Consider the following 121,832-nt stretch of genomic DNA (forward strand, 5'->3'; position numbering starts at 1 on the left):
TTCCAGTGCATTTTGCAGCCATTTTCCGCATACCAGTATGGGAAAAATGCAGCATGTTCTACTTTTCTGGAACTGACCGCACGGTTGTGAACGATGTTATTGGAAACCGTAAAATCTACTTTCCATGCGTATTTGATGCAGAAAAAAAAGCACCTGGACTGCATGGGACGTTGACTGTCCCTAAGCCTTGTTAATGTCTAATTAAAGGCAGAACTTTTTTTTTTTGTTTTGCATAGAGCGGAGGTGGATTAGAACCCCTGTCAGGTTTTTATTGCTGTCTGTGCGCCCCCCCCCTTAAGGGAGAGTCACTCTGTTTATTTGTGCTGTTTACTATTATCAATTGAAAGTAAAAGTAGATCACTAATTTTGGGTTGTGCAGACACTAGTTCTGGTGACCCGGGGGTCCCTAACGAACTCCTTAACTTCTTGTTTGGCTATAGGACAGGAAGTTAAAGGAAAACTCCTCAATGGGATAAAAAAAAAAAAAGTAAAAAGAAGAATTGGATGGGGGTTATAAAATGGAAAAAAAAAATGCCTATAGTTCTACTTTAAGTGAAAAAAAAACTTTAATACAACCCTAAAAAAAGTTATAAATTGATTTGCATTTTAATGAGTAAAATAAGTATTTTATCCCCCATCAATCAGAAAGAATTGTGGATTCCAGGTGTCTTCTATACAGGTAACGAACTGAGATTAGGAGCGCTCTCTTAAGGCCGGGTTCACACTATACTACACAACAGTAGTACAACTTTCATCCTACTTTGCTCTGCAACATCAGTCCTACGGTGGTCCTACATCCATCCGACTTTCATGAACAGGATACTACTTTGATCTGACTTTTCAGATAGTACAACTTGTCCTTTGACCAATCAAAACTAATACACAATGGGAAGGGGCTACAGCAGGGGGCAGGAAATAACACAATGTCGGATGGTTAGGACAAGGATCCGACTTTGATTTTACTTCAGTGATAGTTAATGGGCTGAAGTAGGATCAAAGTAGTACAGGGAGCATTTTCAAAGTTGGACCAGTTAAGATGGCTCCCACAGGGAAACATTGATTTTCCCACGTCATGCGACATGAGCTCCCAATGTCGGAGTGTTTTTCGTACCAGTGTGAACCCGGCCTAAAGGGAGTGCTCCTAATCTCAGCTTGTTACCTGTATAAAAGACACCTGTCCACAGAAACCATCAATCAGATTCCAATTTCTCCACCGTGGCCAAGACCAAAGAGCTGTCCAAGGATGTCAGGGACAAGATTGTAGACCTACACAAGGCTGGAATGGGCTACAAGACCATCGCCAAGCAGCTTTGTGAAAGGGTGACAACAGTTGGTGCGATTATTCGCAAATGGCAGAAACACAAAATAACTTTGTATCTCCCTCAGTCTGGGGCTCCATGCAAGATCTCACCTTGTGGAGTTTCCATGATCATGAGAACGGTAAGGAGTCTGCCCAGAACTACACGGGAGAATCTTGTCAATGATCTCAAGGCAGCTGAGACCAAAGTCACCAAGGAAACAATTGGTAACACACTCTGCCGTGAAGGACTGAAATCCTGCAGCGCCTGCAAGGTCCCCCTGTTCAAGAAAGCACATGTACAGGCCCGTCTGAAGTTTGGTAACGAACATCTGAATAATTCAGAGGAGAACTGGGTGAAAGTGTTGTGGTCAGATGAGACCAAATTCGAGCTCTTTGGCATCAACTGCAATAAAAATAACAGTGCAGCACAAATAAGTTCAATCAGGATAGAAGGTAAATAAAAAGTCCATACATCAATAGGTGAACTACAAGGCCCAGAAAGCGATAAAAGAGATTTCCACTTAATGAAAAAAGTCCAAGAGCCACAGCTTCAAGTGACAAGCCCTCCACCTCCAAAGCACTCGCTTTGCTCACCTCAATTGATGGACCTCTGACCTAACAGGTGGTCATAAACGCATGTCCCATCAATGGGTGCAATACAGCAGAAACTGCAAATCCAGATCTCCCAGGGATTTGCCAAAGACAATGTATATAAAAGAACAAATCTAAGTGCTCTCCATTAAAACCAATCCATGAACCAATCATGAAGAAGGGGAAGAGGACTCCAGTGGCAATCCATGAAGCTCTGGTGAACTACATGCCCAAGAGTGTTAAGGCAGTGCTGGAAAATAATGGTGGCCACACAAAATATTGGCACTTTGGGCCCAACTCGGACATTTTCACTTAGGGGTGTACTCACTTTTGCTGCTAGCAGTTTAGACATTAATGACTATTTGTTGAGTTATTTTGAGGGTTTACAAAAATGTGAGGGGTGTACTCACTTTTGTGAGATACTGTAAATGGCAGTTCCAAATGGGGTATTTTCAGTTTTTTTTTTCTCTTTCTCCTCCCTGCTCTCTTTCCTCGCATTCTCTTCGTTTTCCCAACATTCTGTTTCCCATGGGTGTATGAGTAGATGGCCCCCACCATTGGGGGTTGGGCTTCCCTAAAAAGCCTCATCAAATTCCCCTCTCTCATATAAAGGAGTGAAGCGATTAGAGACAGGGATAGGGACTTCCTGGTGATAATGAGATTTCCAACCAGGGTTGGGATGAAAACTCCCTCTAGGGGGGACAATCGTAACATTGATCATCATTCCAGTTAGGTGGATAAGGGCCCGAAGATGGGGGAGGGTGAGATGTAGGAGTGGCAACTGGTTTTGCTACACTCAGCTACAGCCTTAGGAGGGTGAGAATTAGGTATTTGGTCATTCAAGGAGACATTGGTCTGCCATTTAAAGTGATTGTAAACCCTTACAAACCACTATGACCTACTGGTATGCCTAGATTAAGGCTTACCTGTAGGTCCAAGAAATATCTCCTAAACCTACATGGTTTAGGAGATATTTAGTAAAAGACAGTGTTCGCTGTCTACGGCGCATGCTCTGTAGACAGCGGCACGCAGGTGCCCTATCGCCGTTAGCAGCATGCCGCTGCTGATGCCGTTAGTGGCGGCTCCTGTGCGCATGCGCGGGAGTGACGTCATCGCTGCTCCAGCGCTGTGAGTGGCCGGAGCAGCGATACCTGGAAGAAGATGGACGCTCCGGACTACAGGGGACAGCGGTGACATCGCTGGCTCCTGTGTCAGGTAAGTGACACATAATGGACTACTATGCGATGCATAGTAGTCCATTATGCTTTACCTTTGCAGGGAATCAAAGAGGAAGTAAACTCATCAGGGTTTACTTCCTCTTTAAAGACCTCCTTACAAGAGAAATCCCCAGAATCCCTAATAAATGTAACCTTCTTTTTATCCTGAGCTTCCTTATCCCATTTGATTAAGTTCGTTTTTAATTCTCCTGATAATTTAGGGAATTCAGATGTAGTCTAAAGAAGGTTCCATTTTAGACTTGACATCCACAATTTGTTTCTCAAGTATTCTCACCTTTCTCCATTTTCTTTTTCGATTGAGCAGCAGGGGCCGCTATTGATCCTATTTCTTTTCTTTTTAATATACATCTTTTTAAAACCGTTCCCTGTCTGGGTACGTTAGCATTTGAGTGAAATGTATACATTATATTAAAAATTGCTTTTTAAATTGCTTTTTAAAGGAGAGGGCCAGCTGAAATTTTTTTTTAAAGTCAGCAGCTACAAACACTGTAGCTGCTGACTTTTAATAAGCAGACTTACCTGTCCAGGGCACCCGCAATGCCGGCCGCCCGAGGCCGACCCGTCCCTTGGGTGCCGAGGCCGACCCGTCCCTTGGGTGCCGGTGCCGCCATTCTATCTAAGGGAAACAGACAGTGGAGACTTGTGGCTTCACTGCCCGTTTCCTACTGCGCATGCACAAGTCACGCAGCGCTTTGTGAATAGGGCACGCTGTGTTCTGGGACACACAGTGCCCCATTACCCAGAAGACAATGCTAGGAGGAGAGGAGACTGAAGATCACCGTGGAGTAGGAAAAGGCAGATTAGGACGATCTGCCTAGAAACAGGCATTTCTGGTTTTAAAAAAAATATATTTTTTCAGATTTTTGCAACATTTTAATGTTGTTTTGTTTTTCAGGGTGGCCCTCCACTTTAAGTTTGTCTGATGCTAACAGAGCTGACGAAGCTTTTATATTTATTATCAATTCGCTGGGGTTGCATTTCCAGCGTTGTATGTTGTTATGGAAATGGGTGTATTTAAAGCGGGAGTCCGCCGTTATTTTTTTTTTAAAAGCCAGCAGCTACAAATACTGCAGCTGCTGACTTTTCAAATAATGACACTTACCTGTCCAGCGCGCCCGCGATGTTGGCACCCGAAGCCGATTTCTCGATCGTCTCTCGGGTGCTGCCGCCGCCATCTTGGGTATGGGAATCAGGAAGTGGAGCCTTTTCGGCTTCATTTCCCGGTTCCCTACTGCGCATGCGCGAGTCGCGCTGCGCAATAAGGATGGTCCCCGCTGTCTCTGGGATCCGTGTGTTTCCCAGCAGACAGCGGGGGACCTTCAGAAAGGGGCGTAGATTATGCGGAAAGGGGCGTAGCTTCTGCAGAATCTACGCCGGAAGTGGGTGCAGATACCTGTACTGTACAGGTACCTGCACCCCTCTCCCCCCTGAAAGGTGCCAATTGTGGCGCTGGAGGGGGGGGGGGGATTCCAATGAGCGGAAGCTCCACTTTAGGGTGGACCTCCGCTTTAAGACAGGCAGGGTGACGCTGTGGCTCCACCCTGCTGATGAAGTTCATGTGAAAGTAACACGTACGGGGGGAGGAGCTACATTAGGCGTCACCCGCTGCCATCCTGAATGATCCATTTTCTGCTGTATTTTACCCATTGATGGGACATGCGTTTATGACCACCTGTTAGGTCAGAGGTCCATCAATTGAGGTGAGCGACGCGAGTGCTTTGGAGGTGGAGGGATTTTCACTTGAAGCTGTGGCTCTTGGACTTTTTTTCATTACGTGGAAAATCTCTTATTGCTTTCTGGGCCTTGTAGTTCACCTCTTGATTTATGGAATTTTTTTTTACCTTCTATCTTGATTGAACATATTTGCACTGCACTGTTATTTTTATTGCTGTTATACATAGATTTTGTGGAGATCTGTTAGTGTTCAGCTGCATGCCATTTTGATTTTGCGCCGATTGCATTTTTATACGTCGGCATCAGCTACTCGCCATGTTTGAAGGAGGAGAAATACTGCTTATGACTCCAAGAACACTGTCAAATATGGAGGTGGAAACATTATGCTTTGGGGGTGTTTTTCTGCTAAGGGGACAGGACAACTTCACAGTATCAAAGGGACGATGGACAGGGCCTTGTACTGTCAAATCTTGGGTGAGAACCTTCTTCTTATGAGTTGCACTATTTTCACAAATTATTCTTTTTTGTTATTTGAATTAATTTATGACCGACAATTATTTTTGATTTTATTAAGGATACTTTTGAATAACTTTTATTGTTCTTTTGCACTACTGTGATTTTTTTTTCACCCTTTGTTTTATTATTTGATTAATTTATTTTATTATTAGTTTAACCACTTTCAGACCGGACCATTTTGCTGGTAAATGACCAGAGGTCTTTTTACAATTTGGCACTGCGCTGCTTTAACTGGTAATTGCGCGGTCATGCAATGTTGTACCCAAACAAAATTTGCGTCCTTTTTTTCCCACAAATAGAGTTTTCTTTTAAAGGTATTTGACTGACTCTGCGATTTTTATTTTTTGCGATATAAACGTAAAAAGACCGCAAATTTTGAAAAAAAATGATATTTTCTACTTTTTGTTATTAGAAAAATCCAATAAACTCAATTTTAGTCATACATTTAGGCCAAAATGTATTCAGCCACATGTCTTTGGTAAAAAAAAAGTCAATAATTGTATATTTATTGGTTTGCGCAAAAGTTGTCACATCTACAAACTAAGGTAAGTTTTCTGGAATTTACGCAGCTTTTAGTTTAGGACTGCCTATCTCATTTCTTGAGGTGCTAAAATGGCAGGGCAGTACAAAACCCCCCCCCAAATGACCCCATTTTGGAAAGTAGACACCCTAAGGAAATTGATAAGAGGCATGTTGAGCCCATTGAATATTTTATTTTTTTGCCTCAAGCGATTGAATAATGACAAAAAAAAATATTTGTTGTCACTAAATGATATATTGCTCACACATGCCATGGTTATATGTGGAATTGTACCCCAAAATACATTCTGCTGCTTCTCCTGAGTACGGGGATACCACATGTGGTCGACTTTTTGGAAGCCTAGCCGCGTACGGGGCCCCAAAAACCAAGCACCGCCTTCAGGATTTCTAAGGGCATACATTTGTAATTTCACTCCTCACTACCTATCACAGTTTTGAAGGCCATAAAATGCCAAGATGGCACAAAACACCCACAAATGACCCCATTTTAGAAAGTAGACACCCCAAGCTATTTGCTGAGAGGCATGTTGAGTCCATGGAATATTTTATATTTTGCCGCAAGTTGCGGGAAAATTACAAACTTTTTTTTTTTTATTTATTTTTTTCACAAAGTTGTCACTAAATGATATATTGCTCACACATGCCATGGGAATATGTGAAATGACACCCCAAAATAAATTCTGCTGCTTCTCCTGAGTACGGGGATACCACATATGTGGGACTTTTTGGGAGCCTAGCCGCGTACGGGGCCCCGAAAACCAAGCACCGCCTTCAGGCTTTCTAAGGGCGTAAATTTTTGACTTTACTCCTCACTACCTATTACAGTTTTGAAGGCCATAAAATGCCAAGATGGCACAAAACCCCCACAAATGACCCCATTTTGGAAAGTGAGACTCACAGGTAAAAAAGCATCTAGGCTGTCAGCGACTGTATCAAAACGCTACAAAAAAAACTGTTAGCGATCGCAGGGATCAGGCCTGACTCTGCGAACGCTGCAGTTATGTGTGTTGTGTTTTGTAAGTGACAGTGATCGATCGATACTGCACTTGGGTGGGCTGGTCTGGGCTTGGCGGAGGGGCTAAACGCAGGTGCTAGCAGGTATCTGGGCTGATCCTGCTAACAATGCGTTTTGGGAAACCTAAACTGCTGGCGACGCTAATATAGATCTGATCAGATACTATATTACTAAGGGAGGTGTATGCTTTGTGCGTGGGTGTTAGCGGTACTGGCACTAACCTGACGCTGCCTGGGGCGACACAGACCTTATCTGACCCTCAAACTTATATCACCCGCCGGGTGATCAGGGGGTTAAACCTTTATTAGGTAATAATGGAAACTGTAAAAAAATAACTAACCAACCAGCGTCACCTGTAACAGTTATATGGTGATCACTGGTGAAAGGGTTAACTAGGGGGCAATCAGGGGGCTTTATGCGGTAGTATATGGGGGTCCCTGGCGCTATAAAAAGCTGCGGCGAACCTAAATACCTACCTGCCTAACTAGCGTCACCTGTGACACTAATACATCGATCAGAAAAACGATCGCTTATTAGGCTGGGTTCACACTGGAGCGATGCGGGAATGCCACAAATCTGCGGCGGGTTCCCGCATCACACTGCCCTATGCGAACTGCTGGGAGTGTCAGTGAAATGTTAATGACACCCCCAGATCAGTTCGTATATCGCAGTGCGATCTGCAAACTCGGACAGGAATCGGATCGCATGGTGTGAACACCCATGCGATCCGATTCTGCTGCGGACCAAAAAAAGGGTCCTGTGCGAGTTTGCGGCGGGTGCGACGCGAATTCAGCCATACTATCTGTATGGCTGAACTCGAATCGCACAGAGATCGGATGCGATTTGCACTGCAGTGTGGTGCGAATCACATCCGTTCTCATAAACCGCTGCAATGTGAACCCAGCCTTAGTGACACTGGCGACGGGGGGTGATCACGGGGTTAAACCTTTATTGGGGGGGTTAGGGGGGTACCTTAGAACTAAAGGGGGCTAACCCTAACTGCCCTAACAGTTATTACAGTCACAAATGACACCAATGCAAAAAAATAAATAAATGCAATTGGCGTCACTGTGACTGGGGGTGCAGGGGTGATTGGGGGGGGGAAGGGGGGGTGAGAGTGTGCCTGGCATGTTCTACTGTATTGTGTAGTGTTGGTGCAACTCACCGATCCTCTCTCCTCGGTGCCGGAACGAAAAATACCAACACGGAGGAGAGATTACATCACTTCCTCTGCCTGTGTTTACATTACAGGAGAGGAAGTGATGTCACGCTTCACTTCCATTCGTCAGGAGCGATCGCGAGGGGGTGGCCATGACCGAATGGCCGCCCCCTCATCCCGGATCGCTCCTGAACGGATACCGACCGCCGCTGGCACCGGGGGGGGGGGGGGCCCGATCGGGCCCCCCACCCGCGGGAAGGCAGGGACGTACATGTACGCCCATATGCCTGCCCGTGCCATTCTGTCGACGTACATCGTCGTGCGGCGGTCGGCAAGTGGTTAAGTAGCAGCATCTATATTTCAATTTCGTTCAACAGCGCAGTGCTTATATGAGAATTCATTCAAATTATAGACTGATAATTTCTTTGTTGGTGGGCAAACGTACTAAATCAGCAGGGGGATCAAATACTTTTTTCCTTCACTTTATACTTCCCTCCCCTGCTGCTCCATTCAGCTGCTGGAAGCGAAGAAGATGCTCTGTGTATCCTACAAATCCAAATAACTGGAGCACACACAGGACTGAGAACTTTAAGGGAGCTGAGGAAATAGGACTTTGTGCTGTTGGGGAGCATTAAAGGAAATCTATAGCTTTGCCTTGCTAGAGAAAAGCACAGGATTGCCATAAACAGAGAGTAGAATAAAGCAGACACTTATAAACTTATGCACATTCTTTGCAAAAAATACAGTCTTTTAATTTTCTTGTATAAAACACCCACATTCAATCATCACAAAGACATGACTTAAAAAGTGAACTGCAGTTTATTAGACCCCTTTCACACTGGGGCATTTTTCAAGCGTTTTTCAGGCGCTTTAGCGTTAAAAGCTTGAAAGAAACCTCATCTGCAGTCCCAATGTGAAAGCCCAAATGCTTTAAGAGCCCTTTCACAATGTCAATTCCTGAAAAACGCTCGTAAAGCGCCGCTTAAACTAGCAGCGCTTTACCAGCGTTTTTCGAGCATTATTGGGGCGCTTTTAACCCCTGCTAGTGGGCAAATAAAGGATTAAAAGCGCCCACAAAACGCTGCTGCCAATAGCATTTTTCAGGCGCTTCCCATTGATTTTAATGGGAAGGGGCGCTTTAGGAGCTGTGTATTCACCGCTCCAAAAGCACTGCAAAGAAGCTGCTTGCAGGACTTTTTTTGACGTCCTGCCAGTGCAGCGCCTTGGTGTGAAAGCACTCGGGCTTTTACATTGGGATTGCATTTGCAGCTTCTTTCAGGCGCTTTTTTTAACGCTAAAGCGCCTGAAAAACGCCCCAGGGTGAAAGGGATCTCGGTGTGAAAGCACTCGGGCTTTTACATTGGGATTGCAGTTGCGGCTTTTCAGGCGCTTTTTTTAAACGCTAAAGCGCATGAAAAACGCCTGAAAAACGCCCCAGTGTGAAAGGGGTCTTAAAGTGAACCTGTCTAACCACATAAAATAAAGACTCTGCCTTCCGTTTCCAATTACAAAAAAAAAAAAGTTACTTAAAAAACACTGTAAATTTACCAAAACCGGAGCACTCAGAATCTGGGGCAGCTGTGCATGGTAGCCAATCAGCTTCTAATTCAGCTTATTCAATCAACCACTTCAGGTCCATCCTACAGTAGTTTTACTGCTACAGGGTAGCACCTGTGCGCCAGATCACACACTATATATATATATATATATATATATATATATATATATATATATATATATATATATATATATATATATATATATATATATATATATATATATATATATATAGGGCTGTGGAAAATTAAAGATTAATTAGTTAATTTATTTGATCAATCAAAATTCTTTTGATCGGTATTCACCTTCATCCGGTTTCCGGGTCTTCGGGGAGTGACGTCACGGACATCAACGTCGCTGGACTCCTCCCCCTTCCCCAAGTGCCTCCATCTGCTAACAAAGGGAAAGGGGGAGGAGTCCGGTGACGTCGTTGAAGTTCTGGTTGAACTTAACGCGTAAGGGGTAGGAGCAACGCATGACGTCACTCGCTGCTGCCCTATGGAACTATTGTCGGCTTTATATGCTGTGTTTTTATCATCTCTATGTGAGTAATTTGTGTTTGAACACAAAAATTTAATCTTATACTTAAGCGGAGAGCACTTAGATCTTTTCTTTCTACCCATGACCTGGCGTCAGGAGACGTGAGGGGAGTTTATGGTCCGTGTTGACCCTTTTGATACCCGCTTGCATGACCACCTGTTTGCACAGGGGTCCATGCCATAAGGTGAGAGTGATTAGTTAGACCAGAAGTGGAGGGATTGTCACGCTACTGTGAAAAAAAAATTTAAAATTACTTACGTCAGTGCTACAGTTTGAATTTAAAACATTTGTGTGAACTGTGAAGTGAAGTCATGGATTGTGGAAACTAACTAGTGTCGGGTGATTGTATAGTTTATACCACATTTACCACTGACTAAATGCAGAGCTGCAATGCAAGGAGATCAGCTAAAAGTAGTTGGCTCTGTATGTGCGTTATAACTAGTTGATAAAAAAAAAAAAAAACGATTAATCGAACACGAAAATTTTAATCAGTAACAGCCCTAATATATAAATGTGTGTGTGTGCGCACACACAATCTAACACTTCCGGGTAGGGGGGCATCGGTGGCTCGCTTCCACTGTGATTCACAGCCGATCAGCGGGTGCATAGTACCCAATGATGCTGATCGTTAGGCAGATCACCGTTCTGACGGGGGAAGGGATGGAGTTTGTGTCCCTGCAAAGCACACAGTACAGTAAAACACTGGCTAGGCACACAGTTACAAACAAATGGCCCCTGCCCCCACCTATAACTGGCCTTCACAGCAAGAAGCACATGGAAGGGCAAACACATGAAAGACAAAAAGTGAAGGCCAGTTATGGGTGGGGGCAGGACCCATTTGTTTGTTACTGGCGTTTATATGGTTCGGGGACACACTGGGCACCTTCGCCGCCACTGTGCTATTGCTGGATGTCCAGTGTGCTCCTGTTCCTTTAAGGGGGATTGGGCTGCCTCCAGGCCCACCTGCCCCTCATCTATCCATTTAATGCATGTGCTTCCATTGTGAAGACACTTGTAAATTCAGTAGCATTCAGTAGCAATACACAGGGTGCCGTGAGGAGACCTTGCAGCTTATGCATACGTTTGCAAATGTGTGCCAACTAAACCCCTGTTTTTAAACGAAAACTGTTGGACAGGTTAATTTGGTCAGTTGGCAGACTGGTTGGTGAGTAGAGCTATGGAATGTTCTGTTTTTGTGTCTTTTAGGCATACAGTTAACCCTTTAATCGCTCCCTGACATTAACCCCTTCCCAGCCAGTGTTATTAGTACATTAACGCAGTCCTGTATCGCAAAAAATGGCCTTGTCATGAGGGGGGGGGGGGTAAACCTTCTGGAGGTCAAGTGGTTAAGCTTTGGTAATAAAAGCCTGGAAGCCGATTGGTTACTATGCACAGTTGCACCAGATTTTGCACTTTTCAGTACATAACCCCCACTAGAAGTCATCTCCTTTTACTCAGCTATCCTCAGCTTCATAAACAAAGAATAAAAAAAGCTGAAAATTATTAAAAATGAATAGGGTTGTTCCGATGCCACTTGACGACCAAGTACAAGCAGATACTTTTTATTAATGTGGCACTGATGAGGCGTGGCTGTTTATTTTATTTTTACAATTTCTTTATTTTTTTTTACATTGTATATTTTTTACAATGTGTTCTTTTTTGGGGGTGGGGTGGTGAGTGAACAGTCACACAGGAAGTGTTCATTTTATTTTTTTATTATTTTTACGATTTTACTTTAGAATATTCATTAGGTTTCCTTTTTTTTGTGTGGAGGAGCACGCAGAGGAGGGGGATCGGAAGACCGGGGAGGGGGGGGGGGAATTGGAGGAGCATGCAGAGGGGGAGCAGAGGACGGGGGGGGGGGGGGGAATCGGAGGTGCACAGAGGAGGAGGGGGGAGTTGCAGGAGCATGCAGAGAGTGAGCGGAGCACACGGAGAGGGAGTGGAGGACAGGAGGTGCACAGAGGAGGACACAGGGGAGCTGGAGGAGGATACGGGGGACACGCGGGGGACACTCGGGGAATTGGAGGAGCACAGAGGAGGGAGGGAGGGTTGTAGGAGCATGCGGAGAGTGAGCGGAGCACACGGAGAGGGAGTAGAGGACAGGAGGTGCACAGAGGAGGACACAGAGGGGAGCTGGAGGAGGATACGGGGGACACTCGGGAACAATCGGCGCGGCAGCGGGGAAGTTATAAACACTGATGTGGCTTTCAATAAAGCAGCTAAAAGCTGCGACGGGGACAGGAGAAGCGGCTGTCAGCTGTATTATTGAAAGCCACACAGGGAGATCAGTGATTATAAACACTGCAGCACCGTTTGTTCAGGTATTGAGCTAGGCATCAGGAACATTTGCACGAGTACAAGTACCGCAAATGCTCGGCATCGGCACTGATACTAGCATCGGTATTGGGACAACCCTAAAAATGTTTGTTGCTCATAGCGACCAAGTAAATGTTAATTTTCTTTATGTTTCAAGGAGTTAAGGAAGTGTAATTAATCAACTAAAAAAGGTTGGGGGAAGCACGTCAGTTTGGGAAGGCTATTAGTTGTAGAAGACATCGGCCTGTCCTGTCCGTAGAGTCAGGAAGTATCTTGGCAGGTTGCATGATTGGAGTGTAGTTTGGTGATAGACTGTAGGAAGATGATTAGTTCTTGGCCGTAATGCAATTAAGAATACCGTTCGCCACATCCAGAGTTTCATCTCTAACCAGCACTATGTCATAAGACTGTAGAAACTGCTCCATCAGCTCCTCCACCTGCAAAAAAGAGACATAATTAAGGGGAAGTCCAGGGCCACACCAATAACGGGGCATTAGCCCAAATAATAATCATCTTACCCATAAGCTTGGTGCAAATGAACTATATAATATAAGCTTCACTAAAACAGATGGTGGCTTTAGGCTTGGTTTACACCTTCAGGTTGGACCAAGTGCAGACATGTTTCTGCATAGCACATGTAGGGCAGCCCATTCAATTCAACGGGGTAACCCTTTCCAAAAATGCACTGCACCAATCTGCATGGTACTATGGCACTATGTGGTGTGGCACACACGTTTGCAGATGCGTGGGGTGCCATTAAAGCTGAACTTCTTCTTTTGCTATGCTTTAGATCTTGGCCCAAACTATGTCCCTCACTAACGTTCAAAGCCGCTGGATGTGCAGTATAAACTGTGCATAGCTGCAGCTACATACAGCATACTGCACTGTGTTCCAGGTCTCAGCCTAGACTTCTTGTCTAATATCCAGAACATCGGAGTCTATCACAGCAGCGCTCATCCATTCAGAGAAAGGGATTGTATTATATCACGGAATACAAAGCTTCCTCCAACTGGGTCAGAGAGGCAGGCTGATGATGTCAGAACCTCTGACTCAGCCAATCAGTGGAAGCTTTGTATTCAATGCTGAATATAAATCGCTTTCTCTCAATGGCTGAGAGCCAATCTGATAGGCTCTATTGTGTTCTGGGATTTGAAGTCTCAGATGAAACCCAGAACACAGTGCAGTATGACTTTATGTAGCCTCAGTGACATAGTTTATACCGCACATCCAGTGGCCTCACGTTAGTTTGGGCCAGGCTGAACTATGTAAAGTATATCAAAAGATGGAGCTGAGCTTTAACAATTAATGCCAGTGCTGCACGTCTGTTAAATGGCAGTGCGTTTCTCTGCATGTTGAAAAAGCGTGCGATTTTGCAAATGTTCCCAGCACTCAGACACGAGCCTACCCTTAGGCTAGGTTCAAGCCCAGTGTCTCAGAAACACACACATAAGGTAGCTGATGTATTTTAATGGGCTGCCCTATGCACAATAAATTCACCAAAGAAGCTTGTATACCTTTTTTGGGTATTGAGCTTCATGCATTTTTTAACTGCACATTTATCAAAAACATCTGCTTGCTGCATTTGGGGTGCCATTAACAATGAATGGCACCGCAAGCATGATGCGTTCCGTGAAAACATGAGCTTTTGTGTGCACTCACAGAACACTTAGATGTGAATGCAGCCTTTGGGTAGGTAGGCAGCTAAATTGCTACTTCTGTCCACAATCCATGGAACATCCTGTTGCACCCCAGCATAACGTTGGTGCACACCCGCAACTCCAGGGTAAAACTGGTGCTCGCCACCACAGTATGACATTGGAGCCTGCCCCCATCCCCAGAGTAATAATGGAGCCTGCACCCATCCCCAGGGTAACACTGGTGCTCGCCCCCACAGTATGACACTGGAGCCTGACCCCAACCCCAGAGTAATCATGGCGCCTGCACCCATCCCCAGGGTAACATTGGCGCTCGCCCCCACAGTATGACACTGGAGCCTAGCCCCATCCCCATAGTAATAATGGCACCTGCCTCGATCCCCAGGGCAACATTGGCATCCACCCCTCCAGTGTGACATTGACATCTGCCCCTAGCTCCCTGCTGGCCCTTACACACATCTCGCAGGAGTCCTGTGAGTATGTTGTTATCAAGAATACACTAGCACCATTGGCAGTGCACCTCCTACCCCACAAAGAAACAGTGTTGACAATGAAACAGTATGTTTTTCATAAGGAAAATTCTTCTTCTCTATATGTGCACAGTACAGTGGACCCCACCACCCTCAGGGCCCCTGTGCACCGCACACATGAAGATTACGCAACTGGGTTGGAGCCTCACCTTGTCATTGAGGTAGCCAATCCTAAGAATGTTGTCCAATTTTGCGACTCCTTCGGCCATTGTGAGGTCGCCCAGCGTATCTCCAAGAAGAAGGATGTTACTGCGATGGCTCATCTGCTGGAAGTATTCAGCGTCCATCAGGACGGAATTGTTCTTGTTGTACGTGTGTATAAGCTTACCCTTAAAATTAGTAAGAATACCCTAAGAAATAAAAATAAAAAATACTATTACTTTCTTTTCAAAGATGCCGGACATTTTTTTTTCTAGGGCAAAAAACTGCAGAGGTGACCATCGTTGTGTTTTTTTTTTTTTTTTATTTGTTTGCGCTACAAAATGGAAAAAAAAAAAAGGACTGAAAATTTTTTAAGAAAAACAAAACAAAAAAAAATGTCTTCATCAGTTTAGGCCAATATGTACTCTGCTACATATTTTTGGTGAAACAATTCCCAATAAGCGTATATTGATTGGTTTGTGTGAACATTATAGCATCTACAAACTATGGGATATATACACTAAAATTTGTATTTATTTTTTATACTAGTACAGGCGGTCCCGGGGTTACAAACAGGATAGGGTCTATAGGTTTGTTCTTAAGCTGAATCTGTTTGTAAGTCGGAACAGATACATTTTTTAAGTGTAGCTCCGGCCAAAAAAAACTATTTTTAAGCTTTTTGGATAATATAGGGAAGGGTTATCACCCCTGTAATATTTGTTTTGCTGTCTGTACCCCTGTACAGAAGGTTTCACCTCGCTTTCTGTCTCAATGACAATTGGATTTTGAAAATTTTGGGTTTTTTGTGGAAACAAGCCTTGGTGATAAAGTATCGGTGGAGACACCTTTTTCCCATAACTACTTCTCTCCTTAGGGGTAGATTTCCGCTCACTTCCTGTTGTCTCCCTCCATTTGTAAGTAGGAGTCGTTTGTAATTCGGATGTTTATAACTAGGGGACCGCCTGTAATGGTGGTGATCAGTGACTTATAGCGGGACTGCGATATTGTGGCGGACAAATCAGGACACTAACTGACACTTTTTGGGGACCAGTGACACTAATACAGTGATCAGTGCTATAATTATGCAGTTACTGTATTTATGGCACTGGCTGGGAAGGGGTTAACATCAGGGGCGCTCAAAAGGTTAACTGTGTGCCTAACATTGTGTTTTCCCACTGTGTGTGTGTGCTGCTTTAACTATAGGACAGGGATATGCAATTAGCGGACCTCCAGCTGTTGCAGAACTACAAGTCCCATCAGGCATAGCAAGATTCTGACAGCCACAAGCATGACACCCAGAGGCAGAGGCACGATGGGACTTGTAGTTTTGCAATAGCTGGAGGTCCGCTAATTGCATTTCCCAGCTATAGGAAGACGATGATCCATGTTTCTGCTTTGGATGCCTTTCATAAGCAGAGAGCCAGAACAGTGAAATGCCTAACGATTGTTTGGTACTGGCAAACATTGAGTCCATGGTACCTGCAGATCAGCTCCTGCTTTGTCTAATCACAGCAGGAGCGTGCCACCGGCAGTGCGCATGCACGCCCAGACCCGGAAGTGCTACCGTGTATCTACACACATCTAAACTGTTGGTTATCAAATGGCAAGACTACCCTATGCTGCATATCCCATCACTGACAACCCTAGCACATTTTAGGCTTTCAGCAATCTATATTGCAATGTCATATTAAGAGATGGTGGTACTTTGGGCCCAGTGTGGTCCTTAAGGCAATTTTTCTATATTATTCTATGTCATTCCCCTCCATTTGGGAGTCTATGGGTTATGTTATGGTTTTACTGTTATGCTGGCCATGTTCAGCCATATGTTGTATAAACTCAGTGTGTACTCAATGCTACTTTGAAAAGTGCCTGTTACCACTATATTTTTGAAAATTAATAAATAGATACTTAAAAAAGGAAAAAAAGACGGGGGGCATCTCTCACAGGGAAATCACTGGAATTCACAGGGACTGCTGCTTGACCTCCTTTTGCCCATCTGGACACGTGATGTTCCAATCACTGTATAGCAGAATCTTTTTGATCCCCCAGGTTAGTGTGCTATATGGGCATACTTTAATCATTGTGGGTAGCCACGCTGCCCACACAGCCTCCTTCAATTACATTTTCTGAAAGGCAATTGCTAGGGACCACTTGGGACTAGCCTTGCCTCAACTAACCCATCGTTCCCTTTTCATTTCTGAACCGTCTGCCGCAAAACTTCACCTTTTCCTCTGTCCAGTATTATGAACCCTTCTATTCTCTTCTGGTGTAACAAGACTCTTCCACGGTCACTTGATAGTGCCCTTATAAGTGTTACTAGGACACCCTGACACCCATGTTGCATGGTTAGATCTCACTCGGTCTCCCTTGTCAAGCAAACTCCACTTGGTCGCCTACAACAGTGCACACCACCAGCTTTCAGCAGGGCTGCCCCACAGGTCGGTGGATATGGCATTTCACTTACCTGATCATCAAAGTCCATGTAGTTCGAGACCACCTTAATATTGGGATGATAAACTCCAGCCTGGCGGATAACCTCTTCCAGAATATCTCCAATACCAGCAGAGAAAATAAACAGAGGGATCTCATTCTGGTATAGAGTGCCAAAAAAATTCTCAAAACCATCCCTGAAAAAAAAAAAAAAAAAGGAGACAAACCAGCTTTGTATAGGATGGTGCAAGGATAAAAATCATATTGGAATGGCAGATTAGGAAAAAAGAGAAACTGACTGACCATTAAAGTGATACTGAACACACACCCAGAATGAACCCCTCCTCTTTGTATTGGCCTCTGCAGTGCCCGGCTCCCTCATGACACACACACACACACACACACACAGTTACAATCCATCCCTAGCGCCTGGCCTCACCTCAAAGTTTTGAGAGTTGCTCTCAACCGAGTTCTGGCAGTTCCCTTTCCCTTCCCTCTGAGTGTGCCATGGCGTGGGAGAAGAGGGAGGTGGCCATGGCGTGGGAGAAGAGGGAGGTGGCAGTGGCGTGGGAGAAGAGGGAGGTGGGTGAAGCTAAAGCACTGGAGGAAGTTAAATCCACCTCTGCTTTGAATGCTGGGGCCTCAGCCTCACTCTGCATTAGGGCAGGAACGCAATGTCACTGGTTGCTAGGCACCGAGGCCCTAGCAACCAGTGGGCAGAGGTGCACCGCTTTGGCCAACAGAGCCATCCCTCTGGTTTACTGGAAGAGCATCAAAGTTATAATCAGGCCCTTCAGACCAGCCTTTCTAAAACTTTTTTTTTAACATGGAGGAACCCTTGAAATAACTTGCTAATCTCAGGGAACCCCTGCTAATGATTACTCCATCTACAGTTTAGGGTACATCAGCGTTCTGGTTAGTGGGAAGAATGCGCCTTAAACTTGTGACCAGTGGGAAAAATACTCTTACAGCTTAAAAAAAAAAAATTAAAAATAAAGAAGGAGAATTGTCAGTGGTTACTTATCCAAGAGCAAAAATTGTGCATTGATCAAGGAAGCCCCAGCAATCTTTGGAGGAACCCTAGTTGAGAAAGGCTGCTGTAGACAATTATCAGGCCCCAAACTCCTGCCTAGGCTGGCTCGTGGATGGGCTAGTTCTGCATCCATAGGCTTTTTATTAAGTCTTTTGTAGATTTAAGCTGTGAAATCAGGTCACTGGAGTGTCTTGCTGCATCATGGGGGAAACACCAGTTGTAGAAATATCTCTACTGGAACACACCACAGAGGCCAGAAAGGATTAGAGAAGCTTAACTTAAATATATCACCAGGGCCAGATGACTTACATCCGAGAGTCCTTAAAGAACTCAGTCAGGTTATAGCCAGACCGCTATTCGTGGACAGCATACTGACAGGATTGGTACCAGCTGATTGGTGAAAAAAGCCCACGTGGTACCAATATTCAAAAAAAGGGCAGATCTATTCCTATTAAGGGGATGATAGGATCCAAGAATTTGCAGATGAAAATATCATTAGCAGTAATCAGCACAGGTTTACGAAAGGTCGCTCTTGCCAAACCAACCAATTAACATTCTACAAGGAAGTGAGCTACCACCTAGAGAAAGGTAGGCCGGTGGATGTGGTATATCTGGATTTGCTAAAGCATTTGATACAGTCCCCTACAAATGCTTAATTTACAAGCTGAGGTCTGTAGGCATGTACCGTAGGGTTTGTACCTGGATAGAAAACTGGCTGCGGGGGTGTGTCCAAAGGGTTGTGATTAAGAACACATATACTCAGAATGGTCTAGAGTGGTAAGTGGGGTACCTCGGGGCTCTGTCCTGGGAGCAATTCTGTTTAATTTACTTATAAATGATATAGAGGATGGGATAAATAGCTCAATTTCAGTGTTTGTTGATGACACAATGAAGTTTAATACTAGTAAGTGTAAAGTAATGCACTTGGGGGGGGGGGGGGGGGGTAAAAATATAAACGCAAGTTACTCTTTAAGGGAAGAACCCTTAGGGGCTTCCAGGATGGAGAAGAAGTTTCTAGCGGTCCTAGTAGGACAGACTGAGCAATAGTATACAGTGTCAAGCTGTGGCTACCAAAGCCAGCAGAATATTAGCATGCATTAAAAAAGGAATTTACTCCAGAGATAATTGATGATTATTCTGCCACTTTATCAAACTCTGGATTGGCTGCATTTGGAGTATTCCATCCAGTTCTGGTCATCAATCCTCCAAAAGGATGTGCTGGAAAGAATCCAGAGAAAGGTCGGGGAAGCGTTTCTGAATGGATACACGGATCTCTTACTCGGCTCAGGTGCCCCCTGTAGCAAGCTGCTGGCTGAGGGGCACTCAAAAAAATAAATAAATAAATAAATAAAATAAAATAAAAAAGGAGGGAGGGGCTAGGAGCAGCAAAGAGGGAACCGAGAAGAGGAGGCTCCGGACTGCTCTGTGCAAAACCAACTGCACAGAGGAGGCAAGTATAACATGTTTTTTATTATTTGTTTAAATAACAAAGAGCCTTTACAATCACTTTAAGCTGTGAATGGGATTTGTCACTGTCAGGGAGGTAAGCATGTAGAACTCTCTTCCACAATTAGTGGTGTCCATAGGAAGTATGGATAGTTTTGGACATGCATCTTTGCTAAAACAATAAATGGATATAAGGACACACACACAGACACACACACACACACACACACACACGTTGAACTGGATGTATTCTTGTCTTTATTCAACCCTACCTCCTATGTTACTGGAGTGATAAGGGGACATACAAAGCCATAAGGTCATACTACCAAGCAGTATCTACCCACCACTGAAAAGGAAATACTGATCCATTGGTGGCTTTTTCCCCAGATGAGCAATGTGGCTACTGCCATGGAAGCAGTCATTGTCTCCTATGAAAACGTTGGGTAACCTTATTTATAGATGCACAATTATTACCACGATGGGGACTGTAACTCTGAAGGCCTTGTTAAAAAAAAGCAATGGTGGGTGGGCCAAAATATGCTTATTCTCTTACCGTAGCTTAGCCTGAGCCTCTTTCACAATCTGAGCTAGCTTTTGCTTCTCGATCCTCTGTTCACAGAGCAATGTGTGCGCTTTACTCCACCTAACACAAAGATTAGAAGGAGCTGGTTAAAAAGCACAAAGCCTCTGCAATACAAAGCTCTTCATCAGCAGATTGTTAAGTGAAAGCATAGGATTCATTTATTCAAGTGTCTGAAATAGGAACGGTGTTGCTCAAAAGATACAGATTTTTCCTTTCAATTTTAGGCAGGTACTTTAGAAATGGTTGTAGGGATTGATTGGTTGCTATCAGCTTTGAAGTCAATTTTGATCATCAATAAACCCCCGTATTACCAAAGGCCACGCATTTAAAGTGGAACTCCTGTCAACCATCAGGACTTCATATTTTTTACCTTTTATGTGAGCAGCATCAAGTCTCCTTTCCACCCTTTTTTTTAAAATCAATAACACGTTTTATACAGCATTCCAGTTTATTACATACAATTGTCATTAACCACTTAAGGACCTCTGGGGCCCGCCAATTAGCAGGTCTGGCAGACCCGATGTCTGCTGGAAACCCGGCAATCGTTCTGACAGAGGCTGAATGGCGGTCTGGCTATGTAAACAAGGCAGATCGCCGTTCTGCTAGAAAGGAAGACAGATCTTGGCATGTCAAAAGATGAGAATGCATTTTACATTGTACAACATAACCAGAATTGTGCCCCTACGGTCTCCCAGGACATAGAATTCTGTGATATGCAAGTTCACTTGGACAAGGTGCGTCAAGCCATGGGCCCTATAACATTGCTCCTTCTTTTCAAAGTTCATAAAAGACTTTAAGTTATATTAAAAGGCATAGTTTTATATATATTTTTTTAAATAACAAACATGTCATACCTACCTGTTGTGTATAATGGTTTTGCACAAAGCAGCCCCAATCCTTCTTGGGTCCCGCGTCGGCGCTCCTGGCTCCTCCCCCTTGACCAGTGCCCCAAATAACAAGCTGCTTTCTATGTGGGGACTGGTGCGCACTTGCTCCCGAGCCTTGCTCTATGTGTCCATAAGACACAAAGCAGTGGCTTGGCCCCAAGGCTCTCGTTGCTGAATCGAGAGGGGGCTCAGGCGAGTATTAGGGGAGGAGCACACAGAAGGTTTATTACCTTCATGCATAGGATGCATAAAAGGTACAACACCTTCAGCCTTTACAACCACTTTAACTAGAGCCAAGAAAGATCCAAGCTTTTCAAATGTTGACTTGAGCATCCCTAGCCCTCCAAATAGAAAGAGGGAACCCCAACAGTAAGTACAGAGAGACTGTAAAAATTTTGTTTTCATTAGACAGACAAGAGTTACACCCACTACCAGCAGTGACCGCAAAGAAGGGCAAAAAGACCTAAACTCCTACCGTATCATCCTCTAAGGAAATGTTGAATGCTCCAAGAGAAAACCCTTCAAATAGTGCAAGGAGTTTGTAAAGAACCGCAACATTTACGTCAGATGTTGCACATCCATGTAGCAGTTCGCAAGAGACCACAAGGTTATAGTTAAGTGCTCAGAATGTGACAGGAACTGGCATGCATCAGCCCTACACCTAGGCCCTTTTCAAACAAGACTCTACTTCAGAGTCTTAGCAAGAGCCTCAAGGTCTTTGATTCCTCATCACTGCAAAGGAGACCTGGCCTAAGCTGGAGTTCAGTTGCACATCTATCTACCAAGATCAAAGCTGGCATGGTAGACAACTTGAGCAACACTCATTAAGAGTCTTGCTAGTAGTCAGTGGCCTAGAATATTCATCCACATCTTCCATCTTTGCGGCCTTAATCCCACAAATCCATAAAAGCAGACCCGCGTATGCATTTCAGCTTTGCAGCCTTAAACCCACTTTTTTATGGATTTCTAACCTTATGGACAAGATTTATAAAATTGGAGGGTGCAAAATCTGGTAAAGCTCTACATGGAACCCAATCAGCTTCCAGGTTTTATTGTCAAGGCTTAATTGACCAAGCTGAAGTAAGAAGCCAATTGTTACAGCTGTGCATGGTAGCCAGATTCAGAATACATTAATCCAGTTTTAGTAAATCCCACCCCCCATGTCTCAATAAAGGAGTTTTACATTTATTTGATCCAGTCGTAGTGCTGACTCTTCTGGATATCACTGTTACAAATCTGCCAGCAGGAGACCAAGCCTGCGCACGACCTCTTTCATTTTTCTAGATTGGGACCCGGTTGTGAGGTTTTCGATTTCTATATTGGGTTATAATGAAATAAGATTTCAGGCAGGGAATATTCTGCCCTACTTTCATGTAATTTTTTCTGTGTTGTATTGAACTGCATCCTCTGTACTGCAATTAGCTGAAGAAAAACTTTTCTGTGCCTTATTTAAGAGCTAAGCCACCTATGTTGGATGGTGCCAAGCCAGCAGGTGACCTTACTGTCTGGACAAACTGGGTCTTATGGGGTAGGTCAATGAATAAAGCGCCATTTAAAACAGAACCAGTTAATGACATCTAAGTGAAACATAACTGGATTGAAGGGTCGCTCTTTAGGGTCACCATACGTGTTACAAACTGACAGTAGAATCTTTGTACCCACAAAACTATGCAATATATGATGAGCTACCTAATCTATCCAACTAGTTTGTATACAAACAGGCAGGCCCTTGCACTACATAGTGGTTAGTAGATCTAAAGATTGTACTATGTATGGTGAGCTTTAAAGGCGGCCATACAAAGATAGAAATTTGGCTGGTTCAGCAGGGATCAGACAAATTCTGATCGATGTACTGGCCGGCAGGTCTACTGATCGACTTCAGTACAACCAGCCTGTCAGTTCCCCCCCCCCCCCCCCCCCAAACGATTAGTGCTGCCGGCTATAGCTAATAGCGATAAGTGTGCTCTGATGGAGGATTTGTCTATTAATATCAAGTGTGGGGGAATTGGGTAATTTTTTTAATTTGTTCATCCCACTGGTTTACCAGAATTAGATGAATGTATGGCCAGTTTTAGATTTGCGTGGAGCTTCGCTTTAAATTGACTGCTCTCTACATGTTCTCACCATTCTACCATCAGTGGGTACTTCTCCTCGATGGTCCGATGAGGGTCAATTTCAAGGGGGTAGTAGAAGTTACAAAGATCCTTTAACTGAAAAAGACAACACAAGGTTATGTAAATGAGTGTACACAACAAGTAACGTGTTCGATTTTTAGAACTGCCTATTAAAGGATGACATACCAAAGTGGAAAAGCATTCAAATGAATAGGGGCCTATTTGAGCATTATTAAAGCGGAGTTTCAGCCTTGGGGCAAAAAATAAATAAAAAGGAAGATTAAAATGTCAGCAGCCACAAATACTGTAGCTACTGACTTTTTTTCCCCATCAAAAAAAAAAAAAGATTATTGAACAAAATACATCATACAATTAGACGAGAGCACAAAAGTTACAATGTCAACCACGTGTATGTTACATGCTTACACGACACCTAAACAAATCAGAAGCATCAATGTTACCAACCAAAACAAGCAGAATGTTCCTCAGTGGGTGCAGTGTCATTATAGAAGTGGACAACTGCATATTACAACATATTAGCTTCCTGCCACCATTTCGGGGCCTTCAACCACCTCTACCATATTTTATCAAATTTAGAGGGACACCCCCTATGGGAATAGACAATCTTCTTGTATGGCAACGTGTTATTCACTTCCACTATCCATTGGGAGAACTCAGGCAGGTTAAGTCTCATCCATGTCCTAGCTATAACCTTCCTAGCCGAGAAAAAGAGTCTCATGTAGGAATGTTGTATGAAAATTTGTTCAATTCTGGTTCTGGAAAAATTCCCAATAGGCAGGCCTTAGGCCAGATTTCCCAACCTTTTGAAGAAAGAGGAACCCTTGAAATAGTTCTCCGGTCTCTGGGAACCCCTGCTAAAAATTATATATATATATATATATATATGCAATTCATGATACATTAGAGTGATGGTCAGTGGGAAGTATGGCCCTTATACTTGTGGTCATTGGGAAGAATGACCTCCTTACACATAGCTGAAAAGATCAATAGGATCTTGGGAACTTATCTGAGAGGCAGAAATTGCCCAATGCTGAAGGAACCCCTAGCAACCTCTGGAGGAATCCTAGGGGTCCACGGAACCCTGGTTGAGAATCACTGCCTTAGGCTGTACTGTTATTGGAGAACCCGTGGTGTCATGTAAGAATCGTACAACCTGTGTCCAATAGTCCTGTATTTTGGGGCATTGCCAGAGTAGATGGTAGAATGAGCACATAGCTTGGTTACACATTGGGCAACTTGAGGGCTGGCCAGGCCTGTACCTGGCTATCCTAAGGGGTGTTAGATACGATTTGATTTATGTATTATGAAGATTTGGGTGAGACGATCTGAAAGCCTAGGGGAGACCAACTTGCATGCATAAAGGGCCTCACTCCATTCCTCATCCTCCAAATGTCCCAGCTCTCCCTCCCATCTAGTTTTTTAATGCAAAAGCTGATACAGTAGCCTGTGGGAGTGTCAACAATCTGTAGAACTGTGAGATCAGTTTTCTAGGGTCAGGGCACATTAAGTGATTGTTAGCTAGGGGTGTGCTGTTGGCTGGGAACTGGGCATGATACGCATGACGCAGTTGCAAGTATCTAAAGTGCATTTGGCTCAGTAGGTCAAAATCTGCCTTCAACTTGTCAAAAGATTTGAGTGTTCCATCAGTAACTATATGAGAACGATGAAATATGCCTTTGGAGCTCCATGTGTTGCAATCTGGAATGTAATTAAATTCAAGCAAAAGCAGTGTTGTGCTACAGAGGGGTGAATTCCTGAAATGAGCTGCCAGGTAGTACAAGTTAAAATCAGGCAAAGCTGTTCCTGCGAGGTGCGTAGGAGTTTTAAGTCTATGCCAAGGTAGTTTATGTCTATTTTTACCCCAGACAAAGGGCTTTAGAATGGCCTCCATCAGTCTGAAATGCCTCAGTATTAAATATACCGGTGAGTGTCATAGTATGTAGTGGATTTTTGGTAACAGGGACATTTTTATAAGATTTATCCGTCCCATAACCCCCAAGGGGAGACGGCCCAGGTTTGAGTTTTCTCCTTAAGCATTGCATAAAGTGGAGTGACATTCAAATCGATATAGTTGGTAGCTACTGACTTTTAATATAAAAGGATACTTACCTGTCCTGGAATCCCGTGATGTCGCGCTCCAAGCCAATCTTTCCATCGGCTCCGGGTGCAGGTCTTACTAAGGGGAACAGGAAGTGAAGCCTTACAGCTTCACAGACTGTTTCCTACTGCACATGCACGAGTCGCACTGCGCTTTCTGAATGGTCCCGCTGTCTTCTGGGACCTGTGCATCTTCCAGAGGAGGGGGGGGGTAAGGAGAAGGGGCCAGAAATTGTGTAGATTGCTGCATGATTGCGGAGATCTTACGAGGAAGTAAGAATGGGTACCTGGTTTTGACAGGTATCCAATCTACATTGCCACGCTTGGCACCTTTGGGGGGGGAAGGGGCCAAACAAGCAGAGCTTCCCCTTTTGGGTGGTGGGATTATGGCTGTAAGCCATAAATCATCAAAATGAAAATAAAGAAATATCTATCTGTGTGTAATGCATCTATATAAAATATTTCAGTATCACAATTTTAAATTGAATTACTGAAATAAATTAACTTTTTGATGATATTCTAAATTTATGGAGATGCACCTGTATATGCGCCCATGGAGCCCAGCTGTTTTAGCTGAGAGCTTGCTCACCGCACACTCCCAGCATACTGACGAGCTATCACTGACAGCTCCTGGTTACTATATTTTGATTAGGGATGAGCTTCGGCCTGTCTGGATCTTAGTCTATAACCCACCTGAGAGTTGCCACCAGGAAGTGGTCACTAGTGCTGTACAATCATAAGCAGCCAAGACATTCCCCACACATATGCATGACTCTTGTATATGTGGGACATTGGGACAGGGAATGCACCGGCCTGTGGTTGATTGGCCCAATACAGCGTTGACTGCTTCATGGTGGGCCCACTAAAGTGGGATCGGACTAGGATCCAGACAGACCTGAGCTCATCCCAGTTTACAATCAAGAGCTGGTGGGACAGGATCACCATCATGCGAGTGCTGTGAAAGACAATCGTAGTGGTCACATGACTGAAAACTCCACCACCCAGCAGCAAGATGGCACTTAAAGCACTGACTGATGCATTTGGAATTTTGCTCTTTTCTCATAGATACAACTCTAATATTGGACTTCAAAGGCCAAGTTCACCTTTGGAACATATTTCATGTTCCATCAGTATTCAGATTGGGGTTTATCCCTGCCCGGGAGGCAAGGAATAACACCACCAAAGTGCTAAACCTCATTCATATAGCTACCAAACAAAACCCTGTGCGTCTCTCTCAGCACAGATGCTGAGAAGGCATTCGACCGTGTTAACTGGGTTTTTATGATGGCAGTCCTCAAACAAATCGGGCTAGGGCACAAACTGTTGCAGCGGATCGCGAGTATTTATTCCACTTCTACAGCCCAAGTAAAAGCCAATGGAATCCTCTCAGACTCATGCATAATAACAAATGGTACCAGGCAGGGATGCCCGCTCTCTCCTCTCCTTTTTGCCCTAACCCTAGATCCCTTTCTATGCACGATCAAACCCCAACATATCGGGTGTGACAGTAGAAGTAACTCCATTTAAAATATCTGCCTATGCAGATGACCACATGTTTTTTCTGACGAACCCAGTAGTGTCTTTACCAAATATCCCCAAGGAATTCGACAGATATGGAAGTCTCGCTAATCTGAAAATCAATTTTGATAAATCTGCTGCAATGGGGATTAACATACCGCCTAGTAGACTGAACTCTATCAAATCACAATTTAAATTTAAATGGTTGGACACCTCCCTCAAATACCTGGGAACTCTGATCCCAAATGACAATGTACCTTTGGCCTCAACTTCCCACCCCTACGGACCAAGACCCGACTACTATTGGAGGAATGGAACAAAAAGGACTCCACTCCTGGTTCGGCAGGTGTAATCTGCTTAAAATGTCTATACTTCCAAAATTCCTATATTTATTTCAAGCCTTACCGATCAGAATCCCACCCCAATACTTCAAGCAAATACATTCTCTATTCATCAAATTTACGTATAGGTAGGAGCTACCTAACCCTGCCCAAACACTATGGAGGTTTAGCCCTCCCAGACTTAAAAAAAATTATTATCTGGCAGTTCACTTTGGCAGAATAATAGATTGGAATCACCATAGCAAAAAACAAACAATCTATGGACACAGCTAGAACAGGCACAGTCGGAGGCCACACTGAAAGGGGCGGTTTGGTGCTTGGATCAGCTATCTCCAGCATTGAAGGCACACCCTGTAATTGGCACTACCCTCAGGGTAGGTGCATCCACAATATTCGCCACCTCCCTTTCCACGAAGGCCTTTCCTCTTTATCCGATACTGGGTAACCCTGCCTTTCCCCCGGGTCTGGAACAAGTGGGATATGAGACGTTCACATCAACTGGGAGGGACAGAATCTCACATTTCCTGGTAAATAATAACTGGCCCTCTGTGCAAGCCCTGACGGCCGACAATGGTCAATTTCAAATACCATTCTGGAAAGCAATACGACTGCACCACTTTCTACACTTGATTCCCAATCCGGCTCAATTTAAATTTAACCGTGACCTGACGGGCTTCGAAGACTATTGCGGGGGGGGGGACGTTGGGGGTCTTGACCCGAGTACTTTCTAAAACTTATGCCCTACTCAATTCTCCCCAGAGGAACCCAACCTGATGTTCCTACAAAAATGGGAGACTGACCTACAACGCCAGTTTACGAACGTCCAAAAACAAACGATCATCAGATTCTCTCTGAAAACATAGATTTGCACAAAGATACAAGAACTTAACTACAAGATCCTTACTAGATGGTACTATACCCCTCACAAACTACCGTATATACTCGAGTATAAGCCGAGATTTTCAGCCTCTTTTTTGAGGCTGAAAGTGCCCCTCTCGGCTTATACTCGAGTCATCGCTGTCTGCCCGCTCGATCAGCGTGTCGAGCAGACAGACAGCGGCCATTCTATAATTCAAAAGCCGCGCCTCCGGCTCCGCCTTCGCCTGTGATAGGCGGAACACTGAATTTCCCAGCAGCCTGTGTTCCGCCTATCACGGACATCGTCTCATCCTCGTACTACGGACGAGGATGAGACGATGTCCGTGATAGGCGGAACACAGGCTGCTGGGAAATTCAGTGTTCCGCCTATCACAGGCGAAGGCGGAGGCGCGGCTTTTGAATTTTACAATGGCCGCCGAGGCGCCGACGAAGAGGGCACGGGACGGAGGCAAGGCAAGGCACGGCACGGCACGGGACGGAGGCAAGGCAAGGCACGACACGGGACGGAGGCAAGGCACGGCACGGGACGGAGGCAAGGAGGCAAGGCACGGGACGGAGGCTCGGGACAAAGGCTCGGGACACAGGTAGGCTGGACACACACACACACACACACGGACACACACACACACAGGGATGGATGGATGGAGACACACACACACAGGGATGGATGGATACACACACACACAGGGATGGATGGATGGATGGAGACACACACACACAGGGATGGATGGAGACACACACACACAGGGATGGATGGATGGAGACACACACACACAGGGATGGATGGATGGATGGAGACACACACACACAGGGATGGATGGATGGATGGAGACACACACACACAGGGATGGATGGATGGAGACACACACACACAGGGATGGATGGATGGATGGAGACACACACACACACAGGGATGGATGGATGGAGACACACACACACACAGGGATGGATGGATGGATGGACACACACACACACACACACACAGGGATGGATGGATGGATGGACACACACACACACAGGGATGGATGGACGGACACACAGGGATGGACGGACACACAGGGATGGACGGACACACAGGGATGGACGGACACACACACACACAGGGATGGACAGGCATGTCTCACCCTCGGCTTATACACGAGTCAATAAGTTTGCCAGTTTTTTGGGGGGTAAATTGGGGGCCTCGGCTTATATTCGGGCCGGCCTATACTCGAGTATATACGGTACATAAGTACTTCCCGGCTACTTCAGATAAATGTTGGAGGTGCCAATCAGATAAAGGGACGCTCCTCCATATGGTCTGGTCTTGCCCCCTGCTTCAGCACTTCTCAACGACAGTCCGAATGGTTACTCAAAAATTTACAGACTACACGATAAGCGATGGCCCAGCTTTTATCCTGCTACATGCCACTACAAAGACGAGGTGACATAAGTTATTCAGTGAAGTCTACATTCATTTAAGTTCCATAAGTGACTGTTAATTACAAACATTGACTGATCAACCACAAATACTGATGTGATTATCATCAATGTCATGTATTCACATGTAAACATCTATGTTTGACAATGGACGCTGTACCGTATATTCCCTGCTGACTTTTTTTTTTTCCTTCCTTTTTTCTGTTATTCTATGAAAAAATAAAAAAAAAATTTAAATTTTTTTTTTTCAAATATAAAGTCCCATAGACCTTTGGCCTTTCATACTTGTACCATTATAATAGGGATGTTGGCACATACACAGGTCTAAGTCACACCTTATATTTTTGAGATCACTTAAGGGCCCACCAAGGGGTAAATAAACAATGAAATATATTTTATATACCATCAGTGTAAGTATCTAAATTTGACAGAATAGCCTCTTCCATTCATTTGTACATCAACACTGCAACCAAATATACTGACAAGGAACATGTTGATAGGAAACAAGGGCAGAGAGAGTGGAGATTTCACAACACCAGTGTGCTGCTTCTCTATCACTGTCCAATCAGCAAGCTGGGTTTGGAGAGTGGACACCACTGTACCCCTTCTACAGGTACCCGAAATTTTGGTCAGCTGCCTGGCTGTGCATTCTGGTATGTTTTGTCAATCTCAGGACTGGATAGATAGAAATACTAATCCTTCATTAGGTTAAACAGCTCCATTATATGTTTTGTCGATCGACCAGACTAATTCACGAAACCACATTCAGCAGTAAAGACTATCCCATGACTCACCTTCTTCCTGCAGTCCTCGCTAATTATGTTGCTGTTGTCAATTATATCTGTGTAGGAGAGATGGGAAGGAGATGGCCAGCAGCGTTATTACCCGGAGAATGTTACAGGAGACCAGTAGGGGGCAACAGTGATATACTCACTATAGCAGGTGGGGCATCTTTCCCCCTTAAACCTGAAGCGGCTGAGTGTCATATCAAAATCAGAAATCACCTGGAGATTGACGAATGGAGAGTCATTATTACCGTTTACTACAGCACCACATTTACAGTAAACACACATATGCTGCTAATACATTGTTCTACCAAAAATTTTAATAATATATACACACACTATATATATATATATATATATATATATATATATATATATATATATATATATATATATATATAAACTTCCCATCTCTTAATAGGGCCTGCTTATTGCTATATGGCACCATTCATTGCACTGTAAAGGCTCTTCCACACTTGTGATGGAGTATTGGCGATCTGCATTGGCATCACTTTCACAGGTTATGAGGTGTTGTATTGCCTCCCCACTGCCCGATTATTATACAGTGCCAACAGTTTGCACAGCGCTTTACAATACAAAAGGGAGACAATACAGCAACAAGACAATTCAATACAGGAAGGCCCTGCTCCTGGGCACTTACCATCTAAGTAGATTTAAAGATTTAACCCTTTAATGCCCCATTGCACTGAGCTTGATAAGTGGTGCCGTTTGTCAAACTCTGCACCCCAAGTTTATTATAATATATATATATATATATATATATATATATATATATATATATATATTTTTTTTTTTTTTGTTTCTGGCTGCAAACTTTTTAAATAAGTAATTTTTCTCCTACACTGATGGGTACTGATGAGGTGGCACTAATATGCAGCACTGATGGATGGGACTGGTGAGCACTGAAAGGTAGCACAGATTGGTGTCACCGATGGGTACTGTTGAGGTGCCACTAATGGGCACTGTTGAGGCTGCACTGAATTCAGGGCACCAATGATTTTTTTTTTTAACAAAGATTTTTATTTATGTTTGGGCACCAATGATTAGTGCCCCGATTACCTTTACACATTTTTCCTGTGAGGAGATCCTGCTTTTTAGCTCTGCTCACACTCTGTCAGTGTAAGGCGAGAACTGATAAATGGCACTTCCCTAATTTACATGCAATCGGCTGTGATTGGACACAGCCGATTACATGGGTAAAGAGCAGCAGCTCTTTGCCGAAATCCAGGTCGCAGACAGCTAAACTGGACACCATCATATGCAGGGCCGGTGCTACCACTAGGCGGACTAGGCAGCCGCCTAGGGCATACTGCCGCCCAGGGCGCAGCCATGGCCACTAGAGGTGTTGTTTAAATAATTGGCGGCAGAGCAGCTGAATCATGATGGTGCGCCCTGGCATCTTCCTGTCCTGCTCCTTCAGTAAGGGGCACCCCCCTCCTCTCCCCCTCATTTGAACGGCAGCTCCCTCAAATCGCCCAGTAACTCCTCAGAGGGCGATCTGCAAGGGACAGGGTCCTGTTCCGTCTGAGTTAGGAGAGAGGATTAGCTCTGAGGACGGAGTTGTAGGGCGTCGCTGAGGGGTGGGGTTGGACGGTCCTGAGTGAGGAAGAGGACGGAGTGTATGGACAGTAATGGAGGAGAGTGAAATCAGTATCCAATGATGTGAGGATCCGGCGTGGGGCTCCGTACTCATCACACTGCTCCTCATCTGCCTGAAGGTCAGTCACCTATGCACATAGCTTGACTGTCTTGTGTGTCTGTGAGATGAGCTACTGCTAGGGGCACACCAACCTCCCTACACAGCTGTCTGCATACTGACTGTGCACAGCCCCACCCCTATACTGTACACCCCCACCTGTATACTGCACACCCCCCACCTGTATACTGTACACCCCCACTCTCAACCTGTATACTGCACACCTCCACCTATATACTGCACACCCCCCACCTCCTACATGTATACTGTACACTGCACCCCCCGGAATACTGCACACTCTCACCCCCCACCTGTATACTGCATACACCCCCACCTCCTACCTGTATACTGTACACCACCCACCTAATACCTGTATACTGTACACCCCCCCACCTATATACTGTACACTGCACCCCCGGAATACTGCACACTCTCACCCCCCACCTGTATACTGCACACACCCCCACCTGTATACTGCACACCCCAGTATACTGTACACCCTCACCCTCCACCAGTATACTGCACACCCCCCACCTGTATACTGCACACCCCCACCTCCTACCTGTATACTGCACACCCCCACCTCCTACCTGTATACTGTACACTGCACCCCCCGGAATACTGCACACTCTCACCCCCCACCTGTATACTGCACACCCCAGTATACTGTACACCCCTCACCGCCACCTGTATACTGCACACCCCTACCCCCCACCTGTATACTGCACACCCCCACTTATATACTGTAAAACCCCACCCCTCACCTGTATACTGCACACTCCCACCTCTACACCCCCACTCTCCACCAGTATACTGCACACCCCACCCCCACCTATATACTGTATACTGCACACCCCCATACTGCACACACCCCCACCCCCATACTGCGCCCCTCAGAATACTGTACACTCCCACCCCCCACCTGTATACTGCACACCCTCACCCTCCACCTGTATACTGCACACCCCCCAGTGTACTGTACACCCCCCACCCCCACCTGTATACTGTACCCCCAGTATACTGTACACCCCCACCTGTATACTGCACCCCCCAGAATACTGTACACCCCCCCACCTGTATACTGTACAACCTCACCCTCCACCTGTATACTGCACACCACCACCCCCTACCTGTATACTGGACACCCCCACCTGTATACTGTACACCCCCCACCTATATACTGTACCCCCCCGGAATACTGCACACTCTCACCCCCCACCTGTATACTGCACACACCCCCACCTGTATACTGCACACACCAGTATACTGCACACCCTCACCCCCCACCTGTATACTGCACACACCCCCACCTGTATACTGCACACACCAGTATACTGTACACCCTCACCCCCCACCTGTATACTGCACACCCCCCACCTCCTACCTGTATACTGCACACCCCCCACCTATATACTGTACACTGCACCCCCGGAAAATACTGCACATGCTCACCCTCCACCTGTATACTGCACACCCCCCAGTATACTTTACGCCCCCTCACCGCCACCTGTATACTGCACACCCCCACTTATATACTGTACAACCCCACCCCTCACCTGTATACTGCACACTCCCAACTCTACACCCCCACTCTCCACCTGTATACTGCACACCCCACCCCCACCTATATACTGTACACCCCCCACCTGTATACTGCACACCCCACCCTCTACCTGCATACTGCCCACCCCCCACCTATATACTGCACCCACCCACCTATATACTGCACCCCCCACCTATATACTGCACCCCCCCCACCTATATACTGCACCCCCCAAAATACTGCACACTCCCACCCCATATACTGTACACCCTCACCCTCCACCTGTATACTGCACCCCCAGTATACTGTACACCTCACCTGTATACTGCACCCCTCCAGTATACTGTACACCCCACCTGTATACTGCACACCCCCACCCCTCACCTGTATACTGCACCCCCAGTATACTGTACACCCCACCTGTATACTGCACCCCTCCAGCATACTGTACACCCCACCTGTATACTGTACACTCCCACTCTCCACCTGTATACTGCACACCCCACCTATATACTGTACACCCCCAGAATACTGTAAACTCCCCCACCTGTATACTGCACAACCCAGTATACTGTACACTCCCACCCTCCACCTATATACTGCACACCACCACCCCCTACCTGTATACTGGACACCCCCACCTGTATACTGCACACCCCCACCCCCACCCGTATACTGCACACCCCCTCCCCTACGTGTATACTGTACATCCCCACCTGTATACTGCAACCCACCTGTATACTGTACACCCCCCTGTATACTGTACACCCCCACCTGTACATTGGGGGTATTACACGGAGGTGATTACAAAAAAAAAAAAATAAAAAAAAAAAAAACTCTCCACCTGCCAGCTCCACCTTATACATGGGCAGGGCAAAGGGGGCGGAGTCAGAGAAGAGTTGGGGTAGAGCCAGGGGGCAGCAAAATTAGGTTTCGCCTAGGGCAGTGATGGCGAACCTTGGCACCCCAGATGTTTTGGAACAACATTTCCCATGATGCTCCTGTACTCTGCAGTGAAGGTGAGCATCATGGGAAATGTAGTTCCAAAACATCTGGGGTGCCAAGGTTCGCCATCACTGGCCTAGGGTGTCGAAAATCCTTGCACCAGCCCCGATCATATGCCATCATCCCAGAATGATGGTGGGCAGGTGAGAAGTAGTGAAGAGAGAAAAAAAACTAACACCAGTCATCCTCACCGGTGCCCGCTGTTTTTACCTCCAGTGATCCTCAGCTCTCGGAGCTCCAAGAATTTGAAATCCCCTCTCTTCTCTGTGCAGTGCTTTCGGGATGAACCAGACCGATTCAGTAGATCAGCATGGTAAGTCAGGGGTTGACAAATTTGCTTGGAATCTAGGAGCCAGCTTAAAAAGTTAGGAGCCGGGTCCGTGACGGCGATCCGGACCTGTCCCTGGCCTGACATGGAGACGAGTGAGGGGAAGATAACAGCGCCGTCGCCGCCCCCCCCCCGTCTCCAAGTCATTGCCCATAGCTCTTAGAGGGACATTTTATTTATTTTTTTCAAATGACAATTTTTTTTTCAATTGCATTTTAGTGTAAATATGAGATGTGAGGTCTCTCTGAGCCGAGATCTCATATTTAAGAGGACCTGTCATGCTTTTTCTATTACAAGGGATTTTTACATTGCTTGTAAAAAGAATAAAAGTGACACAACATTTTTTTTAAAAGAACAGTGGAAAAAAAAAAAAAAGTTAAAATAAGAAGAAAAAATAATAATTTTTAAACGCGCCCTGTCCTGCCCGCATATAAAATCGGTGTTCGAACCACACATAGGAGGTAGCGCCGTGATCGGTAGAGCGAGAGCAATAATTCTAGCCCCAGACTTCCTCTGTAACTCAAAACGTGCAACCTGTAGAATTTTTTTTAAACGTCGCCTATGGAGATTTTAAAGGGTAAAAGTTTGTCGCCATTCCATGAGCGGGTGCAATTTTGAAGCGTGACATGTTGGGTATCAATTTACTCGGCGTAACATTATCTTTCACAATATAAAAAATAATTGGGCTAACTTTACTGTTGTCTTATTTTTTTATTAACTAAATTATTTTTTCCAACAAAAGTGCGCTTGTAAGTCCGCTGCACAAATACGGTGTGACAGACAGTATTGCAACAACCACCATTTTATTCTCTAGGGTGTTAGAATAAAAAATATATATAATGTTTAGGGGGTTCTAAATAAAGGGAAGAAGAGGCAGGTAATATAAAACACTCAGAGGAAGCTTCATTAGCATTGCTGGTTTGTCATACCAACGGCGACCACAAGAGGGCGCCAGATTCCATAAGGAATCATAGGACCGCAGAAGGCCTCAAAGCCGCGGCCTAAATTTTCGGCCGCCGGCGGAATGGCCCGACGCGATCACGCTGGGGGGGTCCACAGAGACAGGATACCCCCAGCTGTGCTGCCCCAGGCGCGAGGTCGCTATTTCTAGTCGCCAATGCGACCTGGCGCCCGGGTTTTGTCGAGCTCTGTGGTAAGTAAATAAATCTGGTCTGCCCCGAAAGTGCTGCACAGTGACTAAGTGGTTAGCACTTCCACCTAGCAGCACTAGGGGGCGCAGGTTCAAATACCAACCGCATCACCACCTGCCTGGAGTTTGCATGTTCTCCCTGTGCGGGTTTTCCCCCCGGTACTCCAGTTTCCTCCCGCCAAAGACATGCTGGTAGGTGGTCTCCTTTCTAAATTGACCCTAGTATGTGTATATATGTAGGAATGGGAGTTAGGGACCTTAGATTGTAAGCTTCTTGGGGACAGGGACTGATGGGAATGTTTAATATACGTAAATCGCTGCGTGAATTGACGGCACTATACAAGTACCTGTAATAAATAATATGATACTCATTGTCAAATTTTAGCATATGGATTTCTATCATCGTGTTCCCCAGGGGACAACGTACATGTAGTAATTTGCGGCCATACATTATACAATTTTTTGTACAATTTTCCTTTAGCTTTACCAAAGCCATATCATATGCATGCAACCAGGCAGGCTCTTGCACTACATATTTTAAAGTAAATCTAAAGGAAACTTGAATAAGAAAATTGTATAATGTATGGCCAGCCTAGCTGTCAGGTTGGACAGAGCGCACCCCTCCCTCCACTACTGTCTGATTAAGCATCTCCTTGCTAGCTGTGTTCTTTGACAAATGGCACTTCTCTTAGTCTCCAAGCACTGGTCTGGAACATTTTATCTCACAAGGCCCCATCCTCCTGCATTCCTCATAAAGAGCTTGTCTTGGGGAAATGCACCATCTGAAAACGCTGCTAGCAAGGAGACGGCAATATTGACAGACGGCCATAGCAGCAGAAGGGGTACCCTGTCCGACCTCACAGCTAGTCTTATACAGCACCTAATGGAGATGGGACAAAGTACATGTAAGTAACATGTACATGTAACAAAAAAACATTAATAAAATTTCTTCTTGACTGTCGGATGTAATTCACACAGGAAACGCATCGCATTCCTATGCAAATCACATACGATCTGATTTTGAATCGTGTGCATACCCATGTGATCTGATTCACTGCATTTTGTGAGCTACTTTTGGGGTGCTGTTAACTTTTAAATTGACACCCGCAGCAGATCACGCGAACACAGTGCGACTGCTATGCAGTGCAGGAAACATACAGGAATCGCTGATTTTCCTCATCAGTGTGAACCGGGGCATAAAGTGTAAAGGACTCAAACTGACCTGTAATTTGTTATCCCCTCCAGCTTGCAATGCCATGATCAGTTCTTCAACCCTCTGTGGATCTTTCATATGAACCGTGTCCTTATCCAGCTCTGGGATCTGAAACATATTGATCATCACAAAAAGGTAGTTAACACAATGGAAAATCATTCAGAATCAATGTTCAATTCTCTGACTGCTGAGACACCTGCTGGCCACTGGGATGGTGGTGGCGCACCTGAGCTGCAAAATTAGAGTGAACCGAAGCCCGGATGGTGAACGGGACTGGTTTTTGGGGGGGATCCTGGCTCCTATGGAAAACTCGTACTACACAGAGCTGTGAGGGAGCAGAAGTTCTTCAAACTACGGCCCTCCAGCTGTCGCTGAACTGCATTGATCATTCCATGATTGAGGTTCCCGAACAACTGGAGGGCCATAGTTGGAAGACCCCTGCCTTAGGAGGACGTGTACAGCTAAGCTTCTGTCTCCCTGCACTAGTGGTAGTTTGGGGGTAGAGTCAAAATGGTTAAACATCCATTTCTGACCCCTCCAGATGGAGATGCGAGAAGGAAAAAATAAAAAATAAAATAACTTTTTTATGGCTACTGAGGTCCCCCCGAAATCCCTGTCCATACCCTGACCACAGCAATTACACATCATAGGTGGTAGGTAGTACTACGATCATCAGAAGAAAAGGAATTTATTTTATTTTGGGTTGCCCTTCGGCAGTGGGTTACGATAATATATAAAAATAAATAAATAAAAATAAAACATTTTTTAAATTAAAAATAAAAGAAAAATCTACAACTACATTTTCATTTAAAAAAAAAAAAAATATATATATTATATATATATATATATATATATATATATATATATATATATATATATATATATATATATATATATATATATATATATATATATATATATATAAATTTTACCATTTTGTTTGCTCATTACCTTTTGATGATAAAAAAAAAATATAGGAAATATCTATTACCATTTACCAGCAAATGAAAGCCCAGTTTCTTCTGAAAGAAAACATGCTGGATGATCCACCCAGATACATGGATGTGATTATATGTCCAGTTCTACAGATATATGACAAAAGGTGGGAAACTGACAGAGATCTGTCCAAACACCTAAAAATGGTTGTGACACGTCCCATATATGTGTCCCCAAAAAAAAAAAAAAAAAAAAAAAAAAAAACAGCAAAAAAATAAAAAAACACCCCAACAACCAACCAACCACCATACACACACATATTAGGGAAAAAAAAGAAATAAAAAAAAATTAGATCCAACATATCAAATCATTCCCAGTGGCTCCACCCAAGGGTTGTACAGATACTCAGACACTCCTCCCAAAATGGAAAAAATAAAAAATGATTGTGAAACATCCCATATATATGCATCACATTCAAAGAAATAATATTACTATTAGAGATATCAATCAGAATTTTCAGTCTCGCCTCCCAAAACTAAAAAAAAGTGTTGAAATTGTTGTGAGTCTTCCTATACGAGTCCAAAAAAAAAGTAAAAAAATAAAATAAAAATAAATTGATATATGTTTAGTAGCCAAGCAATCAGTCATCATTTTCAGTTGCTCCGCCCAAAACTGTAAGGATTCTCAGTTACTCCATCCTATTTCTATGTAAATATAAGATTTCAATGTATATATTAAATTTATCTGTGTATATTAGATGTCTCTGAATAAATGTGTGTTCTCCGTGTATATTAGATTTCTATGTATATATTAGATTTCAATGTATATATGTGAGTTCTCTGTGTATATTTGAGTTCTCTGTGTATATTTGAAATCTAACATATACATAGCAATCTAATATACACAGAGAACTCACATTTATACAGACATCTAATATTTACATTGAAATCTATGTAAATATTAAATATCTCTGTATAAATGTGAGTTCTCTGTGTATATTAGATTGCTATGTATATATTAGAGTTCAATGTAAATAATAAACATTGAAACTAATATATACGTTGATAAATCTATGTATATATTAGATCTGTATACTGTATTACTATTTCCATGTATACAGTAAATCTGTATATTAGATTTATACATTCTATTTTACTGTATATATTCAATTTCTCTGTATACATTAGCCATCTCTGTATACATTTCTCTGTATATTAGATATTAGTAGATCCGATTGTTTACAGCCTGGATCTGTCTCCCTGCTTTGCAGACTGGCAGTTATTACCTGATGATGTCATAGAGGGCGGGCGGTTTCCATGGCAACCGGTCACTTTAAGTAGCATCTGCCGCTGCAGCTCAGTGTCATTTGAGTAGCAGACAGTGCAGAGTAAATACCTGTTTACTGACAGCTCTAGAGAATGAAAATTTTACAGATTTTTCTGATTTTTGCAGCGATTTTCCTGCTTTTTCCTGACAATGTCAAAGCCATCTACATCGAGGAAGCAGAGATGTTAGAGGAGGAACTCGCCAAGAAACACAGGAAAATTCTTGTCAATTCCACAGAATGTGATGTAAATTGCGGCTTAGGGACAAAAATAGAGACCCACTGCCTTGTGGTGCCAAAGCGTTTCTCCAAAGAAGACTTTGACCCTGAATGTGAAGAAAAACAGGTCGTATGCCACGGCATCCGGGAGTGCGAGCCGAGAAATTACTACTTGAACATCGGTGCCAGCACTACACTGGACTGCCAACCGGAAGTTCTGCCTGAACATGCAGAACAAACAATGTTATACAACTGGAAATATATTCCTGGAATCACCATAGATGATGGCATCTTTGAAGATGAAGACGAAATCATCAGCCATCAGCGCACCATTCCGCTTTACAATATCCAGGAGAGTCAGTCTGGGACATATAGGTGCACGATGGAGGACTCCAATGGTCACATGGTGAAGATCATCTACTTTGCCATTCGGGTGATAGACCCCAAACTCTATCCCCTACAGCTCAACAAAATTCCTACCCTGAAGGAAGAATGGCAGAAACAGGGAACAGGGGCAATTCTCAAAGAAAAGCTGCCATTGTTTACCTACAAAATGCAGTTACACATAATCCTTGGAGTTGGAATCGGGGCAAGTGTGCCACTAGCCATCATTTTATGTATCCTGTATCGCTGTTGTAGAAAAAGAAAAAAGTTGGGTGACGAGGAGACTGGGGGAGAAGAGCCAGCAACAGAGCCCTGGGCAACATATCCAGGGGCAACAGAGCCCTGGGCAACATATCCAGGGGCAACATATCCAGAAGCAACAGAGCCAGGGGCAACATATCCAGAAGCAACAGAGCCAGGGGAAACATATCCAGGGGCAACATATCCAGGGGCAACATATCCAGGGGCAACATATCCAGAAGCAACAGAGCCAGGGGAAACATATCCAGGGGAAACATATCCAGGGGAAACATATCCAGGGGAAACATATCCAGGGGAAACATATCCAGGGGAAACATATCCAGGGGAAACATATCCAGGGGAAACATATCCAGGGGAAACATATCCAGGGGAAACATATCCAGGGGAAACATATCCAGGGGCAACATATCCAGGGGCAACATATCCAGGGGCAACATATCCAGGGGCAACATATCCAGGGGCAACATATGCGCCGGCAGCCAAGGAGCCAGCAGCAAAGGAGCCAGCAGCAAAGGAGCCAGCAGCAAAGGAGCCAGCAGCAAAGGAGCCAGCAGCAAAGGAGCCAGCACCAAAAGCGCCTGCAGCAAAGGTGCCAGCACCAAAAGCGCCTGCAGCAAAGGTGCCAGAACCAAAAGCGCCTGCAGCAAAGGAGCCTGCAGCAAAGGAGCCAGCAGCAAAGGAGCCAGCAGCAAAGGTGCCAGCAGCAAAGGTGCCAGCAGCAAAAGCGCCTGCAGCAAAGGAGCCAGCAGCAAAGGAGCCAGCAGCAAAGGTGCCAGAACCAAAAGCGCCTGCAGCAAAGGTGCCAGAACCAAAAGCGCCTGCAGCAAAGGTGCCAGAACCAAAAGCGCCTGCAGCAAAGGTGCCAGAACCAAAAGCGCCTGCAGCAAAGGTGCCAGAACCAAAAGCGCCTGCAGCAAAGGTGCCAGAACCAAAAGCGCCTGCAGCAAAGGTGCCAGAACCAAAAGCGCCTGCAGCAAAGGTGCCAGAACCAAAAGCGCCTGCAGCAAAGGTGCCAGAACCAAAAGCGCTGCAGCAAAGGTGCCAGAACCAAAAGCGCTGGCAGCAAAGGTGCCAGAACCAAAAGCGCCGGCAGCAAAGGTGCCAGAACCAAAAGCGCCGGCAGCAAAGGTGCCAGAACCAAAAGCGCCGGCAGGAAAGGTGCCAGAACCAAAAGCGCCTGCAGGAAAGGTGCCAGAACCAAAAGCGCCTGCAGGAAAGGTGCCAGAACCAAAAGCGCCGGCAGCAAAGGTGCCAGCACCAATACCGCCTGCAGCAAAGGTGCCAGAACCAAAACCCCCTGCAGCAAAGGTGCCAGAACCAAAACCGCCTGCAGCAAAGGTGCCAGCACCAGAACCGCCTGCAGCAAAGGTGCCAGCACCAGAACCGCCTGCAGCAAAGGTGCCAGCACCAAAATCGCCTGCAAAGGTGCCAGCACCAAAACCGCCTGCAGCAAAGGTGCCAGCACCAAAACCACCTGCAGCAAAGGTGCCAGCACCAAAACCACCTGCAGCAAAAGCGACCGGAGGAGCAGTGCCTAAGAAAGCAGCGTCTGGTGGAAAGAAAGTGAAAAAGCCAGGAAAAAATTAGTCTGAGGGTGTAGGCTGAACAGCATCGGTCATATCTACCCATGTCTGCGTATGCCATAACATCACATTTATCACACCAGTGAAACCAACCAACAGGGCAATTTCCTGTTGGTTGGCAACCAATCAGCGTCAGATTATTAAGGGCTCACACAGGCTGCGAGGGTGCTGTACTGGGGTGGGGGACTGTACTGGGGCACCCTGTACCGGCGGGAGACTGTACTGTTGGGGGGGAATAGACTGGGAGGGGGGGACTACTGGTGCACCCTGTCCCGGCGGGAGACTGTACTGTTGGGGGGGGAATAGACTGGGAGGGGGACTGTACTGGAGCACCCTGTACCGACGGGAGACTGTACTGTTGGGGGGGGGGGGACTGTACTGGGGCACCTTGTACCGGCGGGAGACTGTACTGTTGGGGGGGGGGAGGGGACTGTACTGGGGCACCCTGTACCGGCGGGAGACTGTACTGTTGGGGGGGAGGGGCGACACTGTACTGCGGCACCCTGTACCGGCGGGAGACTGTACTGTTGGGGGGGGGGCTATGACTGGGAGGGGGACTGTACTGGGGCCCCTTTAGTGGGAGGGACTGTACTGGTGCCCCTTCTGTTGGGGGGGCGGTGGGCTGTAATGGGGCCCCTGTAGTGGGGGGTGGGGCTGTAATAAGGCCCCTGTGGTGGTGGTGGGGAGGAGGGGGGGGGGGTCTATACTGACGCCATTGGAAGCCTGCATGATATGTCAGAGCACTGACACTCCACAACAGGAAGTGTCCGGTAATGTAATGACAGCTGTAGATTTAGGCTATAAGAGATTCGGATTGGTGCCACAAAGTACCTACCATGCACACTTAGTACTTACAATCATCTCTGCGGGGGAGGGGTATGGGGGTCCTGATGAGCAGATCTCTTCACTTGCAGCTTGCTGATCTTTTACTATTCCAGTGCAGCTCTGCACACAGACGCCAGCCCCCTCTAGCGGCCAAACCCTTTATAACAGCGGACCACAACTTCCACAGGTACATGAGACTTCTATATTCTATGGCTCTGTGAAAAATGAAATCTGCTTCCGGGTTGAAACAATCACTTCCTAGTCGCTTTCTAACGCTTTATCCCTAGAGCATGCGTGACCCCCACCATGAATGTTCGGGGTTTGTCCCCCGTCGTGAGCGCCGCCATCTTGCTGGCTAGAAAACCTGCGCTGTCAAAAATTATCCGACCATCGGATAGCGTCCGCCCCGTACTGCGCAGGCGCAGCGCTTGCGCAGCACCTAGAAGACTCCGAAAGCGTCCGAAGAACGGCGCCTGCGCACGGCCGTCCGCCTGACTGTAAGCTCGTATCAACTCGGTGGGCGTGTCGTCAAAGTTGGGTGTCCCATCAGCAGCGGGCTGTCTTGATTTCTTCACTTCTCTCCCCGCCCATCATCTTTGCAGTCATTGGTTGTTAGAAACGCCATCATCTTAACGACAGATGACACGCCTCCACAGCGGAGCTGCTCAGCCTCCTAGCTCCGCCCCCGACTCCGCCTCCTGTCATGAAGTTAAAGGGACCGTGAACTTCAAAGGACTAACGGCTGGAGGTAAGATCACGTTGTATGGAGAGATTCAGCTAATTAATCTTGTCTGATGTTTGTTTCATTGATTGATTGATTTTTGTTATGTACATTTTGCCTATATATCTCTTTTCTTCTAATACATGCAGACAGTTTTGCTGTTCCATATTGCTGGCATGGATTCTGATGAAGCATTAAAAAGCGAAACGTGTTAATCCTGCATGCTCACATTCTGTAAACACAGACTGATTATGTTTCATCTAGGGTCATACCATTTTTAGGTGAATCTTATTTTATTATAACATATACATGAGGTTACATATCATCCAATATTAACCGCTTCCTGTTCGCCGTACAACAATATGTGTCAGCTGAATGACACATGTGGGCAAAAGGGTGTACAGGTACGTCCTGTAGAAAGCGGCACTGCGGGTCCGCCCGCCGCATTCTCCGTGACCGCGGGTCCCACGGAGAAATGCCTGCGATCATCTCACAGAGATGTAGAATGAGAAGTGCCTATGTAAAGAAGGCATTTCCCATGTTCTGCCTAGTGATATGACAGAGATCACTGCTCTCTGTCACCGGGAGCAGTGATCGCTGTCATGTGTGTTGAAGCCCACCCCCCCAGTTAGAATCACTCCCTAGGACACACTTAACCCCTTCATCGCCCCCTAGTGGGACTCATTTACACAGTAACAGTGTAAAAAAAATTTTTTTTTTAAAATAATGTGTAAAAAAAAAAAATTTTTTGAAATTCTTTTTTTTTTGTAAAAAAATATATGTTTGGGCAAAAATACGTTTTTAACCACTTAAGGACCGCCGCCTGTAGATATACGTCGGCACAATGGCACGGACAGGCACAACTACGTACCCGTAAGTGCCTGCCTTCCAGCGAGTGGGGGGGGGTCCAATTCGCTGGCGGCGGTCCGTTTCACTTCAGGAGCGATCCGTGGTGAGTGGGCGGCCGTTGGTTTCTGGCCACCCCCTGGCGATCGCTCCTGGCGAATGATAAGCTTCCCATGCCTGTGTAGTGTAAACAAAGGCAGGAGGAAGTGATGTCACTCTCCTCGAGGCGGTCTTTTTGACCAGACGGCGAGGAGAGAAGACATCACAGTAAGCGCACCAACACTACACTGACACGTAGGTACACATAGGCACACAAATCACTCACAGTCACCCCCCCCCCCCCCCGTCACAGTGTCACTGATTGCAGTGATCATTTATTTACTGATCACTGCATTTAGTGGCAGTTGTGACTGTAAAAAGTGTCAGGGCAGTTAGTGTTAGATCCCTTTAGGTCCAGGGTAGCCCCCCTACCCCCCCCATAAAGGTTTAACCCCTTGATTGCCCCCCAGGTAACCCCTTTACTCCATTTTGCCAGTGTCATTAAGGAATTATTTTTCTGATCTGGGCCTTTTCCTCAACATGGGCACACATAAATTCATAACCTTGCCGACGTATTGGTCCACGCATCCAATTGACCATATGCCCATGTTCTCTATCTTCATGTCCAGGAAACGATACGAGCAGATCTTGCGGTTCATGCACTTCAACGACAATTAACTTTGTCGTCCTCGTGGAGACCCTGAATACGATCGGCTCTACAAAATTCGGCCCCTCATAAACCACTTCAACCAACGTTTTGCAGCCTTGTTTATTCCCCATCAAGTTGTCTGTGTTGATGAGTCCCTGATTACATTTTCTGGCCGCTTGTCATTCAAACAATACATTCCCGACAAGCGTACCAGATACGGGGTCAAGCTCTATAAGTTCTGTGACAGGGCCACAGGCTATACATGGAGCTTTACGGTTTATGAGGGAAAAGATAGTTACGTAGAGCCGGAGAACTGCCCTGACTACATAGGAAGCGCTGGCAAGATAGTGTGGGACTTGGTGTCACCCTTATTCGGAAAGGGGTACCACTTGTACGTGGACAATTATTACACCAGCGTGCCACTGTTTAGTCATTTGTTTGATCATCAGATTGGAGCATGTGGCACCGTACGACCTAATCGCCGGGGCTGTCCCCAGGGGCTTGTAGATTCCCGTCTTAGGCTGGGGGAGAGAGCCTGCTATCGGTGTAATAATTTGCTCGCTATGAAGTGGAGGGATAATAAGAATGTTTTTGTTCTTACCTCCCTTCGTACAGACATGACAGTCCAAATTCCTACGGCGACTGGTATTGTGGAGAAACCCCTCTGTGTACACGACTATAACAAAAATATGACCAATTGTTGGCGCCGTATCTAGTTGCCCGTAAGGCCAGACGCTGGTACAAAAAAGTGTCTGTTTACTTATTTCAGTTGGCTTTGCTGAACGCTCATGTCCTATACAGAGCTTCAGGCGGGACTTTATCCTTTCTTATATTCCAGAAAGAGATTGTCACAGATCTTCTGTATCCAGACGGTTCTGCACCTCACCATTCCCAACCAAATGCAGTAAGCCGGCTGAATGAGAGGCATTTTCCGTATGTCATCCCGAGTACCCCTACCCAACAAACCCCAAAAGAAGATGTCATGTCTGTACCAAGCGCGGATATAGGCGGGACACCCGTTATTATTGTCCCTGCTGTCCTGCCAATCCTGGTGTTTGCATTGGTGAATGTTTTGAACGCTACCACACACTAGTGAAGTTTTAGCGTAGGGTACAGCATTTCACAGGCTAGGCACACTAACACAGAGTCTCCCAAGATGCCATCGCATTTTGAGGGACCCGAACCGTTACAGTTGTTACAGTTACAAAAAAAATAAAACAAAAAAAATATAAAAACCAAACAGTTTTTTTTTATTGTTCTCTCTCTCTCTCTCTCTATTGTTGCTCTTTTTTACTGTATTCTATTCTGCAATATTTTATTATGTTTTATCATGCTTGCTTTTCAGGTATGTCATTTTATTTATACTTTACTGTTTACTGTGTTTTATTGCTAACCATTTTTTTGTTTTCAGGTGTGCCATTCAGCTACAGCGCGGATTTATTTATCTTGACAGCAACAGCGTTTTCTCCTACGATACATAAAGCCGCGACTCCAGTGCTGTAGGAGGTGATTTCACCACCACAGTTAAAAAAATAAAGAGAATATTTGCCAAAGCATGGGGGCAGCAGGGGCGGAGGAGCGATTTTGCTCCTAATGCAGCGTACATACGGTTGAAATTCCAATGGAGGGCTTGCCCGTGGAAAAATTAGACCGTGTGTACTCGGCATAACTTTTTTTGCGGGAGGATGCCCCCATGCTTCGGCATATATATATATATTATATATATATATATATATATATATATATATATATATATATATATATATATATATATATATATATATTTTAGGCACAGGTTGCGTTAAAAAATGTACATTTTGATCCATGTATTGGCCGGCCAGTCTACTGATTGACTTTGGTACAACCAGCCAGTCAGTTTGTTCCCCAAACTATATATAAACTAAACCGGTCCTGCAATCCCGTGATATCGGCACACCGAAGCTGATCTTTCCATCGGCTCCGGGTGCAGGCCTTACTAAGGGGAAGGCCTGCACCCGGCTTCACAGTTTGTTTCCTACTGCGCATGCACGAGTCACGCTGCACTTTCTGAATGGTCCCGTTATCTTCTGGGACCTTCGTGTCTTCCAGAGGAAAAAGGGGGGTGGGGGTGGGGTAAGGAGAAGGGGCCGCAAATTGTGTAGATCGCCGCATGATTGTGGTGATCTTACGCAGAAGTAAGAGTGGGTACCTGGTTTTGACAGGTATCTGCTCTCCCCTCCACCACTGCCACGTGGCACCTTTGGGGGGGGGGGGGGTGAAACAAGTGGAGCTTCCCCTTCCGGGTGGTGGTATTATGACTATAAGCCATAATCATCAAAATTAACCACTTAAGGACTGAGCCTCTTTTTTTAGATGTGTTGTTTACAAGTTAAAAACATTTTTTTTGCTAGAAAATTACTTAGAACCCCTAAGCATTATACATTTTTTTCTAACACCCTAGAGAATAAAATGGTGGTCGTTGCAATACTTTCTGTCACACCGCATTTGTGCAGCGGTCTTACAAGCGCACTTTTTTTGGAAAAAAATACACTTTTTTGAATTAAAAAAGAAGACAACAGTAATGTTACGCCGAGTAAATTGATACCCAACATGTCACGCTTCAAAATTGCGCCGGCTCGTGGAATGGCGACAAATTTTTACCTTTAAAAATCTCCATAAGCGTTGTTTTAAAAATTCTACCGGTTGCATGTTTAGAGCTACACAGGAGGTCTAGGGCTAGAATTATTTTTCTCACTCTACCGATGGCGGCGATACCTCACATGTGTGGTTTGAAAACCGTTTACGTATGCGGGCACTACTCAAGTATGGGTTCGCTTCTGGACGAGAGCGGAGCGTTTCCTATTTTTTTTTTTTACCTTTCAATTTTACACTTTAAAAAAAATTAAAAATTGTGTTACTTTTATTCCTATTAAAAGGAATGTAAATGTCCCTTGTAAGAAAAAAAAAGCATGACTGGACCTCTTAAATATGAGATCTGGGGTCAAAAAGACCTCAGATCTCATATTTACACTAAAATGCAATAAAAAAATTGTCATAAAAAAAATAAAAATGTCCCTTTAAGAGCTGTGGGCGGAAGTGAGGTTTTGACGTCGCTTCCACCTTGCAATGTCATGGAGACGGGTGGGGGCCATCTTCTCCTCACTCTCCATGCCAAGGAAGGAGGAACATCCGATCGCCTTCACCGCTGCCAACGCCTCCGGTTAAGCCGAGGAGGGCACTGCAGCACGGCGGGAGGGGGGGCCCCTCTCCCACCACCAATAAGTGATTTTGTGGCAAATCCACTGCAGAGACCACTTTTATTTTGAAGCGGACAGCCAGATGAACAAGAGGATACTGGGGTTTTGGCAGCACATGGCAGAATATAACTAAATCATATAGTGCTTGCCCTGCTGCGTTCTGCGCAATTTTTTGAAAAAACAAACATTCATCAAACTATGTGGCCTCAGTTGGCCCTGATGCAGACTTGATGGAAAATGTGAACCTCACGGCCCTTGAAGCCGTTTGTCCTGGCTTGCCCCCCCCAAAGCGCCCGCGAGGTCAGAAACCAATACATGGAGTACTTTGTGGGTAGGGGGGCCATTGATATGCCAGACAATGTCTGAGAGGCATTTTTTTAAATAAATATTTATTTGAAACTCCAATAATCTTTGTTTTCATTTACTGCTTGGCTTTGTTTTAGGTGTCTCCTAGGTTTTGTTGGTGTGTTTTTTTGGGCCTTTTTCTACAACAGTGCAAACCCAAGTTCAGAGTGAGATGAGGTGACAGTCTCTTCTTCAGATAATCTTATTATGTTGTGGGTCTGCTACACACACACACCTCGTCTTTGTTGATAATGTATGTAGTGTATTACTGACAAAAATATTGCTCATTTTCAGCACCATGGCAGAAATATGTGGGGGTCATGAAAATGGCGTGATTGGGGAAATTTTAACATCACTGTGGGTGTTATTTACTAAAGGCACATCCACTATGCACTACAAGTGCACTGCAAAAGTGCACCTGAAACTGCACTTGGAGTGCAAAGTGGATTTGCCTTTAGTAAATAACACTCATTGCCACAGAAAACAACTACTTTACTACAAATCCTGCTTTTGCACATTGAAAAAGGAAGACACACATTGTTGATAATTTAACTTTTTACTCAAAGCACATTCACATGTGCGTTTCGAAAAGGGTTTTACAACAAACCAACATATTTGGTGTATAGAAAACATTATTTTGGGTAACATTTTACAAAATTTGGCGTTTTTGTGTAAACAGGCATGTATCAAAGCATAACATACAGAACACAGGAACTTACAAAGTTCAACTTTGAAAAGTGAAGATAATATCAGACATGAGTATGTACAATCTGTGCTGATATTGCCTTCATCGGGTGGGGTGTCACCCCTGGAAAAGACAAATTCGGAAGATGCACACAAATTGAGAATCATAAAGTGGCCAGTTTCCTCCTGATCCCATGCCTAATGCCAACATGTGCTATCTTCCATCATGGGGTATCAATGTACGTGTTTTGGGGGTGCAACCCCTTCATCTCAGCCACTTTAGTAGCAAGGAAGCGGTTGCACCCACAAAACATGTACATTGATCCCCCATGATGGGAGATAGTACATGTTGACACACGGTGTGCATCTTCCAAATTTGGCTTTTCGGATAAATATAAAAGTGTTTTTGTAAATTTAAAAACAATGCTAGTTAGTTTGGGGTGTTTCAGACTCTCCCCAAAACATCAATGATGTGCTTCATTTTTTGTTTGACATCACTGATGTTTTTCTGTATATTCTCTAAATCGCGATTTCACCCCATTATCTCCCCAATGAGGATCTGGGCACTTTGACTAGTAAAATGCGATTCTTCCTCCACAACATCCACATCACCTAAAAAAAAAAAAAAAAAAACACACCATGTATTATAAATATGCAGACATACATTGATTAACTTACCTGAAGCTGTGGTCTCCGACACTCACCTGTTGTGGTGCCAATTTCACAAATTTCGACAATCTCTCCTTCCTCCTCCTCCTCTGCTTCTGGTGTTGGTATTTCCCCTTCTTTGGGAGGTGTGGGGTCCCTGGTGTCCTCAGACGTCCCGAGTCTTCTCTCCCCTATGAGAATGTAAAAAAGGAATACTTAGCATACAGAGGGCAGAAATACGAATACGAAACATTGCTTGGAAGTGTGGTACAATTGTGTTTTTTGGCAGAGTTCAAAAGGTGAAAACATTATTTTTAACACTTTCTAAAGCAAGAATACTTACCTATTGTGTGAACAAATGTAGTCAAGTGCAAGTTGGCAAAACATCGTTTTTGGAGTGGGCTAACGAACGATGTTTATTACGAACGATTGAACCCATGAACATGAAAGTGGCCATTTTAAACTGTACAACATTAAATCAAAGCACATAGAGCAGTATGCAAGCAATAATAATAATAATAATAATAATAATATGAACACACGACAACTACTTACTTTTTTCAAGAACACGCTTGATCCTTCTGTACTGCTCGTGCTCCCTAAGTTTCAGGTCTGACCAGCGTTTTCTCAGTTGATCCTTGGATCATCGTACCCCAAAATTCTTCTGAAGACTCTTCACAACTTTAGTCATGATCTTGACCTTTCTGATATTTGGGTTTGGGTACGGTCCATACTTCCCATCATAGTCATTCCTCTTCCATATGTCCACCATCTCCAACATCTCTCCAAAATACATATTTGAGGCCTTAAATCTTCTCCTCTGGGATCGGGACGTTTCTGGCTCCGGGCTTTCCTCGTCCTCCTCCTCGGTAGTGGAATTATCATGCCCCTGCTGTGTCTCCGCCATGTGCTCTCCCCACTGTGCCGAAAGAAAAGGGGCGGGGAATAGTCTAGAAAGAACGTCAGGGGTGGGCAGAGTTTCATACATGTGCACTGTATATAAAACGCAACACGCGTGTGTCATACGTACGATCTGTGAGCAGAGTGAGGAGCTGACGCGCCGATCGTTCACGTGAAGGTACAATTTTAACTTGATACATCACTAGCTTTTACTGCTTCTAGATAGACCTATGTTGGGACAAGATTAGGAGAGTTTAGCATGACATTATTATTAGGGTTTGTCTTGTGTTGTGCCTTGTGCAGACAAGATGGAAAAAAAAAAAATTAAAAAAATAATAAAAATTTAAAATAAAATAAAAATCTACAACTACATTTTCATTAAAATTTTTTATATATATATATATATATATATATATATATATATATATATATATATATATATATATATATATATATATATATATATATATACATATACATACACATATATATACATACATACACACACACACATATATATATTATATATATATATATATATATATATATATATATATATATATATATATATATATATATATATATATATATATATATATATATATATCTATACACATATACACACACACACACACACATTTTACCATTTTGTTTGCTCATTACCTTTTGATAATAATAATAAAAAAAATAGGAATTATCTATTACCATTTACCAGCAAATGAAAGCCCAGTTTCTTCTGAAAGAAGACATGCTGGATGATCCACCCAGATACATGGATGTGATTATATGTCCAGTTCTACAGATATATGACAAAAGGTGGGAAGCTGACTGAGCAGAGATCTGTCCAAACACCTAAAAATGGTTGTGTGACACGTCCCATATACGTGTCGCAAAAAAAACAAAAAAACAAAAACAAACACACAACAAAAAGCCACCACACATACACACTAGGGGAAGAAAAAAAAAAAAAAAATACCCCAACAACCAACCAACCAACCACCACACATACACATATTAGGGAAAATAAAAAAATAAAAAAAAATGATATCCAACATATCAAATCATTCCCAGTGGCTCCACCCAAGGGTTGTACAGATTCTCAGACACTCCTCCCAAAATTGAAAAAATAAAAAATGGTTGTGAAACATCCCATATATGCATCACATTCAAAGAAATAATATTACTATCCGAGATATCAATCAGAATTTTCAGTCTCACCTCCCAAAACTAAAAAAATAGTGTTGAAATTGCTGCGAGTCTTCCTATACGAGTCCAAAAAAAAGTAAAAAAATAAAAATAAAATAAAAATAAATTGATATATGTTTAGTAGCCAAGCAATCAGTCATCATTTTCAGTTGCTCCGCCCAAAACTGTAAGGATTCTCAGTTACTCCATCCTATTTCTATGTAAATATAAGATTTCAATGTATATATTAAATTTATCTGTGTATATTAGATGTCTCTGAATAAATGTGTGTTCTCCGTGTATATTAGATTTCTATGTATATATTAGATTTCTATGTATATATTAGATTTCTATGTATATATGTGATTTCTATGTATATATGTGAGTTCTCTGTGTATATTTGAAATCTAATATACACAGAGAACTCACATTTATACAAAGACATCTAATATTTACATTGAAATCTAATATTTACATTGAAATCAATGTAAATATTAAATATCTCTGTATAAATGTGAGTTCTCTGTGTATATTAGATTGCTATGTATATATTAGAGTTCAATGTAAATAATAAACCTTGAAATATATACGTTGATAAATCTATGTATATATTAGATCTGTATACTGTATTACTATTTCCATGTATACAGTAAATCTGTATATTAGATTTATACATTCTATTTTACTGTATATATTCAATTTCTCTGTATACATTAGCCATCTCTGTATACATTTCTCTGTATATTAGATATTAGTAGATCCGATTGTTTACAGCCTGGATCTGTCTCCCTGCTTTGCAGACTGGCAGTTATCACCTGATGATGTCATAGAGGGCGGGCGGTTTCCATGGCAACCTGTCAGTTTAAGTAGCATCTGCCGCTGCAGCTCAGTGTCATTTGAGTAGCAGACAGTGCAGAGTAAATACCTGTTTACTGACAGCTCTAGAGAATGAAAATTTTACAGATTTTTCAGATTTTTGCAGCGATTTTCCTGCTTTTTCCTGACAATGTCAAAGCCATCTACATCGAGGAAGCAGAGATGTTAGAGGAGGAACTCGCCAAGAGACACAGGAAAATTCTTGTCAATTCCACAGAATGTGATGTAAATTGCGGCTTAGGGACAAAAATAGAGACCCACTGCCTTGTGGTGCCAAAGCGTTTCTCCAAAGAAGACTTTGACCCTGAATGTGAAGAAAAACAGGTCGTATGCCACGGCATCCGGGAGTGCGAGCCGAGAAATTACTACTTGAACATCGGTGCCAGCACTACACTGGACTGCCAACCGGAAGTTCTGCCTGAACATGCAGAACAAACAATGTTATACAACTGGAAATATATTCCTGGAATCACCATAGATGATGGCATCTTTGAAGATGAAGACGAAATCATCAGCCATCAGCGCACCATTCCGCTTTACAATATCCAGGAGAGTCAGTCTGGGACATATAGGTGCACGATGGAGGACTCCAATGGTCACATGGTGAAGATCATCTACTTTGCCATTCGGGTGATAGACCCCAAACTCTATCCCCTACAGCTCAACAAAATTCCTACCCTGAAGGAAGAATGGCAGAAACAGGGAACAGGGGCAATTCTCAAAGAAAAGCTGCCATTGTTTACCTACAAAATGCAGTTACACATAATCCTTGGAGTTGGAATCGGGGCAAGTGTGCCACTAGCCATCATTTTATGTATCCTGTATCGCTGTTGTAGAAAAAGAAAAAAGTTGGGTGACGAGGAGACTGGGGGAGAAGAGCCAGCAACAGAGCCCTGGGAGACATATTCAGGAGCAACAGAGCCCTGGGCAACATATCCAGGGGCAACATATCCAGAAGCAACAGAGCCAGGGGCAACATATCCAGGGGCAACAGAGCCAGGGGCAACATATCCAGGGGCAACAGAGCCAGGGGCAACATATCCAGAAGCAACAGAGCCAGGGGCAACATATCCAGAAGCAACAGAGCCAGGGGCAACATATCCAGAAGCAACAGAGCCAGGGGCAACATATCCAGAAGCAACAGAGCCAGGGGCAACATATGCGCCGGCAGCCAAGGAGCCAGCAGCAAAGGAGCCAGCAGCAAAGGAGCCAGCAGCAAAGGAGCCAGCAGCAAAGGTGCCAGCACCAAAAGCACCTGCAGCAAAGGTGCCAGAACCAAAAGCGCCTGCAGCAAAGATGCCAGAACCAAAAGCGCCTGCAGCAAAGGTGCCAGAACCAAAAGCGCCTGCAGCAAAGGTGCCAGAACCAAAAGCGCCTGCAGCAAAGGTGCCAGAACCAAAAGCGCCTGCAGCAAAGGTGCCAGAACCAAAAGCGCCTGCAGCAAAGGTGCCAGAACCAAAAGCGCCTGCAGCAAAGGTGCCAGAACCAAAAGCGCCTGCAGCAAAGGTGCCAGAACCAAAAGCGCCTGCAGCAAAGGTGCCAGAACCAAAAGCGCCTGCAGCAAAGGTGCCAGAACCAAAAGCGCCTGCAGCAAAGGTGCCAGAACCAAAAGCGCCTGCAGCAAAGGTGCCAGAACCAAAAGCGCCTGCAGCAAAGGTGCCAGAACCAAAAGCGCCTGCAGCAAAGGTGCCAGAACCAAAAGCGCCTGCAGCAAAGGTGCCAGAACCAAAAGCGCCTGCAGCAAAGGTGCCAGAACCAAAAGGGCCTGCAGCAAAGGTGCCAGAACCAAAAGGGCCTGCAGCAAAGGTGCCAGAACCAAAAGCGCCTGCAGCAAAGGTGCCAGAACCAAAAGCGCCTGCAGCAAAGGTGCCAGAACCAAAAGCGCCTGCAGCAAAGGTGCCAGAACCAAAAGCGCCTGCAGCAAAGGTGCCAGAACCAAAAGCGCCTGCAGCAAAGGTGCCAGAACCAAAAGCGCCTGCAGCAAAGGTGCCAGAACCAAAAGCGCCTGCAGCAAAGGTGCCAGAACCAAAAGCGCCTGCAGCAAAGGTGCCAGAACCAAAAGCGCCTGCAGCAAAGGTGCCAGAACCAAAAGCGCCTGCAGCAAAGGTGCCAGAACCAAAAGCGCCTGCAGCAAAGGTGCCAGAACCAAAAGCGCCTGCAGCAAAGGTGCCAGAACCAAAAGCGCCTGCAGCAAAGGTGCCAGAACCAAAAGCGCCGGCAGCAAAGGTGCCAGAACCAAAAGCGCCTGCAGGAAAGGTGCCAGAACCAAAAGCGCCTGCAGTAAAGGTGCCAGAACCAAAAGCGCCTGCAGCAAAGGTGCCAGCACCAAAAGCGCCTGCAGCAAAGGTGCCAGCACCAATACCGCCTGCAGCAAAGGTGCCAGAACCAAAACCCCCTGCAGCAAAGGTGCCAGCACCAAAACCGCCTGCAGCAAAGGTGCCAGCACCAAAACCGCCTGCAGCAAAGGTGCCAGCACCAAAACCACCTGCAGCAAAAGCGACCGGAGGAGCAGTGCCTAAGAAAGCAGCGTCTGGTGGAAAGAAAGTGAAAAAGCCAGGAAAAAATTAGTCTGAGGGTGTAGGCTGAACAGCCACGGTCATATCTACCCATGTCTGCGTATGCCATAACATCACATTTATCACACCAGTGAAACCAACCAACAGGGCAATTTCCTGTTGCTTGGCAACCAATCAGCGTCAGATTATTAAGGGCTCACACAGGCTGCGAGGGTGCTGTACTGGGGTGGGGGACTGTACTGGGGCACCCTGTACCGGCGGGAGACTGTACTGTTGGGGGGGAATAGACTGGGAGGGGGGGGGGGGGACTACTGGTGCACCCTGTCCCGGCGGGAGACTGTACTGTTGGGGGGGGAATAGACTGGGAGGGGGACTGTACTGGAGCACCCTGTACCGATGGGAGACTGTACTGTTGGGGGGGGGGGGAATAGACTGGGAGGGGGACTGTACTGGAGCACCCTGTACCGACGGGAGACTGTACTGTTGGGGGGGGGGGAATAGACTGGGAGGGGGACTGTACTGGAGCACCCTGTACCGACGGGAGACTGTACTGTTGGGGGGGGGACTGTACTGGGGCCCCTTTAGTGGGAGGGGGGGACTGTACTGGTGCCCCTCCTGTTGGGGGGGCGGTGGGCTGTAATGGGGCCCCTGTAGTGGGGGGTGGGGCTGTAATAAGGCCCCTGTGGTGGTGGTGGGGAGGAGGGGGGGGGGGGTCTATACTGACGCCATTGGAAGCCTGCATGATATGTCAGAGCACTGACACTCCACAACAGGAAGTGTCCGGTAATGTAATGACAGCTGTAGATTTAGGCTATAAGAGATTCGGATTGGTGCCACAAAGTACCTACCATGCACACTTAGTACTTACAATCATCTCTGCGGGGGAGGGGTATGGGGGTCCTGATGAGCAGATCTCTTCACTTGCAGCTTGCTGATCTTTTACTATTCCAGTGCAGCTCTGCACACAGACGCCAGCCCCCTCTAGCGGCCAAACCCTTTATATCAGCGGACCACAACTTCCACAGGTACATGAGACTTCTATATTCTGTGGCTCTGTGAAAAATGAAATCTGCTTCCGGGTTGAAACAATCACTTCCTAGTCGCTTTATTCCCTAGAGCATGCGTGACCCCCACCATGAATGTTCGGGGTTTGTCCCCGTCGTGAGCGCCGCCATCTTGCTGGCTAGAAAACCGCTGTCAAAAAGTATCCGACCATCGGATAGCGTCCGCCCCGTACTGCGCAGGCGCAGCGCTTGCGCAGTACCTAGAAGACTCCGAAAGCGTTCGAAGAACGGCGCCTGCGCACGGCCGTCCGCCTGACTGTAAGCTCGTATCAACTCGGTGGGCGTGTCGTCAAAGTTGGGTGTCCCATCAGCAGCGGGCTGTCTTGATTTCTTCACTTCTCTCCCCGCCCATCATCTTTGCAGTCATTGGTTGTTAGAAACGCCATCATCTTAACGACAGATGACACGCCTCCACAGCGGAGCTGCTCAGCCTCCTAGCTCCGCCTCCTGTCATGAAGTTAAAGCGGTTTGGTACCTAAAAATGAAACTTCATGTTATTAAAATCCCCAGATAGAATACTTACCTAAATGAACCCTGAAAAAAAAAAATATTCTTTACTTACCTTTTATTTCAGATGTTTCTACTGACTTCTGGGTTGTCCTCCCGTGGGAGTAGGCGTGGCTATCGTCCTCGCAATGGTCCCTGGGAAATTTCTAAGCTATTTCCCAAGAATCCATGGGGGAACAATGAAATTGCAAAATCTCGCGAGATTTCGTTAGGAGGCCGGTCACGTGACGAGGGCTTGTCCGAATTTGCCATTTTTAAAGTGGGCAGGCAGCTGTATCTGCCATTACCACCATTGCACACGAGGAAGCAAAACAAAGCACACAAAGGAAACAGCACTTTTTCATTGCTGCTCACTGCTATCACTGAGCATGTGCGAGATGGAGCGGAGCATGCTGGGAGCCGAGCGTCATCGATATACAGGAAGTAAATGCCTGTGGGCTTCAGACGCCCACACTTAAAATGGAAAACGCCAGAGCACTTTTTTAAAAGTCATCCCGAGGAAAAGAATCGTCGCGCCGGGGGTCAAAAAAACGCCGGACGTGGATGCTAAGCGAAGGTAGCAGTCGCCCACCTGTGACACAGGTAAGAAAAAAAAAAAAAAAAGAGCGGAATCCCGCTTTAAAGGGACCGTGAACTTCAAAGGACTAATGGCTGGAGGTAAGATCACGTTGTATGGAGAGATTCAGCTAGTTAATCTTGTCTGATGTTTGTTTCATTGATTGATTGATTGATTGATTGATTTTTGTTATGTACATTTTGCCTATATATCTCTTTTCTTCTAATACATGCAGACAGTTTTGCTGTTCCATATTGCTGGCATGGATTCTGATGAAGCATTAAAAAGCGAAACGTGTTAATCCTGCATGCTCACATTCTGTAAACACAGACTGATTATGTTTCATCTAGGGTCATACCATTTTTAGGTGAATCTTATTTTATTATAACATATACATGAGGTTACATATCATCCAATATTAACCGCTTCCTGTTCGCCGTACAACAATATGTGTCAGCTGAATGACACGTGGGCAAAAGGGTGTACAGGTACGACCTGTAAGAAGCGGCACTGCGGGTCCGCCCGCCGCATTCTCCGTGACCGCGGGTCCCACGGAGAAATGCCTGCAATCATCTCACAGAGAGGTAGAATGAGAAGTGCCTATGTAAAGAAGGCATTTCCCATGTTCTGCCTAGTGATATGACAGAAATCACTGCTCTCTGTCACCGGGAGCAGTGATCGCTGTCATGCGTGTTGAAGCCCACCCCCCCAGTTAGAATCACTCCCTAGGACACACTTAACCCCTTTATCACCCCCCAGTGGGACTCATTTACACAGTAACAGTGTAAAAAATTATATATTTTTTTTAAATAATGTGTAAAAAAAAAAAAATTTTGAAATTCTTTTTTTTTTTGTAAAAAAATATATGTTTGGGCAAAAATACGTTTTTAACCACTTAAGGACCGCCGCCTGTAGATATACGTCGGCACAATGGCACGGACAGGCACAACTACGTACCCGTAAGTGCCTGCCTTCCAGCGAGTGGGGGGTCCAATTCGCTGGCGGCGGTCCGTTTCACTTCAGGAGCGATCCGTGGTGAGTGGGCGGCCGTTGGTTTCTGGCCACCCCCTTGCGATCGCTCCTGGCGAATGATAAGCTTCCCATGCCTGTGTAGTGTAAACAAAGGCAGGAGGAAGTGATGTCACTCTCCTCGAGGCGGTCTTTTTGACCAGACGGCGAGGAGAGAAGACATCACAGTAAGCGCACCAACACTACACTGACACGTAGGTACACATAGGCACACAAATCACTCACAGTCACCCGCCGATCACCCCCTGCCCCTTCTCCCCCCCCCCCCCCCCCAGTCACAGTGTCACTGATTGCAGTAATCATTTATTTACTGATCACTGCATTTAGTGGCAGTTGTGACTGTAAAAAGTGTCAGGGCAGTTAGTGTTAGATCCCTTTAGGTCCAGGGTAGCCCCCCTATCCCCCCATAAAGGTTTAACCCCTTGATTGCCCCCCAGGTAACCCCTTTACTCCATTTTGCCAGTGTCATTAAGGAATTATTTTTCTGATCTGGGCCTTTTCCTCAACATGGGCACACATAAATTCATAACCTTGCCGACGTATTGGTTCATGCATCCAATTGACCATATGCCCATGTTCTCTATCTTCATGTCCAGGAAACGATACGAGCAGATCTTGCGGTTCATGCACTTCAACGACAATTAACTTTGTCGTCCTCGTGGAGACCCTGAATACGATTGGCTCTACAAAATTCGGCCCCTCATAAACCACTTCAACCAACGTTTTGCAGCCTTGTTTATTCCCCATCAAGTTGTCTGCGTTGATGAGTCCCTGATTAAGTTTTATGGTCGCTTGTCATTCAAACAATACATTCCCAACAAGCGTACCAGATACGGGGTCAAGCTCTATAAGTTCTGTGACAGGGCCACAGGCTATACATGGAGCTTTATGGTTTATGAGGGTAAATATAGTTACGTAGAGCCGGAGAACTGCCCTGACTACATAGGAAGCGCTGGCAAGATAGTGTGGAACTTGGTGTCACCCTTATTCGGAAAGGGGTACCACTTGTACGTGGACAATTATTACACCAGCGTGCCACTGTTTAGTCATTTGTTTGATCACCAGATTGGAGCATGTGGCACCGTGCGACCTAATCGCCGGGGCTTTCCCCAGGGGCTTGTAGATTCCCGTCTTAGGCTGGGGGAGAGAGCCTCCTTTAAGTCTAATAATTTGCTCGCTATGAAGTGGAGGGATAATAAGAATGTTTTTGTTCTTACCTCCCTTCGTACAGACATGACAGTCCAAATTTCTACGGCGACTGGTATTGTGGAGAAACCCCTCTGTGTACACGACTATAACAAAAATATGACCAATTGTTGGCGCCGTATCTAGTTGCCCGTAAGGTCAGACACTGGTACAAAAAAGTGTCTGTTTACTTATTTCAGTTGGCTTTGCTGAACGCTCATGTCCTATACAGAGCTTCAGGCGGGACTTTATCCTTTCTTATATTCCAGAAAGAGATTGTCACAGACCTTCTGTATCCAGACGGTTCTGCACCTCACCATTCCCAACCAAATGCAGTAAGCCGGCTGAATGAGAGGCATTTTCCGTATGTCATCCCGAGTACCCCTACCCAACAAACCCCAAAAGAAGATGTCATGTCTGTACCAAGCGCGGATATAGGCGGGACACCCGTTATTATTGTCCCTGCTGTCCTGCCAATCCTGGTGTTTGCATTGGTGAATGTTTTGAACGCTACCACACACTAGTGAAGTTTTAGCGTAGGGTACAGCATTTCACAGGCTAGGCACACTAACACAGAGTCTCCCAAGATGCCATCACATTTTGAGAGACCCGAACCGTTACAGTTGTTACAGTTACAAAAAAAATAAAAATAAAAAAAATAAAAACACAAAAAAATATAAAATATAAAAATATAAAAACCAAACAGTTTTTTTTTTTATTGTTCTCTCTCTCTCTCTATTGTTGCTCTTTTTTACTGTATTCTATTCTGCAATATTTTATTATGTTTTATCATGCTTGCTTTTCAGGTATGTCATTTTATTTATACTTTACTGTTTACTGTGTTTTATTGCTAACCATTTTTTTGTTTTCAGGTGTGCCATTCAGCTACAGCGCGGATTTATTTATCTTGACAGCAACAGTGTTTTCTCCTACGATACATAAAGCCATGACTCCAGTGCTGTAGGAGGTGATTTCACCACCACAGTTAAAAAAATAAAGAGAATATTTGCCAAAGCATGGGGGCAGCAGGGGCGGAGGAGCGATTTTGCTGCTAATGCAGCGTACATACGGTTGAAATTCCAATGGAGGGCTTGCCCGTGGAAAAATTAGACCGTGTGTACTCGGCATAACTTTTTTTGCGGGAGGATGCCCCCATGCTTCGGCATATATATATATATATATATATATATATATATATATATATATATTTTAGGCACAGGTTGCGTTAAAAAATGTACATTTTGATCCATGTATTGGCCAGTCTACTGATTGACTTTGGTACAACCAGCCAGTCAGTTTGTTCCCCAAACTATATATAAACTAAACCGGTCCTGCAATCCCATGATATCGGCACACCGAAGCTGATCTTTCCATCAGCTCCGGGTGCAGCCTTACTAAGGGGAAGGCCTGCACCCGGCTTCACAGTTTGTTTCCTACTGCGCATGCACGAGTCACGCTGCACTTTCTGAATGGTCCCGTTATCTTTTGGGACCTGCGTGTCTTCCAGAGGAAAAAGGGGGGTGGGGTAAGGAGAAGGGGCCGCAAATTGTGTAGATCGCCACATGATTGTGGTGATCTTACGCAGAAGTAAGAGTGGGTACCTGGTTTTGACAGGTATCTGCTCTCCCCTCCACCACTGCCACGTGGCACCTTTGGGGGGGGGGGGGGGGGGGTGAAACAAGTGACTATAAGCCATAATCATCAAAATTAACCACTTAAGGACTGAGCCTCTTTTTTTAGATGTGTTGTTTACAAGTTAAAAACATTTTTTTTGCTAGAAAATTACTTAGAACCCCTAAACATTATACATTTTTTTTCTAACACCCTAGAGAATAAAATGGTGGTCGTTGCAATACTTTCTGTCACACCGCATTTGTGCAGCGGTCTTACAAGCGCACTTTTTTTGGAAAAAAATACACTTTTTTGAATTAAAAAATAAGACAACAGTAATGTTACGCCGAGTAAATTGATACCCAACATGTCACGCTTCAAAATTGCGCCGGCTCGTGGAATGGCGACAAATTTTTACCTTTAAAAATCTCCATAAGCGTTGTTTAAAAAATTCTACCGGTTGCATGTTTAGAGCTACACAGGAGGTCTAGGGCTAGAATTATTTCTCTCACTCTACCGATGGCGGCGATACCTCACATGTGTGGTTTGAAAACCGTTTACGTATGCGGGCACTACTCAAGTATGGGTTCGCTTCTGGACGAGAGCGGAGCGTTTCCTATTTTTTTTTTACCTTTCAATTTTACACTTTAAAAAAATAAAAAAATTGTGTTACTTTTATTCCTATTAAAAGGAATGTAAATGTCCCTTGTAAGAAAAAAAAAGCATGACTGGACCTCTTAAATATGAGATCTGGGGTCAAAAAGACCTCAGATCTCATATTTATACTAAAATGCAATAAAAAAATTGTCATTAAAAAAACAAAAAGGTCCCTTTAAGAGCTGTGGGCGGAAGTGAGGTTTTGACGTCGCTTCCACCTTGCAATGTCATGGAGACGGGTGGGGGCCATCTTCTCCTTACTCTTCATGCCAAGGAAGGAGGAACATCCGATCGCCTTCACCGCTGCCAACGGCTCCGGTTAAGCCGAGGAGGGCACTGCAGCACGGCGGGAGAGGGGGCCCCTCTCCCACCACCAATAAGTGATTTTGTGGCAAATCCACTGCAGAGACCACTTTTATTTTGAAGCGGACAGCCAGATGAACAAGATGATACTGGGGTTTTGCCAGCACATGGCGGAATATAACTAAATCATATAGTGCTTGCCCTGCTGCGTTCTGCGCAATTTTTTGAAAAAACTTTCATCAAACTATGTGGCCTCAGTTGGCCCTGATGCAGACTTGATGGAAAACGTGAATCTCACGGCCCTTGAAGCTGTTCGTCCTGGCTTGCCCCCCCCCCCAAAGCGCCCGCGAGGTCAGAAACCAATACATGGAGTACTTTGTGGGTAGGGGGGGCCATTGATATGCCAGACAATGTCTGAGAGGCATTTTTTTAAATAAATATTTATTTGAAACTCCAATAATCTTTGTTTTCATTTACTGCTTGGCTTTGTTTTAGGTGTCTCCTAGGTTTTGTTGGTGTGTTTTTTTGGGCCTTTTTCTACAACAGTGCAAACCCAAGTTCAGAGCGAGATGAGGTGACAGTCTCTTCTTCAGATAATCTTATTATGTTGTGGGTCTGCTACACACACACACCTCGTCTTTGTTGATAATGTATGTAGTGCATTACTGACAAAAATATTGCTCATTTTCAGCACCATGGCAGAAATATGTGGGGGTCATGAAAATGGCGTGATTGGGGAAATTTTAACATCACTGTGGGTGTTATTTACTAAAGGCACATCCACTATGCACTACAAGTGCACTGCAAAAGTGCACCTGAAACTGCACTTGGAGTGCAAAGTGGATTTGCCTTTAGTAAATAACACTCATTGCCACAGAAAACAACTACTTTACTACAAATCCTGCTTTTGCACATTGAAAAAGGAAGACACACATTGTTGATCATTTAACTTTTTACTCAAAGCACATTCACATGTGCGTTTCGAAAAGGGTTTTACAACAAACCAACATATTTGGTGTATAGAAAACATTATTTTGGGTAACATTTTACAAAATTTGGCGTTTTTGTGTAAACAGGCATGTATCAAAGCATAACATACAGAACACAGGAACTTACAAAGTTCAACTTTGAAAAGTGAAGATAATATCAGACATGAGTATGTACAATCTGTGCTGATATTGCCTTCATCGGGTGGGGTGTCACCCCTGGAAAAGACAAATTTGGAAGATGCACACAAATTGAGAATCATGAAGTGGCCAGTTTCCTCCTGATCCCATGCCTAATGTCAACATTTGCTATCTCCCATCATGGGGTATCAATGTATGTGTTTTGGGGGTGCAATCCCTTCATCTCAGCCACTTTAGTAGCAAGGAAGGGGTTGCACCCACAAAACATGTACATTGATCCCCCATAATGGGAGATAGTACATGTTGACACACGGTGTGCATCTTCCAAATTTGGCTTTTCGGATAAATATAAAAGTGTTTTTGTAAATTTAAAAACAATGCTAGTTAGTTTGGGGTGTTTCAGACTCTCCCCAAAACATCAATGATGTGCTTCATTTTTTGTTTGACATCACTGATGTTTTTCTGTATATTCTCTAAATCGCGATTTCACCCCATTATCTCCCCAATGAGGATCTGGGCACTTTGACTAGTAAAATGCGATTCTTCCTCCACAACATCCACATCACCTAAAAAAAACAAAAAAACACACCATGTATTATAAATATGCAGACATACATTGATTAGCTTACCTGAAGCTGTGGTCTCCGACACTCACCTGTTGTGGTGCCAATTTCACAAATTTTTACAATCTCTCCTTCCTCCTCCTCCTCTGCTTCTGGTGTTGGTATTTCCCCTTCTTTGGGAGGTGTGGGGTCCCTGGTGTCCTCAGACGTCCCGAGTCTTCTCTCCCCTATGAGAATGTAAAAAAGGAATACTTAGCATACAGAGGGCAGAAATACGAATACGAAACATTGCTTGGAAGTGTGGTACAATTGTGTTTTTTGGCAGAGTTCAAAAGGTGAAAACATTATTTTTAACACTTTCTAAAGCAAGAATACTTACCTATTGTGTGAACAAATGTAGTCAAGTGCAAGTTGGCAAAACATCGTTTTTGGAGTGGGCTAACGAACGATGTTTATTACGAACGATTGAACCCATGAACATGTAAGTGGCCATTTTAAACTGTACAACATTAAATCAAAGCACATAGAGCAGTATGCAAGCAATAATAATAATAATAATAATAATAATATGAACACACGACAACTACTTACTTTTTTCAAGAACACGCTTGATCCTTCTGTACTGCTCGTGCTCCCTAAGTTTCAGGTCTGACCAGCGTTTTCTCAGTTGATCCTTGGATCATCGTACCCCAAAATTCCTCTGAAGACTCTTCACAACTTTAGTCATGATCTTGACCTTTCTGATATTTGGGTTTGGGTACGGTCCATACTTCCCATTATAGTCATTCCTCTTCCATATGTCCACCATCTCCAACATCTCTCCAAAATACATATTTGAGGCCTTAAATCTTCTCCTCCGGGATCTCCGCCATGTGCTCTCCCCACTGCGCCGAAAGAGAAGGGGCGGGGAATAGTCTAGAAAGAACGTCAGGGGTGGGCAGAGTTTCATACATGTGCACTGTATATAAAACGCAACACGCGTGTGTCATACGTACGATCTGTGAGCAGAGTGAGGAGCTGACGCGCTGATCGTTCACGTGAAGGTACAATTTTAACTTGATACATCACTAGCTTTTACTGCTTCTAGATAGACCTATGTTGGGACAAGATTAGGAGAGTTTAGCATGACATTATTATTAGGGTTTGTCTTGTGTTGTGCCTTGTGCAGACAAGATGGAAAAAAAAAAAATTTAAAAAATAATAAAAATTAAAAATAAAATAAAAATCTACAACTACATTTTCATTAAAAAATTTTTTATATTATATATATATATATATATATATATATATATATATATATATATATATATATATATATATATATACACACATACATATAATATATACATATACATACACACACACACATTTTACCATTTTGTTTGCTCATTACCTTTTGATAATAATAATAAAAAAAATAGGAATTATCTATTACCATTTACCAGCAAATGAAAGCCCAGTTTCTTCTGAAAGAAGACATGCTGGATGATCCACCCAGATACATGGATGTGATTATATGTCCAGTTCTACAGATATATGACAAAAGGTGGGAAGCTGACTGAGCAGAGATCTGTCCAAACACCTAAAAATGGTTGTGTGACACGTCCCATATACGTGTCGCAAAAAAAACAAAAAAACAAAAACAAACACACAACAAAAAGCCACCACACATACACACTAGGGGAATAAAAAAATAAAAAAATACCCCAACAACCAACCACCACACATACACATATTAGGGAAAATAAATAAATAAAAAAAAATGATATCCAACATATCAAATCATTCCCAGTGGCTCCACCCAAGGGTTGTACAGATTCTCAGACACTCCTCCCAAAATTGAAAAAATAAAAAATGGTTGTGAAACATCCCATATATGCATCACATTCAAAGAAATAATATTACTATCCGAGATATCAATCAGAATTTTCAGTCTCACCTCCCAAAACTAAAAAAAAAAGTGTTGAAATTGCTGCGAGTCTTCCTATACGAGTCCAAAAAAAAGTAAAAAAATAAAATAACAATAAATTGATATATGTTTAGTAGCCAAGCAATCAGTCATCATTTTCAGTTGCTCCGCCCAAAACTGTAAGGATTCTCAGTTACTCCATCCTATTTCTATGTAAATATAAGATTTCAATGTATATATTAAATTTATCTGTGTATATTAGATGTCTCTGAATAAATGTGTGTTCTCCGTGTATATTAGATTTCTATGTATATATTAGATTTCTATGTATATATTAGATTTCTATGTATATATGTGATTTCTATGTATATATGTGAGTTCTATGTATATATGTGAGTTCTCTGTGTATATTTGAAATCTAATATACACAGAGAACTCACATTTATACAAAGACATCTAATATTTACATTGAAATCTAATATTTACATTGAAATCAATGTAAATATTAAATATCTCTGTATAAATGTGAGTTCTCTGTGTATATTAGATTGCTATGTATATATTAGAGTTCAATGTAAATAATAAACCTTGAAATATATACGTTGATAAATCTATGTATATATTAGATCTGTATACTGTATTACTATTTCCATGTATACAGTAAATCTGTATATTAGATTTATACATTCTATTTTACTGTATATATTCAATTTCTCTGTATACATTAGCCATCTCTGTATACATTTCTCTGTATATTAGATATTAGTAGATCCGATTGTTTACAGCCTGGATCTGTCTCCCTGCTTTGCAGACTGGCAGTTATTACCTGATGATGTCATAGAGGGCGGGCGGTTTCCATGGCAACCTGTCAGTTTAAGTAGCATCTGCCGCTGCAGCTCAGTGTCATTTGAGTAGCAGACAGTGCAGAGTAAATACCTGTTTACTGACAGCTCTAGAGAATGAAAATTTTACAGATTTTTCTGATTTTTGCAGCGATTTTCCTGCTTTTTCCTGACAATGTCAAAGCCATCTACATCGAGGAAGCAGAGATGTTAGAGGAGGAACTCGCCAAGAGACACAGGAAAATTCTTGTCAATTCCACAGAATGTGATGTAAATTGCGGCTTAGGGACAAAAATAGAGACCCACTGCCTTGTGGTGCCAAAGCGTTTCTCCAAAGAAGACTTTGACCCTGAATGTGAAGAAAAACAGGTCGTATGCCACGGCATCCGGGAGTGCGAGCCGAGAAATTACTACTTGAACATCGGTGCCAGCACTACACTGGACTGCCAACCGGAAGTTCTGCCTGAACATGCAGAACAAACAATGTTATACAACTGGAAATATATTCCTGGAATCACCATAGATGATGGCATCTTTGAAGATGAAGACGAAATCATCAGCCATCAGCGCACCATTCCGCTTTACAATATCCAGGAGAGTCAGTCTGGGACATATAGGTGCACGATGGAGGACTCCAATGGTCACATGGTGAAGATCATCTACTTTGCCATTCGGGTGATAGACCCCAAACTCTATCCCCTACAGCTCAACAAAATTCCTACCCTGAAGGAAGAATGGCAGAAACAGGGAACAGGGGCAATTCTCAAAGAAAAGCTGCCATTGTTTACCTACAAAATGCAGTTACACATAATCCTTGGAGTTGGAATCGGGGCAAGTGTGCCACTAGCCATCATTTTATGTATCCTGTATCGCTGTTGTAGAAAAAGAAAAAAGCTGGGCGACGAGGAGACTGGGGGAGAAGAGCCAGCAACAGAGCCCTGGGAGACATATTCAGGAGCAACAGAGCCCTGGGCAACATATCCAGGGGCAACAGAGCCAGGGGCAACATATCCAGGGGCAACAGAGCCCTGGGAGACATATCCAGGGGCAACAGTGCCCTGGGCGACATATCCAGGGGCAACAGAGCCAGAGGCAACATATCCAGAAGCAACAGAGCCCTGGGCAACATATCCAGAAGCAACAGAGCCCTGGGCAACAGAGCCAGGGGCAACAGAGCCAGGGGCAACAGAGCCAGGGGCAACATATGCGCCGGCAGCAAAGGTGCCCGAACCAAAACCGCCTGCAGCAAAGGTGCCCGAACCAAAACCGCCTGCAGCAAAGGTGCCCGAACCAAAACCGCCTGCAGCAAAGGTGCCCGAACCAAAACCGCCTGCAGCAAAGGTGCCCGAACCAAAACCGCCTGCAGCAAAGGTGCCCGAACCAAAACCGCCTGCAGCAAAGGTGCCCGAACCAAAACCGCCTGCAGCAAAGGTGCCCGAACCAAAACCGCCTGCAGCAAAGGTGCCCGAACCAAAACCGCCTGCAGCAAAGGTGCCCGAACCAAAACCGCCTGCAGCAAAGGTGCCCGAACCAAAACCGCCTGCAGCAAAGGTGCCCGAACCAAAACCGCCTGCAGCAAAGGTGCCCGAACCAAAACCGCCTGCAGCAAAGGTGCCCGAACCAAAACCGCCTGCAGCAAAGGTGCCCGAACCAAAACCGCCTGCAGCAAAGGTGCCCGAACCAAAACCGCCTGCAGCAAAGGTGCCGGAACCAAAACCGCCTGCAGCAAAGGTGCCGGACCCAAAACCGCCTGCAGCAAAGGTGCCGGAACCAAAACCGCCTGCAGCAAAGGTGCCGGAACCAAAACCGCCTGCAGCAAAGGTGCCGGAACCAAAACCGCCTGCAGCAAAGGTGCCGGTACCAAAACCGCCTGCAGCAAAGGTGCCGGAACCAAAACCGCCTGCAGCAAAGGTGCCGGACCCAAAACCGCCTGCAGCAAAGGTGCCGGACCCAAAACCGCCTGCAGCAAAGGTGCCGGACCCAAAACCGCCTGCAGCAAAGGTGCCGGACCCAAAACCGCCTGCAGCAAAGGTGCCGGACCCAAAACCGCCTGCAGCAAAGGTGCCGGACCCAAAACCGCCTGCAGCAAAGGTGCCGGACCCAAAACCGCCTGCAGCAAAGGTGCCGGACCCAAAACCGCCTGCAGCAAAGGTGCCGGACCCAAAACCGCCTGCAGCAAAGGTGCCGGACCCAAAACCGCCTGCAGCAAAGGTGCCGGAACCAAAACCCCCTGCAGCAAAGGTGCCGGATCCAAAACCCCCTGCAGCAAAGGTGCCGGATCCAAAACCCCCTGCAGCAAAGGTGCCGGAACCAAAACCCCCTGCAGCAAAGGTGCCGGAACCAAAACCCCCTGCAGCAAAGGTGCCGGAACCAAAACCCCCTGCAGCAAAGGTGCCGGAACCAAAACCCCCTGCAGCAAAGGTGCCAGCACCAATACCGCCTGCAGCAAAGGTGCCAGCACCAATACCGCCTGCAGCAAAGGTGCCAGCACCAATACCGCCTGCAGCAAAGGTGCCAGAACCAAAACCCCCTGCAGCAAAGGTGCCAGAACCAAAACCGCCTGCAGCAAAGGTGCCAGAACCAAAACCGCCTGCAGCAAAGGTGCCAGCACCAAACCTGCCTGCAGCAAAGGTGCCAGCACCAAAACCGCCTGCAGCAAAGGTGCCAGCACCAAAACCGCCTGCAGCAAAACCGCCTGCAGCAAAAGCGACCGGAGGAGCAGTGCCTAAGAAAGCAGTGTCTGGTGGAAAGAAAGTGAAAAAGCCAGGAAGAAATTAGTCTGAGGGTGTAGGCTGAACAGCCACGGTCATATCTACCCATGTCTGCGTATGCCATAACATCACATTTATCACACCAGTGAAACCAACCAACAGGGCAATTTCCTGTTGCTTGGCAACCAATCAGCATCAGATTATTAAGGGCTCACACAGGCTGCGAGGGTGCTGTACTGGGGCGGGGGACTGTACTGGGGCACCCTGTACCGGCGGGAGACTGTACTGTTGGGGGGGTAGACTGTACTGGAGCACCCTGTACCGGCGGGAGACTGTACTGTTGGGGGGGGGGGGGATTAGACTGGGAGGGGGCTTTACTGTTGGGGGGGGGGGAATAGAATGGGAGGGGGGGGGGGCGACACTGTACTGCGGCACCCTGTACCGGCAGGAGACTGTACTGTTGGGGGGGAGGGAATAGACTGGGAGGGGGCTGTACTGTTGGGGGGGGGGAGGGAATAGAATGGGAGGGGGGGCGACACTGTACTGCGGCACCCTGTACCGGCGGGACACTGTACTGTTGGGGGGGGGGGGCTATGACTGGGAGGGGGGATTGTACTGGTGCCCCTCCTGTTGGGGGGGTGGCGGGCTGCAATGGGGCCCCTGTAGGGGGGGGGGCTGTAATAAGGCCCTGGTGGTGGTGGTGGGGAGGAGGGGGGGGGTCTATACTGACGCCATTGGAAGCCTGCATGATATGTCAGAGCACTGACACTCCACAACAGGAAGTGTCCGGTAATGTAATGACAGCTGTAGATTTAGGCTATAAGATTCTGATTGGTGCTCCATATCCCTGTAACAGAGGACAAGGCTGGGTGATCTGGTGTACACGGAGCACCCAGGGGCCACAAAGTACCTACCATGCACACTTAGTACTTACAATCATCTCTGCGGGGGAGGGGTATGGGGGTCCTGATGCGCAGATCTCTTCACTTGCAGCTTGCTGATCTTTTACTATTCCAGTGCAGCTCTGCACACAGACGCCAGCCCCCTCTAGCGGCCAAATCCTTTATATCAGCGGACCACAACTTCATAAGGGACATATGAGACTTCTATATTCTGTGGCTCTGTGAAAAATGAAATCTGCTTCCGGGTTGAAACAATCACTTCCTAGTCGCTTTCTAACGCTTTATCCCTAGAGCATGCGTGGCCCCCACCATGAATGTTCGGGGTTTGTCCCCGTCGTGAGCGCCGCCATCTTGCTGGCTAAAAAAAACCTGCGCTGTCAAAAAGCATCCGACCATCGGATAGCGTCCGCCCCGTACTGCGCAGGCGCAGCGCAATACGGAGAAGGAGACTGCGAAAGCGTCCGAAGAACGGCGTCTGCGCACGGGCGTCCGCCTGACTGTAAGCTCGTATCAACTCGGTGGGCGTGTCGTCAAAGTTGGGTGTCCCATCAGCAGCGGGCTGTCTTGATTTCTTCACGTCTCTCCCCGCCCATCATTGGTTGTTAGAAACGCCATCATCTTAACGACAGATGACACGCCTCCACAGCGGAGCTGCTCAGCCTCCTAGCTCCGCCCCCGACTCCGCCTCCTGTCATGAAGTTAAAGGGACCGTGAACTTCATAGGACTAATGGCTGGAGGTAAGATCACGTTGTATGGAGAGATTCAGCTAGTTAATCTTGTCTGATGTTTGTTTGATTGATTGATTTTTGTTATGTACATTTTGCCTATATATCTCTTTACTTCTAATACATGCAGACAGTTTTGCTGTTCCATATTGCTGGCATGGATTCTGATGAAGCATTAAAAAGCGAAACGTGTTAATCCTGCATGCTCACCTTCTGTAAACACAGACTGATTATGTTTCATCTAGGGTCATACCATTTTTAGGTGAATCTTATTTTATTAGAAAGCATATTTATAACATATACATGAGGTTACATATCATCCAATATTAACTGCTTCCTGTTCACTGCACAACAATATGTGTCAGCTGAATGACACACGTGGGCAAAAGGGTGTACTGGTACGTCCTGTAGGAAGCGGCACTGCGGGTCCGCCCGCCGCATTCTCCGTGACCGCGGGTCCCACGGAGAAATGCCTGCAATCATCTCACAGAGAGGTAGAATGAGAAGTGCCTATGTAAAGAAGGCATTTCCCATGTTCTGCCTAGTGATATGACAGAAATCACTGCTCTCTGTCACCGGGAGCAGTGATCGCTGTCATGTGTGTTGAAGCCCACCTTCATCGCCCCCTAGTGGGACTCATTTACACAGTAACACAGTGTGAAAAAAAATAATGTTTAAAAAACATTTTTTGAAAGAAAAAATTTTGGATTTTTTTTTTTTTTTTTTAGAAAAAAAATATATTTTTGGGAAAAAAATACATTTTTAACCACTTAAGGACCGCCGCTTGTAGATATATACGTCAGCACAATGGCACGGACAGGCCATCGCGGAGACCCCGAATACGATCGGCTCTACAAAATTCGGCCCCTCATAAACCACTTCAACCAACGTTTTGGAGCCTTGTTTATTCCCCATCAAGTTGTCTGTGTTGATGAGTCCCTGATTACATTTTCTGGCCGCTTGTCATTCAAACAGTACCAGATACGGGGTCAAGCTCTAAGTTCTGTGACAGGGCCACAGGCTATACATGGAGCTTTATGGTTTATGAGGGAAAAGATAGTCACGTAGAGCCGGAGAACTGCCCTGACTACATAGGAAGCGCTGGCAAGATAGTGTGGAACTTGGTGTCACCCTTATTCGGAAAGGGGTACCAGTTGTACGTGGACAATTATTACACCAGCGTGCCACTGTTTAGTCATTTGTTTGATCATCAGATTGGAGCATGTGGCACCGTGCGACCTAATCACCGGGGCTTTCCCCAGGGGCTTGTAGATTCCCGTCTTAGGCTGGGGGAGAGAGCCTGCTATCGGTGTAATATTATGCCTCCACTTCATAGCGAGCAAATTAAGAATGTTTTTGTTCTTACCTCCCTTCATGCAGACACGACGGTCCAAATTCCTACGGCGACTGGTATTGTGGAGAAACCCCTCTGTGTCCACAAATATAACCAAAATATGACCAATTGTTGGCGCCGTATCTAGTTGCCCGTAAGGCCAGACGCTGGTACAAAAAAGTGTCTGTTTACTTATTTCAGTTGGCATTGCTGAACGCTCATGTCCTATACAGAGCTTCAGGCGGGACTTTATCCTTTCTTATATTCCAGAAAGAGATTGTCACAGACCTTCTGTATCCAGACGGTTCTGCACCTCACCATTCCCAACCAAATGCAGTAAGCCGGCTGAATGAGAGGCATTTTCCATATGTCATCCCGAGTACCCCTACCCAACAAACCCCAAAAGAAGATGTCATGTCTGTACCAAGCGCGGATATAGGCGGGACACCCGTTATTATTGCCCACGCTGTCCTGCCAATCCTGGTGTTTGCATTGGTGAATGTTTTGAACGCTACCACACACTAGTGAAGTTTTAACGTAGGCTAGGACACACTTACACAGAGTCTCCCAAGATGCCATCGCATTTTGAGAGACCCGAACCGTTACAGTTGTTACAGTTACAAAAAAAAAAAAAAAAAAAAAAGTGTTTTTTTTTTTTTTTTTTTTACAAAAAAATCTAAAATATAAAAACCAAACATAGTTGTTTTATTCTCTCTCTATCTCTCTATTGTTGCTCTTTTTTACTGTATTCTATTCTGCAATATTTTATTATGTTTTATCATGCTTGCTTTTCAGGTATGTAATTTTATTTATACTTTACTGTTTACTGTGTTTTATTGCTAACCATTTTTTTGTTTTCAGGTGTGCCATTCAGCTACAGCGCGGATTTATTTATCTTGACAGCAACAGCGTTTTCTCCTACGATACATAAAGCCGTGACTCCAGTGCTGTAGGAGGTGATTTCACCACCACAGTTAAAAAAATAAAGAGAATATTTGCCAAAGCATGGGGGCAGCAGGGGCGGAGGAGCGATTTTGCTCCTAATGCAGCGTACATACGGTTGAAATTCCAATGGAGGGCTTGCCCGTGGAAAAATTAGACCGTGTGTACTCGGCTTAATTTTTTTGCGGGAGGATGCCCCCATGCTTCGGCATATATATTTTAGGCACAGGTTGCGTTAAAAAATGTTTTATTTTTTACTACTGTACATTTTGATCCATGTATTGGCCGGCCAGTCTACTGATTGACTTTGGTACAACCAGCCAGTCAGTTTGTTCCCCAAACTATATATAAGCTATACCGGTCCTGCAATCCTGTGATATTGGCACCCCAAGCTGATCTTTCCATCGGCTCCGGGTGCAGGCCTTACTAAGGGGAAGGCCTGCACCCAGCACTTTCTAAATGGTCCTGTTATCTTCTGGGACCTGCGTGTCTTCCAGAGGAAAAGGGGGGGGGGGGGTGGGGTAAGGAAAAGGGGCTGCAAATTGTGTAGATCGCCACATGATTGTGGTGATCTTACACAGAAGTAAGAGTGGGTACCTGGTTTTGACAGGTATCTGCTCTCCCCTCCACCACTGCCACGTGGCACCTTTCAAGGGGTAAAACAAGTGGAGCTTCCCCTTCTGGGTGGTGGTATTATGACTGTAAGCCATAATCAAAATTAACCACTTAAGGACTGAGCCTCTTTTTTTAGATGTGTTGTTTACAAGTTAAAAACATTTTTTTTGATAGAAAATTACTTAGAACCCCCAAACAGTATACATTTTTTTTCTAACACCCTAGAGAATAAAATGGTGGTCGTTGCCATATTTTCTGTCACACTGTATTTGTGCAGCGGTCTTACAAGTGCACTTTTTTTGGAAAAAAAAAGACACTTTTTTTAAATTAAAAAAAATAAGACAACAGTAATGTTACGCTGACTAAATTGATACCCAACATGTCACGCTTCAAAATTGCGCTAACTCGTGGAATGGCGACAAATTTTTACCTTTAAAAATCTCCATAAGCGATGTTTAAAAAATTCTACCGGTTGCATGTTTTGAGCTACACAGGAGGTCTAGGGCTAGAATTATTTCTCTCACTCTACCAATGGCGGCGATACCTCACATGTGTGGTTTGAAAACCGTTTACGTATGCGGGCACTACTCAAGTATGGGTTCGCTTCTGGACGCGAGCGGAGCGTTTCCTATTTTTTTTTTACCTTTCATTTTTACACTTTAAAAAAATAAAATAAAAAATTGTGTTACTTTTCTTCCTATTAAAAGGAATGTAAATGTCCCTTGTAAGAGAAAAAAAAAAGCATGACAGGACCTCTTAAATATGAGATCTGGGGTCAAAAAGACCTCAGATCTCATATTTACACTAAAATGCAATAAAATGCAAAAAATAAAAAATTGTCATTTAAAAAAAAAAATAAAAATAAAAATGTCCCTTTAAGAGCTGTGGGCGGAAGTGAGGTTTTGACGTCGCTTCCACCTTGCAATGTCATGGAGACGGGTGGGGGCCATCTTCTCCTCACTCTCCATGCCAAGTAAGGAGGAACATCCGATTGCCTTCACCGCTGCCAACGGCTCCGGTTAAGCAGAAGAGGGCACTGCAGCACGGCGGGAGGGGGGGCCCCTCTCCCACCACCAATAAGTGATTTTGTGGCAAATCCACTGCAGAGACCACTTTTATTTTGAAGCGGACAGTCAGATGAACAAGATGATACTGGGGTTTTGCCAGCACATGGCGGAATATAACTAAATCATATAATGCTTGCCCTGCTGCGTTCTGCGCAATTTTTTGAAAAAACATTCATCAAACTTTGTGGCCTCAGTTGGCCCTGATGCAGACTTGATGGAAAATGTGAACCTCACGGCCCTTGAAGCCGTTTGTCCTGGCTTGCCCCCCCCCCCCCCCCAAAGCGCCCGCGAGGTCAGAAACCAACACACGGAGTACTTTGTGGGTAGGGGGGCCATTGATATGCCAGACAATGTCCGAGAGGCATTTTTTTAAATAAATATTTATTTGAAACTCCAATAATCTTTGTTTTCATTTACTGCTTGGCTTTGTTTTAGGTGTCTCCTAGGTTTTGTTGATATGTTTTTTTTGGGACTTTTTCTACAACAGTGCAAACCCAATTTCAGAGCGAGATGAGGTGACAGTCTCTTCTTCAGATAATCTTATGTTGTGGGTCTGCTACACACACACACCTCGTCTTTGTTGATAATGTATGTAGTGTATTACTGACAAAAATATTGCTCATTTTCAGCATCATGGCAGAAATATGTGGGTTCATGAAAATGGCGTGATTGGGGAAATGTTAACATCACTGTGGGTGTTATTTACTAAAGGCACATCCACTATGCACTACAAGTGCACTGCAAAAGTGCACCTGAAACTGCACTTGGAGTGCAAAGTGTATTTGCCTTTAGTAAATAACACTCATTGCCACAGAAAACAACTACTTTACTACAAATACTGCTTTTGCACATTGAAAAAAGGAAGCCACACATTGTTGATAATTTAACTTTTTACTCAAAGCACATTCACATGTGCGTTTAGAAAAGGGTTTTACAACAAACCAACATATTTGGTGTATAGAAAACATGATTTTGGGTAACATATTACAAACTTGGCATTTTTGTGTAAACAGGCATGTATCAAAGCATAACATACAGAACACAGGAACTTACAAAGTTCAACTTTGAAAAGTGAAGATAATATCAGACATCAGTATGTACAAAATAAGCTGATATTGCCTTCATTGGATGGGGTGTCACCCCTGGAAAAGCCAAATTTGGAAGATGCACACAAATTGAGAATCATAAAGTGGCCAGTTTTCTCCTGATCTCATGCCCAATGCCAACATGTGCTATCTTCCATCATGGGGTATCAATGTACGTGTTTTGGGGGTGCAACGCCTTCATCTCAGCCACTTTAGTAGCAAGGAAGGGGTTGCACCCACAAAACATGTACATTGATCCCCCATGATGGGAGATAGTACATGTTGACACACGGTGTGCATCTTCCAAATTTGGCTTTTCGAAAAAATATAAAAGTGTTTTTGTAAATTTAAAAACAATGCTAGCTAGTTTGGGGTGTTTCAGACTCTCCCCAAAACATCAATGATGTGCTTCATTTTTTTGTTGAACATCACTAATGTTTTTCTGTATATTCTCTAAATCGTGATTGCACCCCATTATCTCCCCAATGAGGATCTGGGCACTTTCACTGGTAAAATGCGATTCTTCCTCCACAACATCCACATCACCTAAAAAAAAAAAAAAAAAAAAACCCCAAAAAAACAAACAAACAAAAAAACAACACACCATGTATTATATAAATATGCAGACATACATTGATTAGCTTACCTGAAGCTGTGGTCTCCGACACTCACCTGTTGTGGTGCCAATTTCACAAATTTCGACAATCTCTCCTTCCTCCTCTGCCTCTGGTGTTGGCATTTCCCCTTCTTTGGGAGGTGTGGGGTCCCTGGTGTCCTCAGACGTCCCGAGTCTTCTCTCCCCTATGAGAATGTAAAAAAGGAATACTTAGCATACAGAGGACAGAAATAGGAATATGAAACATTGCTTGGAAGAAGTGTGGTACAATTGTGTTTTTTGGCAGAATTCAAAAGGTGAAAACATTATTTTTAACACTTTCTAAAGCAAGAATACTTACCTATTGTGTGAACAAATGTAGTCAAGTGCAAGTTGGCAAAACATAGTTTTTGGAGTGGGCTAACGAACGATTGAACCCATGAACACGAAAGTGCCCATTTTAAACTTTACAACATGAAATCAAAGCACATGGAGCAGTATGCAAGCAATAATTATTATTATTATAATAATAACACACGACAACTACTTACTTTTTTGAAGAACTCGCTTCATCCTTCTGTACTGATCGTGCTCCCTCAGTTTCGGGTCTGACCAGCGTTTCCTTAGTTGATCCTTGGATCATCGTACCCCAAAATTCTTCTGAAGACTCTTCACAACTTTAGTCATGATCTTGGCCTTTCTGATATTTGGGTTTGGGTACGGTCCATACTTCCCATCATAGTCGTTCCTCTTCCATATGTCCACCATCTCCAACATCTCTCCAAAATACATATTTGAGGCCTTAAATCTTCTCCAGGATCGGGACGTTTCTGGCTCCGGGCTTTCCTCGTCCTTCTCCTCGGTAGTGGAATTATCATGCCCCTGCTGTGTCTCCGCCATGTGCTCTACCCACTGCGCCGAAAGAGAAGGGGCGGGGAATAGTCTAGAAAGAACGTCACGAGTGGGCAGAGTTTCATACATGTGCACTGTATATAAAACGCAACAAGCGTGTGTCATACGTACGATCTGTGAGCAGAGTGAGGAGCTGACACGCCGATCGTTCACGTGAAGGTACAATTTTAACTTGATACATCACTAGCTTTTACTGCTTCTAGATAGACCTATGTTGGGACAAGATTAGGAGAGTTTAGCATGACATTATTATTAGGGTTTGTCTTGTGTTGTGCCTTGTGCAGACAAGATGGAAAAAAAAAATTTAACTTAAAAAAAATAATAAAAAATCTACAGCTACATTTTCATAAAAAAATATATATATATATATACACATACATATACACACACACACATATACATACATATACATACATATACACACACACACACATACATACATACACATTTTACCATTTTGTTTCCTCATTATCTTTTGATAATAATAATAATAAAAAAAAATAGGAAATATCTATTACCATTTACCAGCAAATGAAAGCCCAGTTTCTTCTGAAAGAAGACATGCTGGATGATCCACCCAGATACATGGATGTGATTATATGTCCAGTTCTACAGATATATGACAAAAGGTGGGAAGCTGACTGAGCAGAGATCTGTCCAAACACCTAAAAATGGTTGTGTGACACGTCCCATATACGTGTCGCAAAAAAACAAAAAAACAAACACAACAAAAAGCCACCACACATACACAGTAGGGGGAAAAATAAAAATAAAAAATACCCCAACAACCAACCAACCACCACACATACACATATTAGGGAAAATTAAAAAAATAATTATATCCAACATATCAAATCATTCCCAGCGGCTCCACCCAAGGGTTGTACAGATTCTCAGACACTCCTCCCAAAATTGAAAAAATAAAAAATGGTTGTGAAACATCCCATATATATGCATCACATTCAAAGAAATAATATTACTATCCGAGATATCAATCAGAATTTTCAGTCTCACCTCCCAAAACTAAAAAAAAAAAAAAAAAAAGTGTTGAAATTGTTGCGAGTCTTCCTATACGAGTCCAAAAAAAAAGTAAAAAATAAATAAAATAAAAATAAATTGATATATGTTTAGTAGCCAAGCAATCAGTCATCATTTTCAGTTGCTCCGCCCAAAACTGTAAGGATTCTCAGTTACTCCATCCTATTTCTATGTAAATATAAGATTTCAATGTATAGATTAATTTATCTGTGTATATTAGATGTCTCTGAATAAATGTGTGTTCTCTGTGTATATTCGATTTCTATGTATATATGTGATTTCTATGTATATATTAGATTTCTATGTATATATGTGAGTTCTCTGTGTATATTTGAAATCTAATATATACATAGCAATCTAATATACACAGAAAACTCACATTTATACAGAGACATCTAATATTTACATTGAAATCTAATATTTACATTGAAATCAATGTAAATATTAAATATCTCTGTATAAATGTGAGTTCTCTGTGTATATTAGATTGCTATGTATATATTAGAGTTCAATGTAAATAATAAACCTTGAAATTAATATATACGTTGATAAATCTATGTATATATTAGATTTATCTGTATACTGTATTACTATTTCCATGTATACAGTAAATCTGTATATTAGATTTATACATTCTATTTTACTGTATATATTCAATTTCTCTGTATACATTAGCCATCTCTGTATACATTTCTCTGTATATTAGATATTAGTAGATCCGATTGTTTACAGCCTGGATCTGTCTCCCTGCTTTGCAGACTGGCAGTTATCACCTGATGATGTCATAGAGGGCGGGCGGTTTCCATGGCAACCTGTCAGTTTAAGTAGCATCTGCCGCTGCAGCTCAGTGTCATTTGAGTAGCAGACAGTGCAGAGTAAATACCTGTTTACTGACAGCTCTAGAGAATGAAAATTTTACAGATTTTTCAGATTTTTGCAGCGATTTTCCTGCTTTTTCCTGACAATGTCAAAGCCATCTACATCGAGGAAGCAGAGATGTTAGAGGAGGAACTCGCCAAGAGACACAGGAAAATTCTTGTCAATTCCACAGAATGTGATGTAAATTGCGGCTTAGGGACAAAAATAGAGACCCACTGCCTTGTGGTGCCAAAGCGTTTCTCCAAAGAAGACTTTGACCCTGAATGTGAAGAAAAACAGGTCGTATGCCACGGCATCCGGGAGTGCGAGCCGAGAAATTACTACTTGAACATCGGTGCCAGCACTACACTGGACTGCCAACCGGAAGTTCTGCCTGAACATGCAGAACAAACAATGTTATACAACTGGAAATATATTCCTGGAATCACCATAGATGATGGCATCTTTGAAGATGAAGACGAAATCATCAGCCATCAGCGCACCATTCCGCTTTACAATATCCAGGAGAGTCAGTCTGGGACATATAGGTGCACGATGGAGGACTCCAATGGTCACATGGTGAAGATCATCTACTTTGCCATTCGGGTGATAGACCCCAAACTCTATCCCCTACAGCTCAACAAAATTCCTACCCTGAAGGAAGAATGGCAGAAACAGGGAACAGGGGCAATTCTCAAAGAAAAGCTGCCATTGTTTACCTACAAAATGCAGTTACACATAATCCTTGGAGTTGGAATCGGGGCAAGTGTGCCACTAGCCATCATTTTATGTATCCTGTATCGCTGTTGTAGAAAAAGAAAAAAGTTGGGTGACGAGGAGACTGGGGGAGAAGAGCCAGCAACAGAGCCCTGGGCAACATATCCAGGGGCAACAGAGCCCTGGGAGACATATTCAGGAGCAACAGAGCCAGGGGCAGCATATCCAGAAGCAACAGAGCCCTGGGCAACATATCCAGGGGCAACAGAGCCCTGGGCAACATATCCAGGGGCAACAGAGCCCTGGGCAACATATCCAGAAGCAACAGAGCCAGAAGCAACAGAGCCAGGGGCAACAGAGCCAGGGGCAACAGAGCCAGGGGCAACAGAGCCAGGGGCAACATATGCGCCGGCAGCAAAGGCGCCGGCAGCAAAGGCGCCAGAACCAAAACCGCCTACAGCAAAGGTGCCAGAACCAAAACCGCCTACAGCAAAGGTGCCAGAACCAAAACCGCCTGCAGCAAAGGTGCCCGAACCAAAACCGCCTGCAGCAAAGGTGCCCGAACCAAAACCGCCTGCAGCAAAGGTGCCCGAACCAAAACCGCCTGCAGCAAAGGTGCCCGAACCAAAACCGCCTGCAGCAAAGGTGCCCGAACCAAAACCGCCTGCAGCAAAGGTGCCGGAACCAAAACCGCCTGCAGCAAAGGTGCCGGAACCAAAACCGCCTGCAGCAAAGGTGCCGGAACCAAAACCGCCTGCAGCAAAGGTGCCGGAACCAAAACCGCCTGCAGCAAAGGTGCCGGAACCAAAACCGCCTGCAGCAAAGGTGCCGGAACCAAAACCGCCTGCAGCAAAGGTGCCGGAACCAAAACCGCCTGCAGCAAAGGTGCCGGAACCAAAACCGCCTGCAGCAAAGGTGCCGGAACCAAAACCGCCTGCAGCAAAGGTGCCGGAACCAAAACCGCCTGCAGCAAAGGTGCCGGAACCAAAACCGCCTGCAGCAAAGGTGCCGGAACCAAAACCGCCTGCAGCAAAGGTGCCGGAACCAAAACCGCCTGCAGCAAAGGTGCCGGAACCAAAACCGCCTGCAGCAAAGGTGCCGGAACCAAAACCGCCTGCAGCAAAGGTGCCGGAACCAAAACCGCCTGCAGCAAAGGTGCCGGAACCAAAACCGCCTGCAGCAAAGGTGCCGGAACCAAAACCGCCTGCAGCAAAGGTGCCGGAACCAAAACCGCCTGCAGCAAAGGTGCCGGTACCAAAACCGCCTGCAGCAAAGGTGCCGGAACCAAAACCGCCTGCAGCAAAGGTGCCGGTACCAAAACCCCCTGCAGCAAAGGTGCCGGTACCAAAACCCCCTGCAGCAAAGGTGCCGGAACCAAAACCCCCTGCAGCAAAGGTGCCGGAACCAAAACCCCCTGCAGCAAAGGTGCCGGAACCAAAACCCCCTGTAGCAAAGGTGCCGGAACCAAAACCCCCTGCAGCAAAGGTGCCGGAACCAAAACCGCCTGCAGCAAAGGTGCCAGCACCAAAACCGCCTGCAGCAAAGGTGCCAGCACCAAAACCGCCTGCAGCAAAGGTGCCAGCACCAAAACCGCCTGCAGCAAAAGCGACCGGAGGAGCAGTGCCTAAGAAAGCAGCGTCTGGTGGAAAGAAAGTGAAAAAGCCAGGAAGAAATTAGTCTGAGGGTGTAGGCTGAACAGCATCGGTCATATCTACCCATGTCTGCGTATGCCATAACATCACATTTATCACACCAGTGAAACCAACCAACAGGGCAATTTCCTGTTGCTTGGCAACCAATCAGCGTCAGATTATTAGGGGTTACACAGACTGCGAGGGTGCTGTACTGGGGTGGGGGACTGTACTGGGGCACCCTGTACCGGCGGGAGACTGTACTGTTGGGGGGGGTAGACTGTACTGGAGCACCCTGTACCGGTGGGAGACTGTACTGTTGGGGGGGGGGACTGTACTGGGGCACCCTGTACCGGCGGGAGACTGTACTGTTGGGGGGGGGGGGGGGACTGTACTGGGGCACCCTGTACCGGCGGGAGACTGTACTGTTGGGGGGGGGGGGCTATGACTGGGAGGGGGACTGTACTGGGGCCCCTTTAGTGGGAGGGGGGACTGTACTGGTGCCCCTCCTGTTGGGGGGGCGGCGGGCTGTAATGGGGCCCCTGTAGGGGGGGTGGGGCTGTAATAAGGCCCTGGTGGTGGTGGGGAGGAGGGGGGGGGGGTCTATACTGACGCCATTGGAAGCCTGCATGATATGTCAGAGCACTGACACTCCACAACAGGAAGTGTCCGGTAATGTAATGACAGCTGTAGATTTAGGCTATAAGAGATTCTGATTGGTGCTCCATATCCCTGTAACAGAGGACAAGGCTGGGTGATCTGGTGTACACGGAGCACCCAGGGGCCACAAAGTACCTACCATGCACACTTAGTACTTACAATCATCTCTGCGGGGGAGGGGTATGGGGGTCCTGATGAGCAGATCTCTTCACTTGCAGCTTGCTGATCTTTTACTATTCCAGTGCAGCTCTGCACACAGACGCCAGCCCCCTCTAGCGGCCAAATCCTTTATATCAGCGGACCACAACTTCATAAGGGACATATGAGACTTCTATATTCTGTGGCTCTATGAAAAATGAAATCTGCTTCCGGGTTGAAACAATCACTTCCTAGTCGCTTTCTAACGCTTTATCCCTAGAGCATGCGTGACCCCCACCATGAATGTTCGGGGTTTGTCCCCGGCGTGAGCGCCGTCATCTTGCTGGCTAAAAAAACCTGCGCTGTCAAAAAGCATCCGACCATCGGATAGCGTCCGCCCCGTACTGCGCAGGCGCAGCGCAATACCAAGAAGGAGACTGCGAAAGCGTCCGAAGAACGGCGTCTGCGCACGGGCGTCCGCCTGACTGTAAGCTCGTATCAACTCGGTGGGCGTGTCGTCAAAGTTGGGTGTCCCATCAGCAGCGGGCTGTCTTGATTTCTTCACGTCTCTCCCCGCCCATCATTGGTTGTTAGAAACGCCATCATCTTAACGACAGATGACACGCCTCCACAGCGGAGCTGCTCAGCTTCCTAGCTCCACCCCCGACTCCGCCTCCTGTCATGAAGTTAAAGGGACCGTGAACTTCATAGGACTAATGGCTGGAGGTAAGATCACGTTGTATGGAGAGATTCAGCTAGTTAATCTTGTCTGATGTTTGTTTGATTGATTTTTGTTATGTACATTTTGCCTATATATCTCTTTACTTCTAATACATGCAGACAGTTTTGCTGTTCCATATTGCTGGCATGGATTCTGATGAAGCATTAAAAAGCGAAACGTGTTAATCCTGCATGCTCACCTTCTGTAAACACAGACTGATTATGTTTCATCTAGGGTCATACCATTTTTAGGTGAATCTTATTTTATTAGAAAGCATATTTATAACATATACATGAGGTTACATATCATCCAATATTAACCGCTTCCTGTTCACTGCACAACAATATGTGTCAGCTGAATGACACATGTGGGCAAAAGGGTGTACTGGTACGTCCTGTAAGAAGCCGCACTGCGGGTCCGCCCGCCGCATTCTCCGTGACAGCGGGTCCGCCCGCCGCATTCTCCGTGACCGCGGGTCCAACGGAGAAATGCCTGCGATCATCTCACAGAGAGGTAGAATGAGAAGTGCCTATGTAAAGAAGGCATTTCCCATGTTCTGCCTAGTGATATGACAGAAATCACTGCTCTCTGTCACCGGGAGCAGTGATCGCTGTCATGTGTGTTGAAGCCCACCCCCCCAGTTAGAATCACTCCCTAGGACACACTTAACCCCTTTATCGCCCCCTAGTGGGACTCATTAACACAGTGTAAAAAAAAAGTATACGTTTTTAACCACTTAAGGACCGCCGCCTGTAGATATACGTCGGCACAATGGTACGGACAGGCACAACCACGTACCCGTAAGTGCCTGCCTTCCAGCAGGTGGGGGGGGGGTCCAATTCGCTGGCGGCGGTGGTCCGTTTCGCTTCAGGAGCGATCCGTGGTGAGGGGGCGGCCATTGGTTTCTGGCCACCCCCTTGCGATCGCTCCTGGCGAATGATAAGCTTCCCATGCCTGTGTAGTGTAAACAAAGGCAGGAGGAAGTGATGTCACTCTCCTCGAGGCGGTCGTTTTGACCAGACGGCGAGGAGAGAAGACATCACAGTAAGCGCACCAACACTACACTGACACGTAGGTACACATAGGCACACAAATCACTCACAGTCACCCCCCCCCCCGATCACCCCCTGCCCCCCCCCCCCCCCCAGTCACAGTGTCACTGATTGCAGTAATCATTTATTTACTGATCACTGCATTTAGTGCCAGTTGTGACTGTAAAAAGTGTCAGGGCAGTTAGTGTTAGGTCCCTTTAGGTCCAGGGTAGCCCCCTACCCCCCCCCCCCCAATAAAGGTTTAACCTCTTGATTGCCCCCCAGGTAACCCCTTTACTCCCTTTTGCCAGTGTCACTAAGCAATCGTTTTTCTGATCGCTGCATTAGTATCACTGGTGCCGCTAGGTAGCTAGTTCTTTTTTAGGTTCACCGCCAGGTTTTTATAGTGTTAGGTACCCCCATATAATACCTAATAAAGATTTTAACCCCCTGATTGCCCCTAGAGTTAACCCTTTCACCAGTGATCACCGTATAAGTGTCACTGGTGATGCTGGTTAGCCATTTACTTACTTAGTTATTTAGGTTCCCCATCAGGTTTTTATATAGCGTCAGGGACCCCCATATACTACCTAATAAAGGTTTAACCCCCTGATTGCCCCTAGCTAACCCTTTCACCATGATCACCGTATAAGTGTTACGGGGGACGCTGGTTAGTTAGTTTGCTTTTTATAGCATCAGGGCACCTGCCATTTATTACCCAATAAAGGTTTAACCCCCTGATCGCCCAGCGGGTGATATCAATTAGGTTTTAGGGTCAGATAGGGTCTGCGTTGCCCCACCAGGTTAGTGCCAGTACCGCTAACACCCACGCGCAAAGCAGACACCTCCCTTAGTGGTATAGTATCTGAACAGATCAATATCTGATCTGATCAGATCTATATTAGCGTCCCCAGCAGTTTAGGGTTCCAAAAAACGCATTGTTAGCGGGATCAGCCCAGATACCTGCTAGCGCCTGCGTTTTGCCCCTCCGCCCAGCCCACCCAAGTGCAGTATCGATCGATCACTGTCACTTACAAAACACTAAACACATAACTGCAGCGATCGCAGTCAGGCCTGATACCTGCAATCGCTAACAGTTTTTTTTGGTAGCATTTTTTACAGTCGCTGACAGCCTAGGTGCTTTTTTACCTGTGAGTCTCACTAGTGTACCACTAAATTTAGAACCCAAAATGGCAAATCGAAGGTACACTAGTGAAGAGGCCTACACGTTTCTGAGCATGACAGATAGTGAAGAGAAGGTCACTCATCTGTCAGATTCAGGCTCAGAATACGATCCTGTAGAGGACAGCGGCTCCATGACAGACGAAGGTGAGGTCCCTACTAAGGTCAGGTGTACCCGATCTCGATCTTCTGGCATTGAGGTGCAAGAACCGCAGGTCCCTTGTATGGAGCAGAGAGCCAGTACTAGCGCCACTCATCCTTCTGGTGAACTGGCACGTACCAGCGGCCTAGTACACCCTGGACATACATGCAGCACTGCAGTAACACGTGGTGGCGTGGCGAGTCCCATAAGTGCAGTTCAAGCTGGCGAGGTGGCAAGCACAAGTAGTGTCCCGCTGCCACCAAGAAGAAGACAAAGGCAGGCCCGTTGTTCCCATAGTGCCCTTCCTGCAGAATTTGCCAATCCTGATTTGGTGCCCACCACTTCTGCAGTATCCGTACTTCCACTGGCCAACCCGGTATTCAGGTGGAAAAAGCTGATTTTACACCACTTGATTTTTATTCGCTGTTTTTCACGGAAGATCTCTATAGATCTATTGTGGACCAAACTAATTTATATGCTGCTCAACACATCGCCGCTAATCCCCAGTTGCCTTCCCTTGCCAGAGATTGGAAACCAATTACGGTTTCCGAATTTAAGACCTTTCTGGGCCTTTTCCACAACATGGGTATACATAAATTCATGACCTTACCGACGTATTGGTCCACGCATCCAATTGACCATATGCCCATGTTCTCTATCTCCATGTCCAGGAAACGATACGAGCAGATCTTGCGGTTCATGCACTTCAACGACAATGAACTTTGTCGTCCTCTGAATGCGATCGGCTCTACAAAATTTGGCCCCTCATAAACCACTTCAACCAACGTTTTGCAGCCTTGTTTATTCGCCATCAAGTTGTCTGTGTTGACGAGTCCCTGATTACATTTTCTGGCCGCTTGTCATTCAAACAATACATTCCCAACAAGCGTACCAGATACGGGGTCAAGCTCTATAAGTTCTGTGACAGGGCCACAGGCTATACATGGAGCTTTACGGTTTATGAGGGAAAAGATAGTTACGTAGAGCCGGAGAACTGCCCTGACTACATAGAAAGCGCTGGCAAGATAGTGTGGAACTTGGTGTCACCCTTATTCGGAAAGGGGTACCACTTGTACGTGGACAATTATTACACCAGCGTGCCACTGTTTAGTCATTTGTTTGATCACCAGATTGGAGCATGTGGCACCGTGCAACCTAATCACCGGGGCTTTCCCCAGGGACTTGTAGATTCCCGTCTTAGGCTGGGGGAGAGAGCCTCCTTGCGGTGTGATAATCTGCTCGCTATGAAGTGGAGGGATAATAAGAATGTTTTTGTTCTTACCTCCCTTCGTGCAGACATGACAGTCCAAATTTCTACGGTGACTGGTGTTGTGGAGAAACCCCTCTATGTCCATGAATATAACCAAAATATGACCAATTGTTGGCGCCGTATCTAGTTGCCCGTAAGGCCAGACGCTGGTACAAAAAACAAAAAAGTGTCTGTTTACTTATTTCAGTTGGCATTGCTGAACGCTCATGTCCTATACAGAGCTTCAGGCGGGACTTTATCCTTTCTTATATTCCAGAAAGAGATTGTCACAGATCTTCTGTATCCAGACGGTTCTGCACCTCACCATTCCCAACCAAATGCAGTAAGCCGGCTGAATGAGAGGCATTTTCCGTATGTCATCCCGAGTACCCCTACCCAACGAACCCCCCAAAGAAGATGTTGTGTCTGTACCAATCGCGGATATAGGCGGGACACCCATTATTATTGTCCACGTTGTCCTGCGAATCCTGGTGTTTGCATTGGTGAATGTTTTGAACGCTACCACACACTAGTGAAGTTTTAGTGTAGGGTACATCATTCCACAGGCTAGGACACACTTAGCCCTTGTACACACGGTGGGAGAATCCGTCGGAATGTGTCCTATCAGACCATGTTGTCGGGTAATCCGACTGTGTGTGGTATGCTTTGGACTGATTCCGTCTGAATATCCGCCGGACCCAATTTTCCAACTTGTTGGAAATATTTTCCGACCAACTGGTTCGATCGGACATACTCCGATCATATGTAGAGAATTTTGATCGGACCAAGTGCCACGTATGCTCAGATCAAATTCCTACATCAAAGCTATTGGCTACTAGCCTGCACGTAGTCCCATCGTAACGAAATTACGTCACCACGTTCTGAATGATCGGATTTTTGGACAACTTAGTCCGACCGTGTGTATGCAACAGTTTCGGACAAGATCCGACGGACAGAATCCGACAGACAGAATCCGACGGATTTGGTTGTCGAAATGTCCGACCGTGTGTACAAGGGCTTACACAGGGTCTCCCAAGATGCCATCGCATTTTGACAGACCCGAACTGTTAGGCCGCGTACACACGCGCGGAGTGTTCGCCCAACTTTGTCCGTCCAACAGTTTCGGCAAACAGTCCGCTCAAACTTAGCATGGACGGACATGGCCACACACGACGGACGAACAGTTTGCTGAAACCGTGCGCGATGACGTGAACGGCACGTACGACGGGACGAAAAATACGACGTCCTATACACTGCATTATAGCTTTCGGCGTGAAAATCCTTTCTGAGCATGCGCGCAACTTTGTTTGACGAACAAGCCTACACACGAGCGGACTGTTCGCTGAAACAAGGTTTCAGCGGACAGTTTTACGGAATTTCCGAAAAACCTTGTCCGTCAAACTGTCCGCTGAAACTGTCCGCTGAAAGCCCACACACGAGCGGACTGTCCGCCCAAACACTGTTCAGCGGACAAAGTTGGACGAACAGTCCGCCCGTGTGTACGCGGCCTTACAGTTGTTACAGTTACAAAAAAAAAGTGTATAAAAAAAAAAACACAAAAAAATATAAAATATAAAAACCAAAAATAGTTGTTTTATTGTTCTCTCTCTATTCTCTCTCTATTGTTGCTCTTTTTTACTGTATTCTATTCTGCAATATTTTATTATGTTTTATCATTCTTGCTTTTCATATTGCTGACTTATTGTTAACCATTTTTTTTTTCAGGTGTGCCATTCAGCTGCAGCGCGGATTTATTTATCTTGACAGCAACAGCATTTTCTCCTACAATACATAAAGCCATGACTCCAGTGCTGTAGGAGGTGATTTCACCACCACAGTTAAAAAAAAAAGAGAATATATGCCGAAGCATGGGGGCAGCAGGGGCGGAGGAGCGATTTTGCTCCTAATGCCGCGTACATACGGTCGAAATTCCGACGAAGGGCTTGCTCGTGGAAAAGTTAGACCGTGTGTACTCGGCATAACTTTTTTGTGGGAGGATGCTCCCATGCTTCGGCATATATATATTTTAGGCACAGGTTGCGTTAAAAAATGTTTTATTTTTTACTATTTTTTTTTTGGTATTTGCTTTGCAGGCATGGTATGGTAAGGTCTTACTGTTATACTGTAATGTTACTTTGTTTTAATGTTAACCCTAATTTGCTTAGCAGGTACGTTGTTGAGTTGCAGCGCGGATTTATTTATCTTGACAGCAACAGCGTTTGCTCCCATGATACATAAAGCCGTGACTCCAACGCTGTAGGAGGTGATTTCACCACCACAGTTAAAAAAAAAAAAGAGCATATATGCCGAAGCATGGGGGCAGCAGGGGCGGAGGAGCGATTTTGCTCTTAATGCCGCGTATATACGGTCAAAATTCCGATGGAGGGCTTGCCCATGGAAAAGTTCGACCGTGTGTACGCAGCATAACTTTTTTGCGGGAGGATGCCCCCATGCTTCGGCATATATAAATGGTGCATGTATGCCCATCATTAGAAGTGGGTGGATGAAGGGAGGTATTCTAATGGTTGGCATACCCACCAATCTATCTATTTTTTTTCGTTCAGCCAACAGGCTGCATGAAAAAAAGATTACAATATATGTCCAACAAGGACCAGCAATGTACTGGTATGTTGCTGGACTTTGAATGGTTATACCAGAATGATGCCTGCAGTTTTAGATATCATCTTGGTATCATTCTTTTCAGCCAGTGATCGGCTTTCATGTAAAAGCAATCCTAATGGCTAATTAGCCTCTAGACTGCTTTTACAAGCAGCGAGAGGGAATGTCCCCCCTCCCGGATATAAACAGCGCCATCAGGAAATTGGGAAAGTATTTTATCACACCAAACGGTGTGGTCAGATGCTTTGAGGGCAGAGGAAAGATCTAGGGTCTAATCAGGGCTTGACAAATTTTCTTGGAATCTAGGAGCCAGCTAAAAAAGTTAGGAGCCAGGTCCGTGACGTCGATCCGGACCTGTCCCTGGCCTGACATGGAGATGAGTGAGAGGAAGATGGGCCCCCCCCCCCCACCTGTCTCCAAGTCATTGCCCATAGCTCTTAGAGGGGCATTTTATTTATTTATTTATTTCAAATGACAATTTTTTTTTAAATTGCATTTTAGTGTAAATATGACATCTGAGGTCTCTCTGATGTCATACTTATGTCAACTTACTAGGCCTGCACCCGGCTTCACAGTCTGTTTCCTACTGCGCATGCACGAGTCATGCTGCTCTTTCTGAATGGTCCCGTTCTCTTCTGGGACCTGCGTGTCTTCCAGAGGAAAAGGGGGGGTGGGGTAAGGAGAAGGGGCTGCAAATTGGGTAGATCGCAACATGATTGTGGTGATCTTACGCAGAAGTGTACCTGGTTTTGACAGGTATCTGCTCTCCCCTCCACCACTGCCACGTGGCACCTTTCGGTGGGTGAAACAAGTGGAGCTTCCCCTTCTGGGGGGTGGGATTACGACTGTAAACCATAATCATCAAAATTAACCACTTAAGGACTGAGCCTCTTTTTTTTAGATGTGTTGTTTACAAGTTAAAAATATTTATTTTTTGCTAGAAAATTACTTAGAACCCCCAAACATTATACATTTTTTTTCTAACACCCTAGAGAATAAAATGGTGGTCGTTGCAATACTTTCTGTCACACCGTATTTGTGCAGCGGTCTTACAAGCGTACTTTTTTTGGAAAAAATACACTTTTTTGAATTAAAAAAGAAGACAACAGTAATGTTACGCCGAGTAAATTGATACCCAACATGTCACGCTTCAAAATTGCGCCGGCTCGTGGAATGGCGACAAATTTTTACCTTTAAAAATCTCCATAAGCGTTGTTTAAAAAATTCTACAGGTTGCATGTTTTGAGCTACAGAGGAGGTCTAGGGCTAGAATTATTGCTCTCACTCTACCGATGGCGGCGATACCTCACATGTGTGGTTTGAAAACCGTTTACGTATGCGGGCACTACTCAAGTATGGGTTTGCTTCTGCATGCGAGCTCAGCGTTTCCTATTTTTTTTACCTTTCATTTTTACACTGTTTTAAAAAAAAATAAAAAAATTGTGTCACTTTTATTCCTATTAGAAGGAATGTAAAGTCCCTTGTAAGAGAAAAAAAAGCATGACTGGACCTCTTAAATATGAGATCTGGGGTCAAAAAGACCTCAGATCTCATATTTACACTAAAATGCAATAAAAAAAATAAAAAATTGTCATTTAAAAAAAAAATGTCCCTTTAAGACCTGTGGGCGGAAGTGAGGTTTTGACGTCACTTCCACCTTGCAATGTCATGGAGACGGGTGGGGGCCATCTTCTCCTCACTCTCCATGCCAAGGAAGGAGGAACATCCGATCGCCTTCACCGCTGCGACGGCTCCGGTAAGTGGCGGATGGCACTGCAGCGCGGCGGGAGGGGGGCCCCTCTCCAACCACCAATAAGTGATTTTGTGGCGAATCAACCGCTGAGACCACTTTTATGTTGAATCAGACAGCGGTCTGGAAGTGGTTAAAAGAAAGAAATGCTTGAAATATAACTCTGTGTTTAATGCATCTATATAAAATATTAGTTACAATTTTTGAATTGAATTACTGAAATAAATTAACTTTTTGATGATATTCTAATTTTATGAGATGCACCTGTATATGCACCCGTGGAGCCCAGCTTTTGTAGCTGAGAGCTTGCTCACCGAACACTCCCAGCATACTGACGAGCTATCACTGACAGCTCCTGGTTACCAAATTTAGATTAGGGATGAGCTTCGACTTGTCTGGATCTTAGTCTATAACCCACCTGAGAGTGCCCACCAGGAAGTGGTCACTAGTACTGTACAATCATAAGCAGCCAAGACATTCCCCACACATATGCATGACTCTTGTATATGTGGGACATTGGGACAGGGAATTCACTGGCTGCAGTTGATTGGCCCAATACAGTGACTGCTTCATGGTGGGCCCATTCAAGTGGGATCAGATTAGGATCCAGACAGGCCTGAGCTCATCCCAGTTTACAATCAGGAGCTGGTGGGACAGGATCACCATCATGCGAGTGCTGTTAAAGTAGGGTGCCCACGTGTCCAGGAGAGTAGTAGAGAACACTTTCGGCATAATGGCCAGCCAGTTCAGCCTATTTTTGACGCCAATCCACATGGCGGAATATAAACTAAATCATATAGTGCTTGCCCTGCTGCGTTCTGCACAATTTTTTGAAAAAACATTCATCAAACTATGTGGCCTCAGTTGGCCCTGATGCAGACTTGATGGAAAATGTGAACCTCACGGCCCTTGAAGCTGTTCATCCTGGCTTGCCCCCCCCCCCCAAAGCGCCCACGAGGTCAGAAACCAATACATGGAGTACTTTGTGTGTAGGGGGGCCATTGATATGCCAGACAATGTCCGAGAGGCATTTTTTTTAAATAAATATTTCTTTGAAACTCCAATAATCTTTGTTTTCATTTACTGCTTGGCTTTGTTTTAGGTGTCTCCTAGGTTTTGTTGGTGTGTTTTTTTTGGGCCTTTTTCTACAACAGTGCAAACCCAATTTCAGAGCGAGATGAGGTGACAGTCTCTTCTTCAGATAATCTTATTATGTTGTGGGCCTGCTACACACACACCTTGTCTTTGTTGATAATGTATGTAGTGCATTACTGACAAAAATATTGCTCATTTTCAGCATCATGGCAGAAATATGTGGGGTCATGAAAATGGCGTGATTGGGGAAATTTTAACATCACTGTGGGTGTTATTTACTAAAGGCACATCCACTATGCACTACAAGTGCACTGCAAAAGTGCACCTGAAACTGCACTTGGAGTGCAAAGTGGAGTTGCCTTTAGTAAATAACACTCATTGCCACAGAAAACAACTACTTTACTCCAAATCCTGCTTTTGCACATTGAAAAAGGAAGACACACATTGTTGATAATTTAACTTTTTACTCAAAGCACATTCACATGTGCGTTTAGAAAAGGGTTTTACAACAAACCAACATATTTGGTGTATAGAAAACATGATTTTGGGTAACATATTACAAACTTGGCATTTTTGTGTAAACAGGCATGTATCAAAGCATAACATACAGAACACAGGAACTTACAAAGTTCAACTTTGAAAAGTGAAGATAATATCAGACATGAGTATGTACAATCTGTGCTGATATTGCCTTCATTGGATGGGGTGTCACCCCTGGAAAAGCCAAATTTGGAAGATGCACACAAATTGAGAATCATAAAGTGGCCAGTTTCCTCCTGATCCCATGCCTAATGCCAACATGTGCTATCTTCCATCATGGGGTATCAATGTACGTGTTTTGGGGGTGCAACCCCTTCATCTCAGCCACTTTAGTAGCAAGGAAGGGGTTGCACCCACAAAACATGTACATTGATCCCCCATGATGGGAGATAGTACATGTTGACACACTATGTGCATCTTCCAAATTTGGCTTTTCTAAAAAAATAAAAGTGTTTTTGTAAATTTAAAAATTATGCTAGCTAGTTTGGAGTGTTTCAGACTCTCCCCAAAACATCAATGATGTTCTTTATTTTTTGTTGAACATCATTGATGTTTTTCTTTATATTCTCTAAATCGCGATTGCACCCCATTATCTCCCCAATGAGGATCTGGGCACTTTCACTGGTAAAATGCGATTCTTCCTCCACAACATCCACATCACCTAAAAAAAACAATAAAAACACACCATGTATTATAAATATGCAGACATACATTGATTAGCTTACCTGAAGCTGTGGTCTCTGACATTCACCTGTTGTGGTGCCAATTTCAACAATCTCTCCTTCCTCCTCCTCTATTTCTAGTGTTGGTATTTCCCCTTCTTTGGGAGGTGTGGGGGTCTCTGGTGTCCTCAGACGTCCTGAGTCTTCTCTCCCCTATGAGAATGTAAAAAAGGAATACTTAGCATACAGAGGGCAGAAATAGGAATATGAAACATTGCTTGGAAGTGTCATACAATTGTGTTTTTTGGCAGAGTTCAAAGGTGAAAACATTATTTTTGACACTTTCTAAAGCAAGAATACTTACCTGTTGTGTGAAAAAATGTAGTCAAGTGCAAGTTGGCAAAACATTGTTTTTGGAGTGGGCTAATGAACAATGTTTATTATGAACGATTGAACACATGAACATGAAAGTGGCCATTTTAAACTGTACAACATTGAATCAAAGCACATGGAGCAGTATGCAAGCAATAATAATAATATGAACACACGACAACTACTTACTTTTTTGAAGAACTCGCTTGATCCTTCTGTACTGATCGTACTCCCTCAGTTTCCGGTCTGACCAGCATTTTCTCAGCTGATCCTTGGATCGTCGTGCCCCAAAATTCTTCTGAAGACTCTTCACAACTTTACTCATGATCTTGGCCTTTCTGATATTTGGGTTTAGGTACGGCCCATACTTCCCATCATCATAGTCGTTCCTCTTCAATATGTCCACCATCTCCAACATCTCAACAAAAGACATATTTGAGGCCTTAAATCTTCTCCAGGATCGGGACGTTTCTGGCTTCAGACTTTCCTCGTCCTCCTCCTCATTAGTGGAATTATCATGCCCATGCTGTGTCTCCGCCATGTGCTCTCCCCACTGCGCCGAAAGAGAAGGGGCGGGGAATAGTCTAGAAAGAACATCAGGTGCGGAGTTTCACGCATGCACACTGTATATAAAATGCAACACTCGCGTGTCGTAAGTACGATCTGTGAGCAGAGTGAGGAGCTGACGCGCCAATCATTCACACAAAGGTACAATTTTAACTTGATACATCACTAGCCTATACTGCTTCTAGATAGGCCTATGTTGGGACAAGATTAGGAGAGTTGCCTTGTGCAGACAAGATGGATCCCTTCCAGAAATCGCATTTTATGGGGCTATTCATTGATCTGCTCAGGGAGCTGCCCTGCCTGTGGCAGATGAACAACCCCTTTTATAAGGACCTAAGAAAGATGAAGGCAGTGTTGGAGAAACTGCTTGTTTTTGTAAAGACCATGGTCCCCACGGCAGACATGACCTATGTGAAGGCCAAAGTTGGTGCCCCGAGTACATATCTCAGGGAGCGCAAGAAGTACCAGAATTCCCTGAGATCAGGAGATCCAGATTCCATTTATATCCCCGGGAAGGTGTACTATGAGAGGCTGCATTTTCTGGCAGACCAGGGGGAACCCAGGCCACCACTCTACAGTCTTCCTTCACCCCCATCTGAGGCTTCCAATGTCCAACCTGGGCCTTCCAGGCAGCAACATGTGGAGGGGCCCAGCTTGAGACAGGTATAGCATTGTTGAACATATTTCTTGTCGTACATTTAATGATGTTAACTAGATGTTATTATTGATCAGTAAGTTGTGATTTAACAAAGTGGTTTATATATCAATAGATAGTAGTGACCAAAAGTGATTGGGACAAGAATGAAAAATGCTGGGCTCAGAATGATAGTCTGTTCTATTTGCTAACATTCAATTTGCAACAGTCATGAGCACAAAATTGTGTGATTGATGACCAAAAACCTAAAACTATGTCCCATTTTCATACACAGGAAGACCTCAGCCGGGAGGAGGCTGTGGCAAGTGGCAGCCGGGAGGTCGACCATTGCCCTCCTCCTCCTCCTCCTGCCACAACTACAGGAGCCGAGCCACAGCCTGGAAGGAAGCCTGGAGGGAAGTGCCTAAGGAAGACCAGAGAGTGATGGCCTGGGTTCAGTCTGGTCTGACAGAAGATGCAGGCTCTTGTAGGACCACAGCCTGGGGACATAGATGGCATCTGCTCTTCCTGATCTCTAGGACTTCTGGACCAGACTTCTCTCCCTGAGATATGTTCTCCTCAGGCCACCAATTTTGCATTTTCAAATTAGTTCATGTCTGCCTTGGGGGCCAAAGGCTTCGCCAAATTGACCAGTTTCTCCAGCGCTGCCTCCCTCTTTATTTGTTTGACACCTAAATAAAGTTTTTTTTTGGTTCAAGAAATACTTGCGTATGTGTTTTACTTCAAAAAGGACAGTTTATTTGTGAGTAGGCAGGTACATTTCAAAAATACAAAGTCAAATTAATAACAAGGGGCACCAACACCAAACAACCTCCTCTAGATTAACCACTTGAGATCCGCGCTATAGCCAAATGACGGCTACAGCGCGGATCTCCTTTTCCGGGACTACGTCTATTGACGTCGTCCCGTGCACGAGCGGCCTGAGCGCCCCCTGGGTTGCGCGCGCGGCGCACTCTGTGATCGGCGAGTCCATGAGACTCGCCTGATCACCGATCCGTGCAAGGGGTCAATCCCAACCCCTTATCACGTGATCAGCTGTCAGCCAATGACAGCTGATCATGTGATATAACGGAGCCGGTAATCGGCTATTATTCCTCCTCGCGCTGTCAGCGCGAGGAGAAAAAAAAAAAGCCGATCACCGGCAGCCCTGCTAGTCACCACCTGCCCCCTGCCAGTGCCCACCTGCCCCCTGCAGTGCCACCCAGCAGTGTCCACAGTGCCACCCAGCAATGCCCACAGTGCCACCCAGCAGTGCCCACAATCTGCCTCAAAGGTGCTGCACCCCAGTGCCACATATCCGTGCCCATCAGTGTCATCTACCAGTGCCCAGCAGTGCCGCCCATCAGTGCCCAGCAGTGCCACCTATCAGAGCCACCTATCAGTGCCACCTATCAGTGCCCATCAGTCCCATCTATCAGTGGTACCTATCAGTGCCCATCCGTGCCACCCATCTGTGCCACCCATCTGTGCCCATCTTTGCCCATCAGTGCCGCCTTATCTGTGCCCATCGGTGCTGCCTTATCTGTGCCTATTAGTGCCGCCTTAACTATGCCTATCAGTGCCCACCAGTGCAGCCTATCAGTGCCCACCAATGCAGCCTATCAGTGCCCACCAATGCAGCCCATCAGTGCCCACCAGTGCAGCCTATCAGTGCCGCCTAATCAGCGCACTTCAATGAAGTAGAAAAATGACCCGTTTGCAAAATTTTATAACAAACTATTAAACATGATTTTTTTTTTTTTTTGCATCTTTTTTTGTTTGTTTAGCAAAAAATAAAACTCCGAGCTGTAACTAAATACCACCAAAAGAAAGCTCTATTTGTGGGAAAAAAATGATAGAAATTTCATTTGGGTACAGTGTTGTATGCCCGCGCAATTGTCATTCAAAGTGCATCAGCGCTGAAAGCTGAAAATTGGTCTGGGACTGAGGGGGGTTTAAGTGCCCAGTAAGCAAGTGGTTAAAAAATAAAACAATAAAATAAAAAGATAATAATGGTGTTGTGGTAAGTTGACACACAAAACACACCAAAAAAATTGTGAAGCTGAGCAAACTGTCAAAAAAGGAGATGTTGATTAAAAAAAACAACCACAAAATTAAAAAAATAAATAAATAAATGATTGTGGAGATGTGACTAATTAAAATATTGTATTCATGAAATGAGGAAAAAGAATAAAGAAATACGTTTGGGAGAAGTGTGTGTGAATATGAGCAGCAAAACAACTTCATTCTTGTAGCATTGTAAAGAAAAAGAGAATGCGCTGCATGAAAGAATTTTTAACATTGCAGCGTGACGAATGTGCTATATCGATTATGAGTGGTAGTTTTACCTGACTGAGCGCTTCCATCTCAGAATTTTATTGTGAGCATGCGTGGCACCTTGTCCGTCAGACTAGGCTACACACGATCGGAACTGACGCGCATCAGATCATGTCGGAAAATTTATAGCCAAGCTCTCAAACTTGGTCCGTCCTTTTTTTCAGACGGAAACAGTCCGATGGAGCCCACACACTGTCGGATTATCCGACAACACGGTCCGATCGGACATTTTCCGTCGGAATATCCGACCGTGTATACAAGGGCTAAAGATGAACTTATCCTTTAAAAATCAGTCCTATGTGGTCATGTCCGTTGACATGTCCATACAAAAAGGTCTAATCCCATTGTGTTTTAAACAGATCGTAATCAGAGGCAAGCAAAGCTGATTTATATCTTGAGAGCTCAATGCTTATCAGCCATATACAGGTAAAAACACTGCATTTGCTCTCAGCAAGACTGGTGCAGCTGGTCAGGATTCTGGGGAGTATCCGCCATTAGTATACTGCCGTGTCTGTATATGTATAGGAACTATCCCCGAGTCCTTACATGCATTTCCTTCTCCATGTACTTCTCCAGACATTCTCCGGGTCCACAGGCTGAAATATTACCTGTATATGGTGTATATAGAACATGACAGGGCTAAATATCAGCATTGTTTTGTCCCTGATAAACAGCTTGTTGGCGGTAAGTCCGACCATGTGTGCGCTCCATCGGACATTTGTTGTCGGACTTTCCACCAACAAATGTTGGCTAGCATGTTCTCAAATTTTCCGCCAACAAATGTGTGTTGTCGGACTTCCCGATCGTTTGTGTAGACAAGTCCGTCCCACAAAAGGCCAAAGTACAAACACGCATGCTCGGAAGAAGAAGCAGTCGGTCTTGTAAACTAGCATTTGTAATGGAGAATTAACATTCGTGATGTGGAAAATTATGAAATCTCCAAATGCAGCGCACATTCTCTTCTTCTTTATTTGGATAATAATGAAGCTGCTTTGCTGGTGATACTGATGGAGTTATTGCAAACTAATTTTCAAAGGCTTTTTATTCTAGTGATATCAAGAATAATATTATCATGTTTTTTTTATTTGTGCATTAAAAATAAAAAAATAATCAAATACATTTAGACATGCTATCTGCCAATAGAACTTTACCAAAAATTGCATTCTATGCATCCAAAAATATAGAAAATATACCAAATCAAATCATTATTCAACCAAAAAAAATAATGTCAAAGCAATAAATCCAAGGCAAATAATAAATAACATGTTATCTCCTCTGATTCCGCAACGTGTCTGGTTGACGAACTGCCGTTCAGAAACATACTGAAAAGCACGAAATGAAAAAACGCGAAAAGAAAAGTGCGAATCAACACTCACCAAACTTCTACTAGCATGAAATTAGCAGAAGGAGAGAGAAGGGGGGGGGGGGGGGGAGGGAAGGAGAAAGAGGGGGAGGGGGAAATGGGAAAGAAAAGGGGATGGGAAAGAGGAGAAGAGAAAGGGATGAGTAAAGTGATCTAAAGTAGAGACAATTTTAAGGTCAATGTGACATACACTTATGATAAGGTGACCAGATTTTTAAAATGAAATCCGAGGACTTTTTTTTTTTTTTTACTAGTAATGGCAGCAATCAGTGACTCATAGCGGGATTGCGATATTGCGGTGGACAAATCGGACACTAATGCCGCGTACACACGACCGGTTTTCCCGTCGGAATAAACTCGGAAGGTTTTTCTGACGGAGTTGAAAATGTCTTGCCTACACACAATCACACCAAAGTCCGACCGTCTAGAATGCGGTGACATACAACATGTATGACGAGACTAGAAAAAGGAAGTTCAATAGCCAGTGGCCAATAGCTTCCATCTTGTACTTTCTTCAGAGCATGTGTTGTTTTTGGTTCGTCTGAACAGCATACAGACGAGCAGTTTTCCCGATAGGAAATGGTTCCGTCAGAAATCTTTAAAACATGTTCTATTTCTAGGTCCGTCAGAATTTTCAAAAAAAAAAAAAAAAAAGTCTGATGAGGCCCACAAACGATCAGAATAGCCAATGAAAATACTTTTTCTCTTGGACATTCTGCTTTCTCTTGGACATTCTGACACTTTTGACACTTTGTGGGAACCTGTGACACTAATACAGTGATCAGTGCTAAAAATATGCACTGTCACTGTATTCAGGCAATCGGCAACTGGTTAAGATCATCAGCATTATGATAAGTCACAGGCAGCAGGCACTCTATCATGGCTCTGGCTGGCTCTGTCACAGTGTGTTACATAACATGGCTGCTGGGTGCTGATTTTGTGAACTTCTGACCAATAAGTGCCTGCTGCCTGTGAGTTCTGATACCATCCATTATGCCAGGGAGACAGACATACTGAAATGTAGTCTATTCACAGACACCCCCAAAGCATACCTGTGTTGAAGCCTTGAAGGCACTGGCAGCCCAATGATTGGATCTGCTTCCCCTCTGTTTCTGCTGCTGGACATCGTCAGCTGAGCTCAGCTGCCTCTCTCTGCCCGTCGCTGCCTCCGCCAGCCTCGCAGCCTCTCAGGTCTCACTCTCCGGGCCCCGGCTACTACTGGGTGGGGAGCGGAGGAAAATGACTCTGCCGGGGAAGGCAAGGAGATAAGCAGGCAGGTGACTCGCTGGGATTTGAGCCAAGGCACAAGAACATGTGAGCGGAGCTGAATGGGCATGTGCCGGAAACTGAAGAAATAGTCCATCCGCTCCGACCAGGACACCATCATCAGAAAGGGACACATATAGTGGAAACAATACACCCCCTAAGCTAGTAGCAGCGGGGGTGTATAATTCAGATTTTTTTTTTATTCTGCACTGACTGTCTTTGAATATTGCCCCAGCTCCTGTTGAAGTCAAATCCGGGGACAAAACCGGGGACAGACTTGGTCCGGGGACAGTGTCCTCAATCTGGGGACTGTCTCCTGAAACCGGGGACATCTGGTCACCCTAACTTGTGAGTGTACTTATAGTAGTACTCTATTTTATAATATACACTCCTTACGTTAAAAGAAAAATTTAATTAAATGTGACATCTATCAGTAAATATTCATTCGGAGCTATACCAAGTATAAAAACACAATTTTGGGATAAAAGAAGTTCCCATACAGGTTATTGCCATATAAAGTGCAAAACATGTGATAATCCAACAGCTAAAATAAAATAAAAAAGTGCAAGTGCCAAGTATAAATAATATCCGTGCAATCACTGCAAACAATGTGTAAGCTTCACAATAAATGTAATATCCAAAGTGTCCGTGCTATCCATATAAATGTGCAAAACTGCAGATAACCAAATGTATCACAGGTAAAGTGCTGGTGCTCTTAAATCGTGCGGACAATGAAGCAGAGGTGGTTCTCCTTTCCTTCACTCCGTTCAATAAGTGGATGGGTGTCCCCTTATCTTACTGCTGTAAGGTTACAGCGTGGACATGTTTTTTTTTTTTAAAGCCTCTCTGTGTCCCCAAGCAGGATGTCCCCAGGACAGTTTCGCTAGATGCATTTGGGGCGTATATGTGGTTTCTTTATTCCCATCAAATGCAATGGATGTATCAGTGGCGATAAATCATATTTCAGTCATCTATCGCTTTTTTTTCTGGTTACCGCCCTCACAGCAGACGCCGTCACTTGCACGTTGTTAGCGTCCCGACGCACGCTTGACGTAACACGCACGAGCCGTTCTATCATGGTCCAATGATCTTTTAAAAGCCACACCCACTCCTTCGCCGGTGTGGAAGGAATCGCTAATGGTGAACACTAATAGGTGGCACTGATGGGCATTGGTAGGTGGCACTGATGGGCAATGATAGGCGGCACTGATCAAGAGGCACTAATAGGTGGCACTAGCACTGATTAGCAGTACTGATGTGCACTGATAGGTGGAATTGGTGGGCACTGATAGGTGGTACTGGTGGGCACTGATTAGCAGCACTGATGATCACTAAGGGGAGTAATGTTCCTCTAACAGAAGTTGGTGAACAGCTTGCTTCTTTTCTTCATGCTGATGACGTGGTAAAGGGCCTGTTGTGATTGGTCCTTTACCCTGCTCTGTGATCAGCTGAGTCCCAAGGACAAAGAGCACGCCACGCACATGATAACAAGAGGACTTCTATTTACGCCCTCCTGGTATTTTGAGCACACTCTGTAACCGCCTTTCGGCTATAGCCCGGGTGTTCTATCAGACAGCCGCTACCCATCAGAATATGCAACTGAAGTGACGTTCCGTAGGGCCCATCTTGGTACACCCGTAATTGTCTGACTAAGTCTACAGTCAGAAGGCGACAAGCGTCATATTTTTACACCTACTGAAGTCTTGCATTTAACACTTATTTTTACCAGTAAACCAGTGTTTCTAATGCCGCATACACACGATCAGACTATCCGGCGGACTTAGTCTGGCAGACAAACCACCGTAAAGTCCCCCGGACTGTTCGAACGAGCAGACCTGCCCACACACGGGACTATGTCCACCGGACTATCCGCCGTACTTTTGAAATGAACGGACTTGCCCACACACACGGAGGAACTAGCGAAGGAAGTGTCGCTGGCCCCGTCACCTGGTATGGACTTAAAGGGGAAGCCCTACTCCAAAAAACGGCGTGGGGGTCCCCACCAGGTCCATATCAGACCCTTATCCGGCCGGTCAGGAAAGGGGGTGGGAACGAGCAAGCGCCCCCCCTCCTGAGCCGTACCAGGCCGCATGCCCTCAACATGGGGGGGTGCTTTGGGGAAGGGGGGCCGTGCGGCCCCCCACCCCAAAGCACCTTGTCCCCATGTTGATGAGGACAAGGGCCTCCTCCCGACAACCCTAGCCGTTGGTTGTCGGGGTCTGCAGGCGGGGAGCTTATCAGAATCCGGGAGCCACCTTTAATAAGGGGGGCCCCCCACCCTATGTGAATGAGTATGGGGTACAATGTACCCCTACCCATTCACCTGTGAAATTTTTTCAAATAAAACAACACACAAGGGTTAAAAATAGTTTATTGCACAGCTCCGGGGGTCTTCTTCCATCTTGGGGGTCTTCTCGCCGGACTCCTCTGCTATCTTCTCCTCTTTTGCTAGCTCCTTTACTAGCGGAGGAGCCCGGCTTTCTTCTTTGCTGCCGTCCGGGGGTCTTGTCCCCCTCTTCGGGGGTCTTGTCCCCCTCTTCTGTTCTTCTTGCCGGGCCTCCACGCCTTCTTCTAGCTCTTTTACAAGCGGTGGCCTGGTCTTCTGTCGCCGCTGTCTTCGCCGCCTTCTGTTTTTCTCTTCTTCTCTCCTTGAGCTGTTGACTCGTCGCTGTCTCTGGCTACAATTACAGGGAGGCGGCGTGCGACGACTTATATAGAGACATCGCCGGGTGATGTCCCCACCCATTATGATGTCACAGTCCCAGCATCCTCTGGGACCGGGCCACCGCTTGTAAAAGAGCTAGAAGAGGCCCGGCAAGAAGGACCAAAGGGGGGGACAAGACCCCCGAAGAGGGGGACAAGACCCCCGAAGTCGGAAGAAGACCCCTGGACGTCGGCAAAGAAGAAAGCCGGGCTCCTCTGCTATTAAAAGAGCTAGCAAAAGAGCAGAAGATAGCGAAGGAGTCCGGCGAGAAGACCCCCCCAAGACGGAAGAAGACCCCTGGAACTGTGCAATAAACTATTTTTAACCCTGTGTGTGTGCTATGTTTTATTTACATTTTTTTCACAGGTGAATGGGTAGGGGTACATTGTACCCCATACTCATTCACATAGGGTGGGGGGCCAGTATCCAGGGGCCCCCTTATTAAAGGGGGCTCCCAGATTCCGATAAGCCCCCCGCCCGCAGACCCTGACAACCAATGGCCAGGGTTGTCGGGAAGAGGTCCTTGTCCTCATCAACATGAGGACAAGGTGCTTTGGGGTGGGGGGGCCCACGCGCCCCCCCTTCCCCAAAGCACCCCCATGTGTAGGGCACGCAGCCTGGTATGGCTCAGGAGGGGGGGGGGGCGCTCGCTTGTCCCCACCCCTTTTCCTGACCGGCCGGGTAGTGTGCTCGGATAAGGGTCTGATATGGACCTGGGGGAGACCCCCACGCCATTTTTTCAGCGTAGGGCTTCCCCTTTAAGTCCATACCAGGTGATGGGGCCAGCGACACTTTCTTCGTTAGTCCCAGCTACCTGGAGCCACGCTCAAAATGAACAGACTTTTCTCCATGCGCGGGAAAGTCCTTTCATTTCAAAAGTACGGCGGACTAGCACACACACAGCCGTATTGTCCGCCGGACTCGCAAATTTTGGTGCAAAACTACTTTATAAGTCCGGCGGACTTTTGGGTAAAAAAAAGTCTGCCAGAGCCCATGTTACCGGCCTCAAAATGTAAATTAAGAGAGCCGATGATTGTAGATGCGATGAGATAAGGTGATCAGCTTGGCGTGGACTGCAAAGAATCACACAAACAGCATGAGATATGACCACTGACTTTATGGCTGGAAGTAGTTTAATTTTTACATAACAATACATCTTTTACATTTTTATAGTCACATGTTTATAAACATTAACAGTATATATAATACCGATTTTAACTAAAGTATTTTAAAACGTAGTTATAACAATGAACATTACTAAATTTAATAACATATATATCCCTGTTATTCAGTGTTATAGATAATTATCTTTATCTCTCTGGTACACTTTAAGTGTGCAATAATCATACTAGCAATGCATTGCTTTAATACAAATATTATCATGGTGGTACTCTTTTTTAACCACTAGATGGTGCACATTGCATGTCTGTATGATGCAATACATAACCTTTACATACAATAGGTTTTTCTCTATATTAAATAACAGAAAACATGTGCTTCTATAAATCTATGCCATTTTCAATAAATCAGGTTTAAATATACCTATTTAGAAAGGTTTAGTGTTTATCATAGACATGTGTTCTGACTAATGCAGTATTTTCATGTTCTTATGCACTTTTCACTTGTTTCTGACACATGCTGTTCTAAACTTCTAATTACAGCAAAACTATAGCATAAAATCTGCTGAGACTTTTTCTGCATCTGCTCAAGATGTTTAGGAATCTTTCTATCACAGGTTAATACAGATTAGGAACAATTTAGAGTACATACCTGCAAAGAATCACACAAACAGCATGAGATATGACCACTGACTTTATGGCTGGAAGTAGTTTAATTTCCAGTCACATGGTGTGTGGCCTTATATAGACTCTGTTTGTGTACCTTCTCTGCCATCTGCTGGTTATTAATAGAATAGAAGGGACATGTTTAGAAATATAAAAAAAAATGAATATGTACTTTGCTTTGGGGTGTCTGTTTTGTGACCATATAAACCCCAGTCCGTCACACTCTCCCCTCCTTCAGTTAATGGCTCCCGACATTAAACTCAATTGGTATCTGAACACTATTTAGTGATTTAAGTAACCCAAATAGGTACTTGTTGCCACCAAGGAGCTACGTTAACTACCTGGCATGTCCTGGGAGTAGCTAGCATTGTAGGAGTTTGTATGGTGTGAACCTGACTTGGTCTGTATCTTGGCTGACCTAGTGTGTCATATGTAAAGATCTCTTTAGGCTTAGCTTGTCTGGTAGATCTTCTGACAGGAGTTGAGTATTCTGTGGCTTCATGCCTGGTGCAATTGTATGCATGAACCATATGTGGAAGATGTTCTTTCCAATCTGACTTTTTCTCTTCCTCTAAGGTGCGAAGCATCTGTAACAAAGTACGGTTCAGTCTCTCCACTGGGTTACCCTGTGGATGGTATGGAGTAGTTCTTGAATGAAAAATCCCTGCCAATCGTTGCAATGTCTGAAATAAGTTGTTTTCAAATTCTCTTCCTTGGTCATGGTGGAGTTTCTCTGGATAGCCAAAACGTGGTATGAAATCTTGAAAGATCTTTTCTGCTGCCGTTTTTCCAGATTTGTTCTTAGTTGGATACGCTTGTGCAAAGCGTGTGACATGGTCAACTATTACAAGTATATACTCATATCCTCCTTTGCTTTTCTCCAAGTGAAGATAATCAATGGATACTAACTCCAAAGGTGAACTGGTAGTAATCGAACCCATAGGTGCTCTTTCGGTGATATTTGGACGCTTTTGTTTGATGCAGCTGCACTTCTTCAGCACATATTCATCAATGTCTTTTTGCATAAATGGCCAGTAAAATCGTTCACGTGCTAGGTGGGTTACCTTCTCAGTACCAATGTGACCCATGTCATCATGAAGATTTCTTAAGACCAATGGTTTTAACTTTTCTGGTAGAACTAGCTGTTTTCGGGTTCCAGAATGTCGGTAGAGGATTCCTTCATCGACTCTGAGCTTATTCCATTCATGTATCAAACGTCTTGTTTTGCTGGTCATACTCTCCTTTTCTTTGTGGTTTGGAATCCAGTCATTCTCCTTAAGCCAGACCACTTCTCTAATGTTGGTATCGTCTTGTTGTAATGCTCTGATATTCTCCTGAGTCATTGGGCAGATTGTCTGTCCTTTCAGCAATTCTTCGGCCACATCACTTTCTGAGTGAAGAGTCAATGAAGCCACCCATAATGCCTCTTCTTCGTCAACAGCTTTGCTCCCTTGCCACATAGCTGACACAACCTCAGATGGTACAAGCTCTGTGTACTCAGATTCTTCGTGAGTTCCACCGGAAATCGTGACAGTGTATCTGCGTCTGCATTCTGTTTACCTGGCCTGTACTTGATATCGAAGTGGAAATCAGCCAACTCGCCAACCCAGCGATGACCCACAGCATTCAGTCTGGCAGTACTCAATACATATGTCAATGGGTTGTTGTCTGTGTAAACGGTGAATGTTGGAGCGTAGTACAAGTAATCTCTGAATTTGTCACAGACTGCCCACTTGAGAGCTAAAAACTCAAGTTTACCAGAGTGAAGATGGTAATTGCGCTCTGCTGGAGTCAATGTTCTGGAGCCAAACCCAATAACACAAAGTTTTTCTCCTTGTCGTTGGTATAGTACAGCACCTAGGCCTTCATTGGAAGCATCAGTGTGTAAGACGAAGGGTAAGTCAAAATCAGGGTATGCTAGAATTGGTGGATTGGTTAGCATGTCCACCAGTCTGGATACTACAGCTTGATGTTTGGGTGTCCATTGAATCAGTGTTTTAGATGGCACTTGTGCTTTGTTCCTGTTTTTCTTCATAGATTCCATCCGATTGTTTTTGGGGATGGATGTAGCAGATTCTTTCTCAGTGTTCTGCAAAAGTTCATACAGTGGTTTAGCAAGTCGAGAGAAATCTTGAATGAAGGACCTGTAGTAGCTCAGGAATCCTAACAAAGATCTGACCCCTCCCACTGTTTTGGGTTCTTTCCTTTTCAAATGTAATACCGCTTCAAGATCTTTTGGGTCAATTTTTATGCCTTCTTCTGACACCATTCGTCCAAGGTATCGAATCTGTCGTTTAAAGAGTTCACACTTCTTCGGTCTAAGTTTGATACCATGCTCACGCATTCGACTAAGCACTTGCCTAATATCATTGACATGCTCCTGAAAAGTTTTGGAGTAGCAAAGTACGTCATCCAAGTATGGAGAACAACATTTGTCTCTGATGCCCTCTAATACATTCTCCATGCATCTCTGAAAAGCTGCTGGGGCATTCGTTAATCCAAATGGAATACGGTTCCACTCCAGGAGTCCCCAGGGGGTGCTGAAAGCCGTCAGATGTCTGGAGTCTTCATGCACAAAGCCTTGATGATACGCACTACCCTGGTCCAGGATTGAGAACCACGTAAATCCTCCTAAGCTATCCAGCAGATCTTGTATTCTGGATAGTGGATGTCTATCTGGGATAGTCTTTCGGTTTAACTCCCTAAAGTCAACACATAGTCGTAGGCTACTGTCCTTCTTTCGAACACAAACAACTGGTGATGAGTATGCGGAAGAAGATTTTGTTACCCAACCTCGGTCAAGAAGGTTTTGGATATATTCTTTCACTTCTTTGTATAGGGGTTTCGGTATCGAATTGTAGCGTTTCTGGACAGGAGTTTCATCTTTCAGATTTATCCTCAGTTTCAGGTTAGGGATGCATCCTATGTCTCCCTCATCTTGAGCAAAGACATCTGATTCATCATATAACATTTGTCTCGCTATCTCCTGTTCTTCTTCTGAGAGATCTTCCAAATTGACAGGTGGGTGCCACTTAACAGATTTGTTAGTGGGTAGCTGATTTCCAGTGTCCACTTGATTCAACTGGTTTACATGAAACACCCTTTTCTTCTGGTCAATTCCCTTTCCATCGTCTTTGTTTGCAGACAATGGTAGAATCTCAGCTGCTGGAGAAATGGTACCCAATACTGTTCTGGGTGGAAGGTAGATGTCATGTTGAGCACGGTTCAGTATAGGTATCTTCACCAGTTTAGAGAACCCATTTGGCACATCTACCACTGAAGGAAATAGTTCAAGTCCTTCCTCGACTGGATATTCGGGAAGTGGTTCAAATGGCATGATTCCTCCTTTCGGCCACGCTCTAATTCTGCATTTGACTTCACAGAGCTCGCCTCCTTTAATCTGGAGTCCCTTCTTCCCCACTTTGACCATACGACTATCGAATATTTCTCCTGGGTCAGTTGCTTGACTGACAGCATTGACAATGTTATTCGCTACACTCCGTCTTACTTTCATAGCTTCACTCAGCAAGATAGTCAGGTTTTGGCTGCTGTTTGGTCGGTCACGGTTTTCTCTGATCAATTCTTCGATAACATTAAACCCAAGAATTGGATTATCATTACAGCAGTCACTCACCAGCATTGGCACATAAATGGCTAAGTTTCCATGTCCACTACTTTCGAATTCCAGGCAGACTTCAATCCATCCGATGAATGGAATGAGAGAACCATTTGCAGCTGTAATGGATAAGTTGTCATCACAAAGTAAATCTTGTATGTGCCTAATGGAGACGCTGGGTAGAAACTTTTCTAACCATGCCTTCCCGACAATGCTGACCTGAGCTCCTGTATCCATCAACATGTCAACCGGTACACCATTCATCCGACATGACAGTAGGCATTTTCCTCCAATTAATTGTGCTACGTGTTGTTTGGAGAATCCATTCTCTTTTGGGAGTGTTCTAGTTGACCGGTGGGTGAATACCCTGTTTATCTTAGCATGGGACAGATCATTTGAGGTGGTCACTGGTTGTCCCTTTCCCAGTGACCGTCTGTCGTTTCCCGACTGCCTTCTTTTCTTCAAGCAATCAACCGCTCTGTGTCCTGTCCAACCACAGTAGAAACAATGGTAGCAGTTCTGACTCTCTCGTTTAATGCAATCATCACACCTGGGCTTGCAGTGAGTTGTATCTGGAACTTGAACATTGGTTAGTGGCTTAGTCATTTGGTTTCCAACAATAGGAGTTAGTTTCATCATCTTTTCCAGGTTCTTTGTGAGAGCAGAGACCTGTGTTGTTAGTTCCATTAATGCAGTGTGATTTGCTCTAACATCTCCCTCAGCTCCCTTTTGGAAGGTGTCTTTTTCGCTATTCCCTGGTGTCTGGGATGAATGAACAGTAAGAGGTTTATGTTTAGGTGCACTGTTTAAGCGTCTCTGCCTTTCTGTTTCCTCATCAACTGATCTGGTGACTTGCTCTATGATAAAGTCATCCGTTACTGTCAAATCAGACACATAAGGCTTGATATCTCGTCTAACATTAGAATTTTTCTCATTTAGTCCCTGATACAGTGTATGAAGGAATATGCCTTGCACCAGTTTTTTGTCATAGCTAAGCTCTCCCCTATCATGTTGTGATGTAGACAGAACTTTTTGTTTTAACCCCACTAGCCTGTAAACAAATTGTTGTGCTGTTTCTCTTTCTTGCTGGGTAGCATTACTAAGGTCCTGAAATAACTCATTACCACTTCGTTCTCTCATATGTGACTTCAAAAACCTTTTCAATTCAGCAACAGTAAGATCATCTTTGTCAGTCAACATATCTTTAAAATTACCAGGTTTGATTATTCTCAACACTGTGCGTATAATTTCAGATTCAGGGAATTTTTCTGTTAGACCCTCGTCAATTTGTCTGCACACGCTACTGTATCTCATGTCCGAACCATGATCTGAAATTACACCACCATGCATTTTAAATTCTCTACGTGGCAATAAAGCAACAACATCAGTTAATCTCACCACCTCCGATACCTGTTCAGTCCTTGCAGTCCCACTACTTTTTTTTTTTTTTTTTTTGCAGCGGTTGCAATGTCCACAGTTGGTGTACTTTCCTTGTTAAGTTTTAGTTCATTGATCTTGTCTTGGATGATGAGTAGGTGAGACATACCTTGATCTTCCAACTTTTCCAGCTGATCACTTCTCAAGTAGTCTTCAATAAATTCAACAAGTTCCATTTCGTTGGTACCAGTCACTGATGGAACGTCCACGTCTCTTTCATCTCCCAGCGTAATAGCGAGGCTATGCAGCTGTTCTTCATTAAGCAGATGAATTTGTTTCCGGATATCCCACATCAGCGCACGATGAGGAGACGCCATCTCTGTTGCAATCTGAAGACTTGCACTCACAAGGCAGACGACACTCACGACTCTCCTTGTAGCTCTGTAGCAGGCTCACGCTTGTCTCGCGCTTCCTTCTCACTGGTAACACAACGAATCCCGGCACACGAGCCCCCAAAATGTTACCGGCCTCAAAATGTAAATTAAGAGAGCCGATGATTGTAGACGCGATGAGATAAGGTGATCAGCTTGGCGTGGACTGCAAAGAATCACACAAACAGCATGAGATATGACCACTGACTTTATGGCTGGAAGTAGTTTAATTTTTACATAACAATACATCTTTTACATTTTTATAGTCACATGTTTATAAACATTAACAGTATATATAATACCGATTTTAACTAAAGTATTTTAAAACGTAGTTATAACAATGAACATTACTAAATTTAATAACATATATATCCCTGTTATTCAGTGTTATAGATAATTATCTTTATCTCTCTGGTACACTTTAAGTGTGCAATAATCATACTAGCAATGCATTGCTTTAATACAAATATTATCATGGTGGTACTCTTTTTTAACCACTAGATGGTGCACATTGCATGTCTGTATGATGCAATACATAAGCTTTACATACAATAGGTTTTTCTCTATATTAAATAACAGAAAACATGTGCTTCTATAAATCTATGCCATTTTCAATAAATCAGGTTTAAATATACCTATTTAGAAAGGTTTAGTGTTTATCATAGACATGTGTTCTGACTAATGCAGTATTTTCATGTTCTTATGCACTTTTCACTTGTTTCTGACACATGCTGTTCTAAACTTCTAATTACAGCAAAACTATAGCATAAAATCTGCTGAGACTTTTTCTGCATCTGCTCAAGATGTTTAGGAATCTTTCTATCACAGGTTAATACAGATTAGGAACAATTTAGAGTACATACCTGCAAAGAATCACACAAACAGCATGAGATATGACCACTGACTTTATGGCTGGAAGTAGTTTAATTTCCAGTCACATGGTGTGTGGCCTTATATAGACTCTGTTTGTGTACCTTCTCTGCCATCTGCTGGTTATTAATAGAATAGAAGGGACATGTTTAGAAATATAAAAAAAAATGAATATGTACTTTGCTTTGGGGTGTCTGTTTTGTGACCATATAAACCCCAGTCCGTCACACCCACACACGGGCGGGTCCGCCGGACTTTTCCACCGGATTGTTTGATCGTGTGTACGTGGCATAACCTCCCCCCCAGTAAAATTTACTGGCAGGATGCCAAAATTTACAAATGGCACCAATTTGTTACTGCCGAAAATCATGAAAATTACTGACAGAGCCACATTTTTTACTGACACTGCAAAGAAGTACCTGTAATTATAAATATTAGTATAATAATCAGTAAAAACATGTGTTATGCTTTCAGTACAATTAAGGCCTCTTTCACACTTAGCAATTCGCAATGCACATTTTTTGTGCTTTTTGTGTGTGCATTACTTGTACAACATCTATAGAGTAGCCCATTGATTTCAGTGGATTGCCTTAATGCACAAAAAATGCAGCAAAGTGGCTCATGGAGTTTTTTTTATGGCGCAATTTGTGGTATTTTTTGTGCATGGCAAGGAGTGTTTTTGTTCTTGTTCTTTTCTTTTAAGCACGCTTGCATTTTAACAGCTTGCGGACCAGCCGCTGCAGTTTCACTGCAGCAGGTTGGCTGCGCTGCGTGAAATCAGGTTATTGTATGCGATATCACGAGGCTTGCATAGCAGGTGCGTGCCTACCACAAGCTCCGCGAGTCCGACCGCGGGTCACGCGGACTCGATGTCCGCAGGGATACCCACGATCATCTCACTGAGAGGAAGAACGGGGAAATGCTAATGTAAACAAGCATTTCCCTGTTCTGCCTCATGACACTGATCACAGCTCCCTGTGATCAGGAGCGGTGATCAATGTAGTGTCAAACACAGCCCTTCCCCCCACAGTTAGAATCACTTCCTAGGACACTCCTGGTTAACCCCCTTCACTGCCAAACACATTTACACAGTAATCAATGCATTTTTAATCGCACTAATCGCTGTATAAATGTGAATGGTCCCAAAATAGCACCAAAAGTGTCCGATGTGTCTGCCATAATGCCACAGTCACGTTAAAAAATCGCTGGTCGCCGCCATTACTAATAAAAAAATTTTTTTTATATAAAATTGCCATAAAACTATCCCCTATTTTGTAGACGCTATAACTTTATTTATTTATTATATATTATAGCAAAAAGTTTCGAAATTGTCGCTCTTTTTTTGTTTATAGCACAAAAAATATAAACCACAGGGGTAATCAAATACCACCAAAAGAAATCACTATTTGTGGGGAAAAAAGGATTTTGTTTGGGAGCCACGTCACACGACTGCGCAATTGCCAGTTAAAGTGACGCAGTGCTGAATCGCAAAAAAGGCTCTCGTCTTTGAGCAGCCAAATGGTCCGGGGATGAAGCGGTTAATGAACTGCCCTATGCGCAACATTTACTTTCTGCTATAAAAACATCCAATAAAAACATGAAAAAAAATCAAATTTCTTCATCAATTTAGGCCAATATGTATTCTGCTAGATATTTTTGTTAAAAAAAAACAACCCAATAGTCATATATTGATTGATTTGTGTAAAAGTTATAGCGTCTACAGAGTATGGGATATTTTTATTTATTTATTTTACTAGTAATGACGGCGATCAGGGACTTATAGCGGGACTGCGATATTGTGACAGACAATTTGGATAACCTAACTGACACTTTTTGGAGACCAGTGACACTAATAAAGTGATCAGTGCTAAAAAAATATGCACTGTCACTGTACTAATGACACTGGCAGGGAAGGAGTTAACATCAGGCGCAATCAAAGGGTTTAATATGTGCCTAGATTGTGCTCTCTCACTGTGGGAGGAGGTGCTTTGACTAGGGGAAAGGAAAGATCCGTGTTCCTGCTTTGCAGAAACATGGGATCAGTATATCTCTCTCTTACAGAATGGCAATATGTCTGGTTTACCTTGGCAGGTTGTTGTTCCGCCTATGTACTGTCTACTCAGCAAGCGCCAGCGGACATCGAGTCCACGGTACTCGCTGTGTATAATCACAGCGGGAGTGGGTCCCCGGCAGCACACGCGCCCCAGACCCCGGAAGGGTCAGATCACGTACTAGGTATGGGAACTGCCACAGAGTGGTCATCCTGCTGCAGTAAGGCTGCTTTCACACTGAAAGCGCTGGCCGTTAGCGGTAAAACACTTTTTGTTTTAACTGTGTAACATGTTTTGTCAAAAAATTGGGTATTATGTCGCGTACACACGACTGCACTTTCGGACGTTCCGATGGACCTCAGAACGAATGGACTTGCCCACACACGATCGCTCCAAAAGTCTGCCGTTTAGAATGTGGTGGCGTACAGCACGTATGATGGGACTAGAAAAAGGAAGTCCAAGACCCAGTACGCCACCCTTTGGGCTCCTTCTGCTGATCGCGTGTTTATCTTGTGTTAGTAGAAGTTTGGTTAGAGATGATTTGTGCTTTTCGGACTCCAGCTTATTCCGATCGTTTTACTGTGGTTCAGTTTGTGCTTGTGGGGTTTGTATCTGGTTTTCAGTGCGTGTTGGTCAGTTTGCACCTGTATATTAGGGAGTTCTGGTCCGCTCGTTCCTGTTCTTCAGCTCGCTCTCCACAGACCTTGCTGTTCTTAAGTGCATTCTTGTAAGTTTGTTCTGACCAGCCAGTCGTTTTGAAGCCAGGGTGCGTGGACGTACTCGTTCTCGAGTTCGTGCTTTCTGGGGGCTTGGTGTTGGGGTTAATACTTTGGCCCAAGCCCGGTCCATGAACAAGGCGAGGAGGAGTTCATGGACGAAGGAATGGTTACTCCGGCGTGACCAATTATCGCGCACGCCTTTACTTTGTGAGATCCAGGAGAATATCCTGAGGATTTTAGGAATTATCTCAGGATGACGGACCCCGTTTTTCACTGTCTGTTGGCTTTGCTGACCCCTTACATCAGCAGGCAGGATACCTGCATGTGGCAAGCCATCACCCCGGAGCAGAGGCTGTTGTCTTGAGTCTTTTCTCCCCTATGAGAATGAAACAAAAGGTATACTTAGCACATAGATATTTGAGTCCAGAAATGGGAATATGAAACATTGCAATGAAGTGGTGTACAATTGTCTGTTTGGGAAGAAATCCAAGTTGAAGACATGATTCAAATTCTCTACAATACTTACCGTTTTTGGCCAGGTTTCACAGATTGAGACACCCCAAGTATCCCCTGGAGCACATGTGTAGGTTACCCTAAAAAATGTTCTCTGGTGTCCGGCACTAGTGAGTCCAGATGTGTAAACAGCTGCTGAGTGTCCTCTCCTTACATTCCACTAAATCAAGTTTGCAATTAATTCTAGTTTCCAAAACATATACACAATATCCTAAAAACTTATTTTAATAGGACAAATTAGCATGGCCAAAATGTAGATATAACTCAGTACCAGAACGATGTTTCCTACAAATGATGTTTCTAAAAATTATGTTTTCTGGGGGCGTTGACCGGATGCAGGTGAGAGTGAGTGAGGAGCGAGCCTGGCGTCCTCTCGCCTCCCTGTCTTCCACTCGCGTTGACTCGTAGTTGCAGTATCAGTATCAGAGGGGGTACGAGTGCTTTCCCCCCTAATATTCCTGGCTCCTGACTAACCAGACAGCATTTAAAACAGCACAGTGAAGAACGGAAGGAACTGAACATCTCTCCCACTGAGAATCTACCGCTTTTGACGGGTGAGAAAGTATTTAAACCCTTTACATATTGAAGGAAAGTAAAAGGGGGAAAACTGCTTCCATATTTCTTCTCTTTTTTTTCTTTGGCACTTTCTGTCACTGACCTGCATAAATATGCATATATATATATATATATATATATATTTTTTTTTGGGGGGGGGGGGGTCAGGACAGTGGAAGGACTGAACCACTAATTTTTTATTTTTTTTCCTATCACTACTATATCACTACTATACCTTGATTTGATATTATGCCATCACAACGTACCACAAAGGCGAGTCAAGCTGCAAGCCAGGCAAGCCAAGCAGCAGCGAAACTTGAGAAATATGTCCATAATCCAGGCCAGGTGTCAGGCCAGACACCCCCCCAAAATACGTTACAGAGCCAGCAGGGCCAGCCCAATCGACAATCTGGGGGTACAGGGGCAAGAAAAAGTCAAGGGCAGGGCCAAGTTCCTTTGCAAGTGCAAGTGGAAGTGAGTGAGTCAGTGAGGAGGTTTCAGGGTCAGTCAGTAGAGGGGTCCCTGGGATTATTGTCTGGGGCCTGTGTGGTAGTGAACCCTGAGCCAACCCTAAAGGAAGTGCTGGAGGCGGTAAACTCATTTAGAATCTCCCTGAATGAAATGTCTATCCAACTTAAAACATGACTTACAAAAGGTCCAAGTAAGAACTACAGCCTTGGAGGGCAGAGTGAGCTGGGTGGAGGATGACTTAGTCCCCCTTAAAATGGAGATGGGTATTATTAAAGAACAGATGGCTAGACAAGTAAACAAAATGGACGAAATGGAGAATAGGATGAGGAGGAAACACTTGCGTATAGTAGGCCTTCCAGAATACTGCGAAGGTGCAGACTCTACTTTTTTAGAAAAAAAGCTTAGTGAGATATTTGGTCAGGAATCTTTTTCATCATTTCTTGCAATAGAGAGAGCCCACCGAGTTCCCTCTAGACCTGCCCATCCCGGTGCCTTTCCAAGACTATTATCCTACAAGGATAAAGTGACTATAATTCGGAAAGCAAGGGAAAAAGGTAATATAATGTACAATGGAACTAGGGTGTCTATCTACCCTGATTACTCTCCAGATCTCCAGAAGAAGAGAGCTAAATTTGGGGTAAGTACAACGTAGTCTGCGTCAAGCCAACTTACCATACGGACTTCTATACCCAGCAAAATGAAGATTAACTGCTTCTGGGGGGGCCTATATTTTTTGACTCCTCCGAGGGGGTGGAGGAGTGGCTGACATCCCACAATGAAAGACGATTGGGATTACTGCATCATGTTAACTGGGTCTTCTTGGGGTCAATTTGAACTTATATACAGTATGTTATAATACACAATTGGGGTGAGGGGGAGTGGGAGAGACGACTCGCAGCGAGGTTGGGTATTTATTAATTTTTTTTGTGGGGGGGGGGGTTGTGTTTTTTTTTCTCTCTCGCTGGTAGTCGCCTCCCCCTCCCCCTCTCCTCCCCTTGAGGGAGGTGGGGAGAGGGGGGGCAAAGTGAGGGGTATGGAAGAAGGAGTGCAAAAAGCATGGCATCCCCTTCTTGAATGGGCGCAGCAAAGAACTCTCTTGGATTATGTGTTCTTGGTGTTTATTGTGTGGGGGTTTTGTTTATCTTTATGGGGGGAGGGACGAGGAGGTTTTGCTTTAGCAAGAGGGAGGGCTAGGGAGGGGGAGGACACAAGCGAAATTAAAATTATATTGAGAAATTTTCAGATAAGGTGTGTTTGGGTAGGTCACGATGGAAGGCCCCCGGCCAAACCTAGTGAGGTAATGAGAAATGGATATATGGGTGAATGAAGTGTTAAGCTGGAATGGTATGTAGGGTACAGTATGTATGTAAGGTGTAGGGAAGAATGTGAGGCACACTTTCAAGATAAAGCAGATATTCACAATTTAGGTCTGATTAGTAAGATACCACAAGTAAAAAGTAGGATAAGAAAAGGGCACTTAATAATGAGTAAGAGATTAGTGCACAAATTCACTGAATCAAGGGAAAAAATTCATCTTTAAAAATGATTAGAGAAACATTGGTTAATAGAAACAGCATTATTTTATGCTCCTGGAATGTTAGGGGATTGGAGGACCCAGGTTAAAAAGCTGCAGTTCTGTCAATGGCTAAAATCTATGGGGCCACGATTTTATGTTTACAGGAGACGCATCTTACTAATGTTTCTTCCCCCCACCTGGGAGAATTTGCCTTACAGTTCCACTCAGTTCACACGTCTTTTTGTAGAGGAGTGAGTATTTTGATTAAATCGGGGGTCACGTTTAATTGTATGCAAAGCAGGATTGATAAACAGGGGCGATATATTGTCTTATATTGTAAGATAGAAAATAGAACATTTTTATTAGGTAATGTGTATATACCCCCTCCCTTTGATATGGCGATCCTGCTTGATTTGGTGGAGTTCGTGCTGGACAAGCCAGCACTTCCCATTCTAGTTGTAGGAGATTTTAACATGGTTATTAACCAGACATTAGATAGGCTCCCTCATGGGACTCTACGGGGAGGGTCATCTCATCACCGATTACTTCATTTTATGGGAGAGATGGGCCTGAAAGACATTCGGAGAATAAGGAATCCAGATTTGAACTCTGGTTCGGCCCCTCCGGGGGTAGTCTGGGATACAAATAAGGCCTTCCTAAAAAACAAAAATTTTATTTCAAAAATAGAAAAACAATCAAGGGAAGGGGAGGAAGCGGCAGCAAGGAAAGTAGTATCCTCAGAGGAAGGATATATAAACGACCCGAAAACCGTGAATTTTAGGGTTTGGATGGAGGCACAACAGACCTATCGTTTAGTACTATTAGGTAAAGCGGAGAATAAACAAATTTTCCAAAGGCAAATTGCCTTTGGGGAAGGGGAAAGTGTAGGTAGGATGTTGGCCCATTTAGTTAGAACCAACTCACCATCATCGGTTGTACCAATGATTAATATGGGTGAGGGTAGGACATACACCTACACACCGGAGATAGTGGATAGATTCAGAACTTACTATGAGAACCTATATAGGTCCAAGGAGGAAGGGAACGAGGAAGAAATGGATAATTTTTTTCGTAACCTGGCGGCCCCCTGCCTCACCGAGGAGGATAGGGCCACATTAGATGGCCGTCACCCTGGAGGAGATACAGCGGGCCGTCCAGGAAATGGAGAGGCGGAAGTCCTCGGGACTGGATGGTCTACCTATCGAAATCTATCGGCAGTATGGGGGGGTACTTCTTCCTGAACTCCTGAAGATCTTCAATTATTCGGTAGCAGAGGGAGAGCTTCCCCTGTCTATGATGGCATCTACTTTTATCATTATCCCCAAAGAAAATAAGGACCCGCTTAGCCCTGCCTCATATAGACCCATTTCTCGAATTAACTCCGATACTAAGGTGTTAGCAAAGGTCTTGGCGGCTAGATTAAACAGAGTTATACAGAAACTGGTTCATCCTGACCAATTGGGATTTATACCCGGTAGGTCTACTAGTATAAATATTAGATGGTTACTTTTAAATATCCAAATTCCTACGGATGAGGATGGTCATAGGGCAGTTCTCTTCTTGGATGCCACCAAGGCCTTTGATACCCTTGAGTGGAAATTCCTTTGGAGAACGCTGAGGGAATTTCAGATTGGACCTAATTTTGTTAACTGGGTGAAGCTCTTATATGGATCTCCTGGGGCAAGGGTAAAAGTGAATAATGAACACTCAGCCAGGTTTCGATTGCTGAGGGGGGCGAGACTATCGAGCCTTTGGTCCTATCCCTTAGAGCTTCCCCAGGCATAAAGGGATTTATACGAGGACAGGATGAAGAAAAGGTAATACTATTTGCGGATGATTTCCTTCTGCTACTTAGAGATACACAAGATTCGTTGAATGAGACCATGTGTAAAATTAAATCCTATGGACAACTTTCAGGATTGAGGATAAACTGGGAGAAATCTATTTTGTTGCCCATTGACCCCCTAGATAACCCTTTGCCCCAAGAGGCAAAACAGTTACAAATAGCAAGCCAATTAAAATACCTTGGTATAACTATCTCTAGAGACCCTAAACAATTTATTATGAATAACATAGTCCCATTATTAAAAGTATTTAAAGGCAAAATTTAAATTTGGAAAAAACTCCCACTTTCAGCGGCAGGTCGTTGTAATTTAATTAAAATGATACTCTTGCCACAACTGTTGTATGTCCTCTACAACTCCCCAGTATGGATTCAAAAAACATGGTTCCAAAAAATTGATAGTTTATTTAGAGAACTAATTTGGAAAGGGGGTCCATCTCGCATTAACCTTAGTGCATTGCAACTTCCAAATAATGATGAAGGGGTAGCCCTCCCGCATTGCTTTAGTTACTTTTTGGAGGCCCAGCTTCAACACATGGGGGGATGTGAACGTGAGAGAGAAGGACAAGAGAGGAAGATCCTCTCTTGTAGCTTGCCACATAATTCTTTGACGGAAGTACTTGAGGCGGGGACATTCCTGAGGGGACTCCCTACTCTTGAGCTGATGGCAAGAGTATGGGAAGTGGCAAAAAAAAACAACTCTGGGATACAGAGGATTTACAGAGTACTCCTCTCTATGGGAAAACAGCAAGTTGGGAGAGGTGCAGAAATTGGGTCCGATTAGAGAATGGCATAGACGGGGTGTAAGGTTTATTTCTCAGATTTACTAGGATGGAAGTTTGAGACCTTTTCAAGATTTGAGAGATCAATTTGTACTCCCCAAGAGATCTTTTTTTAGGTAATTGCAGGTAAGACAAACCCTGACAGAACAGTTTAAAGGGAGGAAACTAGAATGGAGTAATATGCCAGTGTTACAAAACATTAGACCCTTTCTCTAAATCGAGAAAGGGTCTAATATCAAAAATATACCAAAATATATATAAAGGTAACCGGGAAGGATTGCTAATAAGGCCCTACAGGGAGAAATACAGTGGGAAAGGATTCTTGAACTTGCTCCATGGGTGTCACTCTCTCCACCTCAGAAGATGTCACATCTGTTTTTATTAGAGTTTATTATACTCCTCAAAAACTGTTCAGGTTTGGTTGGAGACAAGATGATACTTGCCCAAGGTGTGGAAGAACAGGGGATCTTATCCATATGTTCTGGAGATGCTCAAAACTATTTCGATACTGGAGGGAGGTGGTAGATATTATTGTCCAGGTGTTTAAAGCTTGTGTGGATATGGATCCCACCCTGTGTATTTTGGGGTGGATAGAGGGTGAGGGGATGCCCAAAGACACCTATTTAGCAATCCTGAGATGCCTCTTCCAGGCCAGGAAACTTATTGCCCAGAGGTGGCAGTCCTCTACCCCCCCCCCATCCAGTAGGGAATGGAAACAGAATATGGAGATGGTAATCAAGGAAAGGACAACATACATTAAGCAAGGAAGCCTTAATAAATTTGATGGGATTTGGAAGATGTGGAATGAGAAAAATTTAAGTGGAGGCATAAAGACGTGTAAGGACGAGACCTAAGTAAATGTAAGAGATTAAGGCTAAGCTATTCTTTTCCTTCTCTTTTTTTATTTAGTGATAAATGGAGTGCTGAGTGGTGGAGATAATAGAAGTATGGAAGGGTGGTATGTTAGGTTAGTGCAGTGTTTCTCAATTCCAGTCCTCATGGCCCACTAACAGGACATGTTTTCAGGATTTCCCTCAGATGAAACAGCTGGGGTAATTACTAAGGCAGTGAAACTGATCAAATCACCTGTGCAAAATAATGGAAAGCCTGAAAACATGACCTGTTAGTGGGCCATGAGGACTGGAATTGCGAAACACTGGGTTAGTGGAATAGGCGTGATTAAGGGGAAGTTTGTTATAAATATGCATAATTGCTCGTGAAAAGGGGTCTAAATGCTCCTTTATAATTCTTTCCTTTAATATTGTAAAAAGTATGAGGCGTATGTTGTTTTGTAAATTCATAAATAAAATAGAGAAAAAAAAAATATTATGTTTTCTACAAACGACTGCCCACAAACATGAACATGCCATTTCAAACTGTACAATAGTAAAGAAAAGCACATGGAGCAGCAATGCAAGTTAATTATCATTATAGGAACACACAACAAGTACTTACTTTTTTGAAGCTCCTTCTTGATTTTGCGATACTGATCCAGCTCCCTCAGTTTTATGTCGGACCATTGCTTCCTCAACTGCTGTTTTGTCCGGCGTACCCCAAACTTCTGCTCCAGGGTGCTGACCACAGTTGACATGATGTCATCCTTTCTTCTATTCGGATGGGTGTATGGACCATGTTTCCCATCATAATCCTCCCTCCTTAAAATCCCCACCATCTCTACCATTTCCTCAAAGGCCATGTTGGTGGCCTTCAGTCTCCTCCTGGATCCAGATGTTTGTGGCTCCGGGCTTTCCCCCCCTGCTAGTTCCCCAATGTGTCCCTGACATTTTTCTCAATACACTCCTACTGCACACCGAAGAGAGAAGGGGTGGGGAATAGTCATCAAAAGAACATCAGGGGCGGGCGACACAGGTGGTGTTTTACAAATGCACAGTGTATATAAAGCTAACATGCATCGGTCATAGGTCCGATTTTTGTCAGACGAACGGCAGTGACAAGCATCCTAAACAAAGGTAATATTTGAACTAGGCCCAGATTGAGGCCTATATTGGGCTAGTTTAGATTGACATTGTTGTTTTTGTCATATCAAGCTAACACGCGTCGTACCTCTGATGTGTGTGTATGTGTGTGTGTGTTTGTGTGTGTGTGTGTGTATGTGTGCCCTATATTGGCATAAGATAATAATGAGAGTTTGGACTGACATTAATGTTTTTGTCTTGTGTATTGTCTTACAGAAAAAATGAATCCATTTAAAGAGCACAATTTTTTGAGCATTTTTATTGACAAGTATAGGGAGATGAGAAATCTGTGGGAGGTCTCACACAGTTTGTATTATAATAAGCAAGCAAGGAAGGCAACACTGGAGAGA

General features: G+C 44.6%; 2 protein-coding genes and 1 long non-coding RNA gene across 4 annotated transcripts; 1 reads left to right on the plus strand and 2 right to left on the minus strand.

The window, feature by feature from the left end:
- Positions 1-8,760: 8,760 nt before the first annotated feature.
- Positions 8,761-71,005, minus strand: NT5C3B (5'-nucleotidase, cytosolic IIIB). 2 transcript variants are annotated; one of them, XM_077459944.1, is made up of 9 exons: positions 70,460-71,005; positions 37,294-37,392; positions 30,478-30,547; positions 30,338-30,384; positions 23,279-23,364; positions 20,238-20,327; positions 17,240-17,402; positions 14,784-14,984; positions 8,761-12,886 (listed from the first exon to the last, which is right to left on the minus strand). In XM_077459944.1, the coding sequence occupies exons 1-9, from the start codon at positions 70,463-70,465 to the stop codon at positions 12,776-12,778; spliced, it is 873 nt and encodes a 290-aa protein (XP_077316070.1). In that variant the 5' UTR covers positions 70,466-71,005; the 3' UTR covers positions 8,761-12,775. The 2 variants fall into 2 exon arrangements, with proteins under 2 accessions (XP_077316070.1, XP_077316068.1); XM_077459942.1 differs by lacking the exon at positions 70,460-71,005 and adding an exon at positions 42,847-43,221.
- LOC143934953 (uncharacterized) lies at positions 39,613-41,975 on the plus strand. Its single transcript, XM_077458499.1, has 2 exons — positions 39,613-41,207; positions 41,742-41,975. Exons 1-2 carry the CDS (start codon positions 39,639-39,641, stop codon positions 41,973-41,975), a joined length of 1,803 nt encoding a protein of 600 aa, XP_077314625.1. The 5' UTR covers positions 39,613-39,638.
- On the minus strand, positions 49,085-51,199 carry LOC143935827 (uncharacterized). Its single transcript, XR_013263581.1, has 3 exons — positions 50,540-51,199; positions 50,041-50,175; positions 49,085-49,948 (listed from the first exon to the last, which is right to left on the minus strand). It is a non-coding gene; the product is annotated as an uncharacterized LOC143935827 (long non-coding RNA).
- Positions 71,006-121,832: the final 50,827 nt, after the last annotated feature.

The sequence above is a fragment of the Lithobates pipiens genome, unplaced genomic scaffold, assembly GCF_037356315.1.
Source record: "Lithobates pipiens isolate NorthernLeopardFrog02 unplaced genomic scaffold, aLitPip1_a1.2 Scaffold_28, whole genome shotgun sequence".
Lineage (NCBI taxonomy): Eukaryota > Metazoa > Chordata > Amphibia > Anura > Ranidae > Lithobates > Lithobates pipiens.

Coding starts and splice junctions, on each gene's coding strand:
- LOC143934953 (XM_077458499.1), top strand. CDS start 39,639: ATGAAAATTTTACAGATTTTTCTGATTTTTGCAGCGATTTTCCTGCTT. Junction 41,208..41,741: donor CAAAAGCGCCTGCAGCAAAG/GTGCCAGAACCA, acceptor AACCGCCTGCAG/CAAAGGTGCCAGCACCAGAA.
- NT5C3B (XM_077459944.1), bottom strand. Junction 30,548..37,293: donor GAGGGGATAACAAATTACAG/GTCAGTTTGAGT, acceptor GTCAATCTCCAG/GTGATTTCTGATTTTGATAT. Junction 14,985..17,239: donor ACATGGACTTTGATGATCAG/GTAAGTGAAATG, acceptor TTTATTTCTTAG/GGTATTCTTACTAATTTTAA.